The 140,190-nt window shown below is 47.8% G+C and overlaps 3 protein-coding genes across 6 annotated transcripts; all 3 read left to right on the top strand.

The window, feature by feature from the left end:
• Positions 1-22,294: 22,294 nt before the first annotated feature.
• PLXNB1 (plexin B1) lies at positions 22,295-56,649 on the top strand. Its single transcript, XM_035546952.1, has 36 exons — positions 22,295-23,428; positions 27,529-27,711; positions 28,129-28,257; positions 29,615-29,715; positions 30,403-30,535; positions 31,224-31,380; positions 34,442-34,550; positions 34,644-34,752; positions 34,899-35,763; positions 36,214-36,332; positions 37,456-37,578; positions 38,596-38,689; positions 38,933-39,099; positions 40,148-40,299; positions 42,171-42,276; positions 43,871-44,007; positions 44,210-44,386; positions 44,591-44,759; positions 46,099-46,341; positions 47,125-47,301; positions 47,612-47,760; positions 48,151-48,251; positions 49,057-49,274; positions 49,475-49,653; positions 50,392-50,458; positions 50,901-51,047; positions 51,560-51,737; positions 52,260-52,363; positions 53,026-53,110; positions 53,684-53,850; positions 54,441-54,601; positions 54,860-55,007; positions 55,337-55,401; positions 55,489-55,564; positions 55,918-55,992; positions 56,545-56,649. Exons 1-36 carry the CDS (start codon positions 22,295-22,297, stop codon positions 56,647-56,649), a joined length of 6,609 nt encoding a protein of 2,202 aa, XP_035402845.1.
• A 5,478-nt stretch (positions 56,650-62,127) lies between these two features.
• On the top strand, positions 62,128-72,862 carry LOC118248229 (SRSF protein kinase 3-like). The gene is made up of 12 exons (XM_050712802.1): positions 62,128-62,134; positions 64,016-64,141; positions 64,303-64,411; positions 64,523-64,610; positions 66,424-66,511; positions 66,712-66,818; positions 68,721-68,883; positions 69,971-70,056; positions 70,506-70,613; positions 71,068-71,137; positions 71,231-71,323; positions 72,597-72,862. The coding sequence occupies exons 1-12, from the start codon at positions 62,128-62,130 to the stop codon at positions 72,860-72,862; spliced, it is 1,311 nt and encodes a 436-aa protein (XP_050568759.1).
• A 1,086-nt stretch (positions 72,863-73,948) lies between these two features.
• Positions 73,949-138,896, top strand: SETD5 (SET domain containing 5). 4 transcript variants are annotated; one of them, XM_035546633.2, is made up of 24 exons: positions 73,950-74,100; positions 97,398-97,572; positions 101,220-101,325; positions 102,170-102,381; positions 102,702-102,760; positions 103,163-103,350; positions 104,379-104,417; positions 105,953-106,195; positions 111,487-111,635; positions 111,946-112,063; positions 112,485-112,594; positions 112,880-113,126; positions 113,329-113,409; positions 115,495-115,758; positions 116,641-116,961; positions 118,604-118,846; positions 122,150-122,279; positions 123,477-123,730; positions 126,210-126,266; positions 127,780-128,247; positions 129,802-130,088; positions 133,071-133,204; positions 136,370-136,443; positions 136,626-138,896. In XM_035546633.2, exons 2-24 carry the CDS (start codon positions 97,502-97,504, stop codon positions 137,223-137,225), a joined length of 4,455 nt encoding a protein of 1,484 aa, XP_035402526.1. In that variant the 5' UTR covers positions 73,950-74,100; positions 97,398-97,501; the 3' UTR covers positions 137,226-138,896. The 4 variants fall into 4 exon arrangements, 3 of the variants coding, with proteins under 3 accessions (XP_035402526.1, XP_035402527.1, XP_050568625.1); XM_035546634.2 differs by lacking the exon at positions 73,950-74,100 and adding an exon at positions 95,880-96,046; XR_007708661.1 differs by lacking the exons at positions 136,370-136,443; positions 136,626-138,896 and adding an exon at positions 131,812-131,912 and having other exon boundaries at positions 73,949-74,100; positions 133,071-133,090.
• The last annotated feature ends 1,294 nt before the right edge of the window (positions 138,897-140,190 follow it).

Below are 140,190 nucleotides of genomic sequence, written 5' to 3'. Positions count from 1 at the left end.
GAATGTGCCCAAATGTTTTGGCTAACACAAAGAAGTAATTACTTTCTTCACAGACCCTGTGTATGGGTTTCCTTTCCTCAGACCGTGAGGAATTCAAAGCAAACTTCAGTTTGGAGCTAAAAGGCGTGTTTTTAGCGAAGGCACTGCGAGCAGCATTGGGATGGGCTCCCAAAAGAACAGAGATGGGTACGGCTTGGGTTCTTGTGCCTGCGTGCATAGCAGGCAGTCTCGTACCAACCCTAGTTCAGTCTTCTACAAGTGACCTCTGTCCCTGGCCGGGAACATAAAGAGCCTCAGTGAGCTTTGGCTGAACTGGGCTTTTGCCTGGCTGCTGTGGGGAGAGAGTAACCTCAGTGTTCCTGCCTCCCTCCCTCCCCCCGGCCGCTCGCTTGATTTAGCTGCCAGAAAAAGACATCTGAAAAGTATACATTGCTCTCCTGTGTCCTAACTGCTGTAAAATACGGGTTATGGTTGGTTCCCATGTACGGTGCTCGGTAATTTTACAGAAGAGAAAACGGCACCGCTACAGCAATCTGCACAATGCTGGGTACAGTGAGGTCTTAGTTTGTGCCAGGACTCCTGAGTGCTATTCTGGGTGTTATTAACGGGATTATATTACATAGAGAGCTCAGATGGCTCCAAGCCGGGCTCAGGGTGTTAACTGTTTCTATTAAGCTTTGCATTTAGAGATCCTTGTGGCAGAGGAGGGTGATGCTGGATGGGTTAGCGTTCCTGCAGCTCAATAGTCTGTGTGTCTGTATGGCCAGGGAGGGTTTTTATTCGCTCTTCACAAGGGGTAACCAGACTTACAGAACTTGCTAACTTAGGGATGCTCCATGTGTTAATCTTTTCAGTATGCTGGCAGTGTAGCTGCAGGTGTGGTGGAAGAGATGCTTTCTGGTGCAGATGTGTAAAGTGCAACAGAAACCTTACAACATGCCATAAATGTCTCATAAGGGATAAAGCAAGCCATATGTAGCATGTTATCTGGCAGAGTCTGTGCCGGCTGTGCACTGAGCACCCGTCTCTGCAGGAGACAAATGGGTGAGGGGAAGTATCCCCTGTGCCACGTGGTAGTTCGTGCTCAAGCTGATGGTCCAAGGGGCTGACTTTATGAACATCCCTTCCTTAGAAAGCCAGCAGCTGATGTCTTTACCTTGCAGAGGCTTCGCTCTCCAAAGATGTGCCCCTAGCACAAGGCAGGCACGCGATGGCCTTGGTGCTCCTGTGCTGTCCCAGCTGCTTTCTTGTCTGGGACTCCTGACCCTGAGATCTGGGTGTGTTTCCTTCTGGTGCCATGTGTTAGAATGGAGGGGGAAATGGAGGGTGAAATCCATGATGGTGGAACCCCTCAAAATAAACAAGAGTGGGTGTCGGTGGTGGTTGGAGCAGCTCATATCAGACATAGTTATTGGGTTAGATATGGTAGTGAGGGGGAGAAGGGGGTTAGGAAGGGGCTGCTGTGGGAATCAGTACCCAAAATGAATATTGCATGAGTGGTGCATGGATGGGTAAATACTGTCCTTCAAATCGGATCTTGTTCCTGAGCCTTTCTCTGGAATTCCCCTGTCATGCAGACCAGCAGCCAGCACCAGACCAGGCACAGCAGTGCTGCGGGCAAGCTCCCACCCAGCTGCTGGGCAGAGCCATGCTCGCACTGGACTCTTGCTGGGAGCCACTGGGCACCGTGGCTGTGGCCATGGGACCCCCTGTCAGGCAGGATGGCTTCCATGAAAGACAGCAGCAGGCCCAGGGTCCACGGGCAGGATGCAGCTCACCGGGGAGCAGGGCCGGGCCGTGATTCACCACAGCTGGCTACGGCTCGGCCTCCTCCACTCCCCCTGCCCCCGGGTGCCAGGGAGTGACAGCTCGCGGGCAGGCGGCCAAGCTGTGAAAGGAGGAGTGTGTGAGGCCTTCAGCTTTCTCATGCTTTATCAGGCTGCAAAGAATAGCTCGATATTCAGCCAGCGTTGGTGCGGGTCAGGAGAATGGAAATGCGAACTTAACTCCTGACACGCCGGGGGACAGCTGAGGCCCTGGCCTGACCAGAGGAGTGAGGGCTGCTCCCCAGGGCTTCTGTGTGGCATGAAAGGACACAAACACCTTACAAGCTGTGCCTTGGCTCTCCTCACACCCCAGCTTGTCCAGACCCCAGGGGCTGGCATTGAGGGGGACGTGGCGGCTGGGGGAGCGGGATGGGGACAGTCCTGGAGATGATGGAGCCAGCAGCGAGGCAGCCACCGGCTCTGGGGAGCGCTGCCTGCCAGCACGGAGGGAGTTAAGCACTGCTGGCGGCTGGGGGTGAGCCCACCTCGGGGTGCCGAGCTCCAGCTCCATTCCCACGGCTGGGGACAGGGCCGGCAGGGGGGGGACCCTACCAGTGGTGGAGGCTGGGAGGCAGCACCCGGCCCCTTCAGCCCCACACTGGGCTGGGAGCGAGCAGGGCTGCAGGGCAGGGCCGGCGCTGTCGCTGCTCGGCTGCTGTCCCCTGGGTGAGGTGGTGGATTTATTGCCGCCCTTCAGGCAGACAGAGGGGGCTTGCAGGCAGCCAGATCCCTGCCTAGGCAACTGAAATAAATTATTCCTCAGCTGGATGTGAGGTTGCAATCGAATCCCAGCAGTGTTGTTTCCTACAGGGTGTGCAAGTTTCTCGGAGGCGTATGGTAGCAGGGCCCTTCGTCCCTGATCCTTACCCCACCTTTAGTCACGCCATTTTGAGCTCTTTGAAGCCCTGAGGAGCAGGGAAGGCCAGGGAGAGCTTGAGGGGTCAGGGAAAGGAGCTAACGTGAGCAAGGAGCGCATACTGCAGCTCCCTCACACCCCAGTCCCCCCTCAGTGGTGCTGGGGTAGCAGGAAGGCGCTGGCACAGAGCTGGGCACAGCTCTGCCTATGGTGCCCCCCAACCAGCACCAGTTCCCCCACAGGGGCAGGAGCATCTCAGGGCACCCGTTCAGCCCCTGGAAATGCTCCGAAGTCCTCCCCAGGGACGAAGGGTGCAGTCCCTATTCTCACCAACTGCTGAGCCCAAGGCAAAGCACATCAGTGGGAGCGAGTGGGGCTCAGCAGCAGCGTGAAGGAAAGATGAGCTGTGTGCTTGGAACTGAGTTCTGCTGGGCGCTGTGCAGACCAGGCAGTGCCATATAGTGTGGCAGATGTGCTGTTGGAGGCTGGGTTTTTGTCTGTGTGTCGGCTGTCTGGCTCAGCTCCCACCCCGGATCCTCTTTGCAGAAGCCGCGGTCCTTGGGTGAGCTGTGCTGGCCCCAGTATCTGCAGGGCAGAGGCTCTGGGGAGCAGCGTTGTCTGTGTGGGGCAAAGGCTTTGGGATTCGACACCTAGGTACAAACATGAGCAATGAGAAGCGTCCACGCAGATATTCTGCAAACACCCAAGCACAGAGATTCCTCCTTCTGGATCTTACTGATTGTTGACACCGGAATCCTAATAAACCCTGGTAGGCAGCAGCCCTTGTTCAGCTGCCCACACCCAGGCATGTAGTGGCGGCTGCGCTCTGCGCTGCAGCTCTGTGCTCTGTCCTTTGCTCCCCCCGTAGCGGGAGATGTGGGATCCCCGTGCGAGGCAGCCCTTGGGGGGAAGCACAAAGAGAAGCCCTTGGCGGTAGCTTGGGACCCAGGTGCAGCGAACGCACCAGCGAGCGCTGGCTTTGGGGACGGAGGGGTGTGTTCCCATTGTGTGCGTTCCCATTGCTCTTGTCAAGCCTCCTCTCATTATTCCTGCCTTGAGCTGTCTCGGCCCGAAGGCAAAGTGTACAGAAGGCTCTGTAGGCTTGCCCTTGAGAGGCGTGCGGTCCTTGGAGAATGGCTGTTGAAGGGAAGCACAGCAGTGGGCTGAATTGAGGCTGTTTCAGGCTGCACAGCTCTGAGCTAATCTCCCAGAGGCAGAGACATTACTCACCAATCAGGAATGTGTCTGTATTTTTCCTAATGAGAACAAAACATTTTATCCCTGTTCATTAGCAGGGAGTTAGGGTGTACTGTTGCTATGCCAACAGACTCCTCTCCCCTGCAGACACACTGGGGGTGTCCTCCGAGCCATGGTTAGAAGGGTGAACGGGAAGGCTCGTTCTGGCTAGAAAAAGATCGCATTGTTTTCCCCGGGGCTGCCTGGACTTTGTGCAGCTGGCCAGACCTTGCCTTCTCAGGGGGAGGGAGCCGCAGCGGGAGTCAAGTGCAACAGCGATTTAATTTATTGGAAAAATAGTCTTTGCATTTCACGTTGTGTTGTTTTTTTTTCCAGCTTGAGGCACACTCCTCAATAAGAGAAATGAAGGTGTCTCAGCGTTCCCAAGAGCCCAGATGGTAAGCAAAATGCGCCGGGAGTCAGCACTGGGACACCCACGGACTGCTGCAGCCTGCTGGGCCCCTCCGTGTTCCTGATCGTCTGTTTGTGCTGCCAGCGTAATGCCCGGCAGCCTCTTGGTGCTGCTGCGGGATGAATGCACCTGATGAACGGTACCGCCTGTGATTAGTGGACAAGGGGGTTCACCAGGCACGTGGGCTACTGGAAAGAGTGAGTGGCACTATGTGAGAATACACACTTGTTCCCTTTAGGTAGGGAGCCCCTGTGAAGGACAGAGGGCGTCTCTTGAGCAGAAGTGGTGATCTGTCCAGTTCTGCCCTAAGCAGACGTATTTACTTCAACGGTTGCTGTCCACTTTCTTGTCTTTGTCTTGGCTCTGCCTCCCTCCCCTGCCAACCCCCACCCCTTTCCTGAGGGACCAGTGGGATGCGTGAACTGCAGTGGTGCGGTCTGCAGCACTGGTGCTGTCATTACAATGTAAAACAACATCTACAATTAAAATTTTCTATACAAGCTAATGAGTTTAACCTACAGACAGAAACAAACAAATATGCTACTTTCTGATAGTGATCTATGGCCAGAAATGAGCCAGTGAGTGTGACCAAACCTGCAGACAGCCTCCCGGAGCAGGGTGATGTTCATATCTGGCTGTCAGTCACCATACAGTGTCGTGAGCTGCTTTGTGCTGGCTGAGCGCGGCGGTGTTGACAGCTATAGACCCTTGAAGAAATGTCTCCCTGAAACTGAGTTCTCCTGTCAGACTGCAGCCTGTTAAACAGGATAGCTGCAACTCCTACTTCAGTTCACCTGGCAAAGCACTCTGTGAGTAAATGTGTGGAATTTGAATACAGGAATTTGAATATCAAATGTAGGGTGGTACAGCAGAGATCCCAGACTGAATGAGCTGCTGGAGATCTGCAGATCTACATGGACTTGTTGGAGAGTGAAACCCTGGCACCTGGACACTCGGTGCTGCCTCAGATGAGTCACTGACTATTGCGCTAGGGAGATGGATATCACTTGAGAGCACAGGGAGTACAGGAGCCCTTCGTCAGAAAGTAGTCTGCTTGTTAGACCTGCAGCTGTAGTAGCAGGAGGGTTCAGCAAAAATAAAAGCAATGAACAAAGCCAGACAGCAACCCCTAACCTGGGCTTCTGTGTGTGTGCAGCCTGTTTGGTTTCAGTTTGGTAGTAGAGCTAGATTAAAATCTTGAATGTTAAAGAGCAAGCTTTGGGAAAATCTGTTTTGATCTGTAGCCTCCATGAATAAATCCTGAGTACGTACAACACGTGTACAAAGATCAGTGAGTCTGGTTCCCTCAGCTTTTCGTTGGCTCTGGGTGGTTCAAGTAAAACCACTAAATCAAAGCTGTTTGAAATAGGGAAGGAGTAAGTACTTGAGATGATTTGAATTCAGGCCAGTCTCTTCTGGGTCCACGCTTTCAGGGTACATAAAAAAATAAAAGACCATAGGGAGGACAGAGGTCTGTGTACTGTGTATTACATGTGTGTTGTATTCCTTGAGATATCCAGCTGATTCTGTGCAGATTCTATTGAAACAGTGCCCCAGCAGAACTGCACTAGAGGAAATGGTTTTTAGCCCATTTGCGTGCAAAAGATCATGGCTGAACAAACTGACTTCTGAAATGTGAGTTACGGTTATTATCCAAGTCGCGCTCTACTTCATTCTTGTGCAGCGGGAGTAACAATTCCGTGTTACCTAGGAGAGTGTTACTTGGGCCCTCTTCTCTCCCCTCCTTTTTGAACAGCGTAGGGGGGGATTTTCTGCCCTCTTTTCTGTCCCACCTCTTTTTTTCCTTACGTTAAGAACAAACATACAACTTCTGTGCTGTGTACAAGGCAAAAATCAGGAGAAACCCTTTGGTTTCAAGGGCAGGGGGCATGTTTTTCCGCATGAAACTGTGCTGCTATGTTTTGTCTGTAGAAGTTTTTCTCATTGCTTTTTATGCTTGGCAAGCGGTTCTGTGTGGTGTGCTCTCTGTAGAGCTCAGAACAGTGAGATTTGGGGTATTTCTAGGCCATGTACTTCCTTCATCTCCGTAATGCCTCTGCATAACTACCTCAAAGTCCTGCTTCAGTTCAAAATGTGACATTTAAATGAAAGACAAGTCCAAAGAGTTTTCTGGTCTTGCATCTTGTTTTGCTGTTCTGTTTCCAAGATGTCTCCTGTTGCATGCTGAGCTGCTTTTTACTAGCTATTTATGCTCTATTTGTTTAATTATTTAACTTTATAACAACTAGATTTTTGTTTTGGTAGTATCTGAGCTCATTGGAAAAATAATGCAAACCTATACATACCCACAGTGGGATGAAGGACAAAATTCCAAATGCATTTCTACATTTTGCCTCTTAAAGTACCACAGGTAGTACCTGTAGTCAGGTGAATGCCTGTGTGAAAATAAACCCTTTTATTATGTTCCAGATGCATTTTTTATGTAATTTCCAGGGCTGGCATGGCTTGATGCCACAAAGTTGTGGACAGCTCTCCTGCACCGTGTTCTAGGAGCTCAGCGTCCAGGAAGAGCTAGTGCCTTGTCTATCTGATGTAGTGGAAGAGATGGGAAGAGCTGGGTTAGAGGAACTTTAGAGTCCTCTGTGCTGTTTGATATCCACCACTTTGAGAGGAGACTTCTTCCCGTCGATCAGAACCAGTTATGGGTTATTTGTGGAGTGAGGTGTTCCTTCCAACTCTTGGTAGAGAATGGTTTAAAGCCCTAAATTGTGAGGTAGACTGATTAAAAAAAAAATGCTGTTAGCACTAAGTGTTGTAATGCTAAATAATATATCTGCCATCTTTTGAATCGTTTGGTTTTAATGGCTTCACTTATTTTTCTCTAATTCTAGTTACATTTCTTAAAAAAAAAAAAAAAAATGCTTGTTTGACTCCTTAATAGAGAAACTGGCAAAGGACAAAAAAGCCAGCTATTTCAGCCTGACGGGAGAGTCTAGCTTGCCTAGCAAGCGAAGCATGCATGCATAGTGAATTCTTATTCACTATAATAATCAAGAATGTTGGAAGCAATTAGGAAGGATCACTGCGTTTGTGGAAAAAAATCACTGAGGATTTTGCAGGAGTCACAATAAGAACAATACGTCTAAAAATAAATATTCTTATATGATTCCGTATAACAACAAGATCCAGTAAGGATGTTGTTATTTTATGTAGCATCATGAAATCACTAAATAACGTGTCTATAATTGAGGAAAAGGATTGAAATATTCATAAAGAACATATGACAGAACAGAGCTCTGACATACAGCCTTTGTTGTAAGGGATATCCTTCATCGGGTAGGCTAAATCAAGTATAAAAACGTTATTTGTACTTTGAAAGTACTAATGGGGGGAGAATTTCTGAAAAACACACCCTATTCTGAAGGAACGAGGTGTAGTTAGGTGCTGGGGCTTGAAAGTAGTTTTGAACAAGCTCAGTTTAAGAAGTTAGGGTGCATATTTTAACAGAACTAGCTAACTAGCAATTCACTACAGGAGGTGGAGAGTCCCTGCAATATTTACTAATCATCACACTAATTTCTCCAGCTCATATGGAAGTTGTTTTCTGCAGCTTTGTGAAAATTGTTGTATTATGACGGGTATTTTCCATTATTAGAAATGGAACAGCAGCAACAATGATCAAAGGTGAGGAGTGTCTTCTATACAAAGAAAATGGAATAAACTGGGACTCTTTCACCTGTAAAGAGAGGAGTGATAGTTACCAAAATCCTGAATGGTGTGGAAAGGTTAGAGGGGCAGCAACTGTTTTTTGCCTCTTCCATTAGTATGGAAGAGTCATAAGTATGAATAGGTATTGAATGGGGCCAGCATGTAGTAAGCTTAAAAAAAAAGTAACGACTTAGTCCTTGATGTGTGCAGTTAACCTGGGAAGCTCCTTGCCACACGATGTTGTGAATGCCTAACATCTGTGTGTATTTGAGGACACAGGGCAGTTCCCCAGAAGAAGGAGCTATTGAAGGTTCCTAAATGCATAGAAACCACCTCTGTCCCGAGAAATCCCTGAGCTGCACATCGCTGAAGCCTGGGAGGGTGTTCAGGGAGGCGAAGTGCTGCTATGTGCTTGCTTCCTTCTTACGGTTTCAGGCCATCACCGGAGCCAGAACAACTGCAAGCTGGTCTGTCAGAACTGGGCGGGATGGAGGGAAGTAAAAATAAACCTTGTAAAAACAGAGACTGGCACAGCTTGTGGCCCAAGTTTCTTCTGTGCTGCTTGCGATGTGCTGTACGCACCTCAGACTTGCTAAAAGCATCGCCTGTGGGCTGTTAAAGCCTGCAGACTGTTGACTTGAGCTTCAAGAGAGGTGGTGAGTATATTTTGGGGAGCTATGCAACTGGGAAGGGTGGTGTGAAGACGCATATTCTAAGCAGGGAAGCTGACATTTTCCCTTCTTCACGGCATATGCTGGTCCTTGCTGTTCTGGGATGTTAAATGTTTTACTGAGTTACAGAGATTGTTACTGCTGAGAGCCTAAATCTTATTTCTGTGGATTTCCCCCTTTAAGGAGTGTTTCTTGCCTAGCAGTGGACTGTAACTTAATTTGAGCTAAAATGGGTGATATGCAGATCTATAAACAATACAATCTCTGTTCCAAATGCTTTCAAACTAAAAATGTCATGGCCTACGTGAGGTTCAGGCTCTTTAGAAGTTCTCGAAACACTGGTCTTATTTGAGGTCCTGTCTAAACATTTAAAAATAACTAGAAAACAGGGCTCAATTCTAGATGCTTCTCCCTTGCAAGTCCAGTCTTACGCTTGGTTTTAGGTGCTTATCCAAATCTGCTGAGAGCACAGTACAGGATGGCAGCCCTTAGCTGTTCCTCTGAACTTTTCTCTTTCAGAAGGATGAGATCTGTGTCGGGCTGTCCATCCTTTTGTCCATAGGGACGTGGTTTCTGTTGCCGCTGGATATTGCTAATTTTTTTTCCTGTAGTGCACTACAGCTGTGAGGAGTGAAGGGGCACCTGGGCTGAGACCCGAAGCCGGGTGGAGTACACACAGGGTTTTGGATGAGGGTTGTGTTGGGAAAGACAGGGACTAGGCGGTGTGGGCTTAAGTTTGGAATAAAACCCAACATCTGTCATCACAGCTGCTTTGTCTAGTTCCTCTCCACTAATCTGAATCTAGTGGCAGCCTGTTACTTCTGGCTTGGAGTCCTATAGCTTTGGTGACAGACCTGCACTGAGTCCAAAGACTTCAGTTTTGTGATGAACTTGATGGATATGGCTTTTCATGCAAATCTGGGAAGTTGTTTCATGTGTCCCAATGACTGAAAATTTGGTATGTGTTTATAGATCAAGTGTTGCTATACAAGTATACCAACACTCTTTCCATTATGTGTGTTTATTCTTCAGGTTTTTCACAGTAGTCTTGCCTCGGTTGTGAAATACAGAGCAGTGTTGTTGCTGGATCGTGGTTATATGCTGAAGGTGCAGGGCGACTGCTTTGTCTCTCATAGAATAAGAGTGATATTTGGGAATTAAGATGGGCTTGCAGCCAGAGAAAGGCTTTTTCCAGCATTGTGGCAATTGAGCATTGTCAGTGTCTTGAATTCTGTCCCTCCTCCACAGGGTTCCTGACGGGTGCTGGGCAGGTTGTGTCTCAACCTGTGCCTCAACTCTTCATCTCTAAAACGGGCATGAAAATTCTTTCTTCCCCACCAGCAGACCCTGGATGAAATACTTTAACAACCGAGTCCTGCTGTGCTGAGGGCTGCAGGAAGGTACGTCGCTCGGTGTGGCTTTGCTGCCCTGTTGTCAGCAGGGCTGGAAGCGGTGCTGCGACAGCTCCAAAGCAGGAGGTGGTGAGGTCGGTGGTTCAGTGGTAGCTATTCCTCCTGTGCACTGAAGGAGATACTCCTGGAGGAATGTTGTAGGATAGTTGAATGGCACAAAGCTGCGCAAGGAGAGGTTCAAGAGCATGGGAACAAGCTTCCTAGTGAGGTGTTTGGTGCCCTGTGCCTGTCAGCGTTCAAGAGGCATTTGGATAATGCCCTTAATGTGCTTTAACTTCTGGCTAGCCTCAAAATGGTCAGGCAGTTGGACTTGATGTTCTTTGCAGGTCCCTTCCAACTGAACTGTTCTATAATGCAGTTTCCAGTTTCATAATGATGCGCGTGTTCGAGAGGGTAACTTTATTCTGGATCTTTTTAATTTTAAAATGAGTGTTTGATTTTGTTCTTTAGCATAAACTTCTGTTTGCATTGGTTTGCAAATATTTGTCTTTCTTGATGCGTCCTTGTCTGAAGACTACATTAAGTTTTGTTCCCTTTTTGTAGCTTGTTACAGTAACCATCTCGGCATGTTGCACCTATTTAGTCAGGTGTTTGCAGTAAGGTGTCTCTGTCCCAAAACAGAAGTCTTGTCATTGTTGGGTAGCAAAGGGCTCAGTCTGTACACTCTTTTGGAGAGCAGCTTTCCTGTTTTACTCTCGATTTCTCAGTTATTATCGGTAGCTTTGTTCCAGCAACCATTCTCTCTCCACCTGTTTTGCAAGTGCTGCACTTGTCTGCCATTCAGCAGGCAGTCCGTCAGCATTAGATTGAGTTTGAACCTGATCTCTAGCCTGTAGGAACTTTTCCATTCCTAGCTCTTCCATGATTTCAGCTACTGTATTTCCCAGTAAGCCCTGGGAAGGTTTAATGTAACACATTTTTATGATGCTGGGATTGTCAGCCCCAGTGTGGCCTTCTGGGTTGACATTAAGAGGACAACTGTTGAGTTTGGCCCACTCTTGTGCTGACCATCGGCTAGGCTTTATCCCTTCAGTACAAACATGGGTAATTTTTCTGTGTTCCCCTTACCAGCCTCTCTGCTCTGTCTAGCTGCTTCCTCCAGCAGAAGAGCAGCCACTCACACGCAAGACTCACTGCTGTTCCGAACAGACTACTGTAAATCTGGTTTTCCTGTCTTCTGGGCACTTTTGCCCAGAGGTCACTCTGGCAAGGTAGCAGTCTCTTGAAATGCCGACAGTCAGCCAGTTATACTGGCTGTAATTCCTGCTCGTAGCAGTTTGCATTTCCAGACTAGCAGTGCAGTTTATGCAACAGACCTGTCAGTGCATCTCTGTGGCCCTAGGGTGAAGGTCTGGGCTTCCCTGAGAGGCAAAGGGAAGAGCCAGTCAGTCCTGTCCAGCCAGTGGCTCTCAGACTGCAAAGGTAGGTGGATTGCAAACCAGCTGGAGAACAGTCTCAACCAAAAAGCCTTTAAAATTCATGGTTGCCACGAAGAGGTATCCAGTTCTGAACCACGGCGCTCTTAGGGCAGCACCAAAAATCCTTTCTCAGCCCTGAACGGGACCAGGAGCTCAAATATTTTACTGGAAAAAGTTAGGATCTCCTCAGTCTGAACTCAGAAAGCAACAGAAACTCATGTTGCAAAGCCATGGTGAATTTTGCCTTGTATTAAAATTCCGTGTTGTGGATAAGGTGTGATTACATGTCTGCGTGACTAGATGTTAACAAAGTGACTGGAGAGCTCTTGCTCCAAATGACTTATTTCTCCAAGTACCAAATCTTGCAGCATCCTAGCTTTCTGCTGCCTTTGCCACGTAACTTCTGTACTGCACACTTTCAGTCCTCCGGAGTGTGGACCCACAGAGGCGTGAATGAAAAGCATCGGGTGATGGCCTGCGCGCTGCAGTAGTCCTACCCCTATCTGAATGCCTTCTGCTGGTCTGAATTTTATCCTTGAACCAAGAACTTCCACGTCTGGACAAAGTCTGGGATGCAGGGCTGTGATTGTAGGGCAGAAGAGCACATTGCATCGCTGCTGCCAGCCTGTGGCTCCTCGACTGCAAACACCTTGAGAGCTCTTCAGGCGTGGTTCCTGCACCACCACTCTGTCTTGGGCTACGTCTGGGAGTGCTGAATAGCCAAGATCCCATCCTGTGCGGGAAGGGCATTGCTTGGGGCTCTTGAGGCTGGAGCAAATTTGATCCTGGCTCTCAAGTGTGCACCCAGCTTGTTCACTCTTCTGCAGTAGCGCAGTGGAAGCTTGGCAGCTTCCGTGTTTTCTACGTGCTGTGAGCAACTTGAGAAGGTCCCCAGGCTCTCTGAACTACCTGGTGTGCTACTTTCTGGTTTTGGCCTTATGAAAGCTTTGGTATTGGATTGTGGAGGTGGGAGAAAATGGCTGGATGCCCCAACTTGGATCGTTATCTAGCAGACCTGTGTAACCTAATTATCGAGCCTAATAGTTCATAGCTGACTGCTGATAGTCTTCCAGGCTTAGGTACTAATTTATGGAAGATGAATTGATCAAAGCTTCACTTCTGATAATGTTTTAAAATGAGTTGAGTAATACAAGATAGAATGTTACCCAGCTTGGTTTGAAGGCAAACCACAAGCAGATTGTGGCAGTGATGTGGAATTCTGTTGATTTTGCTGTCTCTTCTGGGTGGGAGGGAATAAATGCTACTCATGTGGTTGCATTGCATTAAGTTTATTTGCATATTACTGACAGTATTCATGGCTGTAACCAGAACTGCTGACAGTGCTGGAGTAATGGGGGAAGGCTGTCAAACTGCTGTCAGGCTGTATGGTTCTACAGAGGGTTACTGGGGAGGGCAGAAAAATGAATTTTATGTGAAATGAAGGAAAACTCCAGAGAGAAGAACTCCTTCCTGCCCTCCCAGGGTGCGTTAATTCTTTATAGAGCTGCTGTGCTAAACAAAGGAGGACTTCTGGGGTGCCAAGGAAACGCCATTCTTTAACGAGCCGGAGCACCCTGTGCTGGTCAGTGTTTGCAGAGTGAAAGGGTTTGTTCAAGGCAGGCTGCAGGGCTTAAGGACTCTGATTTGCATCCCGACAGCTGGATGGTGGAGCTCGGGATGTGGTCCTGTGTGTCTGCTTGTGGTCTGTACCGCTGCTAGCTGAACTCGTCCTGCGGCTGGTCCCTGGTCTCTCTTCCACTCTGCAGTCCTGTCGGGCTGATGCTGGCGTGGTGAGCACGGTTTCCCCTTGGGGTGTAGGCGCAGAACCAGCATCCTTTCACGCGAGTGAAATGAAGGCAAGGTGTCCTATAGTGAAGAACAATGGCGAAGCCCACCTGCGTTGGACATGTGGAGCTGCCTGCCCACCCTGTGAAGGAGGGGAAGGGGAAAATCACCTGTCTGTTCATAGCTCCTCCTGAGCTCTAGGACTGGAAGGGGTTGGGAGCTGCCACAACTTGTACTGGAAGCACTGGGGATGTGCTGCAGAACTGCTACGCCTCATTGCAGGGGGTTGGCATTCTGGAGGTGGTGACCACTTGGCTCAACCGGAGGCCCTGCAAGTCCCCTGCAGGAAGCAGGTTTTAAAGACGTGAAGTTCCTTTTCTCTCTTGCTAGGTTATTCCGAGGCCAGGCTGTCCGCAGAAGGACTTGCCTCGAGAGCGTGGCCCTCGTCCCTGGGACAGGAGAGCTTGGCGAGGGGTCCCGGTGCCGTCCGGGCAGCACGTGCTGCGTGCGGGAGGTCCCCCCCTCCCTGCTGGGGGCACGCTGCCAGACACGACTGCACTGGCGGCAGGAGCTGCCCTGGCTGTTTCTGGTGGGAACAGTGGGCATTTCTGCCTTGCGGAAATCACCACGGAGTAGGTAAGGCAGGACTCAAGCTTTCCTGGCAGCCCTGTGGAGCCGAAGCCGAGAACAGGAGGGGTTTGGGCTGAGGCTGGGGAGAGGTGCCTGTAATGACAGGGAGGGCAGCGCGGTTGGGAAGGCGTGCCGTGTTTGAGGTGGAGGCCGGTAAAACATGAATCACGCCTGTTTGAAGTAGTGATGAAATCCCTGGTGAGGGATTTCTGTAATACCTGGCCAAACAGTCTGCTGTGCTTTAGTTTCCTTTCTCTCTGGGCAGAACGGTCGGCCCTGACCTACTTTTACCAATAGCAGTTCTGTTAAACCCCGGCGCTTAGCTCTGCGTACGGCGTACACGTCCCCTGTTTTCTTCCGCCGGCTTCTGAGTGAGAAGTTTCCACCGAGCATTTAGCAAAACAGGGCAGAGCTGTTCCTGGCAGAGGCTGCTGGTGCTCCAGACCCACCTCTGCCACCGCTGTGCCCCGTGGTTTGGAGCTTCTGCTTCACCTTCGCAGCCTGTTGAGGGGGATGCTCGCCTGCTTCATGGCCGTGCTGTGCGTTAGCTTTGTGCTGTGCTGTCAGGAGTCAGCGAGATGGTATCTACGTGCTAATAAGAGAGATAATGCCTTTAGAAATAGTCGATGAGGTTAGGCTTCCGGCTTCCTAAATATGCGATTAGGAAGGGCTGAAGTTACATTCCTAATATTTAAAAGTAAATAAAATCTATAAATGTACCATTAAAATAAGAAGTTTAAATATAACTGTCCTCCTGGGGCAACTTGCAGAGCTCTGTCTAGCTCGGTATCCTGTCTTTGACAATAGCCAGAAGCAGATGCTTAATGAGTACTGTAAGGAACAGGGCATGTGTAGCGTGATTTATTTTTTTTTTCTCTTCTCCTCCCCCCATTTGATGCTCCCAGCTTGTGACCGTCACCAGTTTAGGGCCCTCCTTGGCTAGGAGTTGTATCTGATCATCTGATCCCGACTACATCTATTCTCCATTAATTTTTATAATCTCTTTTTAACTTGTTTGTGTTTCTAGTCTCCATGACATCCTACAGCAGTGAGCTCCACAATTTAATTGTGCATTTTAAATGTTATATAAAATATATTGCATCCAGTGAAAATTATCCTTGAACTGGCTTAGAAAAGTCATCTGCACATTTATGGGTGCTCTTTTTTCTGCATTGTAAGAAGTGGTCGTTAATTACTCCACGCTTCTCGTCTTGACACTGTTTGTTGTTTCAGATCTCTTGCATTTTCCCTATCTTCCCCTGGTTGCTTCTTTGTCCATCTGAAGCCCAGCTCTGCTCCGTCTCTCCTTATATGGAAGCTGTTCTATGCTTTTGATCATCTTTGTTGTCCTTTTTGTCATTCTGTCTCCTTTTTCAGATGTGGGAAGCAGAACTGCCTGCAGCGTTCAACAACAAGATGGTGTGTGTTTGCTTTCCTGATCATGCCAAAGGTTGCCTTTGCCTTTTTGCCTGATACTAAATACCAAACTGATCTACCAAATTTCCAAAGTTTTCCTGAGCGTTAACACCTAATTCAAGTCCTCATATCTTTATCTAATTAGAATATTTTTGTTGGTTTTAGTATTTATTGACAATGAAGATACTGTGTGGTTATGACTGCGTGATTTCTGTAACTTTTTGCAGTCTTCTCTGTATTTGATTGTGCAGAACAATTTTTTTCTTGGTAAACTTTGCCACTTCCAGACATATTCCTCTTTGCAGATCATCTTATGTGAATATACTGAACAGCGCAGGTTGCAGAACGAATTCTTGGCAGATCTCACTGATAACCTTCCTCTCTTGGGAAACTCTTCCACTTATGGTTTCGTGTCTCTTAACTACTTATTAAATCATGATAGGGACTGTAACCATAATTCCACAAAAGCTTAACTTTTTTTTCCGATAGCCTTATCTGACAGTTCTTTCAAAGTCAGTTTGGTTCCTATTAAACAGATTAAAAGCTGGCTCTTGGATCTCAATTAACTGGAAATGGGAAATCTGCTCTTGGAATTTCCTGGGTACTCCAAAGCTTTCTCTCTGCTCCAACATTAGCCTGTATTTTGATCAACAGATGGGTTCCTGGACTTCTGCAGGCAAGCTTGTTCCTATGGAGGTGATGGGTTTAGATTTATCTGCATTCGTGTAGAAACGGTAGGTTTGCTCAGCAGGGTGAATTAGATGGGTAACTTAAAGTGAGCTATGCTTTCCCAGAAGGACTCTATCCCAAATAAATTAAACTTATTTAGGTTCTCTGTATGTGGTCTACACGTCAGAGGCTAGAGAACTGCTTTTGTTTCAACTTAATTGCCCAGAAGGATGTTTCAGTCTCAGTTGGTATTTGACTAGAGGTAAATTTGGCATATGATGTGGCAGCTGGGAGAGTGAGAGGTTGTTGGGTAGGTAAGTGGAGGACCGGGGGGTCAAATGGGGTAGCGTGTCCAGGTCAGGTGCCGTGAAAAGAGGATGCTCATCTGGGTCAGGTACTTTTTTTTTTTTTTTTTTTAAGATGCTGACAAAAGGGCTCACAGAGCTATGAGAGAAATTAATTCCTTCTGCCTGAAGAAGCTCAGATCACCTAGGGTATCCATCCAGAGGATTACACGTCTGCAATCTGCATTTGGGAAGGCCCAAAGCTGGAAGAGTTGCTGTGTGCTTGTCTGCCCTTCCACTTCTCCTTAGCCATCTATTCTTGTCTGTTGTTGGAGACGGGGTTTCTGTGTAGGTGGACTTCTGTCTGACTTAGAATAGCTGTTGTTATCTCCTTGCCCAAGGAGGATTAAGAAGGAGGATTAATTTTCAAACTGTTCGTGCAAAAAGTGACTAGAAGCTTCTTTGACTGACGATTCTGTGACAAGCAATGTCAGACGAAATGACAAGGCATTTTACTCAGGGTAAATAACCTTTGGGGAACAGCTTCCTGGGTTTAGGTGGTGGTTTCTGTAACTTAAAAACCCTAAGGGAAAAAAATCTGCTTTTATTGAGATGCATTAGCTTAGTCAGGAGCTTGCGGGCTAGAAAAAAAAATTGCTTAGTGATCTTTGGCTCGATCATGCAGCAAGCTGGAGCAGATCCTAAAGGACCCTAATCTTCAGATGCCCACAAAGTGGGCAGAAAGTTATCCTTGTGTTGTGCTAAGATAATAGGAAACTAACGACTGACTTGATTTTCCTATTTTTAAAATGTGTTTAGAATGTGGTATTTGAGTTTACTTTTTGTTAGTGCTTGAGAAGATGGCTAAGTGAAAAGAAGCCCCTCAGTTTACAATTACATGATTAACTACGAAGAAAACTTATTTTAATTGCAGGCAGCTGGTGGCTGCTTTTTATTCCTTGTAAATGTTTGTGTAGTTTGTCTTAATTCATAAAAGAAAGCTCAGTTTTACCCTGTATTGATCGTTAACTCTTCATTAACCACTTGTACCGGAATTTTAAATTATTCTTTATAGCATGTTTTAGTATATGTAAGAGGAAAGATTGGATGTGCTGGAGGTGTTGAGGGGAAATACCTGTCCACTACCATCAGTTAATTCCAGTATGGCTAAAAGTAATACTTGATACAGCCACGGGTACGGGAGCACTTTCTGCAGTTTTTCCAAAGAATCCTAGCAATGCACCAGCATCATTAAAATGTTAGTAGGATCAAAAAGTTGAGAAGGTAGCGTGCAGCATGGTTTTAGTACAACGTCTTCAGCTGCCCTCCAGAAAATTTACTCGTTTTCAAACACTCAGCAATAACTATCACGGGTATAGAAAACCTAATTTGTTCAAGTGTTTGTCTACTAATGCTGTTAATTCTGTAGTCTGAAAGTATGGTTTTTCTACCACAGGCCTGCACTGATGCCTTCCCTTGCCACTTTGGATTTTGTATTTTGCCTTTAGAATTTTTTAAAGTTATTTTAACCTCAACTTTGGTGTTACTCACAGCTGGTCTAACAGAGCTCCCTTGTCTGTGTCAGCCCTGCTCCAACAGGATGTCTTGGACATGGGATTCTCCTTGGTGTCGATTTTATTTGGAAAACAGAGGTTCGTGTTCATCTCTGCAAGTGTTCTTAAACAGCAGAGCGGGGAGCTGGCCTGGTTGTGGTAAATAAGACTCCAAAATAGATGTATTTATTTAATGGGAATGTCGTCTTCCATGTCAGAAAACAGCAAGTCTCTGTTGAACATGTGAAACTTAGAAGGGGGATTGTAATTCAGGGCTTTTGTGCAGAAAACACAGCTCTGGTGTTCTCCCTGACGCTGGATGATTTGAGTGTGCTGGAGCCCCAGGGTCATCACGCAGCTCAAAAAATTATGCTTTTAATTTTTACGTTCTCGCTGTGGGTTGGCTCTGCAGACTGTACAGTGGAAGTTGCAGGTGCAAGCATCAGGGACTCTCTTTTTTCCAAGGACGATTCTGCTGGGATTGGTAGCAAGTATGGGACACAACCTAGAGGCTGTAACTTCATCTATAACTTCATCTTCATCCTCCATCTTTGGGGGATAGGATGTGGTATCAGGGAAACGATCGGTGAGGGCTGAAATTATTTTTGTGTTGATACACTGGTAAAACGTGTCCAAGTGGGCTCTGGGTTTGTTTCTTTAATAAATGAGTAAAGTCTTTGAGAGGGATATGTGAAGTCAGAGAGGTAAAAATAGTGCTACAGAAGACGCTGTCTTACTCCAATTTCCAAGTGACAAAATAGTGCCATTGCTTCCATGTTGCTGGGTGTTGTTTTGTGGATGCGATATAAATATTCTGTGGCAGAACTGACTAATCCTCCGGCCCTTCTCTTGTGATCCAGATTAAATAAATGAAACTCAGAAGTATCATTTAGATATTAATATTTTACAGTGCATTAGAGCCAACGTTCAGAGTATTGTCTGGAGCATTTTCCTGTTTAAAGGGAATTCATCAAAAAAGATGGAATATTTAAAAAAAAAAAAAAAAATCTTTAAGCCGTGGCAGTTGCCTTCAGAATTAATTAAAGGCTACACACTTTTAGTGCAATCTGTCTATAACAGCTGTGTCGTGCGCTAGCAGTGAGCATGGGAAGCAGAACGGTTCAGTAAATCCACGAAGAGCTCGGTAGTGTAGCCTGTCAGGAAACCATCAGCTTTAAATGTAGGTTATCCTCCCTCTTCCTGTCCTCCCAGAGATGTTGTGATGGGCTTAACTGCAGACCGAGAAATAGAGAGGCAGCAATGCTTGTGCTTGGGAAATAATTTGGAAAATTGAATCAAAAGACATCGCTGGCTTTTTCCTCTCAATTTTTAGGAAGGATGGGAATGCTTCTAACTACTGATTGCTACACACTCACGTTTGTTTCTAATGTATGTGTTTGTTCACCTAGCAGTAACTGTGAGTTCATTTGTTAGTGGCTCTTCAGCAAAGAACAAAGAGCGCTGTATTCAGTGTTTGCACATCGCTCACAGTGATGAGAACTGGCTTGCAGAACGTGCTATTCCACCCATTTTTGTCTTCTCAGCTGCCCTCTGTTCTTCTCGAGCCATCAAGACTGGATAGTAGCTTCTTACCTGGAACATTTATGGTAGGAATAAAATTACGTAATAAAATTACTTCTCGGGGGATATTGGCAAGTGCAATAATAGCTTCAGGCCTGAGCTTTGACCATAGCAGGATCTGCTTTTGATTATGGTCAGCTGGAATGTAGGGCTAGCTGCTTTTCCATCTCTTCTCCAGTACAGGTGCTCCAACAGGTAAAATGCTTCCTGTGAAATGTTAGGGAGAGATTCATCTATGGATCAGAGAGCTTGGAAGAAGACCTGTGTTGCTAGAGTGGTGTCGTGCACTGGGTTCAAGCACTGGTGGCATGCATGAGCGTTTGTTCTGCCCTGCCAACTGTCAGCAATGGGAAGTGGTGGGCAGAGCAGAGCCTTGCGGCTTGCAGGCATGACCTCTAGCCAGAAAGCCAGTATTTCAGAATTCAGAAGTTTCTAAGACATGATGAATTTACTGTGTAATTGCTGGCATAGGAAGGTTGCATTAGGCAGAAAGAAGATTACAGATTCTTGTAAGTGGTGTAGTGTAATGATGGCTTTGATCTGGAAGCAGCTGAGAATCACAAGACTCTCTTCTCCATGTCCGTGTGGCTGTCACAACACAGGCAGGCTCCTGCTGGTGGCTGGCCATCAGCCTATTGTTTTGTTCCCAGGCATTTTAGGCTTTGAAACTGAGGAGACTCGAGACGGAGCTGCCCGGCAAGCCATGGTGACATCTGCATGATGGCTGTGCTGAGATAGCAAGGCAGTCATGTGGTTAAGGAGCTCCTTGAATAAAATATTCTCCAATAAAAATGGGAAGAGTGCATAAAAATAATTCACGTGTTGCATTTGGGGCAGCACATCCAACTGATGTAAACTGGAGGTGATAGAGTTAAGTGAGAGCTCCATCCTTCGCTCTGTGTATCTACTGGCTGGGTTTGCAGATACCCCTCAGCGCTTCCCAGATAAAATCAGCCGCGTGATGAGGACCTCTGTCAGGCCCTGCAGCTCTCTCACCGCCCTGGGAAGAGGCGCCAGGGCTGGTTCAGGGCTGTGAGCCACGCTGGGTGAAGCAGAGGGCGTTAGCAGCGCTGAGAGCAGGGAACACAAGGTGTCCATTAGCAGGGCAAACAAAAGCCCTAGCGTGCACGTAACCTGAACACCGTGCTGGTACGGTGCGCGTCACAGGCTGCGTGCTCCGGGGGAGAGCTGCCAGCCTGGTGCCAGAAATCCCACGTGTGGGTTATGTCCTGACAGCGCTGCCTCCTTACCTACAACAACTGTGTGGAGTGGAGCTTGTCCAGAGCTTCACAAAGCCTATATTTAATAATGCGTTGTGTTTATAATACCTTCCATCCGCTGGATTTCCCAAGTGGACTAATCCTCTCAGCTGGTCTTTTGGTAGAGCAAAGATGCCTGCTTTACTCACAAAGGAGCTGGAAAGCAGGGTTGGGGTTTTTGGGGGTTTTGCAATAACAGTGAAATAAGGGATGGATCAAGAGCCTTACAGTTGCTGTTTTCACCATTGCTCTGTGTTTTCTGCGTGCTGGGTGTTGTACAGAACAAGTGAAAGGCGCAGTTGGTGTGTTTGTGACTGAAGTCAGGTAAGGGACCGAGTCCAGCAGTAAATGCTGGGGTACTCTCTTGAAATGCTGCAGATCGTTTCCTTCCACCTCTGTGCTTTTAAGCATCTCTGAGCTAATTGCACTTTGAGCTTACTGAGAGGACCCAAGAGGGATAGTAGGAGGGAAGTGACAGTAATTTTCTTTGCTTTAACTACAAATTTAACGTTGTCCCTGCGGAGGTGAGTTGCCAAAATGACTGCAGGGATTACAGGGTAGTTGTGGAGGAGCTGGGCACCCGTCAGCTCCCTGAGCCCAGCCTGGCGCTGTGTCGCTGCGTGTGGCTTTGGTGCCTTGTCTGTAAGAGGGAGGGAAGGGAGCAGATTCAGAGCTGCACCGCCACCCCTTCTCAGCGCAAATAAGGCGCTACAGGTGGTAGATTATGAGTACCTGCAGCTGTTGTCCTTCTTCTGTGGGGAATTAGCAACCTAAATGTTGTAGGTACTTACTACATTTCCACCTTGCTGTGGGGTTCGCTGTGCTGTGCTGTGCAGGATGGTTGCTCCCACCTCTGGCGTGGCGTGGGTGGGCCATGAAGATACTCTGAAGAGAAGCACCAGAGGTCTGACTTCCCCAGGTCTGTGTAATACCCACACTGCCCAGGTGGCTGGGAGCTGCTGCGAGTGGCTCTCTGGAGGCCTCATCCTGGCACCAGCACAGCGATCCTGCTTGCATGCACGGTGCTCAGCGCAGCGATGGCATAGGAAGGTCCCATCCCACACACTGGTGACAGAGCCACAGACCCAGAGGAGGCTGTTGATAGCCATAAGCGTGATGGGAAAGAGAAGAAGGATTAACTATCTTGTTTTCTCGAAATATCAACTTCACGTTAGATCAAACACAGAACAAAGGGGTTGGTTTTCTCTGAATCGTATCCCAGCTACAGCTTATTTAAACAATGGTCCTGCAGGTTGTGTTTGTCTTGGATGGCGGTTTGTTTTCCTGCGGTGCTGCTCGTTAACAATGCATACGGTGTACGGGATGGCGTAGGAATGTGGTCCTGCCCTGGAGAACTTCCAATACAGCATCATTGGGAAGAGTTGTGAAGGAGTCTGGTTAAATATCCTGCGATTTCTGATGGTAAGAGTGGTGATTTCAGTTCAGTGTTTGAAACACGTTCTGTCACAGCATAGATAGAACCTTCCTCCTTGGGTTACCTCCCTGGACTGATGAGTCTATGCTTTGTGCTGTTTGTTCGGTGGGTTTAGTACATGTCCTGGGCTTCTGGTTTCAGAGGAGTTATAACAGCTTTTCCTCTCTTGCAGAGCGTTTACCATGCCTCTGGGAACGTTCTTCCTTCCTGTTCTCTGTTTCCTGGGAGCGGCAATCCCGAGGGGACTGCAGTACGTCACGTTCTCGCGCAATGCTACGAAATTCCTCCACCTGTCCATGGATTTGGAGTCTGGCACCATTTACCTGGGGGCTACCAACTTTCTCTTCCAGCTGACATCTGACCTGCTGATGAAGAATGTGGTTCAAACCGGGCCGGTTCTGGACAGTAAAGATTGCCTCCCCCCAGTCTCGAGGCTGGAGTGCCCTCAGGCACACCACACTGACAATCACAACAAGCTGCTGCTGGTGAACGCGGTGCAGAAGGAGCTCATCGTGTGCGGCAGCGTGCACCAGGGAATCTGTGAGAAGAGGAGCCTCGCGTCCATCGACCACGTCCTCTTCCGACCGGAGAGCCCTGGCGACACTCAGTACGTTGCTGCCAACGACCCCAATATCACCACCGTGGGACTCGTGGCCTACTCGAAGGATGAGGTCCCCTTGCTCTTTGTGGGACGAGGGTACACGAGCCGAGGAGTCGGAGGGGGGATTCCTCCCATCACTACCCGAAACCTCAGGGCCCACGGTGGGGATATCCAAGCAACAGACTCTCACTCCATTTTCTCCTATGAAGAAACAGCTAAACTGGCCGTGGGCCGGCTCTCCGAGTACAACCACCATTTCATTAAATCCTTCACGTATCGTTCCAGCGTCTATTTCCTCTTCTACCGCCGGGACCTCAAGTCTCAGTCGCGCGAGTACAAGACCTACATCTCGCGGATCTGCCTGGATGACTCCCATTATTACTCCTATGTGGAGCTACCCCTGCTGTGCCAGAGCAAAGCCAATACCTACAGCCTCCTGCAAGCAGCCTACGTCACCCGGCCGGGGAAGGACCTGGCCCAGGGGCAGCTGGACACTGACGGAGAAGTGCTGTTTGCAGCCTTCTCTGCCTGGCAGGCTTCTTCTGGCAAACTGAGCGAGGAGTCTGCGCTCTGCATCTATGCGATGGAGGAGGTGGATCGCCTGACCAACTGGACTAGGGATGTGTGCTACATGAGGGACGGGAAGTCAGAAGAAGGCACAGAAGTGGCATACATTGAATACGATGTCAGTTCCAACTGCGTCCAGCTGCCAGCGGTAAGTTGCTTTGCACCTTTGCCAGGGTAAAGAAAAGTCTGCAGTGTATTCTTTGGGTTGCTTTGTGTTCCTGGAGTAAGTCCATTTCCCACAGACGTGTGATGAAATCTGCATGGGTTAAAACCCTCTGGGCTCACCGTTTCTTTGCTGCTGCAGCAAGGCGATGCAAGAACCGTTGCTTCCAATTCAGGTCTGTCTCGTCCCTGCTGCAGGGACACGTGGGCAGGGTTGCTGGCAAAGGGAGGCACGCTGTGCGTGGCAATGGGGAAGGCATCTGGTGTGTGCTGAAGCTACAGTCACGTTGTTCTTAATATCTTCATGTCCTGGTCTGTGCTGCAGGGAAAGAAAGGAGAGAATGTGTGTGAGCAGTTGTGGGTTAGGGAGGGGAGTTAAAGGGGTGTGCTGTTGCTTAGGGTGAGGTGCATCTTGCAACACCTTCTTACAAAGGGCGTAAGTAAAAGAAAGAGTCAACAGAATCCTGACTTCTTGTAGATTTCATTAGTCCTGCAAAATGTGCCCAAGGAAAGCTTTTTCCCGACCTGGTTCTTCTCCAGAGCAGTAAGAAAATGATTATCCTCTGCACAGACAAAACTTTTAAATTCTACAGCAAAGGCATGACGGGATGTTGAAGGATAAAAATGTGAACTGAAACTTGGCTGTGACCCTGAATCCTTGCAGTTTGTCAGCCACGCTGGCTGGTGCCATGACACTGGGGACAGTGACACAGACATAGACCAGCAGTGTTCTCCGGGGCCAGTGCTGGGTGCAGTGTCCCGGCGTGAGGCTCCATGCTTGTGAGTAACCTGTTTTCACCGAGGGCATTGCTGGTCCCTAGCAGAACAGCATGTTTTCTCGTCTTCCTTCTCCAGAACAGGCTGTCCAGATACCTTCCTCTTCCCAGCCTCCTGCAAAGTGGTACCGCAGAGTTATGGAAATCTCTGGAATTGGATGTGCGATCCAAAACCAGTTTTGAAATTATGGTTTTCCGTTTGGCAGCTAAAGCAGACTGTAGAATACTTGTGGGACAGCAGAAGGGTAAAGAGCTGACTCGGAGCAGGACAAATGTAAGGTCAGGAGGGATATGTAAGAGCTGGGAAGCGAGAGACTGCCTGGGACTCGATGTCCTGCCTTCACTGTCTCTTAGCCATGTCCCATCTGTCCCCTGCAGGCCAGCATGAAAGGAATTGTCACGGGTTTAGGGCAGTTTGGCGGAGTTGATGTCAAAGTGGGGTGAGCAGCTTAGAAAATCCTTCATTCAGCAGGATGTGGAGTCCCCGTGCACCATACGATCTGGTGGGGAAGTGGGTGCACGGGGTGGGAGAAGAAGCCAGTTTTTGCTGCGTGATTCCTGGCGCGCGATCGCAGGGTCCCAGCTGCACAGCTTGGCGCTAGCGGGCTGACTAAACTATAGCATCTTATTAACAAGTGTGGCCAATGATATGTAAATGCCCTAACAAACTTTATCCTTCCCCATTCAGTACCCGGTAGCGGTTGTCGTTAAGATTGCATCTAACAACACGCGAGGGGCTGTGCCAGCTCCAGCCCGCTCCATTCAGGGCTGAGTGGAAGCGGCTGTCAATGAACATTTTATGCAGGAGCGGTTTTAACTCAGTTTCAATAGCGGCAGCTTGTGCTTTATATGAGAATAATGCTAATTAATTTCATGTTTTTCTGCCTCCAAACCAGCCTGTGCACAAGGTGTGCCCTTTTCCCCAGTTAGCGCTGCCTCCTTATTTTTAGGGCAACAGGAGAGGCTGACACTGAGTTTTACAGTACAGTCTCTTCAACTGGAAAAATGCTCATTTCTATAAGAATTTCAGAACTATATTTTGTAAGAATTTCAGAACCAGCTCATTTGTTCTAGTTTGCTGGTGATCTGAAAGTATATACAGTTTTCCAATAGTCTCAGGATGCAGACTATGTAGATGCTGTTAGTGCCTTGATAACTGGGCATGCGAAACAGGTTCCTGCAAGGCTTGACAAGGCTCCCTGTCTTCTCTGGGTGTAGTTTTCAAGATATGCAACTTGTCCTTTCGCACCGAGCTTTCAGTCCTCGCCATGCATCGATACAGGTTTGTCCCATCGTCACTTCTCACGCATGAGATGTAGGAAGCACACACCAAAATTCACGACAGCAGCTTCACTCTGGGCACTCCAGACGTGCTGCGTCACGGTAGGATGCTGGGCAATCCCTGTATTGTCTTTTCTGCTGCACTGCCAAGATGTTATTCGCTGAAAACAATTCAGAGAGCTTCTATGTAAATTTATATAAGCACTTTATACAATTATCATGGTCTTAATCCCGTGGCATGGAACAAGTTTCAGCTCTTGACTGTGATTAACTGTGCTGCAGACGGTCCTGGTGAGGCCGTGGGCAGGCTGTGCCAGCACTGGGGAAGCTCGCACAAGTCACGTTGTTATATAGCAGATAACTGCGATGTGTGAAGTGACATGCCCTTGGCATCACACGTGGGCAGCAGCAGTGCTGAGCACAAACGGGCTGCAACTATTTCTGCCTTGTATCCGTTTTTTTTAAGCACACTTTGTAAAAATCAGCCTCAAGGAGTGGGGTTGTTAGGCTCCAACATTTGTCTAAATTGGTACAAAGCTTTCAAAAGATACCTAGAGTCCCATTCGAAATAAAGGCTTGATGCTTTTGTGTGTGGAAATTTGGATATGGCTCTCTTCCTATTAAAGCTTACAGGGACTGGACAACTGGAGAAATAAAATCTTGAAAGTAGCAGGAGGTGATTGGAAGAAGCTTAAGAATCGAGCAACAGAGGTGATGAGAAAAATATGTCACCAAAAACAAATGGTAGCTTAGAGGAGGGGAAAAGCTAACGATTATTAAAAGTCACAACCTACTCTGAGGCTTTAAGTCAGAGCCTCACACCTAGTATGCAGAAAATTGGTTGAATTAGTGTTTGAAAGGGAGGCAATAAAACATCAGAACCCAAGGGGTGCTGGTCTAACTAGCATGGTTTCCTGGGTGGCACTGCCGCGTCACACCTCTGCTTACCTGTTACGATAGTAATGCACTTGGGAATGAACACAAGTCAGCAGGCTACATATCTTACTGTGGAATTTCCATAGACTTTGTCAAAAGCTCGTGATCGTTTTTATTTTCTTCTGCAAGCAGTCAAGTTTTTAGAAATACAGAAATAAACTAAAATTGGAGGAGAATAGAATGACCCACGATGGGGCCAGCTCCTCTGCCTGGTGCCAGGCGGGTTTGTTATTTAGGGGGGAAAAAAAACAGAAGCGTAATGGAATATCTTCTTTCTGCACATGCAAATAGTAAATAAGTTGGCACATACAACCAGTAAATAAGTTGGCAGCTCTTATTCTCTTTCCTTTAGAATTCAGTACCAGACGGTTTGGTCAGGCTGGGAGGGAGCTAACTGGAACAGAAGGCTGACTGTTTTTGCACAGTGCCGTGGAGTTAATTTTCAGTAATCTAACATAGCTCGGAAGAATTGAAGCAGTGTGCGGAGATGACTTGTTTTGTCTTTTTGTGGGTCTGTATCTAGCTGCATGTACCCTGCAGGTTTTATGTGTAAGATCTTTGGAGCAGGCTGTGTTCCTGCCTGTATTTACGTACGTCCTGATACTTGGGGAGTCTACTTCAGACCTGAAATTTGTGGGTAATACAACAAAACGGTGCTAACTGTTGGCAGTGCTTCTGACTAGGCAGTTGGTTCCCTTTTGCACCAGAACCAGCAATTCTCAAGCTGTGCATTTCTGAAAAATACAAGTCTTCCCCAAAGTTGTCATGGCAGTGTATAGCAGTAATGCTTTTTGGAGAACTTTTTAAAGTTGACTATTTAGTAGAGTTTTGATGCATTTCATTACCGATGTGTTCGTTATGCTGAATGGACTTAGCTGAAGTGTCTGCAGGATTCTGTAAAGGTACAAACAGCCAATGTACCTAAACTAATTATTAGAAGTTGTTTTCTACTCTTAGTCAAAGCTAAATTCACTGCTGGGGCATCTGTTGGAGGAATTTGGGTGGAAAAGGATGGTGAGAAGTGTGAAATGTGATAATGTTCCTTGGTTTTCTTTTGTACTGATTTCCCTGTTTTTTTTCTCTCCCCCAAAAGGACACCCTGTATGCATACCCCTGTGGCTCTGACCACACTCCCAGCCCCATGGCCAGCCGGGTACCCTTGGAAGCAGCCCCCCTCCTGGAGAAAACAGATGCCCGACTGACAGCTGTGGCGGTGAATGTGGAAGATGGCCACACCATCGTATTTCTGGGAGACAGCAGAGGGAGACTGCACAAGGTATGATCTGGATGCAACAGGAAGCAAAGAGGGTAAAACAGATCAGGGATGCTCAGGCGGAGGGGGCAGGAAAAGCAGCTTCACTTGTCCACCAATTCCTTGCCTACTAAAGTTCATTACTATCAGACGGTCTCTTCTCACACCGTCTGCACTGACCACTGAGAATGTAAATGCCCCAAAACAGTTGTCATACTGCCTTTGGTTACGTCTGCAGTGAGCCAGCATCAGGGCTGGCGCATCTGATGCGGCTGCTGCAGGTATTGCTGGGCACATGCTTCGCGCTGCCGAAGTCATTGCACTGAGATTTTGGTATGAGGTTGAAATCCTTGCACACAGTCCTGGTTCCAGCTGACATTAGACGTGTCTCCCACTCCTATTCTGATACTTTGCCTGCATACCACTGTGACTCTCTTGCAGATGTACTTAGGAGCAATGGGAGATGCACATATATACGCTTCTTTACCTATCCAATTAAACAGCGTGGTGAGTGGAGACCTGCTGTTCGACCAGCTGCAGGAGAACCTCTTCGTCATGACCCAGTCAATGGTAAGAGCAATTAAATCCCTTTCACGGAGGCCTTGAAAGAATGTGAGGTCCAGACAAACTGCTGAAAAGAGTGATGAAGGAGGCAGAGGAATGGTGTGTATAACTAGATGTGTGCTGGGTAGCAGCTGCCTGCCAGCCTGGCTTACAGGGCTGGGGCCTGGCCTTCTGCAAAAGCCTGTAGGAAGGATGGAGGAAGTCTTGTTACCTTAAACCACGGCCCGTTTGCACATGTGTTTCCATAAATTGGTCAGGCTGACTTGTATCAGTTGTATCGGCAGTGATGGCATGATAAGTCTTGCAGATGAGCTCAAGCTGTGTAAGGAACCATGCAAGGCACCTTTCCATCTTCTGTCTTCTGTAGTTCTCTTTGTGCCTGGTGGCAGCAGGAGGAGAAGAGGCATTGTGATTTCTCAGGCTGCTGGTACACACTGGTGTCTGCTGAGTAGAAAATCCAGCTATGGATACATTATTTGGGAGGATTTGTACAACACTCAGATCAGCTTCTTGAGGAAGAAAGAAAAGGATCCTCCTAGCAAAAGGAAGGCAACCCTTGAGTTACTCTGTCTGAAGGAAAGAACAAATTAAAAATGAGAGTGTGCTGGAAAACCACTGCTTCCCTTTACCCACCCCCGCCATGTGCATTTTGAGATACTCAAATTTTGCAACACTTCAAAGGAGGAGTTGAAATCTGTGGGTGGAAGAAGATTAGGGAAATCTGAAGTATATCCTTAAAAGTAATTATTCTGTCAGTTACAAAAAAATGCAAATTACTCGATATACTTAGCAAAAGCAATAGGTCAAGGATTAAGAGAGATTTTAAAGTAACTGAGAGCATGCTAGCTGAAGTGTAGTATCTGATTAAAGAGAAAGCAGGAGGCTGAAATCAGCAAGAATAGTAGTTAAAGCAGAAGTGTGCTGCAAGTCTAGCGTACCGCAGGCAGCACAAGGTTTTGTTCCACATCAGTCAGGCATCTTGTCCGCTCCTAGTCAGAATGATAGATCTGCCAGGTAGAGCTGGGCAATAGGGCAGGTGCTATTGCTATCAGAGGCCTTTATATAGATGACTACATAAAGTCATCGATTGCAAGAATTGTCACGGGTAATGCTACAGCAATGCACTGTGTGTTTCATTGTCTCAGTAGAGATTGATGTTCAAGTGTACTTTGTCAACGTATAAAACAGGAATCCAGATGGGCTCTGGAAATGTCTTCCTTTTTTATTTAGTTTTATGCAGTGTTGGGAATTAGCATGAGTTTCAGTGAGTATGTCAACAATGGGACTTGCTAACTAGGTGAAGAAGCCATAGACCGGGGGCCTGCTTTTTGTGTGCTGTGTTTTCATAGATTTCTTTCTCCAGGTGGTAAAGGTTCCCATACTGGAGTGTTCTCTCTACTTGGACTGCGAATCCTGTCTGGCACTGAAAGATCCTTACTGTGGCTGGTGTGTCCTTCAGGGACGGTAAGACAGATCCCTGCTCACCTGCAAGGTTTTTGGAGGACCAGTGTTTAGGGATTATCTCCACTTACTCTCTTCCTTATGTCTGTGTCTCCATATATGTCTGCCTGTCTGGATTTATTTTATTTTTATCCCCTTCATGGGTTATGTTTGGCCCACAAATTCACTCTGCCTCCCTAAAACACCACTACCAGTCACAGTTGCACATGGGTGTTTGTCAGTTGCTTTTTGGTCTTGGGTCACAGCTCACGATGCTCCTGTCTAGTGGATTTCAGCCTGGTTTTAGTCTGACTGCAGCGCAAACTGCCTTATTTCACTTAGCTCTTCTTCTGGTGTCACTTTTGTGTTCCGTATTTTTTCACTTCTTGCTCCCCTACAGATGTTGCTTAACGAGATGTGGTTTATTCCAGCACGTCTGTCTGCTTGCTGGCTCTGTCTCCCTACAGAACGCCTCAGGAACTGGTTTATGGCCCTTGAAGCCCAACAAGTACCTACCCATCTGTACACACTGGCAACAGTTCCACCTTCATTATGGAAGGTGGTGGGAGGCTGCAACTTCCGTGGCTTGTGTAGCAGCTTTCCTGAGACTCTAGCAAGGCTTCAGAGAGCTAGTGTCAGCTTGGCAGTTGAACATGTGTCCTGCTAGGGCTGTGCAGATCTCTCACAGGGCTTGTTGCTATTTCTCTGCAGGTGCAGCCGTCGCTCTGAGTGCTTGCGGTCCAGGCTGAGTGAGCAGTGGCTCTGGAGCTTTAACTCTACACAGCAGTGTCTCTTTGTCCAGTCACTAACTCCAGCCAATATCAGCAGAGAGGAAAAGAGAAATGTGAGCAATGATGATTCTCTGTGACATTCGAGCATGTAGAAAGTCCCCTGCAAACTTTGAGAGGCCACAAGTCTTCCTGTTGCTTTCAGTAGGGATTACTGAGTCGCTGTGCCTCGCACATCTGCCTCGCATAAGGAACTGAAGTTGGCTGTCCCAGGAAATATATATATTTTTTCCTATAAATCTAAATGTTCTTATCTGCTAATAGAAAGTTACTAGGTATTCTGGAGTATTTAATGGCTGCTTGGGTGAGGTCCTTCCTTGGCTTGATATCTATAAGGCACCCCTGTCTGTGGGTTCAGAGTGTTTCTGACGCTTTCTGTCAGGAAGATCTACAAGGAGCTACCCAAAGTTATGGCTTCAGTCTGGCATCAGCTGGCAGAAAAGCTAAGGTACTGCAGTGTTTTGAAGGCTGGCATTGTGTCAGGAGGTGGCAAGAATCTGTCTTCTAGAGACTTGAGCAAAGGAGGGAAATTGCTAATTGCTTGGTGGATGCCAAGTTGCGTTTGGGAATGGCAAGAGATGAACAGAGCAGAAAGCCCTAGAAGGTATTGTAGGAAAATGGGTGTGTATATAGATAGCTGCTTTATAGGGCTCTTGCTTTGAAAAAGTAGAGCCAGAAAATTTGATGAAATAGAAGAATGTGTTTAGAGAGCAAGATATTTACTGGATGTTATTGAATTGGCAGATATTTCTGGCTATCTCGGACTTACCTTCTCTACATGAGGAAGAATTCTACTCGTGTTACTTTGAAGATTATGAAAGCCCAGCAGTTCTGACAGAGTCAGGAATCATGTGTCCTTCGCCAGATCCCAGCCAAGCACCAACCTTGCCAGCAGGAGCAGGTCAGTGAAACTCTTTAAATGGAGCGTGTTAGCTCAGATAACATTGTCAAGAGAAAGTACGTTTTGGGTCCGTCAGAGTGCCAGGATTAACAGACATGAATGTACATGGTCTGTCAGCAGGTGTTCATTTCATTCTGTCATAATATCTGTTTGCTTGCTACTTGTGTGTCACACACATCCTGTGCTATTCTGGGCTGTTGCCAGATTCCGATGCCAAATTCTGGTAGTTGGAAAGGAGATCCTTCTTGAAGGGTTGTATGCAAATCTGAATATGGTCTAAAATGTACTCTAGAGTGGTGGCTGGCTTGGCAGCTTTTATCATAAATCTGGAGAGAGGACTCTTAAACGCTGCCTTTTTCTTTTTTTTTTTTTCACCAAATAAAATGCAAACCTTTTCAAATCCACATATTAATGGGAGAAGGAAGTACCTGTAAAGGAAGGCAAGAAGAAACCCACAGCCCTTAAAAAGATTAGAAATGAATCCACAATGCAGTAAAACCTCAGAAAATACACAGCTTTCTATTACTGTGAACAATAACTGGCTAAATATTGCTAATTGGCCACTCTGAAGCACCTGGAAAGTTCTCAGTTTGTAGCCTGTGCATTGGATTTTGCCCAGCCTGTCAGTGTCAGCTTTGATGAGCTGATCTCTTCAGAGAAATTGTTCATCTAAATTAAAAGGCAGGTGCCGCCTGGGAAGCATTCCATATAATGCACCTAAATAGCTAAACAGATTTACAATACGAGTATGCAGCTGGCTAATAGGTCTGAAACAATCTCCATGGACGTAATGTGACAGCAGAACCCAGCTAGCTGAGTTGTTCAAACTGAAACGCCTTGATTTTTCAGTATTCGTCTGTTGGTTTTCACACTGCCTGGCATGAACCACCCAGGTCTCCACTCAGGGTGGTCAGGCACAGAGAGGGGAAGGCTTCATGCACTACCACTGTGGGCAGAGTGAGCAGGGTTGGCTTCCCCATTTGGATCTGCAAATGTTGACTTGAATTTAAACTGGAAATGTCAGCATAGGTAAAGCCACAATCAAGTTTTCACTATTAAGTGCTTTACCTATGTTATTTTAATGTTGCTTCTCTGAAGCTGAGCAAATTACTTCTATTTTCTAGCTTAAACTTATTCCTGGACGGTTGTATCCATTTGATCTCATCTGTCATTCTGCTTCTGGAGCTCTTTTCCCAGTCAGTGAACTATGGTCAGGCCTTCTTAGCACAGAGTTTTGCTGTGTGAACTGTGCCAACCTTCTCTTCATTTTCTTTCATTACTCAGGCTCTGAGCTCATTCTCTCTCTCTCCTCACTGTCTTTCTAGCCCTTCTTTGCAGCACTTTCGTGTCGTACTAAGATGAATCAGAAGCTGGTAACCAGAATCATACACTGTTTTCTAAATGAGGTCTCATTAGGGCCTCATGCACTGGTACTTTCCCATTCCTGTTTAAAATGCTTTTCCCAATTCAGTAAAATGTTTGCCTTCTTTCAGCTTTGATTTAAAGGTTGCGTACCAGCTCATCTGTCATTTTAAGCTGATGAGCTCCACATTGGTAGCAGAAGTCTTGCTCTTAACTTGCAAGTGCTCAGCCTTGTCTTCTCTACTGCTGAACAGCATCATTGGCAGTCATGGGAAGTAGTGGGCTTTTTGGATAAAGGACTGTTTCTAAATATGGTGTCATAACCCTGAAATCCTGGGAGGTGTTAGCCCTTCCACCACTGCCAGATGCAGTCACCTTTCTAACAACGGGGGGAGTTGGTGGTACTGAAGTGACTCCTGCCTTCAGCTGCGTCTGATACCCACCTTTTCTCCTAATCCTGGGGTTGCATACACACCTCATCACTTGTTTTACTAGCATAATGTCTCACTTGTCATCCTATCAGGAACCAAGTTTAGGCCTGACTGATCCTCCACCAGGCAGGATAGCTATTTTGCTGTATTCCAAACTTTCGCAAATGAATCTTGCTTGCAAAAGGAGGTCTGAACCCTGTGAGAGGAACGATGGGCAAGCTTCTTATTACCTACTTTTATAGCAAATTGTCTTGGAGAAATTGCAGCGCCTAGAGTTCAGCAGAGCATGCAATATGCTGCTATTATTTAGAGTCCTAGCGCTCAATTTTAGGGTTGAGGGCATCTGTCTGGAACGAGATTAACTGGCTTCTTTAGTAGTCATATGCAAACCATCTTTGGGCTCATGCTATCAGCTGTAGTTAGTTATGACCATCTCTGCAGTTATTTGGTCTATAAGAAAGCAATGATAATCTCTTTCCCAAAGAGAGTCTGGCTGTCCTGAAGCTTGTACTTAACATGAGACCTAGGTTTAAAGCAAATAAGCCTTCAGTCATTGCAAGTGAGATTAGAAGTCTTGTAAACTCCTTCACTGACTCACTTCTCAGTCTGGACATAAAACAAAGATCTCAAGGTGATAGCAGTACGTGAAGTGTGCGCTGGTTCTAAGAGTTGGGTTTTAGAGTCGTAGAATGGTGAGGAAAGGAAGAGAAGGTTGGCCTATTTAGGGCCAGAAAAATTCTTCGTGTCTGAAAAATTTAGAAAAGATGTTAATTACTGAATAAATTTCACAAGAACGTGGGTTGAAGCCCTTTACTTCTGGCAGGCAAGAAGAGTCAAAAAATACGTAATTTTGTCGGTATTTAATCATAGAATCATATGTTTTCCTTTGGATGACATGAGTTTTCCCTTGAATGACAAAGGATGTCAGTCAGCTTTGAGCCTGGAATGTCACTTCTTCCTCTAATACGTGATACGTGGAGGTGATGGCGGAGTGCAGACAAAACACTGATGATAGATGGCAAATGAAGATGGAGGGATCTTCAGAGCCATCTTCCTTCCCCTGGGTTGGCAAGAGCTATCATAAACTACTCCTGAGCAACTTGTCCAGCCAGTTTTTAGTGTCCATAGGATAATCTAGTGATTGAGATGCTGGCAGCATGGAAGGGAATCTGTCTCCAGGTGTCTTCCCTAAAGCATGCTCTGTCTTTTAACAGTATGGCAGTCTTACAGTGGCTCCATTTCTAAGAAATTTTTATTTTCGCTTTCAGATCATGTCACCATAAAGCTCGTAGTGCGTTTCCATGACATCTTCATTGCTTCTGTGGACTTCTCTTTCTATGACTGTGCTGCAGTGGCCCTGCTATGGAAATCAGCACCGTGAGCATCTGCTTTTTCTTGTCTGTAGTTATAGGGAGGGTGGCTGTCCTGTCCTGAGTCATCTTAGCAGCTGCTTTTCTACCACTCTTCCAGGTGCCAGAAATGTGTGAGCAGTCCCTGGGGATGTAACTGGTGCATCCAGCAGCACCTCTGCACCCACAAGGCAGCCTGCGAGGAAGGAATCATTATCTACAATGAAAGGGTATGTCTCCTCAGTCCGTCAGGGGTGAAGCAGCCTCTTGTGAAACATTGCTATGGGGTGTAATATGGAGTGTTTTTCTTCCTTGGGTTTTATTCTGCATTTTTCTTATTTCTTTCCTCTCGCCCCACTATGTTGTTTTTCTCTAGGCCCAGCTGCCAACTTCAAGCGTGTTTCCTTCTTCAGCAGCTCCCCTCACCAAATCCTCTACCATAGCCCCTGTGGTGGCCACAAAACCTATCACTCCCCCTGTGCGTGTGGTACTGAGCACTGCGTCCCCCACAGAGCCCAACCATGTCACGCCCTCTGCAGCCTCGGATTCAATGACTGAGCCTACAGAAACCTTCAGCTACACGTCCTCAACTCTTTCAACCGAAGCAGCATCTCTCCAGGCTGTCACAGAAGCCCCCCTGCCACCACCAGCAGACAAACCTGCTGTCACTCTGCCAGACACAACTTCTCCTGCTGCCTCTGTCCTCACCAGTCCGTCCAAAAACGGGGATCACGCAGCCCTGCCCACTGTAGGGCCAGCCACTGCCCAGGAGCTGTGGCACACCGACCCACCCACCACTGCAATAGCTACTCCTCTGCTCACAACTGCACCAGCAGTAACACCTTCCCCTCACATCACCAGCTTCAGGTGGCCTCCAAATTCTTTTCCTACCACCGAAGCCCTGACATCTGCCATTCCATCTCCCCAGCCCCCCAGCGAGGTGCCAGGGGAGACTGCTGTCTCTGATGACTCTCCTGGTTTGCTGGGAACCGAAATTCCTGCTTCAGAGCTCCCCCCGTCAGCTCCCCCGGACTGGCTGCTGGGGGAAGACACGGAGCTCCAGGACACGGAGGACTGGATGGATTTGCTGCAGGCTGAGAATGACACGTCTCCCTTCTCTGCTTCCACTCTTCTGTCGGGTGATGGCGATTCTTCAGAGAGGGATGTCCCTGACTTACCCAGGATCCTCCACCCTGACCTTGACTATCAGTATGATGCCCCTGGGTTTTGGGAGGAGGTAGGTTGCTGGACTTCAGAGTCTGCATTTTAAGGCTGTAATGCTTTGAAATTTTGATATATATTTCTGATCTAATATTTCAGCACATAGGAGAGGTAGTGGTCTTGGAGAAAGTAGCAGGTGACTGCTGTAAATGCAGGGTGAGAAGTGGCAGCCTGAGGAAGAAAAACGTGTGGGAGATTCTCAGGTCTTGTAGAAAAGCTGCTGGCCTGAAGGTGGCAGCTGCTGGCCTGAAGGTGGCAGCTGCTGTGATGTCCAGCATATTCACAGCTTTCTGCTGTTCACCACTTTGGGCTTGTGCATTGCTTTCCTGTAACTCATAGTAAAGAAGCACTGATGTTTCTTTGCCCAGGCAGGGCTTTATTTTTCTGTTTGCCTATTGTTTTCTCTGATATCCTCTATCAGAGGTATGAAAGCTTCTCTCTCTAAAGATGTGTTTGTTTTCAGAATGAAGAGTTTAGCTGGGGTCCTGGTGCGTGTCCCTGTGTGCAGGGAATCCAGGGATCTTCGCTGTTTCCAGTCAATGTGGCAAGGAAGATAACCCTGCTAGGAAAGAACTTCCACCTCTACCAGGTAGTTAGCTGCTATTTCACGTCAGCATTGACAAAATGTGTTAGTGCAGGGCACTGCTTGGGCAATCTGTCCGCTGGACTGCTACAAATAATTCTAACAGTTGTGAGGCTGCTGAGGTTTTTCCTGTTTTCTAGCAGAAATAGCCAGAGGAGTGACAGACTTCTGTGAATAACAAATTAGGTAGCTGGATTTACTGGTAGGTAGGAGGGCATGCAGAGAAAGGGAGGCTACAGGTGTGCACCAACCTGCTGCAGAAATCTGCACATATTTGGATTAAGTTGCACCTGTGCTACACTGTAGATGGTAGTTCTTGGAGTAACTTCCTGCTGAATCTCTGCTGGGTGTTTTTGTCTCCACAAGCTAAAGATAAGTCATCTGTTCCCTTTCCTTTCTGGCCTGGTACTATTGATGTGGTGGCTATTCTTGTCGTACCTGAAGCCTCCACAATGGGGAAAACCGGCCCTTGAAAGCTTCATTCTCTGGGTGTGTCTCTGATAAAAATTCTTTGCTTCTTAAGACAGAAGGCTGATTTAGTAACCTTTTACAAACAACCGCCACAGAACATGCAGCCCACAGACTAATTGTTACTTTATATGTTAAACCTGATATATTTCTCTGCTCAGAGCAGCAGAGCTAGTTACAGATGCGTATCCTTTTTTTTGACAGAACGTGCCCAAGCAACTCAATGGAAGGTTTACAGGAGAGAGAAGAAAAATACACTTAGTGTTTTTGAGGTGCACCGCCTCAGTCTGTGTACTCAACTCTTTGTTTCTGAGCTAGTGTTTCAGAGTTATATAGGCATAACCTCACATTCCCACTGTTTTTTCTTTAATTCTTCCTCCTGTGGAGACTTGTTCCCACACTGACATACATGTGGTGCTCCCTTCTACGTGTTTGTTTTGTGTTGGTTTGATTCTTTTTGTACATGGAGACAGTAACAGTGTAGAGAGCCTTCAAATACAGCATAGAATTGGAATAACAAAGAGAATGACTGGAGCACGCTGCCTGCACAGTGAGAGGCTTGGTAAAAGGCACTGAATTGGAGTGGCAGGAGCCTGCTGTCATGTAGCAGGAAGCTCCACATGATTAAGAAATGGTGCTGTATAAATCTTCTCCTCTGTAGGACCAGCAGTGGGACTATGAGTGTGTCCTGAATTTGGAGGGGAGGACAATGGTGATGGATGCTTATGTGGAAGGGGAAGAAACAAACCAGTCCCTGTGTTATATCACCTGCCAGCTGAACCAGGTGAGTGCTTGGGATGTGTGATGCCATTTCACAGGTTGCAGTGGTACTGGCTTTGCTCAGCTCGTTTATCTGACAGGCTAGGAGGCAAGCTCTCTGGGGAAAAGAGCATATTTTGCTAAAATATTTATACAGTATTTAGCACTATGGGGCTCTGTGGTGGTGCTGCCTGGCAGTACTGGTATTTCAGCTTGCAGAAGGATTGTGCAGCCTGAGCCCCGAGATCTGTTGCTGCATTTGATGTGGCACAGAATGGTGCTGGCTCAGAATCACCACTCGTTGCAACCTGCCAGGACACTGCAGCCTCCGCTATAGCTTGAGCCTCTGCTGCGTGCAGTTTCTGGGTCGTGACTTCCGCAGCGGTGGTTCTTTTGTGAAAAGAAAAATGCTATTAATGCCAATTTTTTTTCTTGGTGGTAGAGGCTAGCCTGTGGATTCTAAGAATAACAGGTGCAATCAATCAAAACAGCAATTTACATTTCTGGATTGTGTGTAGATTTTTCCATATGGCAAGATTTGCAAGCAGGGGTGATATTTTTAGTTCGCAATCTCATATAGTCAAGGGAGAAGGAACAACATAGGCTTTTGCACACACAAGCCATGCAGACCAATTATAATGCTACATCTTCAGCTCAGCTGAAATTGCAGAAATGCCAGCTTGAGCAGTTTTTTGAGCAGGTGGCTTGTAATTAGAAATCAGACATTTCAGAATGCGTTTAGAAAGTTAGACAATTATTGGCACGAGCACACACTTGTTTTCAACGTTCTTCCTGGTGAACCAATGTCAGCTGCTCTTTCTAGAGCAAAATGGTGCCTGAGTGAGCCAGCGAGGACAGGTCTGTGCTGCCACTGCCTGAGCAACGCTGCCTCGACTGCATTCACAGGACACATTGGCAGGCTGTGCCTGCCGGTGCTCTATGCAAGATGGATGTTGATTTTGTTTTTGTTTTTGCAACCTATTTAGCTGGCTTGTTTGTGCCTCCATTAAGTCCTTTGCTTTGATGGTCTTTGTCTTCGCAGTACAGCTATGCAGCACCTCAACTCGAATTCAACGCTGTGGTATTTGTGCAGAGGCGACAACACCTTCGAGTGGACAGTGCTGCAGATCTCCACGGTAGGAATGCAACTCTGCAGAGACAGCAAGTGGGATAAAAGGGAATCAAGGAATCCTCAGCTTAGGCTTTTTGCATCTGTAGTAGTTCTATCACAGGGGGACTGAGGAAAACGTACAGCCTCGGTTCTATCAGTTCTCACAGAGAAGGGAGGTGGAGGGGATTCTTTGTAAAACGCCAAGTGCTGGGATATTCTGTGCCTTAGGGGCTGTTTTCAGATGCCTCTGAATGTTTCTCTTTTGCAGTGACTTTTTACAACTGCTCCGTGGGACACACCGATTGTAGCCGCTGCCAAACAGCTGACTCGAAGTACAACTGTGTGTGGTGTGGAGGCAGCAACCCCAGCTGCATCTTCAGGGGCTCCTGCAAGGAAGAGATAGAAGACCTGTGTCCAGCACCGCTCATTCACTCTGTGAGTAACCCGCTCACTAGTGTACTGCACCTGGGGCAAGGAGGGCTGCATTCTCCAGTTGAAACCAGAGGTCTGTGAACTCAGAGTGAACAGTGCAGCTCAGCAGGACATTGGCCATCTGAAGAGCAAGATAATCCTATTCTGCTCTGATCTCTCAGTGGTGTGAGGATGCTAGACTTGTGCTGGGCTTTCATTGTACTCATAAAGACCATTGGGGAAAGATGCATTTGTATGTCATGTGAGCTGAAACTGGCATGCCAGAAGGAGCTGAGTCATTCAGAAGCTGGAAAGGGTCCGCAGGTTGGATCCCCCAACTGTTCTGAGCCAGAGCCTGAACCAGGTTGGCCCAACTGAGCCTGGGGTAAAGGAGGGCAAAACCTAATGATAATGACACAGCAGGGATGTGAAAGGCATGACAGGTTACTGGGATTAATTATTTTTGTCTGTTTATTTTAAATGTTTCTTGCTAACTGCCACATGACAAGTGTCTGTAGCCATGTGTCCCTTTTGCTGTCAGCTTGTCCTCCCTCCAGTGGCACACAACGTCCATGTGCTGCATCTTGTCGTAGTTCACCTTGGATGCTGCTGAGGGACAGAGCTTTGAAGTTTGTGCAGCATGTGATTCATTGTCGTACTGATGCTGAGAGGGTAATGGTGCTTGCTGCTTCAACACCAGTAACATTTATCAGCTTGTGCGTTCCCACTCTTCGGTAGAGATGCACTGTGGAGTGGTCAGCATGGTGATGAGAAGGCAAAGAAGGGCAGTCCTTGCCTGTACAAGTCTATAGTGGACTCGTACCCTCTGGGGAACTGCTGGCAGTGATGAGGTATAGGAAAGAAAGCTCTGATTGTGGTGTTCTTTATGGCCTTTCTTCTGAGGATGCAACCTGGTACTAGTCCCAGTCACCAAAGGGAATCCATAGCAATGGCCAGGCCAGGCAGAGTTTGCAATGGGGCAGTTGTGAAGGGCCCGGTGCTGTAGATCAGTTACCAGGCTGAGGAGGTCTGAGATACTGTGACATTTACACGTGCGCGGGTGTCTTTGCAGGTGTACCCCCTGTCTGGACCAGTGGAAGGTGGCACTAGAATCACCATCACTGGCTCAAACCTCGGGCAGAAACATCAAGACATTGCAGAAACTGTCACTGTTGCAGGAATTCCTTGTGCCGTAGATGCTCAAGAGTATGAGATCTCTAGCAGGTAGAGTATCTGTGAACCTTCTCCCAGAGACAGGCACTGGCTTTTCCCTTGGCTGCTGACACCAGGCTGAGGTTTCGTTGCCTTTGCTGTAGCAGGTATCGAGCCTTGCCCATTCCCCAGGGAGTGCCCCCGAGTAAGGTCGCTGTCTGATTAGTTATTCCTCAGGCAGTGACCTTGGGGAGATAAGTTTGTGTACAAGGCAACGACCAAACAGTGCCGCTGTATACTGAACACAGCTAGCCAGCTCAGGGAGTCACGGGCTCAGTTGCGGTTTCGTGGGTGTCTCTGTCACAGCTTTCTTTCAGTAATGCACAGGACATGGCTTGTTGTAAGTGTCACTGCCAGGGAAATATCCTGGCCTTGTTAACGCAGGATGAGGATGGGGATGCGTGGTTGGAGGTGCAGCACAGTTCCTTGCCTCTGCTTGAGCAGGCGTGCCCCAAGGTGTTTTCCTTCACTTGCTAGCCAGACCTCCACCTCCCAGGAACAAGTCCAAGGAAAGGACCCTCTTAGCCAGGGACTGACAGGGGAGTCCTGCTGGGCCCTGTGCCATGCTTTGTTGGCTAGCAGGGCCTGGCAGCTCATGGTGCCTGTAAAAGTAGTGGCTACAAAGAGGATGAGAAGGGGCAAGAGTTCCTGCTGAATCCAGTTAATGTCGGTGATAAAGAGAATTGGGTAGTTGTGTGTCTGGTCAGGGAAGGACCATGTAACACTCAAGTGTAGTCAGGTGTTCAGAGGTGTGACTGGAACAGCTAGGAAGCAAAGAAATAAATATTTGAACAGTTGGCCTGTGGCAGGGCAGGTAGGTGGGAGCCTTGGACAAGGGAGGCAGAGGAGCCAAGCAACCAGCAGGAGATGAGGAGAGAAGAGCAGAGCAATTGTGAGTAACCTCTCATCAGAGCTATCACAAACCCATTTGTCCATTCCATGGTAGCAGTAGCTGTAGCACCCTTCCCCTGGGAGCAAGGTAAGATCCTGCTGGGAAGTGGCCTGCTGTGTTGAGCAGTGTTGTCCTGTCTGTGCTGCTTGTTTGTCTGGATCCATCTGCTTTCTGTTTTCATCCTAGAATTAGAGCGTAATCTTTCTTGGGTAGCACTGTCTTTGTTCTGTATGTCACCTGGCATCCCAAGGTCCTAGCTTGGGACTGGCTCCCTGCCAGTCCCTTCAAATTTCTGAGCCTTTTTGGTTGGGGGCATATAGCTGTGAACCTGGAACCCACTCCTGAGCAAGACCCAGACAAAATTAATCTCTTACTGCGTAGAGAATCTGGCAAAAGCCTGCTGCAGAGCAAAGTTTTTCTCAGAGTAAATCAGTGCTCAAACAGGGCAGCAAGGAATCCTACGTTAGAAGTATAACCTGATTTTTTTTGCATTGTCAGCATCTCCCATACCAAATTACGGCTGGAAAAGGGACTGGGAAGAATGGGTGGTGCACACAGGGAGAGCTGGCAGATCCCAGAGGCTGCTGGCTGAAGACCAGCTAGACCTACAGCCTTGAGTTTTGTTTCTGCATCAGGCACAGTGCTAATGTGTAGATTGAGGTCACTCCAGATGTGACTGGTTTGATCACTCTGGACTGTAGCAGAGTTCTTGGCCTCTTCGTGCATCTGATACAGTGGGCTTCCTCCTGTCTGTCCCTGAAGAAGTGATCTTGGATAGAACGGGCCCCTTTGGAACTGCCCCCTGCTTTTTTCTGCTGCACCTAAACTAGCTTTTAAAGGAGTTTTTCCATGTTCAGTGGTATGTTCTGAGCACGTGATAAGGCTGAAAGAGAAGGGAGCTGTGGTTGCTAGGTGGTTTTAGAACATGATGCAAAGGATACAGCTCGTTTTCTCTTCTGTGCTGTGACGCTGTTCTTGGATTGTCCTGCAGTATCGTGTGTGTCACTGGCGGGAGCTGGACGGAGAGATTTGGGCACGTGGTGGTGGAAGTGCCTGGAGGAGGACGTGGAGTTTCTGGGCATATTTTCACCTATCAGGTAATGTGGCTGTTGCTTCTTTTATACCTCTCCCTATTCTTCCGGTATTTCTGCTAAAGAGCTGCCAATTGCATGAACTTCTAGATCTCTATCAGAAACTTGGTTCTGGTGTTTTTATCCAATTTATCTGGTCTTTTAGTTCTGTTTTCTTTGTTTTTCTTCCCTACTGCTAAGATTATAAGAACAGACATACTGGGTTGTACGAAGGATTCTGTAGTCTAGTGTTTTTGTTCTGTTTTGTTTTTTGACAGTGGCAACTTGAATACTTAAAGAGGAAAAATACTAGGTACTTCTCTGATTTGGAGATTTTTATTGGTGACTTAGCATACTGTTAAGACTTATAACCTTCCTTTTATTAATTTGCAAATTGCTGCTTGAAAAGTTTTTACTTCTGACCTTCAGCAGCTGGTGGCAGTAAGTCCGGTGTATGGAGAAGCTTCTTATTATTTTTAAACACCTTTCGTAAACACCTTTCTGATAAATTGTTGATATCTTAAACACAGCACCTATGAAATATTTAAGTAATTTTAAGATAGCATTACTCACATTTCAACCTTGCTCTACAACTTACAGTTGTATTTGCCAAGTTGCACGTCTCCCATTTCCCTTGGGAAGAGGAAAGATGTCTGAAAAGTCTTAGGCTATTACATTTTGGCTGTATAAAACCATTTTGTATATTGGATTGTGCTTGTTATTGCTCTTTGTTTTGGTTCTGTTATCACCATTTGAGGCAGGGTGATTAGAACTGCATACTTACATTCAAGATGCGAGTGCAACAGGAATTTGTACTATCATATAATTTTTTTTAGTTCTCAGTTCCCTTCCCAGGAATTCATAATGCTTGGTGTGTTTTTATTGGGCTCTGTGCTTACAGAGTTGTTATAGGCGCTAAAGCACTCCTGAATGGGCAGTAGCTATATCAAAGCTCACAACTGGGCTGGCTTCATTGTTGTAGTCTTTCTGCTCCTTCTCATTTTATGTATCTTGCTTATCATTTATCAGTAGCGACTTACTTGTGCCACTCTGTTGCCTGGTTCCTCTATTTTTTTTTCTGCACCTCCTGGGACTAAGTCATCGTTACTGTGAATAATTTATCAAATTTCATTTCTCCTTTCCAGGTGACCTAACAGCATGTTTAGCAGCTCAGGCCTTAAGACAAATTCTTAAGGCTCCCTGCTGGTAATCTCTTCATCTACTAGACAAACAGACAATTTACTTGCTGCCTTGTATTTCCTAACTTGAGTTATTAATCCAGTTACTGATCTGAACAATCCCTTTGAACTGTTAATCCTAGGGTTTGTGTGTGAGGCTCACAGCTCTGCTGTCTGCAGCATCTGTCTGCCTCTTGCATTGTGGAAAGACAAGTCTCTGATTCGCATTTCTTGCTAGTGTGGTTGATCCCTCATCTCTTGGTGCCATTTCATAGCAAGGTAGCAGCCGGAGCCTAGCTGATAACTGCATGTGACTGGGAATCTATAGCTTGTGTTTTCAGAGCACCGGAGATCACTGCTACTTTCTTTCCTTGCCTTATTTTGTGAGGTGTTCTGGTCACTCATCTCTTTTTTTTTTTTTTTTTTTTTTTTTCCCCTTCTAGAACCCGGAGCTGAAATCCATTGTTCCAACTCAGGGCCCCAAAGCAGGAGGAACCTGCCTTACCCTTCTGGGCTCAAAGCTGCTGACTGGACATCCTAGTGAGATCAGCGTCCTGCTTGGAGACCTCCCTTGCCGCATGTAAGATCAGAGCCTGCTGTGCTGTGCTGGCTGTGCACTGCCCCAAGTCTGCCCCAGAGCCCTGCAGGGTTTTCACCATTAAATTTAGGAAAATATGGGAACAGGTTCACAGGCTGTCAGCAAGGAGCAAGGCATAGCACTATAGAACCTGTCTCTGCAGTGGCTGTATTTAATCCTTTGTTCTCTTTTTTGTCTCTCCAAGCCTCTCTGAGATGACAGAGGATCAGTTGGCATGTCAGACGAGTCCCAGCAATGTGTCTGCAGAGCTACCAGTCACTATCAAGTATGGGGACCAGGAGCGGAGGCTGGAAGGATCCCTCTTTAGATATACTCTGGATCCCAACATCACTTTTGCAGAGCCACCTAAAAGCTTTCTCAGGTACAAAGACTGAGTGCTTGCACCATCCCCGATGCTGTGTGCCATGACAGGCAGGTGCTACAGCACCAGTGGCATCTGTTTGTTGAGCTGCACTCTGGAAAAAGCCAGGCTGGTAGGAATGGGCATAAACGGAAGGGTGGGAGCATGGGCATGACAGAGCTAATGAATAATAGGTGCGTGAGACTGGCTGCTTTTCTCTTCCAGCGGAGGGAGAGTGCTCAGAGTTCACGGATACAACTTGGATGTTGTACAGAGACCGAAGATTCGAGTTACAGTCTCTCCATCTGAACGCCGGCGTCGAGGAGTGGGGCGATGGCGCAGAATAATCCCAGATACCGAGTGCCCTGAGGGTTCTCTGTGCAGCATCCAGCAGGTAGCGTGGCAAAGTGCTCAATGGAGCTGAGGGTTCATAAGGGCTGGTGTGTTGTGCTGCAAAGGTGGACTTTCTGTCCCTAGGGCTTCTGGACCCCTTGCTGTTATCTGCTCAGTTCTCACCAACTAACAGTCTTGGCCAAACGGAAGCGATCTCTGCCAGGCTGAAAGGTTAAGCACTTTCACAAACATTTGCATGAGTTGGGTTTGCCTCTGCTTAGAGATGTGCGGGGCTTGTGATAGGAGACAAACAGCAGAGCAGCAGCGTGGAGATAAAGAAATCTGCAGTTGAGCCAGAGAGCTTGTCTAGCTCAGTATGTCCATGCTCCAGACTTTCTTTTTGCATAGTTCAGGTCTGTCTTTAGAGCTCCTGGGCTCTTTCACTCTGAGATATAAAACCAGGCAGAGTTCAGTGAAATGACCAATTCCACCAGCATTTTTCTGTTCTCCGGATGTCAGCGTCCTGAGATGAGTCACTGCTCAGGTCTTGATCTGACCATCAAAACTGCAGAGTTTGCAGCAGAATTTGCAGAGTTAGAGGGTATTTGGTAGCCAAAGTACAACAAGGGTTTGCATTCGTAGTGCAAACAATGGAGGGCTTCCTGTACATAAACTTGGAGGCCTTGTCTTTGTTTTTTAATCTCCCAGTGTGCTGTGAGGTAATCATCTGACATTTCATCTGGCATTCTGAGAGATGTGGTGAGGATGATGCTCTTCATATTCTTATGCATATATGAAAACTGCTCTATGTAGGAATTTTTTTCTATGTTAAATCCCTTCCAGGTTTCTGTCTTAAAGATGTGGAGCTGAATATGCTCCTGGAGGACATGCGCTACTAAAGGCTGTTTTTCCCAATGTTCTTAAGAAGGCATTTGTGGCTGTGAATTCCTCTGGGGGAGAGGAAAAAAATGACTAATGCTCTCATCACATGTATAAAACATATGTAATCCAGCAAGGGACACTTCTTTCACAGAAGCATTCAGGTTAGGAAGTCTGCAGTGCCTTGAAGGTCTTTGGTCCCCTTCTGTCAGAGCAGGGAGATCTAAAGTTGATGCTGCTCCAGATTTTGCTGCTGTGGGAACGTTGGAGCTGATTTCCACTGCTGAAACCTAGGTACCTGCAGCAAAACCAGTGCTCTGAAGACTTTCTTTAGAGGAACATGGGAAATTCCTCAGATCTTGGATTTTTCTCTCTACAATTAGCAGAGCTTTTCTGGCATTGCTCCAGGTAAGAGGAGCACAGACTGGCCCCAGATTGTGCAGGGTTTGAAAGCATTGCAGAGCTGCAAGAGAAGTATTAGCGTTTCACTACTAATTTTTTTTTTTCCCTTTGGCATTTAGTTTGAAGAACCGTGTCTTGTTAACTCCTCCTACCTGATCCTGTGCAAAACTCCAGCCATTAACCTGCTACTGCGGAGTGTCCACATCAAACTGGAATTTATTCTGGATAATTTGAGCTTTGATTTCAACTCCTTGCATCCCATGCCCTTTTCTTATGAAGTCAACCCCATCCTCAAGCCACTGAATGCTGAAGACCCCGCCAAGCCGTATCGTCACAAGCCAGGAAGCGTCATCTCTGTGGAGGTAACACAAGAACTATGTAGAAATAACATATGCTGTACAAAGTTGTTGCTAACCTGAGGCTGTTTTAAATTGGCAACATGCAGCTTCCAAGGTTTTTAAAGCATTTGACAGGCTTGCAGCCTGTCACAGCACATCTGCTTTGGGCTCTGAGAAATGGCACATTAGAGGAGGAAAAAGGAGTGCATCAAAAAAGCCTCTCGAGACCATAAATCATTTAGGGTTTCATAGGGCTCATGGAAACTTCCGTAGGTTTTTTATTTTTTGTCCTAATGTGAATTAACACTATTTGTGTATGAGATATTAGTACCAAAAAACCCACCAATACATTCTATTCTCAGCTGCCATTTTTATGACATCTTAAAATTTCTCTATTAGTAACTTAAGAGTGAAAAAAAATATTAGGTGGAAATAGGAAAATCATTGTTTAAAGAGGATGCAAAAGGGCAGAGTGGCAAATGTTTTTTTTTCTGTATATGTGAGGAAAAGGCTCTGTGATATTTCTCTTGTATAGACAGGTACTCTCTAGTCCAGTAGCAATTAAGAAAGGTAGTGGCTGCAGCTGGAGACGTGCACTTTCTCCACTCGATCTTTTCAATCACAGAGTGAAGATTGTTTAACTTACAAAATGAACTTGTGCAGCCAATTCAGATGGGAACCCAGTCAGGGAAGAAAAAAAGCTCCTCTCATCATGTGGTGCTGGTCTCCTCCATCTTCTCTGGAGCCATGGACAATGCAGAGATGCTTTTTAGCCCAATTTGATGTGCTGTTCCACCTCTGTTCCAGGGGGAAAATCTAGATCTGGCCATCTCCAAGGATGAAGTTATGGCCATGATTGGGGAAGGAATCTGCGTGGTGAAGACACTAACAAGGAATCATCTCTACTGTGAGCCTCCTTCCGAGCAGCCAGCTCCGCGGCACCGCACAAAACGGGAGGGCACTGACTTGCTCCCAGAGTTCACGGTAGGGAGTGAGCAACAAATCATGTCATAAGTGGGTGCACAAGCAAGAAGTAGTGATGGAAGCAGGGAGTGGGACAGGAAGTAAGAGAAAGACAAAAGTCATAGTGGCAAGGAGCTGCTTCTATTCTCAACTCTACCCTTAACTGCCAAACAGTGTCTGGAACAAACGGTGCAGCTGGATTCAGGAGCTGTGCCGTGGGACATAGCCTTACTAGAGAGCTGTATGCCACCTGTACTCGTTCTGGAGTAGCTGTGTGTCTTTGCTTTTTGTTGCTGCACTGAGTTTACATCACAGCACGTTTTCGCTCCAGGTACAAATGGGAAACCTGAACTTCCTCCTGGGCCGAGTACAGTATGACACAGAAAGCCAGCTCACCTTCCCACTGGAGGCACAGATCGGTTTGGGTGTTGGTGCGTCCTTTGTGGCACTTGTCGTTCTGGTCATTGTTTTCATATACAGGTGAGAGCCTCTGGCATTGTATGGGAGCTTTAACTTCTCTACGTTATTCAGTGGATGTGGTCAAGCCTGTATATCCTGGGCCTAAACAAGGTCCTAGTTTTCTTTATTTTGTGGCAAATTCTGAGCCCCTCATGTTGTTGGACATGTGAGGCATAGGGATGGTGTGTCTGCTCATCACAGCCTGTGTTGTGATTCATTCAGAGCACTCACCTAATGGGTGCTCCAAGGGACATACGTAGTTATAGAACACAGTTTGGTGTCCTGTAGAGGTGGTGTTTAGTAGAAATCACCTCAACAGCATTGCCCTGGAGTCCTTGGCAGCAATACAACAGCTGGCAAAGACTATCCCTGGGCTAAGATCACTGGGAACAATTCTGTTTCTTACTACAGGAGGAAGAGCAAACAGGCTCTGAGGGATTACAAGAAAGTTCAAATCCAGCTGGAAAATCTAGAAACAAGTGTTCGGGACAGATGCAAAAAGGAATTCACAGGTTAGTCGCAGAGCTCCTACATTCCTGCAGCTTCAGGAAAGTTTGAAGAACCACACAGAGCCCTACCATTCTTTTCATTCCTGCATACTTGTTTGGGTAGCTCAGGACAGGCAATAGCTTTATCCTGTGGTAGTGTATTGAAACATATAGCCAAATTTGTGTATTTCATTCTTCTCTTTAATTCAGAACACAATGATATATACAGACCCCTCTGATTCTCCAGTCCATCCTCCAGACTCAGATGCAGAGCTAAAGGTCAAGACAGCGCACTTGGAGAGACCTTAAGTACAGCTAGTCCAGTCTGTGTGTAGAGCAAGTCGAGTTACACTCCATATCTTGAGTCTGTAAACCTTGTACTCCAGCTGCCTACAGCTGTGAGCCCTTGTGTGGGGCATCTAGGGCTCTAAAACTTGTGCAAGCTACTCAGATTGTAATCTCTAACTAATGGGGGAAGCAGTGAGGATCAGGAGATCTCTGGTACTTTGTGTATAGATAATGCCCATAACCACAGATTGGTGCTGAACAATGGCTTCCTTTTTATAAAACTGGAAGCCAGACCCTAACTGTAAATGAGAATAATCACCAAATTCACCTGCTGGTTCCCAATGTAGTTCCTCCCAGAGCCTACTCTAGTGATGAATATTCCTGCAATGGGACTCCAATGTGACTCTTCTGACAGGAAACATCCTTCCTCTTCTTCAGTCCCATCCTGCTGGCCCTAGTTCCTGCCTGCACTCACCTCATGCTCTGTACCATCGCTTGTGTGATCATGTGGTCAACATCACGGGCATTTCCTTTCCCCCAGACCTGATGACTGAGATGATGGACCTCACAAGCGACCTTGTGGGCACAGGCATCCCCTTCTTGGACTACAAGTCCTATGCGGAGCGCATTTTCTTCCCGGGCCACCGTGAGTCACCGTTGCAAAGGGACCTGGACATCCCCGAGTGCCGACGGCAAACGGTGGAGCAGGGCTTGGTCCAGCTCTCCAACCTGCTCAACAGCAAGCTCTTCCTCACCAAGGTAAGGTCCCTCTCTCTGCTTGCAGCATGCTGTGGGGTCTGGGCCACGTTGCTGGCAACCGGTGGCAGGAAGCAGGCAGTGCTCATTAAAGTTCATTCCTGATTAGCCCCCTCTGAAGCACCACTGCTTTCAGGAGCCAGTAGGTGGGACTGCCTTGTTTTCAGGGGATTCACACACCGGTATATCTCTCTCTCCACCAGTTCATCCACACTCTGGAAATCCAGCGTACTTTCTCTCCGAGAGACCGGGCCTATGTGGCATCATTGCTCACCGTGTCGCTGCATGGGAAGCTGGAGTACTTCACTGACATCCTCAAAACACTCCTGAATGACCTTGTGGAGCAGTATGTGGCCAAGAACCCCAAGCTGATGCTGCGGAGGTGAGTGAGCCAGACATGGTCCCGGTGTTAGATACATCAGGGGACCTTTTTGTCCAGCTAGCAAGCTCTGAAAAACTGCTGTGGGTAAAATAACATTGTGGCATGGACTGCAATTGTAGGGCCAGTGTGTGTCAACGTACATCAAACAGGAGAAAGCAGTATCAATAATACCCCTCACCCCATCAAGTAATTGGCAGGGAGAAAAGGAGGAATGGTGTGAGAAGAGTAAGAAGCTGAAGTTGCCCACCCCAAATTCTTTTCTTCACCTATTCTTTTGAAGCTGCTGTGTGTTAGCTTTCTCCTTGTGTTCAAGTACTGCAGCTCTGTCAGATCTGCTGTTTAGAGGTCTCTGGGACTCCCAATCCTGCCATGTTTGGAAACTAAATTGAAATATCTCCTGTGTTCGGATCCCCATTAGCTCCTGTCCAGTGTATCCTTCTGATCTGAACAAATTTCTCTTGTTTTGAGACCTGACAGAGGCTATTCTCTATCCCCTTTGTCTCTTCTGTCATTTGGTGCCTCCTTCAGGCTGAAAAGAGCTTCAAATAAGAAGTAGGATCAAGAGCACTAACCTGACTGGTCCCTAAAGTATTTTTTCCTTTTCCTTCCTCCCTCGATCCTGTATCATCATTTAGCGTGCTCTTTTCTCATCTTTTCTCAAAAGGAGCGATCTTTATCTCCAGTTACCCTTCCTGCTGTGCAGTGTATCTTTGTGACCAACCTCATACTCTCTTTCAGGACAGAAACAGTGGTAGAGAAGCTGTTAACCAACTGGATGTCCATCTGCCTGTATGCATTTGTGAGGGTGAGTTCTTTGTCCCTTTGTGAAGTGAAGGGGCCAAAAGAGGGGAGGCAGCCACAGCTTTGCTTTGTGCCTCACTCTTAGCTGAAATGGTGCTGGAGTCATCCTGTATTTCAGGGAAGAGAGATGCTTAAATCAGCATCGATGCCACTCCCTGTTTCCAGGGAGGGGGCAGCAAGGAGAGTCCCTCTGATTAGCGGCATGGAGACAGTGATGCTGTGGTCTTGTGCATCCAGCTGGTCCTTAGCCCCTGCAATTTCCCTGTGCTTGGAGCAGGAGCCGTTGGCAGAGACTTTGCCTGCCTGCAGTGGTTTAACTGCTGTATCACTGGTGTCCTCTGTCCTGCTGCTCCTCTGCGTGGTGTCTGTGTTTCCAAGCTGTTGGGTTCTGCTGGGAAGAGCAAGGTGAATTTCTCTTGGGTGAAGCTCCTTCCTTTCTGTGCCAGGACTCTGTTGGGGAGCCACTTTACATGCTGTTTCGAGGAATCAAACACCAGGTGGACAAGGGACCCGTTGACTGGGTGACAGGGAAAGCCAAATATACCCTGAATGACAACCGGCTTCTGAGAGAGGACCTGGAGTACCGGACTTTGGTAAGCACCAAGTCTTTTTTCTCCTCTGGGCTCTCTGGTGTGGCAGAGTTTAATGTCCTCCTATTTAAGGCAGAAGCACAATGTCCTGCACAATGTCCTCCTCTTTAAGGCAGAAGCACAACCTCCTAGGAGCCAGCTTTGTCCCAGCAGCATAACTCAGTAGCTGAGCAAGAGCCCTGCTAAATCAGATAGTTTTGCCCTAGGCTGATAGGAGCCATCACCACAGTAATCTGGTGTATGTTCCATGCTCTGTGTCTAGAAATAAGGGGATGAAATTGCTGATGGCACGTGGAAGCCTAGAGCTCCCTAGAGCTGTTAAACCGACTTCCAGCTCTCAAGGGAAGGCTGGGAACACGGTGTTTAACAACCTGTAGAATTTTGTTTTCTGAAACTCCTCCAGTGAAAGAGTTAGCTGTTAACGTGCTTTAATGCCAGCCATCAAAGGTGTAAATGTGTCAGATTTTTGCGTAGCAACCTTATGAGGAGCTGTGACCTTTTCTTTTGTTCCGCAGACTTTAAACGCTTTGACACAAGCAGGAGTTGCTGCAGGAGGGGCAGAGGACTCCCAAGGGATTTCTGCAAAAGTGCTAGACTGTGACACTATAACACAGGTGAAGGAGAAAATCCTAGACCAGATCTATAAAGGGACACCGTACTGTCACCGACCAGACCCAGACACCCTGGACCTTGGTGAGTAGAACTTCTTGGTGCTAAGACTCAGTGAGGAAGTGGAGGAGAGTGGTCATGTGCTGTCTGTGCAGAGCACGATTTTCTGCTGAGCATGCAGTGTCCCTGAGCAGTGATCTTGCACTCTGGCTGGACCCAACAGGGCACGATGCAGGAAAGACTAAGAGCAAGAGGTAGGGGTGGGAAAGAAGCAAGTCCAGCCCCTTCGATTTCATGGTGCTTGGTGTTCTTTGCCAGACCTGGCCCATGACAATGGCTTAGGTAAGGGCACAGGAAAAAAAAAAAGGCATGAGAAGGTATGGAAAGAAAGATAATTTCAGTGCAGAGTTGCTATGGTCATGAACTGGCTCTTCCTGCCAGTGGAGTCAGTGGTAGCATCTAAATAGTGTCTGTGAGGGAAGATTTTGTCCCTTTTCTGGCTTAGTGTTTTGCTAGCTCAGGTTGAAGCACAATAGACTTCAGAGATGCTTCAGCTTATCTTGTTTTTTGTTTCTTTGCTTGCTATCTGTGTTTTAATGACTGTAGAGTGGAGGTCAGGGCTGGCAGGTCATCTGATTCTGTCCGATGAGGATGTGACATCTGTTGTTCAAGGAACTTGGAAACGCCTGAACACTCTTCAGCATTACAAGGTCAGAACTGAGTCTACCATTGCCTTGTCTCCCCTTTAATATTCTGTACACTGGTACACTCCATTTGTGGCTCTGGCTCCTCATGGATTACTGTAAAAACCTCAGAGCTTTCCTGCAGCAGCATATTCAAATTAAGTCAGTGCTGTGTCCTGCACTGTGACTTCTCAAGTAGCAAAACCCCCTCCTGAACCTGTACCTGAGACCTGGGCATGCCTAGAGCTTGGGAGGAGACACTGAGTGTATGTTGCAGTGAAGGCAACCCTGCTGGATTCATTAACATTCCGGTCCAAATCGGTTAGTAGGTGATATCACGCTGGTCTGTGATGTAGTTTTTAGGACTGGAAAGAGTTGGGGTTTTTAACTGTCTTGCACTTGTGTGTCGTATTGTGCACCAATATGTCACACCTTGCTGCCACGCGTTCTAGATGTGAATGACGTCAATCCTGGGGCACTACCATTTTTATAATGTTCTGTACATCAGTTTTTCAATCTGTACAAATAAGGTTCTCCCACCATCAGGACAGATAGTGACAGTGCCCCGAGATCCCTATTTCTAGTCATGGTACAGTGTGTTCAGTTTGTTTTGCTGTACAAGCACTTGCCTGTTGTGCTGATGAGAGATGTGCTGGTTGTTCTGAATGTTGATTTTTGCTTGTGTGAAGGTGCCTGATGGAGCAACAGTAGCACTGGTCCCTCGCCTGACCAAGCACATCCATAGAGAGAATCAGGATTACATCCCAGGAGAGAGTGAGTTTGATGTCCTCTTCTTATGAAGTGATTTCACAGCACCTGTCAAGTTGGTGGGACAAGACTTGCTATAGCCCTAGCTTTATGCTGCTATGGAAGACTGATACGTGATTTGAACCCCCATAGGATTGTCAGGAAACTGGAAGTCTGGGCAGGAAAAATGAAGGAAAAGCAATAGAGTACATAAGCAGAGAAAAGCCAGGCTAGATGTGAAAATGCAGGATAAGTAGAATTCTCTAGTACTGGCTGTAGTGCTGGGCACAGTCCACAGCTTGTAGGAATCTTCAATAATTTTGTGTGTTGACCTGGAACAGGCCACCAGGGGTGGGGGATCTCTGTGTGGGAAGTTCCCAAGACTTTGAAGGCTTTGAGTGGACAAAAGCAACCTGATGCAGCGGTAGCAATAGCTGTACTCTGCACAGGAGGCTGGGTGGAGGCCTCCAGTGGTTCCTTCCCTTAGGAGTGTCTATCAACCTATCATACTGTGAAATCCACTTTCTTCCTTGAGCATAACCTGGCCAAGCTCCACTGTGAGAGGGCTGACACTTGTCTCTAAACAACTGTTCCATTTAGAAACACCGATGCTGGAGGATGCAGATGAAGGTGGGATAAAACTTTGGCACCTGGTAAAACCGACAGAAGAGCCAGAGCTTCCCAAGCATCGCCGTGGGAGCTTAAGAGATCGGGAGCGAGCCAAGGCAATCCCAGAGATCTATCTGACACGTCTGCTCTCTATGAAGGTGAGAAGCACAGATTGTGTTGGGCTTGGGATCTTGCCTTCTTTCATATCCCCCTGACAGATTACAGGGATGTGTGTGAAGATGAAGAGCCCTTTTGGGGCTGGTTTGGTGCATGTGCTACTTGGTTCCAGCTGAGTTCCTCAAGGGACAGCCCCGGCACTTTGCCAGGCAGTGCCTGTGTTCTGCCCCCAAACTTCTCTTGCTGCTGAGCAAATCCCTTCTGTTTGTTCCTGTCTGGCCGAACGCAGCCATTGGCAGTCAGCAATCCCCCTCCGCTGGTCAGTCTCTACAGTGCAGTTCCATCCCTTTATGTCGCAGGCTCTCTCTCCTCTAGTAAGCCTCTGTACTGGCTCTAAGTATGTCTGATTCCCCTTTGCGTTTTGGTTGTTCGTGAGCTTTCCCCTGGCCTCTCTTCCAGAAGCTTCTGGGGCCTCATTTCTCCATTGCTGCTGCTCCTGCAGTGGATGTGAGGTAGCTTGGGACCAGTGAGAGGAGGTTGCTGAGCAGAAGAGGGTAACCTCTCGTCGTGAGGCCTGGGCTCCCCATGTTCCTCTGGCTTTGCTGACTCTGTCCTGCTTGGTTCTCCACAGGGCACCCTGCAGAAGTTCGTGGATGACTTGTTCCAGGTGATCCTCAGTACCAACCGCCCCGTCCCTCTGGCAGTCAAATATTTCTTTGACCTGTTGGATGAGCAGGCATTACACTACGGGATTGCAGATCCTGAGACCATCCATATCTGGAAGACAAACAGGTACGGTGGTCTGTGAGCCCCGACAGAGGCACTGCTAATCTGGTTGGAGCTGCCCCCTTACATAGAGAGACACCTTTGTCTTCTGAGGAGCAGCAAAATGGGAGTGCAAGGCAGCAAAGCACAATGTGAAAAGGTGGTTTTGCTGAGAGGGAGAAGCTGGGAGGGGACCAGTATGACCAGTAGCATGTGCAGAATATCTTCCAGCACCACAGCTGCCTTCTTTGCTGATAAGCTGCCACGTTTCCATCTTCTCTGCAGCCTGCCCCTGCGGTTCTGGATTAACATCATCAAGAATCCCCAGTTTGTTTTTGATGTGCAGACATCAGATAACGTAGATGCTGTGCTTCTGGTCATTGCACAGACCTTCATGGACTCCTGTACGATTGCTGACCATAAGCTAGGACGGGTAAGTGCGGAGGTAGAAGCGCGTAGGTGGCACAGGCAGCCTGAGCAGCACTGACACATTAAGGCAGTTGTGTCTGCACGGTTGCACTGAGACACCCCACCAGGCCCACTCCTTGCTCTCATGTGCCAGGGGTCCCTTCACCAGTACACGGTTCCTCAGACTGTGTTACTAGGGAGAGAGTCCAGTATTTAAAGTGCCTCTCCATGCAGAGGGCAAAAGTTCCCAGTCCTGAACAAATAACAGAGAATAGGATGGTGGCACCCGCTGAGGTTAGCTCACAGCATGATGAAGGAGCTTTTTGTAATCAATTCTGGTTTTGGATGTTCAAGGACTCTCCAATCAATAAGCTGCTCTATGCCCGGGACATTCCTCGCTACAAGCAAATGGTGGAAAGGTAAGGAACGAATGGGGGAGTTGTAGTTTAAGCAGTAAGAAGGAGGCTGGGAGGAACGTGAAGATAAATGCCTGTGTACTGCTGTAGGTATTATGCGGACATTCGTCAGACCATCTCTGCCAGTGACCAGGAGATGAACTCTGCCCTGGCCGAGCTATCACGGGTAAATAAAGTTATTTATTTCAGAAATCACCCTGGCCCCTCATCAGTGCATGCTATAGAAAGTCGGTAATGCAAAGATCAGATATTCCAGCTGTGTGCAGAAATACTGATTGCTCCCAGTGGCTGCTCTGCTTCATGGCACCACTGAAAAGAAAAGTGCAGTCAAGGCTTCGGGGCAGGGAGTACGTGTGGTTTTTTTCCTCTGCTAGGAACCACTGGTGAATTCCCTTTCCTGTTGCTTTGTGCTGGGTTTAGTGACTCCGGCACATTTCCTAATGAGTTATGAGGACGTGGAATTTGGAAGAACAATTGTTAGGTGTCTCACAGCTTTATCTGACTTCCTCTCTTATTCAGAATTACTCAGGTGACCTCAATTCCCTGGTGGCTCTGCATGAATTGTACAAATACATCAATAAGTACTATGACCAGGTGAGTACGTTCCCAGGCAGGTATGAACATGACCTTCTCCCTTCACTGTCCAATCAAAAACACCCCCCAAAATTAATAATTAAGAGCAGACAGATCATTACAATGCTGTGTATTGTTTCATTGGCATGTATAACTTCCATGTCATAAGTTTGCTTTACTCTTACCGATGAGGGATGGGGGATATTGCAGAAAAAAAGGACTTAGCCCTAACCTGGAGGCTGTTGACATTTCAAATATATTTGCCTTTTTAAATTATGGTATCTAAATATTCTACTGTAAACTAACTGCATTTTAAGATTCCTTTACTAAAGATAGAATTTTCAGGTACAAAGTTTAGCATTCTTCTTACACTATGAATTCTACATAGCATGTTAGGACAAATCTAGAATACTTCCTTTGTGGTTAAGTTGTACTGCAAACACACTTCAGCATGCTGGATTTCAGCGTGGGGCTCTCCACGCTGCTCTGTGCCCTCCCCTCTGTACAGAGCTGAGCTGCTTGGCAGCGCTGTGCGCTGGAGAAGGGCAGGCAGTGAGCTGTGTCTCGTTGCAGATCATCACAGCCTTGGAAGAAGACCCAACAGCACAGAAGATGCAGCTCGGATATAGGCTACAACAGATTGCAGCAGCTGTGGAGAATAAGGTCACGGATTTGTGACAGGCGCAGACAGACTGCTCTCCCCTGGCTGAACAGGGCCATGCTCATCCTGGCTGTGTGCAGGGTGTCCTGCTGCCATTGGAACCAGACTCTCCAAGGAACCAGCGGGTGACACGAATGGGGATGGCCAAGGCAGTACGAAGTACAAGCGTCCTTGCATCTCAGAGAATATTTTTTTACGTTTTTTTTTTCTTTTTACGAGCAAAACAAACGAACTTCAGTTTTCCTCTGACGGAGTCTCAGGGGACCACACGGCTCCTTCCTACAGACGTTCGGTGAATGTGCCAAGCTTCCGAACGGCGCTGCTGAAGAGCCAGGTAGCAGCACCAAGCACCGTGTCTGCCGAGTCCTGGCCTTGCACGGGTGCCCTTGCCAGTGCCGGGGGAGGCTCCCTGGCTGCGGCCGCTCGTTTTACTGGGGATACGGGAAGCTTTCCCCTGGCTGACAGGAACACTGACCTCTGTCCCTGTATGGGTTAGCGAGCGTTCCTGCAGTACCCCACCTGAGAAACTTCCTTGCAGCAGTGTTCCCACTGGTTCTGGACATTGGGTGTGGAAAGGAGAGGGCCTGATGGCGACGGCCTCCTGCTACCCAGTGTGTGACGCATGCCGGGATGTAACGTGCTCACCAGCGGGCACGCTCGGCCAGGAGTCCCCTGTAAATGGACACCACCCCCTCGCCCTTTCCCTCAGGACAAATTTAGCACGTGAGGAGCCGGCTGCCCGGCTCGCCTTGGTCTCCACTGACCCAGCTCTGGATCCGTCTTTCCTGGTTCCTTGTGGTCGGGGTCGCCCTGCTCTTCTGAAAAGCACAACAAATGCCTTGTGCCACTTCCCCTTCCTCTGTTGTCTGGCTGTTCTGCTGCTCTGAACTGGACTTGTAAATACCCTCAGAAAGATAATGTATTTAAATGCTAAAGGAGAATGTTTAATTTTGTGGCTTTGAGACAAAGCTGTTCTCGGAGAAGCATCTCTGTGCACTTCTACTGACAAACGTCTGTCAGCACTGGAGCGAAGTTTTCTCCACTGCTTTGTCTGCAGGGATAACTCGTAGATGTCTGCATTGTCGTAACAGCAGCTTGCTTTTCCTCGCAGCTCACTTTGAGGCGTAGCTGTGTGTTCTTCTCTTAGGCTCGCCTTACACCTCAGTTTCACCTCCCGAACTCTCCAGTGGTGGCACACAGAAGGGTTATCTGGGGAGCTGTGAACTCAAGGAAGCTGAGAAGCGCAACCATGTTGTTCCCGAAGGGCATTGGGTGCCCTGCAAACAGGAGTGATGCCTGCAAGCAAGGAGAGGCCGGAGCAGTGCGCACAGTCAGTCACCAGCCGTCCAGGCAGCCCCTCTGCTCCCTCCTGGAGAGCACTCGGGGCGGTTCTCACCTTGTGGACAGAGCACCCTGCCCTTCTGTGAGTGAATTCCTGTCTGAAAGGTTACCCTACTTCTTCTTGTCCCCTGCTGAGCCCAGGCTGATGTCCTGCGTGCCTGGGGCAGACCAGCAGGTCTCACTCCTGTCACTCCCCTTAGACAGTGATCGTGCAGGCCAGGAGGGAGCAGAGCTAGAACAGGGCACGATCACATCCCTACCTCTCTACGTTGCGTATCGCAGCAGTTCCAGGCCTGTTGGATCAGTCCTATGGCTCCATGTGAGCACTGCGCAGTTGTGAGATTTCCTCTGAGCAATATAACAAGCACGCGTTGGCCTGTCTTCCTACAGACTCCCCTGCCGCAAAGCCAGCTCCCTGCTGTGACCGTCTCAGCAGCATTCCCAGGTACTCTGTGTGCCCAGGGTGCAGCCGCTGTCCCTGTGCCACCATCCTGCTGCGCTGGGTGGCCACTGCTGGGCAGGAAGGGGAGGCTGGAGTTTGCCTGCGTCTCTTCCCCCAGGGAGGGCACCGGTTTGGGTCTGTCTCCTGCCTGACCACCCTATTCCATGGAACTTGTGTCTCAACTAAATCTGATGAAATTAGCCCAAAAAAAGCTGGGTGGAGGAAAGGACTGGCAGATAGGAAAAGGCAGATACAATGCACGTTCATAAAGCCCGTTCACTTAGGAACCACGAGAGGCAATTGCCAGGTTCAGGTCGATGAAGGAATGACATGACAGGCAGTGGCAGTGTAGCATTGTCCCACTTTGGTGCTGACAGTGGACTTGCCGCTCTGGGCAGCGAGGCTGGGTTTGTGGCCTCCAACTCGCTGAGCATCTGCCAGGAGCCACAGGCATCTGCTGGACCCAAGGCTCTGCAGGCTGCTCGTGTCTGCTCCTATTTTTGCAGGATTTTCTCTCTGCTTTCCCAGAACAGGGCGGCACAGGGCTTGGTTCTGAATCTGCCTCACATCAGCAAAGGGAGGGGGACTCAGCCTCTCCTGGGGTCAGTGCCAGGCATCCAACTCTCTTCTGCTCCCCTCTGGCAGCTCTCTGGGTCCTGCAGCGTCTTCTGCTCCAGTCAGGGTAAAACCACGCTGAGAGGGCAGCCTCTGCCCACAGAGAGCTTTTGGGGGAGTCGAGCTCCACACCCTCTTTACTTCTCAGTAGCGCTCCCAGATGTCAGAGATGATTTACTTTGTCTGTGAAAATCTGCTTTCATCAGAGCAATAATCAGGACTTGCAAACAGAGCTAAACACGGGTGATGTGTTCAACATCTCGAGCTCGTCCTTGTGTGGCCGGGCAAGAGGCAGCGCCCGGTGCAGGTGTGGTGAGGGCAGGGGGCTGGTGCCCACCTCTCCCCATCGCGGTGCCCTCAGCGTCCTCCGTCCCCCCGGCCCCTCACAGGGTGCTCAGGCACGGCTCCCCCTTCTCTCCGTCCATTCTCCCCTCCTGTGGCAAAATCCATTCCTACAGCAGGGTTCTGTTGCATTGAGATTTGCACAAAACAGCTTTTTATTGTAAAACTCCCTACTGCGGGGAAGAGTTATTTATTTATTTCTCACAATCCTTCCAAGTTTCTCCCAGTCTCCACCTGGTCCCACGAGCGGCCAGCCAGCCACCCCCACCAGAAGGAGCGAGTGCTGCGAGGGAAGTCAGCGCTCCCTTCGCAGTCTCAGAAAGGTGATCTTGAATGTTTTGTACTGCGGTCAGAGAAATAAACTTGCTTTTTCCGTGGTCTGGATGAGAGGCTGAGAGCTGATCAGTATTACGACAAGTATCCGTTAGTGCGTCGAATGTCTCCCGCTGGCGCAGCTGAGGGCCGCGGGCACGCACACCGCATAGATGTGAGAGCGCTGCTTTCGTCTGCTCAGTGGCACGTTTAGGCTGTACCTGGGAGCTTTTTTATAGCGAAACGATGGCTACTTTCTTTTTACTGAAAATAAAAGGGTTCTTGGATCCCGCTGCTTTGGTGGAATGCCATTTCTTTTTCAGGGTGTGCCCCAGTCGCAGCGAGATGCTGCTTTTTTGGTGCCTTTCTTGTCAGGATGATCGTTTTGGTTTCCTGAACACCCGGTTTGCTCTCATAGTTCTTCTCCTGGTCCTTTGTCCTGGTGACTTTGCCCTCTCCCAGCCGTGTGACGTGGTGTCCGTCTCTGTTACGGTATGGCCTGACCTGCATTTATACCCTGCCACACCTTGAGTTCTGCTCAGAGCACCCGAGGTACTGTCTTTCTCAAATTGGAATTAATAATTAATATAAAAAGCTTGAAAAAAATCTGAATTTTGTTACATAGTGTAATAACTGTTTGTAGATACTGTTCTGAGATGTAGGAATCTATGGGTGATATAAAAGGTTTTGTCTGTAAATAATCAGTTTAGAGTCCAAATGATTTTAATAAAGAGAATTCTTACACAATAATTCAATAAATTTTAATATACAACCTGCACGTCCCGCTTGTGTTGCACGACGACGCAGCTGCCCCGAATGTGTTTGCCTTTTGGGGTGTGAGAGGGGGCAAGTCCCTTGGGGGAATGGCTGGCTGCTTTCCTAGGGTGGGTGGGGGTGATGCTGCCTGAAATGTGCTCCGTGCTCATTGCTGATGTCCACCCAGGCGAGGCAGAAACCACCGCTCCTCAACTAGGTGAACAACTTTTAATGCGTCAGCAAATTGCACAGCTCTTCCCAGCCTCCTAAAGCTGGCTCCAGGGCCATCTATGCTGCCTCCCCCCTTCCTTTATTAGCAGAGTTTTAGATACAGTCGTCGTCTTCTCCCTTCAGAGATAGATAGATAGATAGATATACATACTGCCACTACACTGTAGTCCCTCCTTCACCTATACGTATGTTCTTGCTGACCTTTTATAGGGGCTACAGATCTTGCTCCCTCGCTGCTGCCCCAGTCCTCGATCTCAGCACCCAGCCCTGCTGCTGTCTCTGCCCCTCCGGTGGTATTTTTAGTGCTGGGGGCGGCAGGTGAGGGGCACAGGCAGGGGGAGAAGTGAGGCCCTGGCTCCTGGTTTGGCAGCGGGGCAGGATTAACCCCTTGCTCCGGGGCTGGCTCTCTGCTGCTCAGCCAGGAAACCTGAGCTGCACAGCACAAGGGCCCCAGCCGGGGGACGGCCGTGGCTGCCAAGCTCTGCTGCAGGTGGCCGAGGGGAAACAGCAAAGTGATTTCACTGCGGGTGGCCGTTCCTCAGTGCTGCGAGGCTGCTGGGGTGCCCAGCGAGGCTGCTGCCATCGTGGCTGCTCTGCAACCCGCAGCCCCTTCCCACCCCTTCCGCTGGGAGAAGCTGCTCCTGCACCAAAGCCCTCGTGCAGCCTCTGTGCATCTGCGGAGAGCTGCGCTGCCTTGCTGGCACCGGTGCCATGTCCTTGTCCCCCAGCCTGGAGCTGGAGAGGGGAGTGTGTCCCGTCTGCCGAGCAGGGGCAGGAGGTGGTGCCGCAGCCACGAGGAGCAGTGGGAACCACCAGGCAGCCTCGTGCTTTCTGGGTGCAGGAGCTGAGCAGCAGAGGGGGAAGACTTTCCTGTTTCCATCTCGGCAGAGCTGTGAATTTCCCTCTATAAATAGTTGCTGTGGAGACCGCGGAGCCGCAGCAGGCTGGTGGACCTGCTGCCAGGGTGGCCGAGGCAGGGGGCTGCGCAGACAGGTGCAGCAGTAAAGCAAACCCACCGCAGCTGTCCTGGGTCTCCTGCTACCCTGCAGCCAAGGTTGTTCCCAGAAACGGTGCTGAGATCCGATACCCTGCCCCGCTCCTCAGCACGTCCATCCAGCGATGCAGAAGGGCTTGGTCTGCTCAAGGACACCCCTCCCGGGCAGCGCAGACTAAAAGGAAAGCAGCACCAGGTGGTATCGCACTTTCGGGAGCTCCAGCACGAGCCAGATGACGAGCGGGGCAGCGTGCCCGGCCTCCTGAGCTGCCGCACGGTAAGTCTGAGGGCAATGGGGCTGAGCCCCGCGTGCCGATGGGGCTGCTTTTGTGCTGCGTGTCGCGATTTGCGCTGCGTGTCACGACTCGTGGGGATGCTGCGCTCAGCCGGGGTTTCCCAGGCCTGTACTTGTGCAGAAGATGGAGGCGAGTATTGCTGGACTCCGCAGCTTCAGGCGCTGCGATGCGTGGTGAGCAGCGGGGCAGCTCCTTGCACCCCTCTCAGCAGGTGGAGCTGTGCAGGCAGGGGCGAAGCACCACCGCTCCTTGCCCATCGTAGCTACCGTGGAGCCGGTGGGAGCAGCACATTTTCAGGGTGAGTTCTCTGACCTGCTCCAGGTCTGCAGCAACCCAGGCGGTTCTGCATGATGTAGCTCTTAATGACAAAACCAAAACTCCTATTAGCATAAAAATCCACCTAGGGAAGATGCTGCTGAGCTCTCATCCCCACACGTTCTTGAATTGTTCCTTTGGTAGGTGGATGTTAAGTGACATGAGAAATAAAATCTTTAGGGCCGTTGCCCAGCTCTCAGATCGACGTCCACAGTCCTAATGATGTGCCAAAACCTTGGAAGATGCGAATTGAGAGGTCTCGGGTATACCTGGTGGTGCAGGGGCTTGCAGGGTTACTGCTAGGCTGTCTCTGTGCACAGATGAGGACAATTCTGGTCTCACCTCTGTGGCACAGCTAGAACTCTGGTAAATATTTGACAAAGACAGTGGCTATACGGACATGTGGTATCCTGCAGATTTGTGCCTAAAGGAGGCTGACTCAGAGCACGTGTAAATGCTGAATCTGAGGTGTAATGGAGCTGGAGGCATTCTGAGTTCCTTGCACGCCATTCCATGGGCTAGGGTAAATGGAGCAGTATCAGCTCTGGCAGTTCTGGGTATCCCTGACCACACGAGCAGCCTTCAGCCCAGTCTGAACCTTAATTAGAAATGTGCTGGGAGCTCGCTTGGTGCCCAAAGGCAGGCAACGGCTCCGTTGCTGTACTGGGATAGGGTTGTCAGCGTATGGAAAGAAATTCTAGTCTTTTGAGGAAGTCGTGCTTCTGTTCCAGCACCTGGAAGATGTTACTGTCCCGGGGCAGCTCCCAGTCATGTGGCTGCTGCCATGAGGCGTGTGACAGGGCATGCACCAGTGCTGCCAGCCCGTTGAGCCTGTTTCTGAAATTCCTCCGGTGCAGACAAGCTCTGAGCTTTGGCAACCTGATTCTGAGGGATTTAAAGGTCGATATTTCTACCCCTGCTAATGGTCTACTTGGGTTATTATCACCTGTCACAAGCTCTGGCGACGCGTGTTCATGTAAAGCTTACAGCAAGTGACATTTCTGAATTATGAAACGCTGGGTTGGGAGCGCCCAGCCCGTGGCAGTGTAAATCCACATTTCCATTAGCAACGTGGGCCTTGGGGGTGCTATTTCAGGTGACCAGTGCTGAAGCCAATTCCACACCGGTGCTGCGGGGCGGGGGGAACAGCAGTTGCATCTGTCTGTCTGCGCTGCCTGTGTTTGTACCTTTTGCTGTCATAGAAACGCCGGGGAACAGCCTCTCCCCTCCGCTATGGCCTCTCTGTAGGGGGTCACGGGATGGTCAGTGATAAATCCCTGCTCTGGCCCCGGGCTGCAGACAGATGTGCAGGGCAGCTTCTGAAACGCAGGCTCTGCTTAGCACCAACCTGGGATGCGAAGTTCCTCCTGCAAGCGAAAGCCCCGAGATGGGGCACGTATTGACGCTGGCCTTCTGCACAGGCTGGTGTCACAGCCACGGAGGGGCCCCACGGTCCCCCCGAGCCACTGGGAATCCACACGGGGCACAGGGAAACCTTAGATTCCCACCTGAGAGCCAGGAGCCCTGTCCAGCCCCAGCCCACCAGCTTTCCTCCTCTGAACGCCTACAATAGTCCCTGCCTTGCTGAAGTGCCCAAAATGTTCCCAACATCCCAGTTCCAGGTTTGGATGAAGCAGATGGAAACGGGGAGAGCAGGGCTGGAAGAGCAAACGGGAGGTGTGCAGATCAACGTGTGCAGCTCCCCTGCCTCTAACTCTCTTTAAAGGCCTAACCTGCAGGAGATTGCCCCACCGGTGCCTCACGGCCTGGTTCCCCACTGCCTCTGTCCCCTCTTGCCAGGACCTGCCGGGACGCCGCCATGGAGGTGCGGGTACAGGAGGAGGTGCCGGCGGCGCAGCGCACAGGTCAGTCCTCCCACCGCAGCCGACATCGTGCCGGGCTCTTCACGGGTCACAGGGACCCGTGTGTCGGCCTGTCCCTCTGGGAGGACGCTGTCCTCAGCTGCCCTTTCAGTCTGAGGGCGTTTAAGGCAATCAGTAACGGCTCCTGGCCACGTTCCCCACAGGAGGCCACCACCCGGTGCGGGAAGGAGAGGTGTTCAACACGCGATACCAGGCTCTGCGCGAGCTGGGCTGCGGGGCCTTTGCCACCGTCTGGCTGTGCCAGGACACGAGGTGAGGGGCTGGCCGCCGTCTGGGGAGGGACGGCCACTCTCCTGGGCAGGGCTCGTCCCTTTCGCAGGCCACCCTGGCTGCACTGCTTTACAGACATGGTTCGTTTTGTAGGAAGAAGAAGAACGTAGCTGTGAAGGTCCTGAAGAGCAGGGAGGGCTTTGCTGAGGCTGCCCAGGACGAGGTCTCTCTCCTCCGATGCGTACGTAATATTCACAGGCTCTGTGCTTTGCTCCGTGGGGATGGCTGCTGAGTTCAGAGTATCAGCCTCATCGTCCCTTCTTCTTCCAAGTCTCAGCCTGAGGAGCTGGGCTGGGGAATGGAAAAAGACATTAGATAATTCATTAAGTCACACTGGCTCTGAAACAGGCACCTTCTTCTTCCTCCTGCTTGGACAGGTGGCTGTGTCTCACCCTGCCAGCCCATTTCTTTCAGCTGAGACCAGAATCCAGTAAACAGCAGGAACCCAGAGAAATACAGGGTGGAAAAAAAAAACACACACAGAAAAGTGGTAATGGTGTTCTTAAGCAGCGATGAGAATGTTTCCACCGTATTTGTGTGCTTCCTAGCTCAGCGGGCGTTGCTTTATCACAAAAGAAATACTGAAGTAAAAGGAACTATCCAGGAAAAAAATGCAGGATGCAGCAAACATATAATAAACCTCTCAACTCGGAAAGCTTCCTTCTGCCTTTGCTAATGGATGTAGTAATTAGGTGCATGCATCTGAGTCCCAGCTAGTTGCCTTTGAAGATGGCTTGACCTGCTAGTTCTAGAAAGCTCGTTACAATTCTTGGAGTTTACTTAAATGCGAAGTTACATCAGCTTTATGTGAACAGAAGCTATTACATTTTGCCTTTCAAATTACTCTGAGGCCTTTCTCCAGCAGGTTTTGAAAAGGTTTGTTTCGTACCTGTAAATCTGCAGGCCCTCTCCAAAGGGATATGAGCCAGACTTGGTGATGCAAGAGGAAGTACAAAGTGGCACTAATTGAATGTAATCAAAGGGGTGCTTTTCTACACATCAGCACAATACTGTGTATTGACCAAGCCTTACCCTTAATTTCTTATTACCTCTCGCCAAAAGACACGCCTTCCATTCAACAGAATGTAGCTGGTTCCCGGGGCCACCTCCACCAGCACAGGGGTCCGTGCCTGCAGCGCTGCCAGAAGAGGCGGTCCGGTCCCCCCACCTGCCACACACCTCCTGGTGCTGGTGCAAACGGATCCAGCAGCTGCACGAAAACCAAACCCCGATCGCCCATGGTTACAGCCGTGTCCAAAAGAAAAACTGAATATGTTTACATCTGAATTCATTGTATGTTTGTATTAAATATATATGTATACACATACACACACAGTATTCATTGCTGTAGCTGGACCAGCGCTCTGTGGGAGCAGCCTCACGCCACAGCGTGCCCTGCTTTCCTGTGAGCCCATCTGAGCTTCAGCACCTGGAGCGCCCTGTGACAAGAACTGCCACCAATTATCTGCGTACTGTGTGAAGAAACATCTCCTCTGGCTTGTTTCTGACCCTCCCAAGGGCTAGGTTTATGTAATGGCTCCTGGTTCTTGTACAAAAGATGTGTTCACCCCTTCGCCCGCGACTCAGTATCAGAGATCTCGGCTGTACTTGCCCATAGCCAACCCTTTTTTGGCCCAAAGAGGCCCACTTCACTGGGCTGTTCCAGATGTGGAAGCTGCTCTGCACCCTGGTAGAACAGCTACCCTTCAGCTGACCAAAGACAAGCACAATGGTTTGAATTATTCAGATGCTGAGAGGGTGATGCTCCTACCTGGTCCAGGGGAAGACAACATACAGAAATCTGTTCCGTGGTAACAGACTCAGCTCGTGTGCTTGGAGCCTGGTTTGCTTGATACTGTTTTCATGGGGTTTCTCATGAAGTGTCAACCCCTGGAGGAGAGAGGCTGTAGAACAGGATAAAATGGGTGCAAGGTGTCCTTACTCACTCACATATACGTCTCTAATTGCAGCTTTCTCGGAATTCTCCCCCTCAGGTGAGCAGCATGAAGAGGAAGGACCGGGCAGGAGAAAACATTGTCTGTTTTTTAGATGACTTCAGAATGATCGGAGAGAACGGCTTTCATATCCTTCTGCTGGGAGCGATGCTGGGTCAGCAAAGCTTGGGCTTGCGCTGGAGAGCCACAGGATGGTGTAAAACCAGGGCACGTGAAGGTGGCTGGAGGGGGGAGGTTGACTAAGGAGATACTTGGCTGCTCTGGTGAAGGGTAAAATGCTGGTAGTAGCACCTTCCCTCTGTCGGTGAATCCATGACTCTCTCCCACATATGTGCTTGGTATTTGAGGCCCTGGGTCCTTCCCTGCGATGTCTGATGTGTAACTATGCAGCTCAGGGACTGCCTTTGCCTTTCGTGAAAAAATCTTTACAGCAGGTGAGAACTGAGCTCTAACTGGGTGAGGGCACCACGGGAGCGTTGGCTGGGCGACAAGTCATTGTCTTCATCCCCGGGGTCATCTGCCATGAACTTCCCTATGACTGCATCAAAGGGACAACACAGAGTCAGTGCCCAAGGCATACAATTTAAAGGAAGACAGTAGCTATTTCTTTTGGGACTGAGGAGAGAAAATGTTAAATAAAATGCAGACTGGGAAGTCAACACAATCTCCTTAAAACAGGGCAGTGTGCATTTCTGCCCGTGCCTGCAGTCTCATTGGGTGTGGAAAGGGGTCAGGACCGCTGATGTGAAGCATCAGGAATCTGCAGACCCGCATCAGAGGGTACTGAGATGGCAATTCACTGAATTTTCTAGCAGTTCAGCTGCTCGCAGGAGTAGCAGGGGACAAACAGCCTGCCATGGATACGTTTCTTGTTGACAAACCATGTGTTTCTCTGTCCTCCTGCTACCCTGAGAAGTTCCCTCTGGTCTGCTGCCAGACTGACAGCACTCAGCCCAGCTTCCAGCCACAGGTAGCACCGATGGGTCCGGCAGGGCTCAGGGCTGCCCTCGGCTGTCTGCACGGTAACATCCAAGGCAGTCTGCCTTGTCACAGATTCCTTCCCAGGGCTTTCCAAATTGCTGGTGCAGTTTTCTCAGAGGCAACACTTCCTTCATCCCCTGTAAGGATGTGGCATGCTGATCAAACAGGCTGTGCAAGCTGAGTTTCTTATATGTTGTCTGTGTAGCTAAGGATTGGGAAACCTGAGTGAGGTTTAAGAATAGTTAACATCACATTTTGCCTCCAATGCTGAGATTTATCAGAAGTTTGCAGACTTGCCAAGATGAAGATTTGCCACCTTGATTCCTGTGCCCCTCTAGGGACACTGAGAAAAAAAAAACCACTTCCTCCTCCATCATTTTTCTGGAATATCCACTTCTTCCTCTAAAGAGATTCCACTAACACCTCAATAAGTTATATGAAAACGTAGTGGTGTTAATCAATGTGCTCCATTTCACAGCCAAGCCTTTTGCTGGATCCACTCCCTTATCTGCATAAATAGGAAAATCTCATTTCTTTTTTTCCCTTCAGATCCGTACTGGGGCAGTATTTACTTCTGATTCACTCCGGTTTAGCTATTTAAATCTTTCCCTGTGTTTCACAGTTACCATTTAAGGTTGGTATTTCCTTGGGGCTGGTGTTCATCCCAGAATAGATTTTGATAATACAGAGAAGATTTGCCAGACCTTTATGACTGACCGGAGTGTTTAGAAAAAGGCAACAAAGCTCCCCAGTAGCCTTTTCGCTGTTATTGACTTCTGATAGTGAGTGTTTCTCTTGCACGCCTTGTTTCTCTCTCCCTGTGACGGCCAGCCTCTCCCTGCTCCGCCGTGAGCTGTTCTTTCCCTACATGGCTCTCCTGCAGCACCCTTAATTCCTCTCTGCACTCACTCACTCGTCATCTCTCCCTCCTCCTGTCCGGGTTATGATTCACCTCCTTCTCTCTCCCTGCACGACGGGACTCCCTCCTGTGCCACGTCAAACTCCCTACAACCGACTCCCAGCTTACATTCCGATGATAATGCTGTGTTAACAGATTGGCACGGCGGGCCAAGGACTTAACAGCCGCATAAACACAAGTGGCTTTGCAGGAGAAAATTCTGCTTTGTAGTTGCAAGGCCTCCTCCATCCTGTTTCCAGCTCTCTGGGCTCGCCCATCGTGCTGGCACTTGGGGACTCTCTGGCCCTGTCCCCGAGCTCCCTGTGCCAAGAACGCAGGGCCACCGAGCTGATGCTACCCCTCTTTAGGGTGCAACTGCAAGTTCATGCAGGGTGCTTGTACATCCCTAGCTCCCTCCATCGTGCTGCTAACCTGAGGTGCTGTGATGCTCCCGCAGGTGCTGGCAGGGCTGCACTTCCTGCACAGGCGCTGCCGGATCATCCACGCAGACATCAAACCCGAGAACGTGCTGCTGTGCGTCCGTGACAAAGGGCTCCAAAGGCTGCTGTCCGACGCTGCCGACTGTGGACAGAGAAAGGATTTGAGGTTAAAGGGAACAGGTGAGCTGTGGAGGTTTTCTACAAGAAAAGAGGCTTAAGAGGGTGTTGTCAGGAACAAAATGGAGAGGTGGGTGCAGATAGCTTAGGAAAAGCTCACAGCTCCTGCAACACCAGTAAAAAACAGCACAAGCAGCTTAAACGGCTGAGAGGCCTCTCCTATCTTTGCTTACTACAAACCTCAGACCGAGTGGCTCCAAGTTACTCAAGGCACCCACAGAGAAATGGTCTTGCCAGTAGGTGTGCGTGGGGAACGACGACAAATCACAGGTGCTCATCAATAACCTCACCACAACGCCAGAGCTGATTCTGTCAGAATGGGAACGTTCCTTCCTCTGGTATTTCCAGCCACCGAACGGATTGGTCTGATCAGAAAGCTGGATGACACATCTACTCTTTATTTCCCATATTCCTGAGGTTTGTGGGAGACTTGTATACAGTCTGATCTTTGAGGCCTTCTGAAGCATGATTTATTTTCAGAGAATGGAGTGAATATAGAATAAAACATAGGGCCAGAGAGTTTCTCAAGAGATTTAGTCTCCCAGCAATGAGCCCCTTTGTATTTTCTCCCACAATGTTCTCCCATGAGCATTTCTCCCATGAGCATTTCTCCCATGACGTTGTCATTTTGTCCCTCAAACCCTGGAGCAATTAGGGAATGCCAAATTATTGAGAGTCTTTTGCTTGGAGCAGAAAGGCACAATGTTAGCTGGAGGCTGACAGCTCAGAGTAAAGCAGTAAAACAAAAATTACCCTTTTCCAAAGTCTTGTGAAAATGTCACCGTCACAGTGCTTGCCGAGCAGGCACCTTGCAGCAGGAGAGGTGCACGTGGTCCCACAACTCCTCTGAAAGCTGCTGTCCTCCCTAAAATCCTCTCATCTTTTGACTGGATACCAGCCCTTCCTTTGTGTTTCCTCACAAATCAGAGGTGGCATTTTATTGGTGACAAAAAGGAGCCATCTGTCTAAAGCATTTTTGGACCTTTTAGGTCAAAAAACTTCAAAACTTCGTACATGAATCTTCCATAGTAAATGATGAATAGCTGTTGGTTTGGAGAAAGACCTGTTTTCTCTCTGTCCTTCCACCTAGGAGGTGATCCTGGCAATCAACTGGAAGATTTTGATTTAATGAGCATAGAAGTGAAAATTGCAGATCTGGGCAGCGCGTGCTGGACGGTGAGTCTGCTCCAAGTCCCGGTCCCATGCCAGCGCAGGACGCTTTGCACTTCTTTCCGTCACACTTTGTGTGTCAGTCCTTCCACAGCTGAGTAGTAACTTCAGGGAGTGCTGAAGTGATGCTGATTCCAGTGGGTGTTTTATTCAGCATTCCCAGCTCAGAGCTGGGCACTGTACTCCTGAGACGTCAGCTTTGGACCTTTCTTCAGCTTGCAGTTAGTCCGTACAACCACAAATTCAAAATCGTGTTCACTGTTGAATGCTGGGAGGTAAACTTACCACAGTGTAAGTGGGGCTGAGAACGGGTCTGATGTTTCCTGCACACATTTTAGTACACACATTCAGCTCTGCCCCCGAGATCCTCATTACTGCGCGGACAGCTTGTGACCACAAGCATCGCTGTTACTCATTTACGGATGCTAACCAAAGGGCGTTTGTTTCTATTTCAGTACAAGCCTTTTTCCAAGGAGATTCAGACGCAGCCGTACCGTGCCCTGGAAGTGCTGCTCGGATTAGACTACGGCACCCCTGCAGACATCTGGAGCACGGGCTGCCTGGTAGGGCTGGAGGCAACGCGTGCGTGCATGGAAGACGACTGACACTAACAGGCCAGGGCCAGCATGTCCTCAGCACCCACCTCTGTGCTGCATGTGGAGCACGACTTCCTTGCCGTGGCTGAGTCAGAGAAGGAAAAACAGGCTGTCTGCACTCCTTCACTTTGGACTGAAAGTATGCTGCTGATATAATTCACTATAATTAGTTTACGCTTTGGGCAATTCGCACTCCATGTATGTTAGCTCATAGACTTGACTGGATCAGGCACAAACTGGTTTCCATCCTGATGGAGCTAAAGGAGCTGTTTCACAATGGCACAGGATAGATCAAAGCAGTGTGAGCCTTTCCGTGTATCAGTTCTGTGTGATAGGAAGGGAAATTGGCACCCGTACTGAGTTAACAAGGAAGAAAAACTCCCAGTCAGTCGGTGAATTAACAAGGCTACTCCATTTCTAGGCATTTGAAATGGCAACAGGGGAGTGTCTGTTTGATCCTCAACCTGGGAAATATTTCTCCAGAGATGATGGTAGGACTCCATCAGTTGTATTAATTTCATTGACAGAAGTGTCTCAGTCTTTGTACATAGATGTGTTTGTCTTTTTTTTCTCCCTCCCTCCAGATCATGTTGCTCGTATTATTGAACTCCTGGGAAGAATTCCTCCCCGCATTGCTTTCTCCTGGAACAAGTCAACGAAGTTTTTCAGCAGGCCAGGTAAGAATCGGAGTAGGGAAGTTTACTCTAAAAATCACTGTGGATCTCTGGCACACTCCTACTCAGCTCACGCTGAAAACCACCTGAAGTGGTGTTACACAACGCAGGCTACAAGCAGGGACAGAAAACTGAGGTGGAGATTTCATAAAGTGCAGTAACACTTCCTGCCCGGCCACCTTTGCAATCCAGGAGCATTCCAGCAATTAATGCAAATGCAAAAGCCTCAAAAATGGTCATGGCAAATGCCCAACAGGGAAAAGATTTCCATCCTTCCTCCTTTGGATCTGGAGAGCATGGAAATGAGGACAGGAAATAGCTACATGGCAGGAAAGCTGAAAAGAGTGCGTAACCGGCTGCATTTCACCCATTCACTGGCAGAGAACAATGATGATGAGGAGGAATGGGACACTCATATCCTTCCATCCTTCCACCATGGCTGCTATATTTAGCCTTCTGACCTAGCTGTAACGTCTTTTCTGTTTTAATCTCTCCAATTCCTTTCCCTTTGACTCATTAAGCTTGAAATCCTTGTCTTTTGACTTCAAGGCATTGCATGACTCCATCCTTCTGCAATTTAATCTGTCCTCCTCCTCTTTCACGCTCACCAGCCATACAGCCTGTCTACCTACGACTCGTTCTGTGTTGCACACTAGTGCCAGGCTGCAGTTCACCACGCACCTCCCTGCTCGTTCAGATCCCCTGTTCATGTTTATTCCTTCTGCGGTGCTCAACATACGTGAATCAAAACCAGCCCTTGTTTTATATGCGCTCTCTGTGAGAACCAAACTGGCCTAACCGCACATGCCTAACCTGAACCACCGCATTTACACCACACACTCGCGGGGACAAGGATCGCTTCTTGGTCAGCAGTGGCACTCTTCTGGGCCTCACGCAGCCAGCAGGCACAAAGCAAATTAAACGTTAGTGTCTTGTGACTGTCTGAGGCACTGCAGCAAGCTGATGCACGCGGGGTTGGACAGGCACAGGGACTGCGCAGGGCTGCGCCATGACTGTTCTTGGAACGTTTTTCACTCCTGGTGTGTTCTCGGCTAAATACTCGAGAAGGGGGAGGCTCCAGACATTAGTTTGGTAAGATGATTTCTGAGAAACACCTGAGAGCCAAGTTTGCCAGCGGAAGTGCGGATGAGGCTTAGGCAGGAAGATTAGCGCAGAAGGGAGGGCTGCTTTGGATGAATTGCGTGAGGCGAGGAGTTGCAGCCCGTTCCTCTGGCGAAGTGCAATTAAGGTGCCGTGCTCGTGATGTCTCTGACAGGCGCTCTCCTGCGGATCTCCAGGCTCTCCCCCTGCAGCCTCCACACCGTGCTGGTGGACAGGTACAAGTGGAGAAAGCACGAGGCCGCCCCCTTGACCAGCTTCCTCCTGTCAGCGCTGCGGTACGCCCCCGAGCACCGCGCCACGGCCGCGCAGTGCCTGCAGCACGCCTGGCTCCACTCCCCGTCAGCGGCCCCGGGCGGCCTCCCCCCGGCCCCGGGCCGCCCTGCCCCGCTGCGGCCGCCGCTCGGGAGCCCCCCGAGGTGAAGGGGCCGGGCCCGGGCTCGCTGCCGCGGCGGGGCGGCCTCGGGCGCTGCGCACAAGATGGCGGCCGCCGGCGGCGGCCGGGCTGCGGGGCACTCCCGCGGCCATTTCGTGCCCCGGGGGCTGGAGGTGGGGGGGGGGGGGAGGCGGCGGGGCCGCACCGGGAGGCGCCGCGGGGTGACGGCTCCGTGCCCGGCGGGGCTGTGTGGGGCTGTGAGACCGGTGTAAAAAGCCAACGGCGCAGCGGGCATTAAAGGGGTGTTCGGACTGAGTTCTTGTCCCTCGCGTCGCTTCTTCGGCCGGGAGCCTGAGGGGGGGCCGCGGGGGGCGCTCTGAGGGGGGCGGTTATTGATTACAACCCGCAGGTTGCGGCGCGCAGCTAACGGCTATCGGCAGCGGGCGGGCCCCGCCGCCTCCTCCTCAGGGGCCTCCCCCCGCGGGCAGCGCCCTTTGTGCGGGGCCGCAGCCCCCGAGGCTCCCCCCTTCCCCTCGGGAGGGCCGCTCCGGGGGCGCCGTGCGACGGAGGCGGCCCCCTGAGGCCCGCGGCCGGGGGCGGGCTCTCCCCTGACAGGACCCCGCCGCCCCCTCCCCCCGCGGCGCGGACGTGCCGAGCGGCAGGCCCCGCGCCCGCCGCAGCGCGCGTGCGCTCCCCTTCCACCCTCTTGCCCTCCCTCCCCCCGCCCAGCCGGCCCGCGCATGCGCAGCGCGGCCGCCCAGGAATCCCGGCCGCCCGCGCCGCCCCTTCTTTCTGCCACGTGTCCCGACGCGGGAGTCACCGCAGGCCCCGCCCCCCCGCACGTAGCGCGCCTCGGCCACCAGGCACCGTCGCAACCCGCCCGGCCGCACCGCCTCGACGCCCCCCGGCGGGCCGCCCCGCCCGATTGGCAGCCGGGCGAGCCAATCAACCTCCTCACCCCTTGGGGCGGGCGGGCGGCTCCCAATGAGGATCGAGAAGGGGCGAGGCCGGGCGGCGGCGCCTCCAATGGGAAGCGCGGGGGGGCGGGGCGAGGCGGGCTACGGGGAGCGGGAGTGGGCGTGGCCGGGGCGCCCCTGGCGCCGGCGCCGGGGATCCCCGTGCGCCCAGTGCCGTTTCCGCCCGGCGCGGGGAGAGGCCGCCGCCGCCGCCGCTGCGGGGGGAGGGGCCGCCGCCGAGGGCTCGCCGCCGCCGGTTGCCCGGGAAACGCCGTGGCGCTGAGCCGGGCCTAGTGCCGCGCGGGGGGCCCGGGGAACGGGCCGGCCAGGTAGGCGCGGGGGGCAGCGGGCCGTGCCCGGTGCTGGCGGGAGGTGGGGAGCGCGTTGGGGCAGCGGGAACCGGGGGTCTCCCGGTGCGGGCCGCTGCCCTGCCCCGCCCCGCCCTGCCCCGCCTCGGGGCCCGGTGCAGGCGCGGCGGGAGGCCCGGCCCGGGCCATCATGGCGGGCACGGGGCTGCGCGGCGGCGGCGGCGGGGCTCGGGCCGGTGCTGCGGAGCGGGGCGCTGCGGGGCCTGGCCGGGCGGGGGGAGCCCCTCTGCCGGCCTTCCTCCTCCCCTCCTCCTCCTCCTCCTCCTCCTCCTCGTCGTCGTCGTCCTCCGCCGCCGCCCCGCCGCGCGGCCCGGGGCAGCCCCGCCGTTACCGCCGCCGGTGGGAGGGAGGGAGGGAGGGAAGCGGCGGGGGGGGGCGGTGCGTGCCCGGCATTTTCTGCTTGCTCATGGTGCCGGTGCGCGGCGGGCCGGGGGCCGCGGCGGGGCTCGCCCTGCCTGCGGGAGGGGGCTGGGGACGGCCGGCACGCCGCGCCCCGGGCGGCTCGCGCAAGGTCACCGCCGCCTGGGCACCGGGGGAGGGGGGAGGCACCGGGGGGGTCCCCCCTCCCCTCTCCTCTGGGCGAGGTGCGAGGCCTCGCGTCCCCTCCCTCGGGGGAATGGCGGGGGGCAAGGCGGGGGGGCCCAGCGCGTCCCCCCCCCCTGCCCCGAGCTCACCCCCCTCAGGGCTTTCCTTAAGGTTTTATTCTGGGGGGGGGGGGGGGGCTCTGCCCTCCTGCTGCCCCCGTAAAGGGTGCGGGGCTGCTGCACCTCCAGGGCCCTCTGCAGCCCCCGGCCATTATACAAGTGGGGTGGGCAGCGGCGGGTGCCCGGCCTTTTGTCACGGATGGGTGCAGCTGGGGCCGGTGCCCCCCCGTTATGCCAGTACCCCCCCGGTGTCCCCATACACGGCGACGGTGTGCCCGTACCCGGCGTATCTCACGCGGCCCCCCCCCCCCGCTGGAAGGGCTGTTACACCGTAAGGCAGAGCCCCAACCCAGCGCACCGATTTCCTTTTCCCCTCAGCAGCAGCAGGAGATTTCCCTTCTCGCTCGTATAGGAAACACAGGGATTTTTTTTTTTCCTTTTTCTTTTTTTTTTTTTTTTTTTTTTTTTTTCCCTTGCGGTTGACCCAGGAAGTCATCTCGCCGCCCGGCTCCCGCTGTGGAGGTGCGGGGAGGAGGGTGTTGCTTCGCTCTGGATCCTGTGGGTACGCGGGGAAGGCGGTGACAGCAGCTGCTGCGGGCTCTGGAGCTCCGGTTGCTATGAGAGGAGCTCCGGGAGACTTGGCTGCGATCTCCAGGGGAGGACAGCCGAGCAGCCTCCATTAGCCTGGTGCCGAAGAGATGGCTGGCTCGCGGTCAGGGAAAGCGTTTGAGGGTGGTTTTTCTTTTTTTTGGGGGTGGGGGGCCGTTTCTCAGGTCCAGAGCAGAAGCTGGTCTGGTTTGGTCCCGGTGTGACGAACCCGCCGGGGTGGGTTTCAGCCTGGTTCGGTGCTTTGTGGGATCGTGCTCGGGGCTGGAAACCCTGGGTTACCCTCCGCAGATATTTTGGTCTGTGTGCAAAGTAGGCCAGCGAGAATTGCGAGGATCTTCCTGTTAACTGCAGGCTGCAGTCGTGTCTCTCCTGAACTCCAGCCTCCTTCCCAGCCAGTAACAGAGCCAGATGCTTTCCTTATTGTTTGTGTGTCTCCTTCCTCCCCTTCCACCGGCTGGGCCCCACTTGCCTTATTGACTGGAATTTCTGCTGTGTGCGGTGGGTGTGTGCAGCAGACACCAGCCCGCTAGTGCTGAGGAGGGATTTTCCGTTCACAGACCAGGGAACAGTCAAAATAATGGCCCAGCTCAACTTTGGGGCTGGAAGCAGGACGCAGGCAGAGGAGTTTCCCTCTGCTGCCGACTGCGGAGCGCGATTTAACCTCTGCTGCTCGCACGGCCCTGTGGCAAAGCGTGCAGCAACCGCTGAGGAGTGCGGCGGCGAAACATCCTGCGGATAATGGGAAGATTCCCTCGCTTTGGGTTGACTCAAAGGCTCGACGAAGGAACAGTTTGCAGGAGGCCATTTTTGACGTGACTGTGTATTGTGGAATCTGCCAGCTCCCATCCACGCTCTGTCTACTTGACTGTAATAGCTTCCCTTTTTTATTTATTTATTTTTTTAAAGGAAGAACGAGTGCCTTTCTTATCTCCTTAACTAAGCGTTTGGCACCGGCCGCTGTCTGTGTGGTGTTGTGCTGCTGGAAGGGAGCTATCCGCGTGTTCCAGCGCGGCTGTTAGGACTGGAACTGGTCGAGGTATGCGGCGTGCGAAGGGGGAATGCGGTAGCAGCAGAGAACAACTGCCATCTTTGTGAACTCGCACCTCTGCCGGGGAGCCCTTCTCTCTCCCTGCCTTTCCCTGGCCTGGGCTGTCGGGCTGGCCATTGCTGATCTCCTGAAGCAAAAATTCCAGGAGCAGGATAACGTGAGAGAGATTAAAATCCGCTCTGGCAGCGGATGCAGAACTCCCAGGTAGCGTTTAGAGGTGAGGCTCCAGCACCCAGATGGCCTCATGAAGTGGGGGAACAACTCATAACCCTCCTAAAAACGCGCCCAGTGCCGGGGCAGAGCGTGGTGTGAGGGCATCAAAACCCAGCTCCTCCGTTTGGTAATACCCAGCGAGCCACCTCCGGTGCCCCTTAGCCTTTGTTTACAGCCTCCCTGTTCGTTATAGTGGGGAATTAATCTGCTGCCTTGCATCCTGTTGAATAACTGACACCGCTTTGGCAAGGCCCCGGCTCTGCTTTTACTGTCATCTCCCCAGTGACCCGAAAGCAATATTCCTTAGCTGGTGTTGCCTGAGATTATAGCCCACGGTGGGGTGGTGAAATCCCACGTACGTTTAAATCCCTTTTTAGAAAGAGTACTCGGTTACAACCAGGTCTTACTTGGAGAAGTAATAGGTCAAAGGTGAAAAATGCCATAGTAAAGAGGTGGCGTTGAATCAGCATCCTGGCGCTCTCAAAAGCTTGTACTCTCTTTGGGGGCAAAAAATGCAAAAACAAAGCAGCACTTCGTTGAGATTTTCCAAATGCTTCGTGAAACAAAAGATCTTTAATTTAGGCTTTCAGGTGCAAAGCATATGAGGGAGACCTAGGTGTGTGGTGCCCCAGACATGCAGTTTATCAGCCTCAGTGGCCTGTGCTTTTCTTTCGTTTTGGACAGCCAGACTTTTTCCAACTTGTTTTGAATGATGCGATGAGATAAAAATGTTTCTATCTACTCTGGCAGTAATAGAACAAACACGATGGGTGCTCGGAGTTTTGGAAGTTCATTGTTCTCATGGCAGCATTACTGTACTGCAAACGCACGTTTGTGTTCTTTCTCTGGTGCTGCTTTTGTGTGTAATTAAGAAGTTTTACCGGTGAAATTTTGTGTTATGTTGAGTAGGGAAGGAAGGTTGTAATAGGCATAGGGTTTTTACACCAGAAGTAGAAGCAATACTTTAGTTGAAAGTGTTAAATGTATGCCTAAATATCTGGCACGTGAGACGCTAAATCTCAGTTGACCATATGAAACTTCAGCCATGTAATGATTTTAAAATAAATACTCTATAGCATTATATTTGTCTGTTTAGCTCTTTTCTCTTTTTGAATTTAACAAAAACAGCTATGTATGTTAAAGTTGTTAGAGATTCCAGTCAGACTTTGGCTTACAAGACTTGTGGCAAGAGTTAGTGCGTAACAAGTTTGAACTTACATTTTTAAGTTAGAGTTTTGTGTAAGTCTGCCTTCACCCAAACCTTTTGCTGATTTTGATCCCGGAAAAAGCCCCAGACAGTAATGCAGCAAGAGCCCAACATCTTGGGGCTGCGGGAGCCGAGCTTGTTTCACATTTCGTCTTCCCTTAATTCCTTGCTGAAGTTGGTTGGGGTTTCTCGGTGGTGGTTTTTTTTCCAGGATTTGCTATTTTGGTGGCAATTTTCCAATATTCCTGCAGCAAATCATCCGCGCGGCGGCCCCTGTCCCTGCTGAGCAGGGAGAATGTGCGGCGCTCCCGGCCTCCCCGCTGCGCGCACCGAGGGGTGGGACTTGCTAAGCTGCTGGAATCGCAGCTAATGCCCACCAAGCACGCTGAGAAACACTTTTTTTTCCTACTTCTTCTAGCTCGATTTTTGGTTTTCTATAATTAGTAAAGATGCTCTTTGTCTTGGGGGGTGAGCTCCACGGCAAATCAGGAGGTTCTTGTTCATCTCCCCCCCGCCCGAGCTGGCGGTGAAGTATTATTTTCCTGTAACAAAAATAGCTAAAGGGATTTTTCCCTCGCTTCAACTGATGAGTCTGAACTTGAAAAGCCGTAGCCCAGAAGAAGAAATCTGCAGTGGATGGTAGCCTTAACGCCAGCTTCTGTGGACGAACCCCTCAGGAGCGTCAATATTGTTGTTTCACTTGTAAATCTGCAACTTTCTGGTCCTTACATCTAATTTAAATGCTTAAGCAGCGCAACAAACACATTTTTAAATAACAGATTGGGGGAAGATAAGCTTTCTTGCTGAGTTTCCTCCTACCAAGCGCACACAAAACGTTTTAATGAGGAATATGGGAAATATTCAGAGAAGTGCGCTGATGTGCTGAGACTTCAAGGTGGAAAAATGTGGGAGGACTCATCAGAAGTTTGGCGGGCGAGCTTGTCGTGAGCAGGAGAAGTAATTTCTTTTGTGGTCAGGAATCTAATAGTCCCACATTCACCAAACGTAAAGAAAAAGGGGAAATGGAGAGGGAGGAACAGAGAACGGTGGCACGGAGAAACAGGCAGGAATTTGGCTTTTAGAGTGAAGTTTAGCAGTGAGCTGTTGTTTATGCTAAAGTTTAATCCGTATAAACTTGATAACGTAGACAGGTCTTGCATTCCTCCCTGGGGGTCACGGAAGGGCTAAGTTTAGCGGAGGGGAGGTATCCAAAGCAGCCAGATCCAAGCAGTTTTTAAGGCAGCAAACTTTTTTTTTTTTCTTATCCATCCCATTCTAAACGAGCTTAGTTATTTTTTTCACTTACAAGCTGCCTTCTGAGACAGAATGCGAGTGAGCTTTGAAAACAAAATGCTTAAGCCCTAAAATATTTCGGAGTAATTTTAGAGTAGAAAGGTCACCGTGCTTTTGATGTGTCCATATTTAGAGAGCGATTACAATTGCAATCATATACATTGACAATAAGGCATTGTCTGGCTTTGGGTAGCTGCTCATTTCCTGACTCAGGCGTGTTCCAGTCATCCTCGTGGAGCTTCTGCCAGCCCGCGGTGCTGGGCTGGGTTTTCTTCTGCACCCTTCTTCTTTTACAGGACCAAACTTCGCAGCTGCTGTGCCAGTGGCACAGAAGGCAGCTGGAAGTTGTGATACTGGGAAGAAGCCTCTTGGCTTTGAAGTGGGCAGTTTGAAAGGCAAGTCCTCGGTAGGGAACGAGTACAAGATCCTGACATCAAACTTCTTAGCAGAACATACCTGTTGGTGAGGATTTGGTGAAGGAAAAAAAGTCAAGACACAGCTCGGAGCCTTAACTGGTCAGTGTCAGATAATGCAGTCTCATGGTAGTGCACAGGCTTCGTGTCATGGAAATAAGTGGCTGGTGTTTTGGAGGATTGTGTTGCATGGAAATATTTGGATAAGGAAGACCACTTAAGCCGGCGTTGCTCGGGCTGGAGGAGGGGAAGAAGCTCGCTGCCGGGACCGAGTGCCGGAGCTGCAGAGGTGACAGGATGGCACCGGGAGGACTTGAACTTCCCACCGCGGCTCTAGCCCAGCGACAGAGCGGTGTTTTTCCTCAAAGCCCTTTCTCCCAGCCCTGCCTCTGCCCAAATTACATCTTTCTGGCAGCACTCTCGTTGCTCTCTAGCACTGGCACCCTTCAGGATGCCAGTGTGGAAGCTGCCCCTAATGAGCAATTACCAGATGAGCTTATTGGAGTGAGTGGAGACGTGAGCACGTACCCTCGCTTGTTGGCTGGAAGGAGTACTCTGGAAAAAGCTCAAGAACCACTGATTTGGAAGCTGGGGTGCCCTGGGGGTACAGCTGGGACCCCTAAGTGTTATCTCGTCGCACCCTGGGTTGCAGTATCAGTGTGTAGGTCCGTGTAGGCTGAGGTAATGGAAGAATATCAGAGCCCTCTGAATTCGTGTTTTAACTTCCAGTCTTTGACTAAAGACACCAAAACAAATTATTTCCTGTGTTTTAGTGGCATTAGGTTGAAATAACTTATAATCATGCTGCAGGAATGCTTTCAGTAATGTGGCTGTAGATTAACTTCTGCCACAGCGAGGCTCTGGAAGCTTCCTGCGAGTGCAGCTCAAGAACTAGCGAAGACGGGCTGGCTGCTTGCGCACGGAGTGGGATCCCCCTGACTGCAGGGGAGGCTCGCTTTCTGGTGCAAAGTTCTCGCAGTTTCATGAATTTCTAGGATATTGGGATCAACCTGGAGGTTAACAGGGAACAAGGATACCTGGGGGGGAAAGTCGGGTTCTGAGCTTGCCCCAGCCTGGCTTTGCTGTGCAGTTGTGATGCACACCTCGGGGCTTGCTGGTGTTTGGAGCTGGAATGGGTGCTTGTGACCCCATCACACAGTCCTTGCACGACTTCGTGTGGGATTTTGTTGCCCATCAGCGATATGGTTGAAGGTGACCCAGTGTGCTGCTCCCACAGCCCTGCTCTCCTTCCCAACATCGTTTCTCCTGGATCCAGCACGTGCCTGCCCTGGTCGAGAGCCGCTGGGGAAGGCTGCCTGGCAGCAAAGCAGCACCTTTCTCGTCTGGGCGGCTGGCTTCTCTGCTGGCCTCTGCTCGGCCGCAGGGCCGGGCCAGCACCAGTGCAGCCGGGGATGGGGAGGCTGCCCTGACGCCGTGCCAGCTGAAGTCAGCTCGAAACTATTGCAGCGCTGCACCCTGCGCGCGAGGTTACCCGGGGTGAAGCTACGCCGGGCAGCCGCGTCCACGGCTCGCCTGCGGAGCAGGGGGGGTTGGCTCCTCCGTCCTCACCCCCCAGCGGCCTCCCGCCAGCCCTGCTGCTCGCTGGGTCCCTTTCGGAGCTCACGCAGCTTGCTAACCCGGCAGAAAGCCGTTTTATTTATTTATTTTTTAGGTTTGGGGTTTTGCTGGATTCTTTTTCGATTTTTTTTTTTTTTTTTTTTCCCAAGAGAGCGAATTGAGTTGGCTCGCCAAGATTTGACGAGCTTCCAGAGCCCTCACAAAATGACTAGGGGAGAGCACATGGGAAGTGCAGAGGATGTGGTGGGGACCGGCAAAGGGGAGCAGGGTCTCCGCCTCGGGGCGGCTCGATAGCTGGATCCCGTAACCCTCCGACGGCCGCTGCGTGTGGGGGGCTGGCCGGGAGTCCGAAGCACCACAGGGTTATTCCCTCGGTGGTTGTGCGTGAAGCAGTCCCTCGGATAAAACCTTCAGTTCCCCGATCAGAAAGGGGCACCGTGGGCTTTCCTTCAGCTGGCGTTTTGCTCAGAAGCTGGTCGGGTGAAACCTGCAACCCAGGCTGGGTCTGCGGCGGTGGAACGGTGTTAGGTTTGACTTGTGCCGCTGAGCTGTTCCTGAACAGCAAATTCCTGCAGGTATATTTCTGCAGAAAGTAAATACGGCAGAGAGCTCGAGTGATGCCTCATTTTGGTAAATGACAAAATATTAATTAGTGTTACAAGTACTGCAAACATCTGTATAAATAAATGCGCTACACAATGTTCCTTATTCTTTTTTTTTTTCCACCTGGTAATTAGTCTGTATTTGCATCGACTTGCAGGTCATTATGACTGGTGAGCTATAGAGGCATGCACAAAATTATGAATTAGGGAGGATACGTTGTCAATCAGATGTATAAAAAATGCAGTAGTAAAGAAAATTGTAGCAAGCCTTCCGTATAGCTGTGCTGAGAGGAAGGTATAGAGATACATGCGTGGCTGGAACAGTGCAAAAACTTAATTCAGCCAAGGCTGCTCGCAGTGGAAACTCAAATCCTGTTTCTTTAATACAGAGAACTTGGTTGTAGCAGCGTGTGTTTGAAATAGAGCAATTGGCTGTGTGCTGCACATCCCCGCGTGTGCTGCTCCGCCTGCACGCTGCGGGCTGGGCTTTCTGTTTCCTGCGTTGGCTGCTGGGGCTGGTGGGACGTGGGGCAGCTTTTCGGCCATTTGAGCTTGGAGAAAGTTATTTAAATGCTAGTGTGTCGTGACACTTCCAAATGGATATTGCTGTGCAAAAACTCATGTTGGGCCTGAGCAGTATGTCTCATAAGCAAGAAATGTCATCCGTTGTAAGGGTAATCCTTTATTCAGTGAAAATCTTCACAAATAACCCCAAGTCTACCATGCTAGAATAAATGAAGAAGGTAGAAGGTTTCAGTAAGTGACAGGCACTGTGGTGTTTTGGGGTATGCCCACGGTGCTCCTCTTTGGGGAGGCTCTGCTGGGGCGCTTGTGCTGGGGTGGGAGGCTCCTGGGCGCAGTCCGCAAGCCGGTCGCATCCCTTACCCACCGAGCTGCTCAGTGCTGCCAGGAGGATGGTACTTGCTGCCCGTCCAGCTTCGCTCCCAAAAGATGTCTGAGCACAGCCCGGGTCAGGGAATTTTAAGGTGGGTGCAGAAATTGCTTGCATCCATCAGCACAAGCCCATCGCTTGGTGGAGTCTCTTAAGCACTGCGGATGTGGAATATCCTTTGGGAAAATTTCATAGAATGTGGAAGAGGATGAAATACACACTGGGAAAGGACTTTACTTCCAAACTGTCGACGTGCGTAAGTAAAATTACAGTGTCACAGCTCCTACTTCCTGCTCCTGTGTTTCTAACTCTTGCCTAAGCAGATGGAAGTAATAAATTAGTAAAGATTACGGTGTGAGCTTATTCTGAACGCAAGGGTAGACACCGAAAAATGTTGTCGCTGGTTTGGCCTTTCTGGGATGGAGGTTTGGACTGGTAGCTTGAGACCGAGCTCAGCAGAAATTTGGTGAAGTGCATGCGGAGAAGGTACCAGGAAGAACGCGATGGCTGGTCCAGACGTCGACACGCTCTGCTTTTCACAGAACTGCACGGAAATGAAACCAGGATCCTTCAGGGCAAGTACTTGGACTGAAAATTGCTGTTTTTACCATATCATGCAGCGGATGGGGGTGATGTAAGAGCAAAATGTTCTTGGGAGCAGAACGTACAGCATTTTGTTGCTCTCCTAGTGTCAGGGTTTAAGGATTCACTCCTCTGAGAGATAGCGAAGTGGGCTGTTGCTGTGAGAGGCAGTGTGTTGGGGCAACGTTTGAAGGAATTCTGATATTTGCAGTTTTACGTGCAGAGAAGGTTGGGAGGGAAGAAATAAATGGCCTTGACATAGATTTGAAAAATGATGGTAACTTTCCTGTCTCCTGTAAAATAAAATTACCCAAGTTGTTAAGAAAGATGGTTCGACTGAAATAGCATGTGGGCTTAAAATGTAAAAATTTGTAGTGAACAACGGGAATTGCTACTGAGTTGTGTTAGTGTCGAGAGGGTTTAATTTAGCTCAGGTTAAAATCTCTCAGTTAAACTGAGTAGCCACACTTGTTGGGAGGCCGCTGGTTCTCAGCCAGGATGCACGTGTGGGTCTTCAGCTTGCAGTGACGGATGAAACAAGTGAGGTGGCCACGGCACGAGGTGAGGCTGGTTTTGAATGCCCTTAAGTGGGGAGTGTATTGGGATTTCTAGTGGCTAATACTACAATCCTCTTGGTTTTTTTCCCCCAACCAAAAGTTCAAGATGCGGTTCTTCCAGGGCGCTTTGTCCCCGCTCTCGTGCTGGTGACGTGGATTCGCTGAGCTCCTCACGCTGTGTGCTGCCATCTCGGTGTGTCACTGGCTGTACTGATAGGAAAATCAGGGCGCAAACCAGGGATTAGCTTGCATAGGACATCCTTTAGGTGGTACGGAGGTAACACGGGGCTCTTGCCTACAGAGCTCTCGGTGCAAATTGCCTCTTTTAGAGGTAGCTGTCTCGTCCACACCAGTCCTCACCATGGTGTTCGTGCTCTGCTGCGCTGAGATGCATCTCTTATACCTTTAGTGTCCTTCAGCAGCGTAGTAAAGCAGTCGGTGGTTTTAATTCTGATATTGGTGGGCGCAGGTGAGAAAGTCAACTGAACCGGGGCTGGGGAAGCCGTGTAGGACGAGGCAGGGTATTTTTCCTGCTCGTTCTCTCCAGCATTGTAATGCTACAGGATTGTTCTTAGCCTGAACTGTGTTGTTGCTGATTTGTAGCCGTCAGGACTGATAAACTATGTGAAGGAGCCTTCAGAGTACCTGTGGCAAACTGTTCTTGGATGGTTAGTGCACACTAAGTCTGTCTGCATTGTTGGGGAGTAGAACTGTGCCGTTTTCCTCCTGCGCTGAGATCATTCTCCTATCCAACTGTTACCCAGCTGATGTCTTGACAGTCCTCAGTTTTTCCATAATGACAAAATCAAATTAGCCCGAAGATGACTGGCGCATGCAGAATTCCTCTTGGGTAAAGCATGTTGGCCTGAATATTTTCTGGCTAGTTTTTTCTCAGGAGAATTCAGTGTTTTGGGCTTGAAAAGGAAAGGAGAAAAGATGCAGATGAGGAAATGCTGGTGTTGGAGGTACGGGGAAAAAGCACACAGCTTTCTTCTAGAACATAATCTGTCCAGCTGTGAGTTAGTCATCTTCACTCTTGTACAGAATGCGTCCAATCTAAATAGTTGAGCATCTCCCTCCTGAATGTGGCAAACCAAGCATCTTTTATGCTTATGTGAAGCTGTAACAGGCGCAACCCATCTTAGGAGTGCCTTCATACTTGTGAACCTGCAGCATCCATCATGCTGTCAAGCCTCATTTACTCATGTGATGGGATTTTTTTTTTTTTTTGGCTTCTGTTCCACAATTTTCCAGGTTTAAAGAGGCTGCTTGCTGTTGGCTGGGAGCACAGCACTGAGGATCCCAGACAGGAGTGAGCGGAGAACGTAACACAAGAACGGGAGTGACTCTCCTGAGTCAGGCTGAAGGTTTCGTTCAGTTCTGTCAGGGCCAAAAATCGATGCTTGGGGAAGAATGTAAGGTGAGAGGACTGCAGGATCTTAGCTAACGTCTCTAATTTCAGTGTAGTAGTTCGTGCTGTTACGTTAAATACAGGCCTGTTCTGAGCTGCTTTGATTTCATGTAGCTATTCTTCAAGGAAAGGGGAATAACTTGTCCATTATGACTTGCTTTTTGTATGGATAAATACATGTCTGCGCTAATCCTTTGTTTATGTAATTATGGTTTTCTTTTTGAGGGGAGGGGGAGATTCGTGTTAGTGACCAAAGCAAGAACTGGTGAGCTTTGTGTGAACTGGCCTGTGTGAGCTGAAGGATTTCTGTGCTGGTGAAGGGATGGTGGATGTCCTTCTTTAGGCACTCAAAGAAACTAGCTGGGAGTGTGTTGAGAAATAGAAATATTCATAAAGATAGGTGCTGATAAATCTTACCGCTGTGAATGGGGAAGAGAACAATTAAAATTAGATCAATACCTTTGCTATTAATGTATGTTTCACGAAGCCATGGGGAAGCTAACGTCTTCGGCTAACATCTGTTTATGCAGTGGAGAAGCCGTCTCCTTTGGAGGGGCAGTTGGAGCTGGAGCTGCACTTGGGTAGTTTGAAGCATTCTCCAAAGGCTTCCGAGAATGCGTTTGATGTAGTTTTAGTTGAAAAAAAGTTTAACACTTTTTCGCAAAAAACTACACGTACTCTACGCACTGTGAAGACTTAATGGCTCGGGTTGCTGCTGCCTTGGGACCCCTAGGCTGCAGTCTGTTGCATGATTTTAAATTTCCCCCAAAGAATTGTGGTAAATCCATATGCTGTTTTTCAGGCTGTGTTCAACAAACATGGTCTCGTTCATTGGGCAGCTGCAATGCCAAGTATAAAAATGACTAGGTGAGATTTTCCAGTCTTTGTTAGGTGGAAAGTCAGATCATCGGAAGGTTATTTTTGGCCTTAAAATGCATAGTTACACAAACACTTAGTGGCCCTGGAGAAGAAATGGGCAAAGGGCTGAGCAACCTGATCCAAGTTGGCCCTGCTTTTGGGAGAGAAGGGGGTTTCAGGCAGCGAACCTCCAGTGGTCCCTTCCAGCCCGCGTTGTGCTGTGGTTGTGGGGAGGCTGGGCTGGCTTTCGGAGGTGCGGGGGGCATGCCCGTTGGAGGGAGGGAGGCAGGAGGACACCGAAACTAGAAATGGTTGTGCTGTAGGAACTGCAGAAACAGTGGACATCTAAAATACCTGGGACTGTAGCTTTCAAAGGACGCACCTAGCTTTTATAGGTGGTGAGATGAAATAAGCTTTTAATTTACTGCTCTTTAGTATCTTTTTGTCTGGATAAAATAAAATATTGGATAAAGCTTTCATCAGACACTAGAAGGATAATGAAATATGTTTAGGGAGTTCTGGATTGTTTTATCACCTCTCAAGGAAATTTACGAATCCATACAGTTGCAAGGTGGTGCGTTGGTTAGCAGAGCTGCAAACCCACCCGTGCGTTGTGAAGCAGCATTTTGGAAGGCAGCACCTCAGAGGGCTTTAAGGTCATTACAGCTAACTGCCTCTATGGGGTATTCGGGTCAGGATTTTATTTAAAAGGGTTAATGTGATTCTTGGGCACATCTAAAAAAGAAAAAGTTGGGGGGAAAGGAACATCAAGGAAAAATAAATAAGTAATCTTGCAAACAGTAACGTTGAGACTGATACTGGAATTGAAATTTGGTTTCTATGCTTCAAGAAGAATGCCAGTGTATTTGGAGAGAATTCAAAGGACAGCTGCAGAAATGATCCAGGGACTGGAAAATAAGCCTCATGATGTGAGGCTTAAAGGAGCTCAACTTACTCAGCTTATTGAAAAGACAATTGAGAGAGGACTTGATCTTTCTCTAAAAGGACCTGTGAGATTTGCTGACAAAGGCATAGCACTATCAACTAAGGCTGGATAAATTCAATCTTGAAATACAGTTTCTTAGCAATGACAGTAATTAAACGTTGGCATCGTTCACAGGGAAGGTGAAAGGGGCAAATGTTCATCTTGGCCTTTTAAAATAGGCCCAACTTGTTTCTTTCTGGAGAAAATATACTGTGATTTTTGTTGTTATTGTGATAATAATCCTTTCCTGACACTGGTGCTTGAGAATCTTTAGAGGTTTTGTGCCACGATCGGTTGGAGCAAGTTCAGATGTATGTACTCACAGTCAACGCCAAGGTCATGAAGTGAAGATTGATTTAGAGGAGAAATGGTTAACCTGGTACTAGCTTACTGCCTTGCATAAGACACACAAGATGTGAAAGCAGCTCTGAAATATAATGCTTTGTGGCTTGCATCTTTGGAAGTCAGTTCTTTCCCATACTGCGTTGGTTCAGATGTTTAAGATATGTTTAAGGCTTTCTGAAATCCTCTGCAGAGAAGCACTGATGTAACTGTGTACACTCACTGTATTCAGATGAGCGTTTCTGGATTCCAGTTGACCACAGCAGAAGTCTAAATCATTTTCCTCCTTTTTTAGAAACAGCATTAAAAAAATTGCACAATGTTAATGTGATTACAGCTCCTCTGAAAGGCAAAGCAGGCCCAAGCTTTCCTGGTAGGTTTGTTCTTAAATTAATGTAGGATATTCTTTGTCTCAAGTTAACTGGACTTAGTCTGAAGCTTTATTAATGTTTGAAATAATATTAAATAATCATCAAAAGCAGTATTCTAATGGCACTTGTTTGCTGTTTTTCGTGCCATTCAAATGAGATTACTTCAGCAATTCTCCTCCTCCCTCGCTTTGTAAATTCACCTGGGAAATCGGTGACTCAGTTCGGTAATGGCTCCAGATCGTGCTTGTACTTTTTATTTGTGTTTGTCCATTCCACCACTCCCTCGACAGCTGCTGAGTTTCTATATTTTCATAGATTACCTTGCCCCAGGTGCCTCTGCAGATCTGCAGAGCTCTTCAGTTCCCTTCCAGGTCGTTCCCAGCTCTCCGTACCTGCAGCTTTGTGCAGGCAGAGCTCTCCAGGCCAGCTCTACGGGTGTGTGCGCGCGCAGAGGAGGCGGTGCGGGGCTGCAATCTCCTCTCCTCTCTGGCGTGGCTGCATTCCTGCCTCTCCTCTGCTCCAGGTCCTGCCGGGGAGGAGCTGCTTGGCCTCTGCAGCTGTGCTGAGAGCAGGAAGCGTTCCTAGGGAAGAAGGCGGCTCAAAACCCTGCAGCTTTTTTTTTTTTTTTTTTTTTTTCACGTTGAGCCCATCGATTTGTCACAGGAATTGAGCTGCTTTGTAGCTGGGAAGGAGGTTGTCTAGCAACTGCAAGTTTGCTTGCTGAAGGCGAGAGGGATAGCAAGCTGCAGGAACGTGTTGGGGCACTGCACAATGTCAAGCAAAGGCCTCCAGCTTTGAGATCCAGTGCAGCAGCCCCTGCTGCTTACCTCATCCAGACGGCCCTGTCTGTCCTAACCTGCAGGAGTTACTGGCTGAAAGTGCCACGCACAAAAGAGGCTGTGAAGGATTGGCAGTGAGGAAACCTCCCCCTTCCTCTCTGCTGTGTCATCGTCTCCCTTTCCCCGGCACCAAGAGGCTGATGGAGGCAGCAGCCGTGTTCCCTCTGCTGCAGGGGGTTTAACCGCTTGTAGCGTGAGCAACTTTTGTGTTTCAGCCTCTCAGTTTCACCATCTGGCTGCAGATACTTGTGCTTAGTTGAATTTGCAGTAGTCAGTGTTCTCAGTATACTTCTCATAATCCAATATTCAAAAAACCCAGCGGCTGTGGTGGCAGATAGAATTTCGCTCTTGATGTGTTACAGAGCCATTTCCTTAGCATCGCTTCCGTGTGAGCTCTACACCGAGCACTTATGGTCAACTGCTTGATTTCAGTACTCCCATGTTACCACCCACGTGCAGTTAAGGGGGTTGGTTGTGGGGTTGTGCGTTCAGAGAAGCTCTTTTCAAAGGAAGAAATTGCTAATAGATCTAAAAGCCACCAAAACCAAATCCGAGTGGCTTTTGTCTTTATTTAGTCACTATTTGCAGGTTTGTAACTGATCATCCACTTGATGATTTTCAACTTGATCATCCTCTTTTCATCTCATTTAACGCAAAATGGGTTACTCAAAAAAGTGGCAATGGCTTGCAGCACTGGCTGTACCACTGAACTTTGCATTTCTTGCCAGCAGTTATGGAGCAGGTGCTGGGAGCTTTCTGAATAAGCACGACACCTTCACCCCTGTGGTTGTGAGAGCAAGTCTCCGATTATCTTCTTTTACCAAAGGTTTACAAAACTTTTTTTTTTTGTTTCTTGCTTCACAATAAATTATTTGTATGCCTTAAAGCTTGGTGGTCCGCTATGTTCTTGGTTAATGGCTTATTCTGTAACTCTGACTGCTGTAATACTGCAGTAGGGTGGGGATCACCTGGGCATGGAGGATCTGCCCCACAGAGCAGGGCATGCCGTGGTGCTGCATGGGGAACATTGGCACTTTGCTTGCCAGTGCCAAGCTGCAATATGACACCAGATGCAAGCAAGCCTGAAAAGTGAACCACGATAAAGAGCACCTCTCGGTCAGAGTTCTGCATCAGCAGGTGGGCAGAAGCCCCAGAATTTGGGGTGGAAGGGGAAAATAAGGCTTTTTGGCTGATACACTCTTCGGGGGCATATCGTGATTGCTCTCAGCACCACCATGACAGGCTCTGTCTGCTCAGTGATATGTTCTGGGCTGTGTAAAGTTGGTCTGCAAGAAATTTGGGATTTCCAGAGGTCTCAGAGGCATCTGGAAGGGCCAAGAACTGCTGGGCACCAGTGCCAGGCAAGTGCAGCAGTCAGGGGTTTCCTGCAGAGACCTCCCTGACAAGGGGATGCAGTGGGGCCCTGTAACCAGACAAGCTCCAGTGCTGGAAGATTGCAGAAATCTTTCCTGAGCTCTTTAAAACCCAATGAATTTTACATAGTTAGCAGTGCTCGGTGATTACGCAGCTTAATTAGCAATTGGATTTGACCATCTCGCTGTGTGCAATGCAGGCTGCAGATCTTCCCCTAGCCGAGTTTCCCACTCAAAGCCTGTTAAACAAATTGCTGTTTGTTAGAGCGCAGCAAATGAGCGTTACATAAGCCTCGAATAACTTCCTTCCAATTCGGGGAAAAATGTATTTGCATGATCTCAGGCCCAGGTGCAACGCTGTGAAACTTGTTGGTCACAAAGCCCAGTGCAGACTGGAGCCGGGAGGGCACTTGGTGACTGGGAGGGAGGGAGGGAGGGGGGCCTCAGAACCGGCCTGGTGCTGGAGAGCGGGATTGAACCTCGACCCTGTGAGGGGTCTGTGATGGCCAGGCTGCTTTGGTGTGGTGGGCTGCCCTGCCTGCTGGGGGCACAGCCTGTGGTGGTGAGAGGATCCCCAGCAGGCCCTTGTGAGGCTAGGGGCTCAGTTTCTCCCCTTCCTCGTTCTCAAACAGACCATTGGATGAACTGTGATTTTTCCACCACATTAAAGTGCCCTTTGACAGGGTTCTGGATATCGTATGGTCCTGCTTCCCCCTGAAGCTGCGGCGGTGGTGGGAGCGAGGGGCGGCAGTGTGAAATGGAGGATTCCCGGCGAGCTGAGGGAGGCCGGGGCTCGGACTGGGCCCCAGCGCGTCGCGATCCGGGATCCTCCAGCCACGCTGCCATCTGCCTCGCCTGTGAATAGTTTTCTCTGGCGCAGACCCTGTGCCTCGGTGTTGCATCATCTCTGGGAGGAAGGCCAGCCCCGGAGCCCCAGCACAAAGGCTTTCTGAAGCCGATGAAGCTTGTTCTGTGTGCGAAGCGGCGTGCTCCTTCCTGTCGGCCTTTCCACGGCATTCCTGAAGCGGCCCGGCTCTGGGAAGCCCTCCGTAAATCGCCGCTTTATCCCCCTGCTTCCTGCACACCTGGCTGATGCAACGTCTGCCCGCTGAGCCCGGCTGCGGGCTCCTCTGGAGCCGTTTTGTTCGCCCTGGCGGGGAGTGGCCGGGCAGGCAGCCGGCATCACGTGGAGGCCTTAAATAGATGTATAAAGGACGTACAGCCAGGCTCGCGAGGCAGAGAGTATTTAGTGGGATTACGGAGAAATCTTTTCCAATTCTGGGACGGGAGGCTGCAATCCTACTCCTTGGCAACTTGTTTGTGGTCAGCCTGCCACTGGTTGCAGCTTCTGGCCTCCGCTGCCTGCCAGTAAATTCTGCTGATTCTCCTCCTATATTCAGCGACTTCCCGCGGCTGCGGGGACCGGCCGGATTCTCGTGGGAACTGTAATTCCCTCAGTTTGGATCCGGGCCTAGTTATTGCCCTTTATTGCTCTGCTTCCCTCTGACCTTGCATGTGGTATAGGATTTTCTCTAAAATCCCTTCATAACACAAATTCAAGGTCTTCAGTTATTTATCCTTGGGGGGTGTCTGACAGCCTTTTTAATTTAGGGCTCATCTACTTAGGAAAGTTTTGACTAGTTATGCAGATACAGCCATTCACGTGCTTGCTATTACGTTCACAAGCAACAAAAGCTAGAACAAAGAAATACTCTGGTCTGCTAGGATTAAACCGGTGTTGTTTATGTTATTTAAATTAACCTCAAATCTTATTTTAACCATAGCCATTTTCTGGCATAGGCAGGCCTCTTAAATTCAATCTCAAAATGTAGGACTTGTACGGACAAGGTGCGGCAGACAGCAGTGGTACTTTCCAGTACTGCTGTTCCTTGTTGTCTGCTCTGCCCTGTTGCAGAAATGTATTGCCCGTATAACCATATCTAAAGGGGAATCTGTATTTTACCTGCTTCTGCTTTTAGTCCCGTGTTCTTGGTGTCAACTGCGCTCGATGAGACATGGCAACATTTCCTTCCTGCCAGCTGTTTTGGCAAAGGCTTAGAGGGGACAGTTGCAGCAGTCACTGCCACAGCTGGATTCACTGGAGGTTAGTTGTCAAGCCCTTTATCTCAAAATATGAGTTCTGAACCTTTTTGTTTGTGTTTTCTTATTTTTGTGACACACAGACATTTGCCTGTTCCCCTTCACTCTGTGGGAAAAGAGAGCGACAACCTCAGATTGTAGAACCAGCACAGCAGTCAGGACGTGTTCCTCTTGCTGAAGCCTTCTTCCCCTGCTACCATCCCAAGTCAGATGCTTGTAGAACTGAGGCTTTTTTTATCCTCTTTTCTATTTTTATTTACCTGTGGAGTCTTATTTATGGTAGACCTTTCTTTTCTTCTTCCATTGCTATGGATCTTTCAGGAAAGAATAGAAAATAGTATTTGCAAAAATAAAAGCATTTTCAGGGGTTCACCTTTATTTCATTTTTGAAAATATCATTTCAAATACTTCAGTGTTTGAAGAATTTGTCATCTTCACCAATGACTTGTTACGCTTTGGGGTAGAGGCAATTTAATGCAATGTTTTTAGCACAGAAATGGGCCTAGAAATACTTCTGTCTCTTGAGTTTTTTTATCTGTTACTATTTTTTAAAAGTTTTATTTTGGTGATTAACATTTTTGAGATTCTAGCATTTCATGGAGACTGCTAGATTTTCAAAGCGTTGTCTTGTGAAGCTTTCTTAAAACAAAGGGTATGAGGACTTTGATATAAACTTTTCTACTGTGATGGTCCTTTCCTTTACATTGAGGTTGTTGCTCCTTTAAAACATCATCTTTCTCACCATCCTGCTCAGCGGACCGTGTGTGCAGGCCACGCAAATGGGGCTAGGTCTGTGCTCATCAGCGTGGGGCACAGGCAGAGCTACCTGGTGTCTGCCTGCCACCTCTTCATGTAAGCACACCTCAGAATAATTTGGTCTGCCACGGATCACTGCTACTCTGTAATTTGCTTCCCCTTTCTAATTTGATATGTATTTGTTTATGGAATTATCCTTCTGTGTGAATCTTCAGCCAATTTCAAATCAATGTGAATTAAACTTTCCAGTAAGGTTTCACAGTGCCAATGAGGTGTTTTACGAAAATCCAAATAAGCCCTTGTCTCGAGCCTCTGCCTCCTGACTGTACTGGACTGTAAGGAATGCGGTTGAGTTGTCCTGCAGAAGGTGTTTCTGGAAGCAAAGTCTTATCGGCCTTTCCTTTATCTCTTATTATAATTTTCTTTTATTTCTTATCATAATACCTGATATCCTTAATGATTCCAAAAGAAAAGCCCGGGCTATTCTTTTGTCTGCAAAACAAAGGGGTTTTGCACAACTTCTTGACTGCTGAATCAGCAGCAAAGTTTTGAGGTTATTCTTTCTGCTTTTCTGAGGAATCTTCCCCAGTCCCAGGTCAGTGGCTGAGAACACTTGAGTATGCATTTTGTAATTTCTTGCTTGATGGTTTAATTTCTTTCGCTTGCTCACTGTCACCACTGACGGTCCCTTAGGGTGTAGTTTGTAGACGAGGTTAACTAAAACCGATGTTTTCTGAGTCAGATAAAATGATGGAATCCCATGGGTGGACATGATGAAAATCTCTTACAATATCTTAAACCCAGTTTAAATGAATTTGATCAAAGGATTTTCAGTTTTCAGCTGTTTACCGAGTTTTATCAAAATCAGTTTAGCTTGCTTGTACCTCAGTTTTAAACATGGCTTAAGTGGCCTTAGCTGAACTGCTTTATCGCGCTGACTTTAGCTAAGTAGGTGTATTTGTAGACACACATTGAGGTGGCTTCCAGCTTTTCCATAAGGTGCTTTACAGGGTTGGGAATCATCAGTATGATTTCGTATCTTGTAAGGAACAGCCTGACTGATGCATCAGTCGGTGGATACCAAAAGCTGAGGGAGATGACCTGTGCTGTAAAGGCAGCGCTGTCGCCTTTCCTGATCCTTGACTCCAGCTCTTGTGCAGCATGGTGAGCAGATCGAGTCTCACTGGGTTGTTGCATTTTGACACGCTTAACGATTTTTAAATGTTGTTCTAAGAGCTTGTTGGTGCTTTTGTCATGGTTCTCCAGATCCCAGAGAACAAGTGAGCTGTGAAACAAATTTATAAATAGAAGCATTTCTGTTTGCATATAGATACTTACATATGAAAAATATGATAATGGCAAATACTTCTGTTAATACTTTTTTTTTTAATTTAATTAGCTCAGTCTTTCCTTGCTGCTTAGCGAATCCAGCTTGTTTCCAGAGCAGAGCTAAGCATTTTTATTAATAGACTGAGGCACAATTCAGGTAAAACAGAATAAATTGGAGTTAAAAGTCTTACAGATTTGTCTGCTCTGCCTCTGTGTAGGTGTCCTTATGGAACAGCATGTCTGAAATTCTGGGAATTTGATGCTTTTTTTTTGAGCTGGCTGTTTTAAACTGGCAAAAGCCCTTGATCTGATTCGGTTTGCACTAAAGGTGCTTGCCCTTCTGTGAGTATCTGCCCTTGACATGGGGCTTGTAGGTGTGCTGGAACAAACAGGCGGTGCTTGCTGCGGTTCGGGTGGACTGCCCTCGTGTTTGGGTGCCACTGGGTGACGCGATGTTTGGAAGCAGGACCTCTGCAGAATGGTAATTGAATCACTTCACATTTATGTTACATGTCCCACAGATTTCGACAACAGCCTCTCAGCAACACAAGTGGCGAGAAAAGTTTCCAGCAGTAAATTTTCTGTGTCTGTTTGATTTGTAACACGGAGGGCAGCGTTTGTGGAAGGGAGCCAGTGCAGTGCCGCTGCTGTTGCATCCTAAACAGTTTCGAAAATTAAATTTACTGTTCGAGCAGGTGTTACCTAACCTTTGCTTGGCCAGCTTGGATTTATTACAGTCCTTTCTGTCGATACAGGATGTTACCTGAAATAATTGAATAGCATATATTTGCATTTTAGCTAAGGCAGCTGTTTGTGATTTTGGTGTGAAGGCGGTGGGTGAGTCCCTTGGAGTGTGACCTGTGCTGGGCGAGTCGGGGACCATGAAGCTGTGGTCGCGTTGCAGGTGGATGGATGCTCATCTCAGCTGTTGTGATGATGCTGGGGAAGACCAGGTGTCTTTATACTGGTGTGACTGGTTAAGGAGGCAGGAGTGTAGCATGGAAAGTACATCTTTAAACACTGCATTTTCAGAACTGGTTAAGCATTATTTACTTGCTAGGCCATCAAAATTCCTGTTTCCATTTGATTTTGAGAAGAGTTGTATCACGAGAGAGAGAGGTTTGTGCCGTGGTCTGAAGCTCACTACATTTGCATTAAGATTTCAAATTTTAGGAAATCTTCCAGTGGCACTGGAGAGAACTCCCTGCATTTTTTCTCCTGTCCAGCTGTATATTTTTTGGGATAGGAGGCAGGGAGGAGTTTGGGGATTGTCTATACAGGGAATTAACCAGTGCCATGAGTGAACGTTTTGATCTCAACCCCTGTTTTCTGTGCAGGCTGATGTTTTGGGTGTTCCCAGGGCAAGCTTCATGAAGACCACACTGTAATCTAGCCTGAAGGTGGTGTGGTCTTGGACAGCACTTCGAATTTGTCTCAGCGATTCATTTTGAATGTTACATTGTCAGAGTTGAAAGTACACAGAAAACAGCAGTGACAAACAGCAAAATCTGAGAGCTGGCGATTGTTGGGCAAGTCCTGCTGGATCAACACAAAAGCAATTGAACTGGAATTCGCCTTGTCTAACCTTTTTTGTTTGGTATTTCGTGGTTCTCCAGAGCTCTTTCCCAAAAGTGGGAGTTGCTGTTGGGCCGAAACGGCCTGCTATTTGCAGCGGTGGTGGTGGGAGGGTTTCCTCTGAGAAGTGACCCAGAACTTGTCCCGCTTACCCCAGGGCTGACATGGTGTCCTGTGAATCTTGGGTCCAGAGACCGCGCCTGAAACCCTTCGGTCCTGCTGAGTCACAAGTAGGCAGGAGCTGGAATTTGTCCTGATTAAATCTCAGGCTGCTGCCAGCTGGGGACGGTCATGGCAAAGGCAAGAGATCAATAGAGTAAAGAAACCTGAGTGAGTATTTAAAAAAATAGTACTTTTTTATTTTATTTCCTTTTTAAAATGTTTCTATGTCCCTTAGAAGGAAAGGGTACTCTAGATGCTGTGAAACCTGTCCCCCTTTTCTTTTAACCTTTAGCCAGTGTTACGTGACTCCGGGTTGAAGCAGGATCCGTGTCTATAGCTCCTAGCTGCATTTCAGCAGCACAATTTCTCGTTTGGTGTCAGTGCAGAAATTGCAGTTCTGTCACAAGCACAAGAAGGGGTGAGACAGTCCTGAAAGGGACTTTTTTATGATTATTTTTCATCCAGAAAATGCACTCAAGGACACCTGAGCTGTCTCAGGCTCGGGCTGCCTGTGGGCTTGTCCTGCTCTGTTTTTTTTGTCTGCCCACCTCCCCTTGAGGCTGTCGCTTTGGGGCATAACAGGGAGTTGCCACGGATCACTTGGAAATCATTACGTGCCACGTCTGTAGTTCGCCGTATGCCTGTCGTATGATCAGGAAGAGATTTCTCCTAGGGATACATGCTGAAAAAGGAAAATCTATCCCAGTGATAAGACAAGTGGCCTGCCTTTTAAGACAGAAGGGAAAGGCAATACAATGTGCGGCACCTCCACTTGCCAACTTTCACTTCATTTGCCCTTGGAGGGAGGCTTTTGGCATTTCTGGTGTGTGTGTGGACAGCGGCAAGGCGGTTCCAGTGAGAAGCCCCCTGCCCACGGCTGCAACCAGGGAGCTCTGAGGCCTCACTGCCCGCGGTGAGGGCCGCAGGAGACTGGGCGGAGGCTGCCCGCTGCCGCCGTGACTCACCCGCTGCCCGGAGCCTGACGTGGCCCAGCCGTGCGGAGAGGACCGCAGGGACCCCGTGGGGCTCCCTGCCATCGGTGGCAGCTCAAGGCCTCGCTGCCGGCCTTGCCTGCCCCACCGTGGCACAGCCTCGCCGCCCGTTCTGCCTCCTCGTTCGCCACGAGCGGGCCGTGGCTGTGGCTTGTTTGGGGAAGGAGTGAGGGAATGCTGATGGAGGGCTGCGGGTGATAGGTGACAGCTGCTGCTCACGTGCAGAAGGAGCTAGGAGGGTGCTTCTCTGGTAATTAGTGCTAAGTTTAGTTGTGGGGGTTATCGTTATTGGCTTTGTGGCAGAGCAGATCACTGTGTGTCAGTCCAAGGCTGTGGGGAATAAAAACACCACCATCTGCCTCTGCCCCCTCTTCCCTGGTCCCAGGTGTGAATATAAAGCACATGCAGCGTGCCACTTGCTGTAAGTCTCATTTCTGCTCATCTTTTGCTGAAAGCCTTCTCTGGGGGCATGTGGGGGAGACCTCGTACCCATAATGGACGTTCAATGCTTTGTTTCTGCCCGGCAGGTTTCCCCATGTCCGTGACGTGTTGGCCGAGGCTCTGCGGCTCCTCTCCGCCCTCGGAGCGGCCGGTCGCTGCCCTCTGGACTCCGTGATCCCCGACGGGCGTCATGAGCATTGCAATCCCTCTGGGAGTCACCACACCAGATACGTCCTACTCCGACATGGCCGCAGGATCGGAGTGAGTGTTACCCCGTGGAGGAACAGGGGAGGGTGGCTGAGGGCTGCCTCGGGGTCAGGGCCGGTCCACTGGCTCTGAGATGGTTTTGAATGTTTAACAAAGGTGGTTTTGTGGAAATTGGTAAGTTCTAAGGAAAGTTCTAAGAGTATGAGGCACTCAACACTGCTTTTGTATCAGCTTGGTTAGGAAGTCTGTGTGCAATTGCATGTGGTAGTGCATTTGCACTTGATGTTGGCGAGGTACAAGCCAGCTCCATTTCAAAAGCTGTTGTAAATGAGAGCTCAGTATGTTGGGCTTCCCTCTCAGCAGAACCTGCTAGCTCAGACTCAGTACCAGTGCTTATGTGACTGATTTCTGGAGCAGTGCGGAGCTTGGCCGGAGATGTACAACAGCATCAGTCTGCATAGACACCTTCATGTGTGTTGTTCTGCCCTTGAGCATGTTCCGAGAAGTGCAGCTAGGTGTGCAGACCTTCAGGGTTCCCATCACAGGACTCTGCCTTTGTAGAAGTCAGGAACATTTCAAATCCTGAAAATATGTTGTGATCTTTTCTTAAAATGCTTGTTAGAATGGTGTTAACTCGAGTGAGTACTGTGTTTTCACTGGGGACAAGAGGAAGGGCTACCACAAAAAGGGTTATTATTTCAAGTATGGACTGTAGCATCTATTTTTCCATAGCAATTCCTTTTTTAAATTTTTTTTTAAAGGACTTTTTGCAGATCCATTTCCCCCATGTATTATTTACAGGTACCTGCTGTGCAAATACCTGCATGTCAGATTGATCACTATAGAGCAGATAATGCTCCAGACTGCTAATTTTGAGCTGTAAGAGCAGTGGGCTGGGCTATGAATCATTGTTTTGCCCTTCCATCTTGCCCTGATTTAAATACACACAGTCTGACTACACAGTCGCACTCCCTGCAAGACTGCTAATGCTCTTTTTCATCTGTCTTGGCACTGGCCCCATTGTAGGCATTCTTCTTTGTGAGGCTTCATTCCACCACAAAGTCCATATTTTTACAGACTGTTTTAAATGAGGAGTCAAAAATCTAGTAGGTCACTCATCTGCAATGGGTATCTGATCTTTCATTTTCAAGACTTAATATTCAGTACTGCTTGTCACATGCTTCTCCCACACCAGCACTTTAAAGACTCAACATCCAGGAATTTTAAACTATTTATGGCAGGAGAAAGAGTGCTAAATAGTTTGCTCGTGTACTATGTGCTTTGCTTTCAGAGCTGAGTGGGATATATCTATGCAAGTCCCTTGTAAAATTTAAATATCAAAAGACTGTCTATAAATCCTCTGCAAAGCATTTTTTCCACTGGCTGTAAGAAATTTGTAGGTCCAACTTGAGGCTAGGCTGGAGTTCTTTGAAAAAGGCTTTTGAAGATTTCTGAATTGGCTTCTCTCTCCGTTTTCTAAGAAGTGGGAATGCCAGGACTTTATTCTCCTGGCTTTGCATTGAGGCACTGTTACTTTACTGCTGAAGTGTCCTTCGTGAGTCTGTTCAAAGTTAAGGCTATCCTCCACTTCTCCTTTGAAATTCTACAAGTCTGAGGCGTGATATCTGTGCTACCTGAGCTTCTTGTCTCTTAGAAGGGATTTCAAAGATGTGCATCATGAAAGAATGGGAAGGTAAAAGGAAACTAGCTGGCCCTCTTAAGGCTGAGCTTTAGCATCCTCCTCTGGCCTCTGATGCCAGAGGGGAAGTGAAAATGCTGAAAGATGTTTGTGTTTGGTGATCTCAGAGGGCGATAAGGAGGCTGCAGAGCACTTTTGCATGTTGGAAGTCGTTGAAGCTCCTTGGAGGGTTGCTGGTGAGGAAGCAGGGCCCCAGCGTTGTTGCCCCTGGACACCGTTGCACCAACAGTCCTGAAGTTGTATTGTTAGTGCTTTTAGTGCCTGTGGCAGCGCTGCCGGTATTCCAGGCTGGCTGTGTGAATGTGAGTGACTTGGGCAGAGGACAGATCTGCTGTTTAGACTCTTTCCCTTCTAATATTTCTTCTGAAAATAAATTAAACCTGAATGGATTTAAGTCTGGACCAGTCTGGAAATCCTGAAGGGCTGTTGTGAAGATCCAGCGAGGCTGGATTACGTGCCGAGCTCAAGCTCTGCATCCTGCCTTTTGTTAGGGAGCGTGTCCTCGGAGAGGTGTCACCGCCTGTGTCTCTGCCTCTGCCCGTTGAGCTGAGTGCAGCTACGTGAAAAACCAGCTGAATTTATGATGTCATGCATCTCGGTTCTGAGCTAGAGAAGTGGGATTTACGCAGGTTAAAGGCTTTCTGCAGTTCTTTGTACACTAAATCACTGCTCCTTCCTGTTGGAAAGACGGGTCTACCTCGCTCCAGAAGGAGGGAGCCCGGGAAGTCGGTGTTAGCGTGTAGCAGGTTTAGTGGCAGGGTGGGGCAAACTGCACTGCAGCAGAGATTTCAAGTGCTAATAGGAAGTCCAAAGGGCACAGGGGTTATTTTTCTTGGGTGGTGCCTAAACGCTCCCCCACGCGTGACCACTGGCCTGTAGTGTTTGAGTGCTGCTTGATTCCCGTTGCCAACCTAAGACCCTCTGAGAATCCTCCGAGATCTCACCAGAGCAGCACAAGTCCAAGGTAAAGTTTTCCCTTCCTGCATTTTTCTTTCCTGCTTGCTCAGCTACCTGCTGTAATTTTGAAGAGGATTTCAGCTGCAGATGTGATTCAGTAATATTCTGCTGTATTCTGGTATGGGTCCTGCTTCTGTCCTCTGCAGAGGTTTGCTGATGTCCATCTCCTGCTTGGGGGACAGCTCCTAATAGGTGGTGCGTTGCCTTGCTGGTGTTCTGTCCGTAGCTTCATTATCTAATATTCCCTGCATTGAATTGCAGCTGTCCCTTCTCTGAGTAGGGTTTCTGCAGCTTTCTGCTGAGGATATACCTTTCATTTTGAGCTGTTTTTTTTCACCACCGTGTGGTGGAAGAGTGCATTGTACCTCAGCAACAAATTTCTTATTGAGCACATTGCACACTATGTTGCTGTGTAGAAAGAACAGGGTAAGTCCGATTTGCCTGTGGCCGGTGTCTGTCCAGGTCATGAATTTTGTAGCCCCTTTGTAGCAGGAATCTCCAGCTCCCAGCGGTTGCTGTCGGGACAGCTGCAGGTTTCGTGCAGGCTTTATCTTGGGACGTTGGACTCAGCTAACAATTAGTATCCGAGAGAGAGAGAGAAACGAGCGCAGATGCAGGAAAGCCGCTTAGCTGCTATTTGAAATAAGCTGTTGTGTAGATAACATGACAGTTCTGTTCGGTGGCTTTGAGATTAAGCTGGCTGAGTTCAGATATGAATGCCAAACTATACCCAACTTCCTTAACCATAAGGAAATTGAGCTTCATATGTGTTTCTTAATTATTTTTTTAACTTCTCAGATTGAGACCCAGTTTTATGTAAGAGGAGTTATGCAGGGTGGCCCTTACTCAGTTGCTTCCCTCTGTTGAAAGCAGGTTCATCCTGTGCAACGTTGGCACACACAGTGCCTGGTGAAGCACATAGAACACCTCGATTTCACAAAGTTTCTTCATTTGGAGCTCCCGTGTTGAATAGAAAAGAGCTGTGAAATACTGGCACTAAAAATGATGTTCTATTGATGGGTTTTACTTCTGGCCCTTTCTGCAGCCCAGAGTCTGTGGAAGCTAGTCCAGCTGTCAGTGAGAAGAATGTGTACTCCAGCCACGGCTATGGGGCCACCCAGAAACACAGCTATCGCGGGCTGCCTTACGCAGTGAGTACTCTCTCTGCAGTGAATCAGCTCTTTACTGTCTGCTTTGCTCTTTTTCTCCTTGTTCCATAGCTTTGCCTGTTAAGCTTCAGGAGATTTGGCTTATTTATTAGGGAACGCTGAGTTACAGCTGAGTTGTGCCATACATTTTGCATTTATGTGTTTATTATTTGTTGAAGGCTTGCATACTTTGTAGCAAGCTTTATTAGTGTTCTAGGTGATAGATTTTTTTTTTAACTGAATGAAGTGACTATATATGAATATATAATATTTTTCTGGCAGTAATTTTATGCCCTGTTTGGTTTATTGTATATTATTTATGCTTGTTTCAACCGCACAGGTCTTTACATTGATATCTTATAACTGTGAGAAATAAGGAACAGTCAGGAAGGTTTGAAACTCTGGGATGAACAGGATGTCACAGAATCACTGAGGTTGGAAGGGACCTTTTGGGACTGGGTAGTCCAACCCCCCTGCTTAGGCAGAGTCAGCTGGAGCAGATTGCCCAGAACTGTGTCCAGTTGGGTTTTGAATATCTCAGCAGACAGAGACTTCACAACGTGTCTGGACAACCTGTTCTGGTGTTTGACCACTGATGTCATCTCAGATGATTAGCAGAGCAACGGTTAATGTTGAAGTAGCCTGGTGACTTTCCTAGGTTTTGAATTTAATTCATTGGCGAATGTAATTCGTGAAGTAAACCATTCACCTCCTTCAGAGCTTTACCTTCTTGGTAGGTTGAGGAATTCAGTTTATTGTTTTACAGCGGTTGTTAAGTAATAACCTGGGAAGTTTATAGGCATCATATCTTCACATTAAAAGTAGTACTGCCAATACTCGTTTTCAGGATCATAATTACGGAGCCCCTCCTCCTCCAACACCGCCAGCCTCCCCTCCTGTCCAGACCATTATACCTCGCGCAGAACTGAACGGCTTGCACTCACCTGATGAGGAGAACTCCGGGGACAGTGAGAGCTCCTCAGAAGGAGAATCAATTCCCACTTGGTGCCACTGCAGTGTCTCCCAAGATGGTTTCCTCCTCAAGTGCGAAAAGTGCAGGTAAGCTTTGGTGCAGTGCAGATCTGGACTGCTCCTCGTGTTGACTTCTCAAGCCAAGCTTTGTCACGTTTGGGCTGTGGGACACACACCCTTTTGCTAGCTGGAGCGTTCTTCCCAGTGCTTTACCTAGTATTGACCCTCCTCCTTTGCGTTGTCAGCCTGACAAGTGTTGGTGGCACCAGGAGTGGAGATGAGGATGTTAAATCGATGTTCTTATCATCCTGGGCCCCACTGAGGGCACGCATCTTGTGACATCCTGTTGAATTTCAAGTGACTTTACTCCTACAAACCAGCTTCAATTGTGCATTCTCGTTTGGCAGAGGAATGAGCAGGGGGAAGGTGATCAGACTCCGCCGCCGGAAGCAGGACAACGTGTCAGGTGAGTGAGTTTGTAGTTCTGATAATGGTGACTTTTGCTTTCTTTCTGCAAGGCCTTTCTTTTTGGCTGATGCAATCATCTAGTTGTAATCAGTGCCTGCTAATGTTCTGTACCTACCAACCACTGGGATTTTTTTCACTCCTTCTGCCTCACCTCAGTTAGCTCTTGGGGAAATCAGGTTATCTTGTGAACAAAAAAGTAAAATATTCATCAGTGCTATTCTTTGAAATATCAGGAGTGTGGGAGACCTGTTCCCAGTTTGGGAGGGAAAACTGAAGTGGTACAGTTTTCTCAGGGATGAGCTGTGTATTGTCAAGTCACCTCGGTGAAAGTAGACGTAGGGGTGGGCTGTTCTCTGTGGGGTGAATTATAAGGTTGCTAATGAAACACTCCACTCTATAGGTGGGGACAGCAGTGCAACTGAGAGCTGGGATGAAGAACTGTCTCCCTCTACGGTGCTGTACACAGCTACTCAGCACACCCCTACAAGCATCACGCTGACTGTCAACCGCGTCCGTAGAAACAAACCGAAGAAGAGGAAGAGGAGTACAGAAAAAGCTCGCACTGCTCCAAAGGCCAAAAAGATCAAGGTATGTGGAATGAGACGAGGCTGCTGTAGTTCCTTTCATATGCTATGTGGAATTCTGTTAAGAGCAGGATCACAAGCTGGGAATAAACAAGAAACTTGTCCTATCAGGAATTGCTCTCCCTGGTGTAATAATGTGACTCCTTAAATGTGTGACCTGCTAGAGTATGTGGCTCTTAGTTTTAAAATGACCTTACTGGAACTCCACCCTTATTTTCCCAACACTGTCCGTTCGTGCTCAGAGGCTTGAGCTCGCATATTTTCCATTCTGTATTAGGATTTGGGGAAATAGCTCCTGGAGTCTGCCTGCTTGTGGCAAAGAAGCAGCTTGTGAATGGAATGAAAAATGAAATGAACGTGGCATTTCTTAGGAGATTATGTTAGGAATCTGGGCTGCAATGCTTCTTGGCACTGTTCTTCAGGGACAGAGATAGTGCCTGCGTGGAGAACTACGTAGGTAGTAATGAGCATTTGCTGAGGGATGGCTTTACTGTCTTGTGTGTGAGGGTTTGGGGACTGAAATAATTTTAAATTGTCTGTATTGGAGCATGAGGGAGTGAGCAGCTGGTTCTTTCCCATCATTTGCTAGCTTTACCATGATTTTCCCCAGGTTGAGGTTTCCCTTGAAGTTGTTCTGGTAGGCACTAATTAAATAAAAGACTGGAAGCAGGAGCCTTGTGAGGTCTCCAAGTATCTTGTGAACCAGTTTGATTCTGTTAGCCCTTTCTTCTGTCAAAGCAAGTGGGGTCAGTCAGGACGGGTTGGGTTTTGATCTTGAGATTTTATACTAAGCATGAGGCAGGCTTTTCAGTTCTGAAATCCTGGTTGTCAAGCTTTTTTTGCAGTTTTCATTGGATTTGCATTGCAGAATCATTTTTGTTCATGTCCATTTCTTCTTGTGTAGGTCTTCCTGTAATTCTTGCCATCTGTTGTTAAGGGTTGGTCGGTTGCATAAGATCTATTACCATTCTGGGGCACTAATTCTGAGAAAAGGTTATAAAATATTTTTTTCTCTCCTTGTTCCGGGGACAGGCTTTTCGAGAGGGCTCACGGAAGTCTCTGAGAATGAAGGTGAGTGGAACTGAGAAGGCTCTGTGACAGTGGTGTGTGAGTTGCTGTTGTGTTGTGTGTTTGTTTTTTTTTTCCTTGTAATTTTGTGCTTCTCTTGGTTCGCCTGGGAAATTTCTGATTGTGCTACCAGCCTGAGAATAATCCTAAGCCTTTCTGTGCACTAAAAGCAGGCCTGCTCAAAAGGTTATCACAGGAATTACCCCTTGAACCTTGCTTTTGCTTCAGATAGCTCATTACTTTCTGTAATGCCATCCTGTTCCAAGAGATAAGACTGATTCATGACACCTGGGAGTGAGATGTTTGATGTAAGGATGTAGAACTGGTTGTGGCCACTCTCTTGTGAGGTCAGTTATCATTTGATTGCATCAAAGATATTTTAAGCTTGGGTGTCTTTAAGTAGCTCAAGTTTAGTGTTGGAGTCCCTAGCAATGTTGCATTGCTTCTATCCACATCCTATTACGTAGGGATGAATGGAATGATATATTTATTTCTTTTTGCATTACTGGTAGGTTTGGCTATATGATAGAAAGCTTATTTGACAAAAAAGGGGGAGCTAAACTTCCCTACAAGCACAAAAGTTGTTTTAAAGGTCCATCAGTTCTATCTAACCATGGTGCTGTGGCTCTTAGCAGCTGGCTCAGAGGAAAAAGGATGATTTTGTGGTGTGTGCACCTGTCTCCATAGTACCCAAGTACCTGAAGAGGATAAAAATGCATGTAATTTTTGTGCTTGTAATATGTATGATGAAAGTAATGATCGTTTTTCAGTGGTTCTGGTCACTACTAATTCAGTGTCTCATATGTCTCAGTCCTAAAAGCCAGTTAAGTTGTTGACCTCTGGAATATTATTTGTTCAATTATTTAAATTATTGTTAAATAAAGAATGAAGCACCTTTTTTTTTTTCTACCAGCTTTTTTCCCCTCCCTTACAAGATGATATAAATGGATTACCTGATTTCAACCTCTCTTCTTTATGCTGCTTAGGACTTGCAGTTTTAACCTTCTGGGTATTAGCTTACGCTGTACATTCAGTTTCTTGAAACCCTGGTGACCATTTAGCTTGAAGGTTTTAGAAGTATTTTGGTATCAGTCACAGCAAAGATTGAGATACAATCAGCATCATCTAGCATTTTGTTGGACATGAGTGGGTTGAATGTAAGACAAGCTTGCATGAGATTTATTTGCATTTGATGTTCTGTTCCTGTGCTTTTTTAATCTGCTTAATTGTTTTTCCAAATTGACTTAAAAAGAACTCTTTCTGGCCAAGTGCTAGCTTAATTTTCTTGTATGTAACAGTGCCAAGTACCAACTCTCAAGGGGTCTTAGTCCTTCACAGAATTGTGTGTAGATTCCCAAGTGGCACTGTTGTACAGTGTTTATAGAGGACAGAGGTTCTGAAAAAGGTGTCCTCGTAACCAGTGCTTTCATAGCTTGGAGTGGGTTTCCCTTTTCTGTAGCATATTCATATGCTGAGCACACTGTGGATAGATTTTTCCCGTTGTATGCTAGCCATTCACCCTTTGCTGTTTGGTGCAGAACTCCCCTTCTGAAGCACATGCCTTGGATGAAAACACAGCTGAAGGGTGGGAGAATCGAATACGACTCTGGACAGATCAGTATGAAGAAGCCTTTACTAACCAGTACAGCGCTGATGTGCAGAACTTGTTGGAGCGTCATCTAAACTCTAATAAAGAATACGTGGGCAAAACTGCTATGCTAGACACAATCAACAAAACAGAGTTGGCCTGCAATAATACTGTAATTGGGTCCCAGATGCAGGTAAGAACTGATGTGACAGAAGAAGTGGGGTAGGTCAGATCCTCTGGTTTCTAGGCTTAGGGTGTGGGCATGAGTGAGCAGGAATATAGCAGCTGGTCAAGGTGTAATTTCAGACCAATAGGTATAGATCTGATATGAAAGGAAACAGAAGAAATACCACTACCAAGACATGAGACCTACTTTGGGTCTTCATTTGGTTGAATGCAAATGTTTCTGAATCTGTGTTACTAGGCTGGGGACATTTTGTACAGTTCTGTGGTAAGATTCACAGGTATTTTACCATAACTACTTTTGGTGGTCGAATGGCTTGAGGCAGAACCAGATCTCTCACTTTCCCACTTCCTGGAAATGGGAAACTTCCTACTTTCCAACTGAGGCTTCCTGTCTGTTGTTGTTGTTGATGTTGCATGTGAAGCTATTTTAAAGAAGCTTTTCAACATTATGTCAGAGTTTTGGGTGATTACTTGGACCTCTGGTGGCTTTCAAATACTGCATGATTACAATTTGATTTTAGGGAACTGTCTCTGCCTAATTCAGTCTCTTCTGAGACGTGCAGTGATTAGGGTCTTGCCAGCTTTATGGAGCATGTGTAGACAAGGAGAAACAACAAAAGGATGTGTTTGTGTTGTCATCCTCTTTCCCACTGTTCTGAGCTGATACTTCATCTGATCCATGCTTATTGAACAGGGAGCAGCATTCCCAGTCAGTTCAGGCATCGTGGGGCTCCCTTGTCCGGGAGGAATGGAGATAGGTGGAATTGAAAAGGATGGGCTTCACAACCAGATGTGGGGCACCTCTTCTGTAGAAGGGGAGCACAGTCAGAAACCTGACTATCAGGTATATGTTTGTGCTTGAATCATTCTTGTTTATATCAGGTGACTCAGCTCCCTGTGAAGTTCATGTGTTCCCTCCCACCTTTCCCTCTGCTTTCATCTAGGTGAAGCACAGCAGGCAGAGCACAGATATTGCCAGTAAGGGAGAGTGCAGAATGAGGACTTTGGACCCAACTTCCTTCCAGTCTTGCCTCTAGTTCTACAGTAATAAAACTTGGGGGGGAGGAGGTGTAACCTTTCTACATGGCTATGTGAGTGGGCTTCCTAAGTGGAACAACTGTGAGGAAGTACAGGGAGGGAAACATTCTGCTTCTCTTGAAGTTTTAATATTTTCTGAGTCTTAAAGGTAAAGTCAGCTATCTCCTTCACATGAATTTTAGGAAAAGCCCTGAAATAAATAATAAAACAGGCTTTTTGGGTTTTTTTTGGTCACTTTCACAGAGTACAGCAGGACAGATGATTATAAATGACACCATACATAAGTGTGTTTGTTCTCGTCATGCTCACTTGCCCTCTCCCTCCCCTATACAGATCTAGGTTTTCCCACAGAGAAAAGTGACCAGCATTGCAAATCAGAAGACTACAAATGCAATATATTCCAAAGAAATAAAAAGATAAAGTTACAAAACCTTCACAGGGAGCTGCAGTTACTCTGCACAAGTTACTCTGTACTCTGTACAAGCTGTATATAGGTAGCTATCATTCCACATGCCAGGGAAGTGCAAAGGGACTTGGTGGCTATGTAATAGCTCTTGGATACTGAGGAAGATTCAGGTGGCTGTCCTGGGCTGCTGCTGCTTCTCAGCCCTTACATCCTTGTTCTCTCTGCTCAGCAGATGTCTGTCACAGGTGTGGAGTGACCAGCAGGAGTACATGGTCTCTCATCCTGTGCTTTATATTTTTGTTCCACTCATTTGTCTCATCTCTGTTAGGTAAACTGAGAAGGTTTCTCAGTTTGCATCAGCTGTCATTTAACCGAATGTCATTACTGGACATGAAAATAGCTTTTTTTGGGTGATGAGGAAATAGGTATTTTAGGAAAAAAAATAAAGTAGGGTGGTGGTGTCAATATGCAGGTAGCAGCTGTGTGTAGAAGATGGGTATCATGGCTGCTCTGCTTGGCCATGAAGACTCTGGAGAAACTAGAAAGGAGTAAAAATAAAATGTCATGTATACCTTGTGTACTCTCTCAGTTCATTTAGCTTAGGTAAACAATGATGCAAATGTAGCCCATGGACTCTTAGGGAGGAGAAAAAAAAAGGGAGGGGGGAGAGAAGCTTCCCCAAACTAGGAGTAGGAAGAGGTGTGTTAAGAAGTTTGATGCAGGATATGGGATTTTGATCGTTGGAGTGGTCTGGACAAGTGGTCTACAACTTCCTCGCGAGAGGGAGTGGAGAGGCAGATGACCTATTCTCTGTTATCACCAGTGACAGGACCCGTGGGAACGGTGTGAAGCTGAGGCAGGGGAAGTTTAGGCTGGACATCAGGAAGAGGTTCTTCACCGAGAGGGTGGTCGCACACTGGAACAGGCTCCCCAGGGACGTAGTCACTGCACCAAGCCTGTCTGAATTTAAGAAGAGATTGGACTGTGCACTTAGTCACATGGTCTAAACTTTTGGGCAGACCTGTGTGGTGCCAGGAGTTGGACTTGATGATCCTTATGGGTCCCTTCCAACTCGGGATATTCTATGATTCTATGATTCTAAGACAATTCTCAAATATCCAAAAGATGCAAAGGGAAATTTGTGCAAACCTGAGGCTGTTTGGTGTTTTGAGTAAAAACAACTTAGTGATCAGATGCTTAATTATTTGAACGTGCTGAAGCACTTTTCTGCCTGCTGTTGCCAGAGCAAACCCAGGGTCAGTATTTGTCCTTTGTTGCTTCTGATAGTTGCTGACTTGAGCTCAAACCTGTGATTGACTTCACATACTGAAGTGAAGAGCCTTTATAAAGTAAAGCCACTGAGTATTAATGCAGATGTTGCTCTGCAAAAATATCAGAACAGTTTTGTCTGATTACCAGTCAGCAATCCCTAGCCTGTGACGTGAATAAATTCATTTGTTCTTTTCACACATGAAAGCATGGCAGCTAATCCTTTTCATATTTCTAAATTCAGAGAACGAAAAACAAGCTGAGCTAGGATCTTATCAGAAATGCTGTGAGATCATTCCTGTCATACCAAAGTCAGATAATTGTGAAGTTCTACAGATGCAGCGATTCTCTTTCCTCCGTGGGCTTTCTTTTTTCCTTCCAGCACCCTACCTCATCCCATTTGTGTTCTCCGAGCTGTTTACCAGCATCAGGTGACCAGTAGCACAAATCAGTCATGGGCCAAAGGCAAGAATGGAGGCTCCCAGATCTATTCACGTTTCTGAAAGATTCTAAGAAAAATTGGTAGAGTTGTAGAATAATTTAGGTCAGAAGTAAACGCTGCAGGGCATCTGGTCTGTCCCTCCTGCATAGAGCCACCCTCAATGAGGAACTAGGGGTGGTATAGGAACAAAGCTGTTCGACAGGAGGCAGGCTTGTGTCTCGGTTCTAGTTTTATCTGCTACCTTCAGGTACTTCTTCCTTATCTCCTTCCGTCACACGCTAACAAATCTGGTTCCATTTGTTTACTCTGTTGCTACAGTTGGATAATGCAAAGTGGATCCAGTGTTCTTAAAATGATTTGGCCACAGAATGCTACTGTTCTCAGCAATGCAAACCATCTTATCTTTCACTCATGTCACGAGGCTGTTGATCGCAAATCAGGGCTAGCAGTGTGACTTCTTGGTCGTAAAATTGTGTGGGTCTCTTTTATGTCAGCTCAGTGGGTTTCTCTGGACTTGGGGAATGCTCTGTGTGCTCCTATCAGGATCCAGGATATGACACTGTGCAAGGCTTCTCAGAGCCTCTAATACATTCAGGTTTTTCCAATTGCCTGCAGATACAGTGGTGTAGAATTGTTTGCAAGAGATACACCCTGTAGGCATGATAAATGTAGCGCTGGATATATCTCTACAAGGAGATCTGGAATAGCAAGACCATTACTCCATCTGCATAGGTTTCAAATGAATATTTTTATAAAGCTATTTTTATCCTGAACCTGAGAGAAGTCGACTAATAGATCTTACTTTACTGGCTGATCCAAGATCTGCAGTATAATGTATTAAAACAATGAAAGGTTCCTTCCTCTCTAAGACATTTATTCAGAACACATGTAAGATTTTAACAAAGGAGAAGGGTAAAGTCTGTGGTGCAGTGCTCTCAACACGGTCACTATGGAGGGTTTCATTTGCTTCTCAGTACTGAGTGCTGCCTTAGGGCATTAACTTTATTTTTATGAGGTTACAACGTCATCATTCTGCCATTGTCCTGATAGAGCCCTTTCTTAAGCCAGTGGGATTTTTATCCAGATGAGCAGATTGCTCAGTAGCTGTTCCCAGCTAGAGGGCTTCATCAGGAAAACTTGGGAGCTTTCTTTTAACAAAATCATGTGTTTTACTTCTAATTAGATAGATGAATGTCATTATTGCTGAAGCAAGAACACTTATGCCTCAATTCAGCCCAGAAAAGTATCAAAAACTGCCCTTATGAACAGTGAATATCATGCTTAGGAAGGAGCAGGCACAGCTCTTGTAGTGAGGCAGTCAGCCATCTTCACTTAATTTGCAAAATTACCCAAATTTTTTGTGCAGAGAGATTCAACCTGTTAAGCAGGAAAAGTACTTTGTTTTTATGGAAGAAATCTTTTCTGTGTTGCAGTGCTTATAATATCCCCTCCATTATGCCATAAAAACCTCTTTTTTGCATGTCTGTGCTTAAAGAATAGTGTGGTTTCATGCTGTCAAGACATCTTGTGAAAATCCATCGTAATAGGCTTGAACATGAAGGAGATTCAGCAAACTGTCAATATCTGCTTAAAAATGTATTTCTTCATGTTAAAAAAAAAAAAAATCCCCAGCACTGGTTGAACAGGAAGATGAAGAGAAGATTCTGGATGGAGATGGAAATTGACAGCTCAAGTCTTTGGCTTATTAGCTAGAATTACCATCCCCTGCAGAAGGAAAAGCTTCTGTTTTTCCTCTGAGTGTGTGACAACCCACAATTTAGGGAAGATTTGAGTTATTCTGGCTGTTAAAGTGGCCATAATTGCAGAGCAGTTCCCTATTAGCGGCAACTGACAGGTCTGGTTATACCTCCTAGATGCAAGACTAAAATGCTTGGTCTGATGGGTTTCTGAGACTTACTGTTGAAGGAAAGGAATGAATACTCTTTGTTCTTGATAAGTATTATCAAGGTCATTGGTTATTGCTAAACTGTTACAGGATAAACAATATATTCACCGGGTGTATGTGCAGAGTTCCTGGGTGCTGCTACTAGATTAATTTTTATTTTCATGCAGGCAAGATACTCTCCTTGAGTTACAGGCCTTTGGTTTTAGCGCTCATATTTTGTTCTGTTTTTTGTTGCAGCTGCAGCTGGGAAGGGTGACTCGGGTTCAGAAGCACCGGAAGATCCTGAGGGCAGCGAGAGACTTGGCACTAGATACCCTTATAATTGAGTATCGAGGGAAGGTTATGTTACGACAGCAATTCGAGGTCAATGGGCATTTCTTCAAAAAGTAAGAGTACTATGAATTGATTAGTATGAGAGAGCATCATGGCACAGAGAGACTAGAGTCTCTATGGGATAATGCACGCTTACAGGGCCCTTGTCAGCTGTGCCATCCGTAAAAAAGTAAAATCAAATACACAGCCTCAGCTTGATGCTCTGCTTGCGGACCAAAACCCTCTGAAGTAAATCTGTTCAATTCTGCTCATGGAAATGCATAAGCCTCCAGAGCAGTAGTACTGTTGGAAGCACTGTTTCCTGTTATAACTGCCATGGGAAATTGGGTATTTTGGGATTGAGACGTTCTGTTACTTCTCCAGGCCATATCCCTTTGTGCTGTTCTACTCCAAGTTCAATGGCGTTGAAATGTGCGTTGATGCCCGCACCTTTGGTAATGATGCCAGGTTCATCAGGCGTTCCTGCACTCCAAATGCAGAGGTAAATTCTCTCTTCACCATCACCGTAATTGCAGATAAGTTTTACATAAATTTATTGCACTCTCTTGAATATTCAAACTTAGAATGCAGTAAAAAGTGTAAATTCTCTGCATCTCTTGCTTGTTTGATGGTTTATACTTGGAATTAGAGATCAGAAGAAAGTTGGGAACGAGTTTTTTTGAAGGGAAATGTTTCTTTCATTGCTTTCCTCTGGCTGCAGAATGATAGGGTAAGCAGGTGGTAGGAAGTGTAAGTGCAAAAGCACAGCGTAAGAGCAGTGAAACAGGCTTTTCCCTGTGGAGATTTTTAGGATAATTATTCATGTAGTAGATAAGAGCTACTTTACAGAAGGAGGCTTCCCTCTTGGAAATAAGAAGTGCAACTTGTGGAGATGTTAGTTTCTCTCTGCTTTGTTTAACAAGGTTCGTCATGTGATTGCTGATGGGATGATCCACCTGTGCATCTATGCTGTTGCCACCATTGCCAAGGACACAGAGGTTACCATCGCCTTTGACTATGAGTACAACATCTGGTGAGTCCTTCACCTCGCCCAGGAGCTCTCCACTGCCCTCCTGGACTGGACATCTTCCTCCAGCCCTTTCCTCGCATTCTACATTTTGCTCCGTTTTCTACTGAATTGCATTTTCCGGCTATTCTGTCCAGTTCTGCTGGCATATTCTACAATAGAGGCCATAAGGTAGCCTGCTGTCCTTGCTTTGGCACGTGGTGAGATGTTTAGTAGGAGATGCATTGAATGTCTCTGTACAAGGGTTGAGAAATGAAGAGTGACACGAATTATGTTTGTGTTTTGGAGCAGCAACTATAAAGTGGACTGTGCGTGTCACAAGGGGAACCGGAATTGCCCTGTGCAGAAACGTAGCCCAAATGCTGCAGAACACCTACCTCCACCTGTTTTAGGCACGCTGATTGGGGCAGAAACACGCCGGCGGAAAGCCCGTCGAAAGGAACTAGAAATGGAACAGCAGGGCATTGCATCGGATGAGAACAGCAGTCAACAAACAGAGGAAGTTCCAGAGGGACCTGCGGCGGTCAGTGACAATGAGGTAAAACACCAGATACTTCGTCAATTTTTGTTGTTGTTCGGTGTTGTGGAATCTGAACCACTACAGCACTGGTGTCCTCAGAACAGAAACTGCAATAGGCCTTTTTTAAACCTTTAACGCCTTATTTTACCATAAGAATCTTGAAAACTGTAAAAGAGTATCATTTTTTGTTTGCCATAGTAATTCTGGGCTTTTCTTTTAGGTGGCAGATAAAGAGGAGAAACAAGAAGGGGAGAAAGAGGAGTCTGTAGATGAACAGGGAGCCTTGGTCCACAGCCGACGGGCAAGTACCTCTGTGTTTATCATTCCCGTAGGACTTGCTTCATGCAGTGACCAACAGGTCTGGTTGGTCATTTCACTTGTTCCAGCACAAATTCCAGCTGTCAGTGGTCATCAGTAATTCGATTTAAAAAAAAAAAAAGGGGGAGAGGGGGAAGGGTTTGACTCCACACAGGAGATTTATGTTAGGGCACTGCAGATGAGAAGGTGCAGGACAGATTCCTTTCCTGGTTGAAAGGTTTAACTGTTAGTTTCAGGGCTATTTTATAGCCTAACGCATACCTTTAAGAAGACAATCAGCACCAGGTTCAAAAAAGGTAATTGCACCCTTATGTGCCTGTAGTGCCCTTCATTTTACCAGCACAAGAATTTATGGAGCCATATGATGATCCAGAACCTTGACCCACTTTGCTGGGTTAGGTTTGTTAACTTGTATCTGTTCCACGTATGGGTTGACTAAATGGTTGTGCAGGCCCGTTGCCATGAGGGAAGGGTGTAGGATAAAGTGGCAAAACTTGGTAAGAGGAGTAGGCTGCCGACAGCACTATTGGCACAAGTCAGGGAAATTTCCTATATTCTTTATTAGGAAGTCCCTTTGTGTTCCCAAATTGTCATTGTTGTCTTGATCAAAATATTTTAGTGCTCTAGGATCTTTGATAATGTGGAATATAAGAAAGCCAAGAAGGGGCTATTATTTTTATTTTTTATTTAAAAAAAAAAAGCAATGAAGAAAAAGTGCTTCCATCTTTCTACCAGGCAGCAAATGTATCAGAGCTAGGAGCCTTTTCTTTGTTCACCAAATACCCTAACCATTGCGCTTTCTCTGATCAGAGAGAGGATCTTCTGTGTGGAAATTTCCTGAGTGCTTTAATTGTTAAGGTAGTACAGCAAATAGCAGAGCCCAGGGCCATCTAACAGAGATATCTTTGGATTATCTCATGGATTTCTTAGAAGGGGCAAGATAAAGCAGTTAGTTTCTGCTGGAATTTGAATAAAAGTAGTCTTCTGTCACACTGGCCGTAACCCTGGAGGGAAGATTTTATTTTTAATGCAAGGAATCTGGTCTCTTTCTGGGACAGTATAGTTCAAGAAATCTCTCAGAGTGAAGTGTTAGTTTCCCACGAGCTTGTAAGCCCTGTTGCTGTATGTGTGTCACCAGTTAATCTCCTTTAATGAGATTCAGTTTTCTATATTTGGCATTGGGTAAATACCTGTATCTGTAGTTTCCACGATTTTTAAAATTTGTTTTTGTGTGTGTTGAATATTTTTGGAACAAACTGTAATGGCCAGGCTGCTGTGATAGAGTACTGCTGTATGCTTTAAGACGCTTATCCCCCCATGACAATTCCTAGAAGGCACCTCATCCCACTCCTTAAAATCGGCTTGATTCAGCTTGTCTGCCAGTCACTGCAGCATTATTATACTGGGCCTTTTACATGCGTAATTAACAATTATTTCTGACACAGCTAGATGATAAGATTTCCTGTCATTTGTTTACCTAATAAATACCTTCTTTTTCCTCTCTGCCTCTCATGTTCTGTTATTATTATCCACTGTGTAAGCTGCTTGGACAAAAGCTTTTATTTTTGAGCTGGGTGATCTCCTGACAGTTTGCACAGTGGTGTTATACTTGCTGCAAATTACTGATTCACTTACTTCTGTTGCCTCTGGCTTATGTTTATTTCTAACGCTTGTTCATTAGCAAGTAGCTCCATTTGTTTCCAGGTCACCTTTTTACTCTCCTTATTCTTCTTCAAGGATTTTAGTTCTTCAAAATTATATGTTTCCTTGTGGCTATTTTATAAATACAACTCAGTAGTATCTAAGTGGGCCTATTTAAGAACAATGTTAGTTCTTCTAGTTACTCTATGAACACATGATTATGTTGTTGGTATTCTGGGAAATTTGCCATGTTGAAAAATTCAATTTAAAAAAAACAACACTGTTTCTGTCCCCTATCTGGCTCTTGTGTCACTGCTGTTTGGCAGTCGTTCTCCCAGCTGTGCTGCATCCCATCTCTGCTCTTGCGTCCTCTTCTCTATGTGCGTGATTTACAGTGCTAACTTAAATTTACTTTCATGTGTTCTAGTCCCGGGAAGAGAGGAAGGTAGAAGCCATCATGCACATGTTTGAAAACCTGGAAAAGAGAAAGAGGAGACGAGAGCAGCCATCAGACCGGAACAGCACCGATGCTGAACTCAGCGTCAATTCTGAGGCTCCTGAGCTGGAGGAAATAAAAACAGAGACTCCCGAAACGGAGGATGGAAGTTCAGCACTGAGTGCTGCTGCTCCAAGCATTTCTAACAGTACCAGCAGTACTGGGGTGAACACACGGCGGTCTTCACAAGCAGCGGTAAGATGAAGATAGGACTGTTTAATAGCTTGTACCAAGCTCATACGCAGCATGTCTCTGATTGTTTGGGTTGGGAGAAACTTTGGGGGTCACTAGTCCATTCTGCTTCAGGCAGTGTGGCTGTGAGGTTAGAGAAGGTTGGCCAGGGTTTTACCCTGTCTTGTCTTTAATACCTCCAAGGACAAAGATTGCACAGCCTCTCTGGGAAGCCTCTTCAGTTCGGGACTGTTCTCATGCTGAAAAACTTGTCTTCTATGTTTTTGAATGTATGTACGTTGTCTCATCTTCCAACCCTGCGCTGCTGCCAAGAGCCTGGCTGCGTTTTCTTGATGGCCTCAGTTTGGATGTAGTAAGGCTGCTCTTAGGTGCCCCTGTTCTCTGGGTGGATTAAGCCCAGCTCCTTCACCCAGTGGGCCCCATATAGTGGGCTGAGAGACTAGACTACCCCTTCTGTACTGATAGGACCTTAAGATGGAGGTATAGCTGCAGTAATTGAGGAGGGTGTTGGTTTTTTTGGGTCTATTTTCATTGCATGTATTCCCATTATGTGGCAGAGCCCAGATACTTGCCTAGAATGATGCATGTCAGCTCAGATCAGGAGTGAGCCTAGTTACCTTGAGACAAATAGCAAGTTGCTTCCTGCTGCTGTCTTACCTAAGACAAATATTCTGATTGATGCTTTAAGAACACAGCAGATAAAACGACAATGTGCCAGTCTTTTAAAAAGGTCCCCAAAGCCATCTTATGAGCCCATACAAATAGGGTCCAACCAGATTTTGTGGGTCAGATAATGTCAATAAATAAATCTCGGGCCTTAATCCTATATGCAGAGAAAAGGAAGACTCCTGATGGTGCTTGGACTAATGACAATTTATGTTGTAGGATGCTGTCCCAGAAAAAACAGTTACTAAGCCAGCTCCAGCAAAACCCTCCAGGCCCCGACCAAAAAGTCGCTTCTCCCGATACCGGACCAGTTCAGCACAAAGACTGAGAAGGCAGAAACAAGCCAGTTCCCAGCAAGCTGAACTTGTACAGGCTGTCCCAGAGGAAGGAAGCACTGCCAGCTTGGTAACCACAACAGATATCAGCAATGTAGAAGGTCCAGGAGAAGGCAGACAGTCGGTGGGATCTGACCCAACTGTTATCATGGCTGCGGGATCTCAGTCTAATCGGGCTGCAGTGAAGTACCCCAAAACTAAAAAGGTAAATATGATCAAGTGCTCAAACTGGAGAGAGGAAAAAGAGGTTTTGTGTGGTCACTGGGGAGAAGTTGGCTCAGGTGAAGCAGTTCTTTAACATACATGACCTGATGTAAGGTTTGCTTTATTATTTCTCTGATCGTGTCTAAGAGCTCTCATCACGTGTCAGAATCTGGCTGTTCAGCACTGTAGAAAGAAAGATCAAAAAGAAACTGCCTGGTCAATACAGTAAATCAGCATAGAACTTAGATACCAACAGGGTGGCAGAGGTGCAATAGGAAGGGTCTCGCTGTTGGGTACAGCAAAAAGGCTATAAAGAGACAAATTATTCACCTTCGTATATGTGGGGAGGAAACCCCTGCAGCCTGAGGGGTCCTGGGAGAGAAGGGCTTGGTGTCATAAGGAGTTGCGTGATGGAAGGTGAGCCCTGGGTGAGGAAAGCAAAAAGCAGTACTGCTTTTAAGTACTGGTACTGAGGGCAATTAGAGATGAGAGATGCCTGGGAAAGGGGCGTAGTGAGGAGAACAAGCCGTTTATTGTTTCTGCAAGAGAACAGGGTACTAAGAGAAAGATGGAGAGAGCTGATGGGTTTGGACCTATGTGTAGTGAGCTAGGAAGAGTTTTTGTCTGCAGCATGCAAAGGCGGTTGTAACAAATCTGGTGGGGTAGCCAGCATTTAAGGACTAGATGCTGATGATGTGGAAAAGAGCATTAACTTTGGGGCCCAGAGGAAAGGATGTTCATTAGAACAGGTTGGGAGCCATTGGAGAGAGGTCTGAAGTATCAGCAACTTTCAGATCACTGGCCTGAGTCATACCGCCAGTACCATTCTGGTAACGTCCCTGGTAAGGAAGAGAGATAAGGCACAGCTACAGAAAAGAGGGTTTAAGCAGCACAGAGATGTAGTGAGACTTGCTAAAAAAAAAAAAAAAAAGCCACCGGAAATAACTAGGGTGTTGCAACTTGTAAAGGATAGTAAAACAAAGGTTCTCTTGTATATGCCAACAAGAGAAGGAGGAGAGAAAAATTGAGTCATTATGTACTAATGGTTAGGTGGAATTTAAAAGTAATTTTGGAATGGCATAACAGTATGCTGGGTATGGGAATCAGTGGTGGTATCTTTTTGGGATGAGTGGGATGGCAGACTTGGGGGGGTATTTATTTAGAACAAGGTAGAAGCGGTTAGCTTTCAGCTTAGCAGAATTTAAGACCAAGAGGGAACGTGACTGCAGACTATAATGTGCAAGCTGGAGAAACTTCTAAGGGAAAGGAGCAGAAATTGCAGAACCTAGTAGACAGCTGGCACGTACAGGGCATCAATAAACTAGCCATGAATACATTTAGGCTTGCAGCTTAGAGACAGGTTTTAGAACAAGGTGATCAAGTTCTGGGAGAGCCTTCTAATAATAATAATGGAGCATAAGATTGAGCTACTTCTATAAAACAGGATCACCTGACTCAGTGCCTGCAATGGATGTGAATCGGGACTGATGCAGAAAGTCGTGGCTGCATTCCTTCCTGTTGAGGAGTGAGGAGGTTTTAGCATATGGGCTGACCTAAGCACAGCTTCGTTTACGTGCCTTTGTGCCATCTCACCTTTCTTCTTCACCTGTGCTAGTTGCACTGACGTGTGTTTTCTCCCTCAGTATCTTGTTACTGAATGGCTGAATGACAAGGCAGAAAAGCAGGAGTGCCCCATTGAATGCCCTCTGCGCATTACTACAGACCCAACAGTTTTGGCAACGACTCTGAACATGTTGCCGGGTCTCATCCACTCCCCGCTGATTTGTACCACACCTAAACACTACATTCGTTTTGGTTCACCTTTCAACCCCGAGAGACGTCGAAGGCCCTTTCTGTTGGACGGAATTTACAGCTCCTGTAAAAAGGTATGTTTGATCACGTCTTACCTTTGGGGGCTGTATACTCATCATGCTCTTACTGGCACCCTCATAAAGCTGTTGTGTTCTCTGTGAGCCTATTCCTGCTGAGCTGGCCTTGCCTGGCCACTTGAGGAGGTCTTCAGACTGCAACTGCTGACCCTCGCTTAGCCAGGGCCCCGTCTTCATCCTTGCTTTTTACTGTGGTAGAACTGATCTGTGACTCCCTTCTTTGAAACTTGTATTTTCACCCCTGTGGTGGCTGTTTATTATCCAGTGTACGTGACTTGAGGGGTTTAATTGTTGCCCTTACAATGTGTTTTGTCACTGCTTTCACAGAGGATGATTGGCATTGTAGGGATAGGTCAGTTTTGCAAAGCACCTCAGGAATACAGCGTCTCAGTCGGGATCTGTTCTCTTTGGAGAGCCAGGGTTGTTTTGCAAAGGCCGTTCACAAGAGCAAGGCCACAGCTCTTTGTTTGGGATCACAGACTGTCTGTCTACAACAGCTATTTGTGGCCCTGCAGGAAGCCTGAACTGAGTCCAGCTGAGGACTTCATTCCTCCAGAGATGGTGTGTGGCCAGCAAATGCTGGCATTTACCCGTCCACAGGGAAGCAGTAGTTCAGGTTAATTTACTGAGTCAGATTTCTATCTGAATCCGTCTTGCCAGTCACCTGTCAGCTTTGCTCAGAGGCTTTTCCAGTTTCTGTATAATTACCCGAGAGCAGCTTTATGGAAATCCTTTCTGATCTCACAGTCTTGGTAGCTTTCAAAGTCAGGCACAATGTCCTAGTTTCTTTGCCCCCTTTTTAAGGAGTTTTTCCAAAGAGTTGGTTTGGACCTTGCTGTTCCCATCTCTGACCAATTTGTTGTCTCGTGCTAACATACACCTACAAAAAGAAAGCTGAGGTTTGTCTTGAGTATTTCCTTCATAGATAAAGCTCTTGATGGTTCATATATATTTGTGTGAACAAAATCATGTTTGCTTCCATGTACCTGGGTAATCTGCCCATGCATCTTTTATTACCTTTGGCTATTTTCTAGTCATACAATAATTCTGACTGCAGGAGAGAGGATGGCATAGTCTGACTATGGACTTCCTTCATTTGGTCTACTTCTTCCCTGAAGCTGGGTGGATGTTGTGTTGCAGCTCAAGTGCTGAATAAAGCAGAAAGCTGCTTTGTGTCATGTAGCCCATGCCTATTTTGTGCACCCCAGTATGACGACTGAATTTTCTTTGACAGGTTGGTTTAGATTCGTGTTCAGTCTGTGATTTACCATGTTTGTTAGAAAAAATCCGTGAGTTTTCAAGGCCGTAATTTTAGAAGTGATTGTTTCTGGCTTTGCGTGGTACTTTGTTCTAGCCTGTGCTGAGCTGTGTACTTATTTTTTTTTTCCCCCATCCATTTTCCAGTTTACTATGAAAGTGTTGAATACTGTCTTCTAGCTTGTTCTTGTTTCTCCCAGGTTGGCATCATCTGAAAACTTAAGCACACTGCCTGTTCCATTATCTAAATAATTAATAAAACGTTGAAGGATTCAGTGCCCAGAACCTATGCTGCAGAAAGTGTTTTTGATAGATCTCTACTTTTTGAAAGTAAATAATCGATAACTGCTCTAATAAGGATTTTCATCTACTTTGTAGGAGTTCCCCAGCTTTTTCATGGAAAAGACTGCTTGCTAGCATTTGGTGTTTTTATCACCACTACTGACAGCCTGGAGATGTAGGAAAAAGTCTGCCTCTCGTGCTCAGGAGTGTTCAGAAAACTCTCACAAGGAAGACCTCCTTTTCAGCTAGCTGAGGTCTAGAAATGGTCCAGAACTTGATGACATTGCTCTCTCAAGACCTGATCTTTCTGTCGTGTCTGCTTCTTGACTATTCAGTCAGGAAGGTTGATTTATAAAGGCTGTTGAAATAGATCACACATATTTTCTGGATTGTCAGCAGGCCTCTTCTTTAAGCTACTGAGGACTGTGCCAAAAAACCTCAGCTGATGATCTCAGTTTGCATCCAGAGCATGCCAATATCTGAACCTTGCAAGGAAACTGAACTGTATAACCTGTTCACGTTCATCACACGTTGTACAGTGACTTGGCTGTCAGATCAGATGCTGCACTTGAGGTAGCAGTGCTCCAGACTGGCTGGCACTCCGCAGTCTTCCTAGTGGCTACAGTGGAATCCATTGAGATATATTTGAACAGAGAAAAAGTGTCTGCTGTACAGTAGTGAAGGCCATCAAAATAGATCCTGGCACCTGCTCTTCACCCTTGCGTTAAAGTTTTTTCACTTTGAGGATTTTGGCCACTGAGTTTCTGACACACTTCCATGATAGCTTAAGGAGTCAAACTTCTCTGGGAGAAAAAAAGACTGGTAAAGTGAGTCCCTTGGGTAAACTACACAAATGTAAATTACTGTATTTATTTTTCAGCAGTTTTGTTGTCATGTTACTGAATTACCTTTGTGTTTTCCATTATTTTATGGTATTTATTTTTGATAGTAAAATAAGCAAAGGTTTCCTGCCTGCTGTCAGGAGTCAGTTTGTATCAAGATACGGGGGCTGCACACCCACTGTAGCAGCTGATTTGCTGAGATTTCAATTCAAGTTCACTTGCATGAGATGTGAAACATTCCTCATCATCCATGTTCTAAAGACCAGTGTGATGGTTATCTCTTTTATTAGTAGCTGAAGAAAAGGTTTGTTTTTATTATTCTCTTCTTGGTTTAGCCCTCTGAAAGCTGCTACTTGCATTTTATCAGATATTTTGTTCTTTGTCTCTGCCTGGCAGCAAGCACAGTCCTGGAAGAATTATGTGACTGAACTCAGCCATTTCTCAGCTGGAATTTTTAGAGCAGAAACTATGTAAGGCTCTAATGTGCCTTGGTGAAGCATGGGGGCAGTGTGTTCATGCTCCTGAGCAGAAAACGTTGTGAAAATTGAGGTTTTAAGATAGTTCATCATACTTAGCTCTTTTTTTCTTTTAATTAAGCTTTCTTTTGGTAGTTCTTAGCTGCCAGATTTTCTTATCTATTTATAATTTGCTTTTAAACTTTTTATTATTGCTGAAGACTGATGCCTAGAATACATCTCATCAAGAGCACATAGTCAGACCCGTCACAGTAGCTGTTAGATTCAGCGCTAACAGCTGTGTGCTAACAGGTTCCTGTTTGAGTGAGTGTGAAGGAGGTAACACCAGTGTTCTGAGCAGTCTGCCACGCTGCACAGAAACGTGGGAGTTGGAGTGCATCCTGCAGGATTACACAGAAAGTACTGGAGGGGTTGCACGTTTATGTAGTCTCGTTCTGTTTCAGCGCTGGATCAAACAAGCCCTGGAAGAGGGGATGACTCAGACCTCACCAGCTCCACAAGAGAACAGAACCCAATGCCTATACCAAAGTAACGAGAACAACAGTTCTTCCAGCATCTGCAAAGATGACACAGGTAAGTACTCAGCACCATCAGGGTAGCGTGGGCGCTTGTGTGAAATTGGGGAAGCTGCTCAATAACAAAGGCAGCTATACAGGATGACATCTTAATGTGTGCTGCTGCTTGATGGCACATCTTTCTGGCAGGTGAGAATGTTACTTTGCCATTCATTCACATTTCTGCAGACCCGTTCTAGCTTGTGCATCATGTGTTAAATTTCTCAGTATTTTCCTATGAAAAGGCAGTCGCTTTATCTTGCATCATTAACCCCAGTGCTGTGTGATCATTTGTGCCGTGGGGGCGGGGGAAGTACAATATCATCTCTTTTCAGCGGGATGCTGTTAGATGGACAACTAAGTATCTGCTGACTGTAGAAGGATATAGCAAAGTCTCATGGGTATATATGTAATAGCAAAATGAGTAAGTTTCAAAGATGGAAAAGCTAAAATCTGTGCGGAAAGGAGCAGAATGGTTAACTGTTTTGTCTGAATCTTTCTACAGAGAAAGAGGTTGAGGATCTGCCCAGCTAGGGATCAGTTTTCCAAGAATGACAGGGAGCTAAACAATTTACAGATGATAATAAAGAATCAGTTATTGAAGTTATATTAATAAGAAATGATCAGAGTGCCAGAACAAATAAATGCACATCCGTGAGCAAGACCTGAAGAAGCAAACAACTGAACTACAGGATTTGCTGAAGATTTTTTTGTTGTTATTAACCAGACATCAAAACTACTTTACTTTGAATAGAGATAGGCATGATGGAGAGGGATTAATCCTTTGCGGGAGTGAAATGTGTTTGGGCTGTATTGATGTTGTATAGAGGGAACTAGTTAGGTTCAGGTAATAAACACAGCTGTCTGTGGTTTGTTCACAGCAGTGATAGGGTGACATTTCCTTCTGACTCCCCTGTACTACATACCTTCCTGGCTCCCTTCCCCCTAGCTCCCTCTTGTGATTACTTTCTACTAGTTGAAATATTTCCTTTCCTCACTATATGTTGCAGGTTACGTATAGTTCTGTTAGCAGTATCTACACCTGTCTCAAGGCCGGTATAGAAGTACCTTGGAGGTGCTTCATTTTTAGAAATCTTTCATAGCCATGTTGTGGATTCGTGGGCTCCATTTGGGATGGTAATAGTGACGAGGAGATGGCTTATGAGTTGCAGTTGTTAACGGTGTAACCTTATCCTCGGTTCAATTTGCTTTTCAGACCTGTTGAGTCCCCTGAAGAAATGGAAGTCACGCTACTTGATGGAGCAGAATGTTAAGAAGTTGCTGAGGCCTCTGTCTCCTGTCACCCCCCCACCTCCCATCTCTTCAGTTCCTGGCTCAGTGAGCCCACAGCTGGCTACACCCTGCTCGTCTGTGCCGGGAGAGGAGGAGAGTCGCAATGGTTATGGCATGATGTTCTCACCAATTCCTTCTCTGGCTGCTAGTCGCTGCAATACTCCACTACAGTTTGAGGTAAATCTGACTGGAGACTGGGGATGCCAAAAAGGGAAGAACTGGAGCATATGCCCCAGAGATTGCAGTAGGCACACCTTCCTTTCTGAGAACGTGGCTGTTTTCCTGAGCAGCGGCAGAGTTGCAGACTCGAGAGCACTGCTGCCTTTCTCCTCTACTCCACTTTTGGCCATACCAAATCTCTTCCTCCATTAAATATCAAACCTTGCTGCAGCCCAGCCTCCCCTCGCTTCATCAATAACATTAGTTTGATTATTTTCTTCATTTCTACAGCTCCCAAATTTTGTAGGCTCTTCAGTGTTCTTTAGTCTTCTTCCTCACTTCAGCTCTCTGTGCCAATGTGGTTCCCAGTCCTTCATGCCTGTTCCGAAGAGTGTAACAGTGCTCCAGTTCTCGTAGGCTGTCTGACATCCTCAGCTCCTCTTCCAGCAATCCCAAGTATGGTAGAAATATTTTGTCAGCTTCCACTGTGTTCTTTGGTTTTCCTTTCCCTTTATGGTGTAGCAAGGATGCACCTTATGCCTTTGATTTCATGACGGCTTCCTTTTGCAAAAAATTGCAGAAGTAAAGAAGTTTAGGTGGGTTTCTTTGCTCTAAACTCTGTGGGAGAGTTTTCCACATCTGTTCAGCCTGGGACCTTCCACTTGCATTTTGTGTTGCATCTCTGTATGTGAATAGGGATCATACTGTTTGTACCTCCAGTTTCTGGTAATGCCTGTTTTCATTTAAAAAATGGAACTCTTCAGGTCTGTTGCTCACATTCTGCCACTGAAAAGTATTAAAAGTAATTTTGTGCAGCGACAGACTGCTTCATACTGGAGACTGTTTTGCTGTATTCCCTCCTCTGTTTTGCAACAGAGCAAACAGTCCTTTGTGGTATTTTTAGCTTAGTGTGCTTTTGATTATTTTCTTTGAGAACCCTTTTTTGAAAGTTGTCTGACAGGCAGATCTTTGGAGGTCAGCAGGGAAGACTGTGGAGTATTGAGGAGAGAGATGAAAGGCTGTTTGAGGCACAGAGCTTGATTGTAAAACGATCCTTACTTCTGCTGTGGTTGAGCTGGCATTTCAGAGCAGTGTTGCCTTGTATCTCCACAGTTTAGTCACTGTTTTCCTGCCCCACCTTAAGGTGTTAGTTGCTGTGTGGGAAGCCTGTATTTCACTTGACACCTGTATGCTTGCCCCATTTACCTTTTTTGCCCTTCTTTCTAGGAAAAGTGTCTAACAGCTTGGTAGACCATAGGCAGCTTTGTTCAAACTGTTGTATTTCTCTAAACGCAGCTCATTCCTCACATCTCTGCTTTAATGCCATGTCTGTTCCATTTAGTTATTGATTCTAACTTGAGAGAGTGCAATCTCACTAGGTATAAAGGTTTATACACTACAGCTGTGGCACTGTGGGAGGAAAACACCGGGGGGGAGAGATTGTTTTATTTGTTCACAAGCCTCCTCAAATGAGTGGAAGATGATCCACCACTGGCTGGCTGAGGAATATATTTTTTAAAGCTGTCTTTTAAGATACTTCATTCTTGATTCATTTCCTGACTTCTTTCTGAAGAACTTGTATCATAAGCTTCTGAAGTTGATCAGACTTTTGCAAACTGAATTTTTTCAGACTTAATTTTCAGACTTTCTAGATAGAAAATACTCGTAGGAGACAGGAAGCAGAGTAGAACTTTTTCTTTGGAGTTTGTCAGAAGCTTTTTGAGCTAAGAAGTTTCTGAGCAGCCTTGGTTTTCTGAGTTCCTGCTTTGCAGAGGGCAATGACTCCTTCCATATTTCTCTGACAGCAACATACATCTAGGAAACCTTCCTTTCTGATTTTATTTTAGGCCTGGTCAGTAACACAGAATGGAAAGTGGTTGGGAAGGAGGCCTTAAGAATGCCATCACGTTTGCATGAGCTGTCTTCCACTGATGAGTGCTCAGATGCTGTGTTATGGCATACAATTAAGCTGTCCCTTCATACCTATTCTCCTGACCTTTGCTGGAGAGGTAGCCCAAGTAGACTGAAGGAGCTATTTTTTTTTGCTTTCTACTGGTGTATTGTCCATGAAAGTTAACTGTAGTGTTCAGGAGATCTTAGTCGCCTTTTATTTGAGCAAAACCAGGCTTTCTGTCTCTTCTGTGTCCTCAGACCAAACACCATAAATATCTTTTTCTGCATGTCACAGTGCAAGTTCTATGTATGACAGCAGCAGAGATACAAAGAATGAGATGGCTTCTTTTCTTAACATTTATGTGCTCTGTTGTGGGTACTAAGTTGCAGCATGAAACGCTGTAGCCTAGCCCTGTCTTTGTGCTTCCAGGAAGCTTTAGAAACCACTGAACCCACAGAGTTGCCATCTAAGTTTGGGCCAGTTCCTGGTATAGTCTTTGTTTAGAATAGCCATCGCTAACCTCTATGCTCGTTTTTAATTTACCTTACTTTGCTTCTTGACTTTTTAACTAGATGAATAACAAGATGCTTTTCCCTCCTCTAGAACGTATCCTCCCCTGAGAGTTCCCCTGCGCATAGACCTGAATCCATGTCACCCGAGGTAGGTATCACACCGTCTCAATTGCATTTGGGGCCGAGAGCCTGTGTGCTTGTGTGTTGTATTTGAGGCTGCAGTGGGAGGGGAGGGAGAAGAAGTGCAGAGGCTGGTGGGAATGAGGGTGGAGCATTCCTCACGATAAGACAGAAGAGGTTTTTCAGGGTTATCGCAAGATAGCGAGCAAAGTAAAATAAATTAATTGAAGATTGGAATTTATTATACATTTATTGACACTGATGGGAAGCAGGCAATGTACAGACCTGACATGCCTCAGCTCCTGAAGTGAAGGCAAGGGGTATGGAGGCCCGAGAAATAGCAATCAACATCAGCCCCAGCCCAGCAGACAAGTGCTGTGTGGTATTTACTAAGTAGCAGCAAAATGACTACTGGGAAAGAAATGGGAAAGCATTCACTGGTAATTTAGACTAGCTTATAAGGGCACAGCAGGGCACCTGACCTGCTCTTTTCAGTCTTGATTTATGTCCTGTTCACTTGCAGTCTTAAAATGGTGAAGAGATGCAAGAAAGTAGTACTTTATTTAGCTGCTGGCCTGTTGTAAAACATGAGCTGAAGTACCTTTCTCAGAGACTGTTTTGCAGTAGAAGATCTGCATTCATCTCTAATGTGGCAGATTACTTGGAGCTGTAATACAGCAGAGGAAAAATGTTTCAGCTGCTGCAGTAGGGCATATCTGGTGCCTGGTGCTGCTGTGTTTTTCCCTAAGCACTGAAGTCCTGCAAAGAGGATGAAATTGTGTCAGTTTTGCTCATTGTCTGAGTTCCTGACACATTAACATGGTGAAGGAGAGCATTATGCCTTTGCCCGGGAGGTTTTTTGGCACTTACAGTAGAAAAATGGGTATACCATTGTATCAGTGCCCAGTGTTCCAGAAACTGTGGCAGTGCAAAGATGATGCCGTTATGGTTTTGTCAGAGAATGTAAAATGTACAAATGCAGTATAAATTAAACGAATGGAGTATTGTTAGAGATTGCTGAAACTGACAGTAAGTGAAAACAAGTGGGTTGGAGGTCCTGGGCATCATACTGTTATTACAAAGTCAGTGGTGGTTGACTTGGGACAGTCCCGAACTTGGCTAATAAAACAGCAAATGGACAGCTGTTCAAATCTCTGCTGCTTTCTCCCCTTAATGAACCTAGCTAGCACTAGCTGTTAACATCAACTTGGGACGTTTGGGGCACTTGAAGATGCTGTTTTCTTCTTCATTGACTGCCTGGGGATAGTGCTGAGCCTTGTTCTCCTGCTGCAATGAGAACTCTAAAGGGGGAAAGAGCATCTTATACTGGACAGCTGAACTGGATTACTGCTTAGTCCTAGTTGTTCCCTTCTATAAAGAACAGAACAGTGCAGGAAAGGACCAAAGGAGTGATAAGAGAGGAACTAGAAAACAGTGAGCTAGCGTTGTCCAGAATGTTTTCTGACATTTCTCTCCCCATCCTTGCCTGACCCTTTTCCTGACTTCCCACCCCCATCCTATATCCTCCCTGGATTTTCTAGCTCTGCCTCCGATCTGACGTGGATTCGAAGGGTGGGTACCTGGATTCCAGTGCAAACACCTGCCCGGAACGGCCATCGCTGCTCAGCTTCGGATCGTCCGATCTGGCTCCACAACCCTCCGTAAACTCTACTTCAGAGATGAACTTCCCAGGGAAAAGCGGGGAAGCACAGATGCTGCTACGAAGCTCTGATCAGGCTTTTCGGACAGAGTTTAATTTAATGTATGCCTTCTCCCCATTGAACGCTATGCCACGTGTGGATGGTTTGTTGCGGGGGTCTGCTCCTTTGGGAGACAGGAAGCCAATGAATTCAGAAGCGGGATGCTGCAGCTCTCCTGCTGAAGGATATTTCAGCAGACACGAGTCAGGACTGCTTAAAGAGACGGTGCATGGATCCATGTCTCCCTGTGGCGAGAGGGCTTGTGAAGGCGTCCGGTCTGCTCCCCAGAATCCTCCCCAGAGGAAGAAGGCAAGTATCCTTGTGAAGGAAATCCTAAGGCTGCAGGAACCTGAGCGGGAACGGTCTGCACCATGGGAAAGACTTGCAGGGAGAATAAAGAAAATGGAATGTAACTGAAATGCAGCCTTGGCGAGTAATCTAGGCATTCAGTGCCGAGATGAAAGCAATGTAGAGTTGTTAAAAGAAAGGGAGCTACCACTTAGGCAAGATTTTGATGTGAGAACTGGGGACGGAGGGGGAGATCACAATGCAAATAGCTCTTCTCAGAGGCCCGATGTTTCAAAAGAAAATGTGAGCTGTTTACTGGAAAGACTTATTAGTAAGGAAACATCGCAACATTCTCAGAAAAGTAGATGAATGTTGTTAGGTAAATTTTAGCACTTTGAAAATGGAACGTTGTTTAATAGAAAGTAAATAAGTATTTGTCGCTAGTAGTAGGCCGATGACCCTCACAGGACTAGAACTGACAGTCAGGCATTGCTGTGATAAAACCAGGTGCTGATGGGACAAAAACATGCACTTGTGTCGATGTGTATCAGTGCCTTACCTGTGCTTAGGTACTTTTTCTGGCAAGTGTGGTAACCTGGATCAGTTGTGTATGTGTCCAGCTGGATGGAAGGCTTTGTTTGTGGCAGTTTTTTGGTTACACTTACCTTAAAAGCTTTGTGTGTTAAGTTACCTTTGGAAATAGCCTGTTCAGCATTTTAGCCTCATAAGACCTTGAATACAGATACTGAATCCTAGCTGATAAATCAAATTCTTCAGCAGAGCTGCCTTCTGTGAATCTTTCATGAGGGGCTGAGCCTCATGATAGCACTAAGGGAAGGCAGGCCGAAAGGTAAGTGTTCAGCTGGAAATACTCGTGTACTTTTGATCCCGCTATCTCTGTGTTATGAGACAGCACCACTTGGGACATTTTAGTCTCTGTCTTTGACAAATCTGAGACTGGCTTGTACAAAATAGATTCCTCTGCTAGACCTGGTTTACTGAGGCTGTAATGCTGGAAGTCTGCAGTTCTGGCTGCTGAACCACCATAGCATGAGCCTGGTCTGAGCATGCTAAAATTCGGTGCCAGGCTTTACCAAGTTTTAGGATTAGTGTGGCTGTGCTGGCAGAGATGAACAGGACCCTCTGAAGATCTGTTTTGTGACAGTTTTTGAGATGTACAGATATTGATCTACATTGTATAGTGTCACAAACCATGGAGAGAGTGAACCGAAGGGTGTTGAGAGGAGGAAGGTATAGAGGCTTGATGCTTGACTGTGCAAGCATATGCTGTAGTAGTGGGAAATTTCAGGGGCACACTAGCCATATATTCCTGCTGAAGAGGTCATAAAGAGGGAAATGTGAGGAAGCCTGGCAGTTGATGAGTGGTCCAGATTTGCACCACTTAGCTCTTCTTCTGAGTGCCTGCAGTCTGAGGAAGATTTATAATCCCAATGTACCTTTTAAGGTTTTACCTGCAAACTCAGAGAAATGATTTTAAAAATGGTGCGTGGGCATGTTCTTCCCCCTAACCCAGTCCCCTGCTTTCCCTGACTCATCGCTGCGTTTTTCCCTCAGGTATCCCTACTAGAATACCGCAAGAGGAAACAGGAAGCCAAGGAGGGAGGCGAATCAGTGCGATGCACAGGGACTCCTACCCGGCAGGGCAGCAGCAGCTCTGGGACTGACACAGATGTCAGCAGCCTGCCGGGCTCTGTAGTACGAACCCCGTCCTCTCCACAAAGTGGCTTCTCCCCTTCTCATCCCTCCCTGCCTCATGTAGAGGACGTCAGCCCACCAGACTCAAGGGGGGCTAGTTCCTCAACATCACTCAGCAAATCCCAGGAGAACATCAGCAGTAGGTGGTGAGTGTTATCCCTCCGAGCAAGCCTGAGATTGCTCCGCAGAAATGAACCAAACTCTCGGGGGGGAGGGGGCGTTTCCATTGCAATAATTGCAGCTGGATGGATTCTGTTGGGTGTCTTGGCGTTATTCTCTTTTGTGATTGCTAAACGGCTGCGGAGAATACTTGCAATCTTCTCAGCCTGCCCTTTAGTTCTTAGTTTAGATATCAAAAATCTCCCAGAGAGATGAAGTCTCTCCTCCAGTGGTTTCCTTTTAAGGACACAGTTTTGAATTCTCTCCTGCAATGAGAATTTAATCCACGTCTAGTTTAAAGGGTGTTCGGTTGCTGAATTTCCACTGTTTAGACGTGTATGATACGAAGTTTAACTTCTGAGTAGGAAAGCTGAAGGAGCCCTCCGTAACTTTGCACATGAGAAGCAGGGACAGTGAAACTACCCCAGCTTTCCAGTCCCTCGCACAAATAGGTGTGAAAAGCAGTTACCAGCCTGAAGTTCGTGACTTGCCAAAAGCATGGAAAAATCACTTTCACTGAGTTACCACGTGAAGGTTTGATAAGGGGAAATGCTAGTCTTCAAAAACGAACCTGATAGTAATGTCTGGTCCCAAAATGAAGCACTGCAGCCCTGAAATGCAGAGTACTGAGTTGTGGTCTGTACCCAGTGAGGGTAAGGACGTTCTGCTGACTGGAGCTGTGTAGTACGGTGGCTTTGCTGCCTTTTGTATTCAAGTTCTGCTTGTGGAGGCTACAGGCACAAAGGCATACCCTTCGTAACGCTGACCTTCCACGTGTGCGGCTGTGTCACTGTTGATGCGATGGCAGGTGAATGGCAAGGGAAGAGATGCTGAGCAATGCCAGGGGTGTGAAGTTTATGTTGACAGTGCCTGAAAACATTTTTGGGGTGAATTTATAAGAGTAATAAGATGTGCTTTCTTCCCTTTCCCATCCTCCCCCGCTGCAAATATCATCACTCTTCAAGTTGAAAATTTATAAGAAATCATTTGTCTTGTACCTCCTGACAGCAGTGCCGGCCAGCTGACCTGCCAGATGCTGAGCCTGGCCACAGCTGAGGCAGTCAGCTGGTGATTGGGTTTTAATCCGTTTTGTCCAAGTCTTGTTATCGCTTGCCCGTCTCCTCCTGTGCCACTTTTGCCTGCAAAAAGGGTGAAAGAAAAACCTAACTGAATGAAAAACCCTACTTGGGGGTGAGGGGACTGGTAAACTTGATCCAGTGTGATGTTTTATATTGTTAGCTTCATCTGCTGCTCCTCAGCAGATGCTCTGGCTTCAGTTTATCACATGGTTTCAACAGTAAATGTTGTGTGGGATTAAAGATGATATTGGTACAGGACACAATGTAAAAGTTGAAACCATGCTGATAGGGTTAAGCAGCTTTTGCTGCCTTTTTTATTCCTGTTCTGTCTTTTAATGGACAAGGCTAACAACCTCTCAGCCCCCTTGCTCTTTAAAAAATATCTATACATATGTATTAGAAACTGCATGTTACAGAGTTAAAGTTGAAAACCAACTTCATCTTTAACTCTGAGTGCTTACGTTTCTGATACGTTTTCAGACATTCACAGTAATATAATACTAGGGACAGAAGAAAATGGTGGGATCTAAAATTACGTGCCTTAATTTTCAGTTGTCCAGATTTTTGCTGAATTCTACAATATTTGCCAATAGCTTTCATTTAAAAAAAAATAAGTTTCTGTCTCTTTCAGTTGCCAAGATACAGCCATCACAATGTAAACAGATGTGCTGCTGCCCAGTAAACCCAGCCTTGCAGAAAACTGTCTCCAGCAAAACAATAGCAGCAACGAAGGTGTGAATTCACCCCCTCACCCCATTCACCTCCATGAGGTGTGAACTGTGGCCCCTTCTCCCTTCTGCTTCAGTGAGGGGTGAACTTCAATGTCTGGGCTGTTTATTTAAAAATTAAAAGAAAAAAAAGGGCTAATGTAAAGCACAGTTTTTAATATCTTTAAAAAGAAAAGCAAATACAGAAGTCAGTTAACACAGTGTTAGGCTGCATATTTGCATGGTATGCAGTGTGCTGAATGCTTTATTTGAATATTTAAATTTGGGCATTTTTAGGGCGCGCTTTTTTTGGTTTGTGGGGTAAGACATTCTGAATCCTTAATGAGAGTGCTACTGTTTTCCACGTTAAAACACGTACTTCTAAAGAGCTTTGGATGGTCCAGTGCATGGTAGGGGTCTAGGGTGTGTCGGTGGCTCTCCTTTTCTTCTACAGATTGGCTTTAGTAAAGCCACGTCACCTCTGTTTTTCAACCTCAGAGTAGATGCTTGTTTTAAATAATGGAACAAGATCTAGCACTGATCTTGAGAGTTTTTACATTACAAAATAAATGGGACAAAGTAGCATTAATGTGCAAAATGGCCACGCCAGCTCTGCTCCAGGAACGTTGCATTACATGACTGTACTATCTTGACAGCGTATTACCACAGGGTACTGGTTTTGCTTCTCTTTAGTTTGAATGCAAATAGTCTGTGCAAAATAACTGCATCTGATTTTAAGCCAGTAACAGGATTTTCCAAATGCTGTTGAATCTTGAAACGACTTTCTGGGGGAAAGTGTCCCGTAATCAGGTGATCTACTGAGCTGAATGTTTATAGCATCTTTCTGCCAAAAGATCTTGTTTTTCTCAGGGCAGTGCTCTCATGGTCGCCAGTGACGGACAGTCTAAAATCCCACAGGAGGTTATTTATGATGGAAAAGTAGTGCAGAATTTTATTCCTCATCTGTCTAGAGAGCTGGTGTTCTCTGATCCCTCTGTTCTGTGGCAGGGGTTTGCATTTGCAATAACTTCATACCAGTGAATTTAAGCAGAAACCTTTGAGACTTCAAAGACAAACCCATCTTGTAATTATACCAAGGACGCCACAGCCCCCTTGTGCGTTGGTCACGTTGCTCTCAGCTGCGTAACAGCAGTCCTCAGCTGTTCCTGGGTTTTTGTTGCAGGATGGTCCCAACGTCAGTGGAGAGGCTTCGAGAGGGCCGAGGCATACTTGAGAAGGTGCTGCGGAGTGGTGCGAAGGTGTCCCAGAGAACAGAATCCTCACCCACCTGTGACAGTGTCATTGAGAGAGATGCAGGTAGGAAGATGACGTTTCTAAAAACTTGGTGGTCAGTGATGGGCTTAAATAGCTTTGCAAACTTGCCTATGAACTTAGTTGTACCTTCATCTCTATCATCATCAATGCCTTATAAAAGCCTTCTGCAAACCCTACTTTATTGGTATTCAGGTAATATTGCCTGAGCCTTTATCCCTCTCCCGTTAGAACTGGAAGACTTCTGGGCCTATCCAGAGTTTGGATTCGAGATCACCTGTGTTTTGGCTCTGGCAGGGATGAGAACTCTGCCCTCGGATAGACGGGTTAACCAAGCATTGCCTCAATTGCTTCTGTGTGCTGGGGATGAAGGTGCTGTCGTTTAATAATTCTAGTTGGCTGAACATCCAGATAAATGTGTTACTCGCTAAAATGCAGGCGTAGGCTTTAGGCACTGCGAAGAACTGACGTAGCTTCCAAGCCTTACCTCATCTCTGTTTGAAGTTGCTTGATTTCTTGAGTTATGGTATTTGTCAGTTCTGTGAAAGAGACCTACTTACTGAGATGAACTCAGTTCTTGTTGATGTTCCTTCTCTGAATAATGGATTGTCCTCACTGAGTAGCATGCAGGGTCAGTGAGTGCTTGTGACTTGAGCTGAACTTACACCACTCCTTTATCCACCTGTGGTGTAAAGATCAGCTGTGACTTCTCTAAGATGGACAGGTCACTTCTTGCCTCATTTCTTAGCTGTGATATGGAGTTATTTTTCTTTCATTTACTTTGCAAGGGATGAAGGGCAGGCAAAATCCAGACTGTTCCAGCAGGCCTGCACACTGTAATCTGCAGGGATCTTGTTCTTCGGTCTCACACGAGTTAGAGTTTGACTTTAACCTACGTGGATCCATTCTTCCTCCTGGTTACATAAAACTGATTCCACTCCAGATAGTCGAAACTCAATGCCCTGACTGATGGAAACTTTTGTCTCTTTCATCCTAGTGCAGCAAAATATTTTTTCTTCTTTTGCATACTGTGGCAATTTCTTCAATAGCTTGTTTAGATTCTGTGAGCATTCTTCCCTCCCCCGGTTGCTGGACTGCTGCTTAGTGAAACAAAACGAGTGACTGAGTCCCTGCCACTCCTGGTATCACCTGTAGGAGTTGTGAAGATACACGTTTGCTTGATGCTGTAATGGATAGTAAAATACTGAGAGAAAAAAATCTGGGTGATTTCTGGTGATTTCCTTATGGAGCACATGGGAATGAAACTGAGTTTTTGTGCATGCCACACTTCAGAGAATCGCAGCTGCTGTAGGTTAAAGCTGTCGTGTCATAAATGGCTTAGGTTGGCACAGGCCAGTACTGGGAAGAAAAGAAGCAATTCTCACTTCTGCTTTGTCCTCCCTTGTGTAGGTATTAAGATATGAGAGAGGGAAACGTTGGCTTCGTCTTCTTAAGATTTACATAAAGCAAATTCAGGAAGGTTATAGTTTATTCACACTTTGTAATTCAGAATCTTTAGATGGGCTTTAAATTTTCAAAGATTTTTCTGTGAATAGACACTGCCAGTAATGTCTGCAGCACTGTTGATGTGCCTGGCCTTTTAAGAAACAGTTTATTCCAGAAATCTTTAGGTTTCTTCTGCTTCTCATACTCAACTTCTGATCTCCTGGGTTGAGCAGTTAGTCTCTTCTGTGCATGACTGCTTACCAAAACATGCCCTAAACTGCAAGCTTTGCCTTTCTGCACTGCAGTACTCAGAATGCCACACCACAGCTCCTTGGTGCATTGGATGTAGTTTCAGAGAATGGAAGGTGGCACAGGACACATGCTGGAAGCTTCGTGTACCGGTCTCCGTGCAGGTCCTGTGCCCTGAGGAAGAAGATGTCTGAGCCTCAGTAGCAGACAAGACAACTCCATCCAGATTCCTGTTTAGTTAAGCCAGCGACTGTGATGCAGCACAGAGAGGACAACCACAGCAAAGCCACGGGCGCTGCTGACACTGCTGCTCATGCTGGTGCATCTGGTACAAAGCCAGGCATGTCTGGCAGAAGTACAGAGCAGACCAAGGCAGCGTGTCCTGTATCAGGACCGAGACATCTGTCATGTAAATTTGATACTAATACCAGTGCTATCTCACCAAGACATTTCAAACACTGCTGCTGAGAATCCCTGAGATGCTGCAAATAAACAACTCTGTCTCATCAGACGGCAACATCATAAATCTGATGTGAAATCTCCCAGTCCCACCAGTTTCCCTCCCTCCTAAAGAGAGCATGCTCACATGCTGAACCGTGTGGTTACAGTAGCAGTAACAGAAAAACACACAGGGCAGAGTGACTGGGTCACTTGGAGTAAGTACTTCTTGTCTCCCTCAGTACAGGTTCAATTATTTGGTGGGGAAAAAAACACACCTGCCTATCCTGTGAGATTGGGGTGATGGGAAGGCTTGTTCCACTAAAAAAAGCTTACTCTTTTTTCTCTTTCATGTAGCTAAGGTGCATCAGCGTGTACTGTGCTGCTGTTGCCCCTCACAAGTCATAGCTTTTTATACCATCCGGTCTTTTTCTGAAACAGGCATTCCTGAGGTCTAAGAGTAAGTCATTTTGTAGCAGCTCAACTGAGTTGTAAAGCAAAATCCCCAAAATGGCAGTGGGGGTGCCGTCAGCCTTGGCAGCATGGGACTCCAGTGGCCTTTGAGGACAGCCTGCAGCAGGATCCTACTGACAACCCATCTAAGAATCAGTTTTAATTCCCCAGCTGTAACTGGTAGCCAGTTGGGATTCCTCTGACCAAAGCTGAGTAGAGAATTGCTGAGTCCTTAGAAACTGTCTTCTGCCTCTCGTATCCCTCTGGAAAGCCCCAGGCTGTCTGTATTCCCAAGCAGTCTGTACGCAGTCACCAGGGGCTGCTCTTCAGATAGGCTGGTCCAAAGCGAGTGAGGTTTCTGCTAAACCAGGGAGACTTGGTGTAAGGGAAGCAGCAGTTCCTAACGTGCAGGGCTGCTGTATGCATGTGAAGGTTTTCCAGTTGCCTTCTGTTGGGGTCCTTCAGCTTCCAGAAGGCTGCTGACTGGAGAAGCCACTCCTGTCTCGGCTGTAGCTGGAGGCAGAACAAGACAGCTGCGGTGTGCAGATGTCACTTGAGAGGGAACTGCTGTGACCTCAGTCCAGGGGATGAAGTTTAACATCTTGACTGTGCTGTACATTGCAGACACAGCAGAAGGAGACACTCCAGAAGCCCACAAAGGACCAGCAGTTTACAGTCCTTCGCGATACAGCTACCAGGTAAATTGTCATCTGTTACCTGCCCGTTCTGAAATAAAGCTTCAAACAGCACTGGGGGGGAAACTGGGTTTAGCTGGAAATTATTCCCAGTCCTGCTACGCTAAGCAACAGGAGCACAATGAGGTAGGAGGTGCAGAAGATGGTATTCTTGACGTGTCTTTTTCCCCCCGCTACGTTGCCAGCTCCTGCAGTCTGACAGCCCCCAGGCCGAATCGCAGACCCTTCTCCAGCAGAGTTCCTCCCCGTACAGAGGACACCTTACTCCTTCTCCTGGCTACAGCTACCGAGCAGCAGCACAGAGGACAGGACACAGCCTCTCTCACGGTTCCTCAGAAACGTCCCTCTCCTCTTCCTCGTACTCCAGCCCTGCCCACTCGGTCTCCACAGACTCCTCTGCCCTGTTTGCGGGGAACTCGGTGTATTACAGCAGCCAGCAGCACTCTGGCAGTGCCAGCGGCAGCCTCCTGAAGAAGAGCTGCCCTGCTGCTGCCAGCCCAGCACAGCCGACGGCTGTGGACTCTCTTTCCTCCGAGCCTGGCTCCCAGCCCTGCACAGGAGCGTCGGGCTCCACCTCCGTTCCCCAAAGTGCTCGGTCACTACAGTCAGACTTGCGGACTATCAGTCTACCGAATTCGGGGCAGTCTGTTCTCTACCAGGGTTCCCGGGGGGGAGTGATTTCCAATGCACAACACTACCCGCACCGAGGGGGAAGCAGTGTCCATCAGTACAGACTTCAGCAGCTTCAAGGTTCTGGAGTAAAGACTCAAACAGGACTTTCCTAGGGCTGCCTGGACTCCAGGAGGACAAAACTGCCCATAGCTCCTTCCAGTCACCGCTGGAAGTGGCTCCTGGGCCGGTGTTGGGAGCTTGCACCTGATGCTGGGCTGCCAGGGGTCAGAGGCTGAGGTCTGAAACGCACGGGTGAGATTTGTGAGCAGTATTGGCCTCTGGTCTCGTAGGAGAAAGCAAATTTCTCTGAGACAGGGACTGTAGCAAAGCTGTTCCCTAATGCGTGGGTACATTGAAGAGAAGAGAGGAGAAAAAAAATGAAAAAAAAAAAAAAAAAGAAAATGGTTCAAGTGCAATGACTGTGGTGCAGCCTCTGTCTCTTGTCCGTGCCCATGGCCATAGTCACTCATGCAGTACGGACATCTTTTTTATACAAAAGCGGTTTAAAGAAAACATTGGGGAAGTTTAACTCCAATCCCAAAGCTCTCTTTGTAGGTCAGGTTCTCGGTGCGTTCTGGGGAGGGCTTTAACCCGTTACGATCATTCCAGTCACAAGCAGATGAGCGCACGCCGCTGCCCTTGGGCCTGGGTGACGACTGCCACGGCCGGAGCGTTTTCCAGGACAACGGCGTCTCCGCAAATGTGAACAAGCACGGGGGGGGTTGGAGTGCGTGTGCCTGTCGCTGCAGAGGATCTGGGGTGCACCGTCGCGTGCTGCTCCGGCAGGGCGCCGTCAGCGCGCCGGTCACGGGTGTGTGAACGGGAGCGGTGCCGGGGGTGCTGCCGCACGCCACCGCGCCCAGGGCTCTGCCCGCATGCCCCGGTAAGCACGGCGATGCTGCGGCGTGCCCGAGGCTGGCTGAGGAGCGAGCGGCTGTCCGGAGGGGCTGCAGGAAGGTGGCAGGGGTGGGTCTGGGTTGTGGCGGGGCTGGGGGACCCTGCTCCGTGCCGAGCCAGGCGCGCGTGGGATTTCCTTCCCGCTGAGCGTGGCGGCAGAGCCAGCCCAAACACAGTGCGCTGTCTGTTCAATTCCATAAGATTGCCAGCTTCTTTCTCACTTGTTTACTGTAATATCGGGCGTGTTTTTATTTATCTAATTTTATATTCAGTTATAACCATAGTAGGTTAGCTAATATACGACAGGTGTCATCCCTGGTGCTGCAGTGGAACTTCTCCTTTCTCTTGGATAACATAATGCTGTGAGTCTGTCTCCCCTGTCTTTTCAGATGCACAGTCTTCTTCCTTTTTTTTAGGACTGTTACAGGTTTCTCTAATTCACAATTGAAATCAGGTGTTTGTTCAACCTAGGGGAGACTTTTAAAATATTGAATCAAAGAGTTAACTTTCTCACACTGTCTGGCTGTGAGCGTGTTGGGATGGAACTTGTCACCCCACGGTTGGGTGTCTGTATACTGTATAAAATAGGTGTAAACTTCGCTCAGCTTAGCCCTGGGTGTGCAGCCTCCCCTTTCATGCTATGAGCAGCATGGGGCAGGCGGGCTCTGCCCTGCCGGGTGGCAGGAGGGGGCCAGGGGGGCCCTGCGCAGAGGCGCCAGCACCTCCGGACGCAGCGGGGGGCAGGAGAGAGGGACCCTGGAAAGCTCTTGGAAAGGTGGGGGCTGTAGCTTCTTACTCTAGTGGAGTTTTTACACCATGCTGTAACATTTGAACTTTCACAAGAGATGTAATAATTTTGATAATAAAAATACTTAACTTGAAAACCAGTATTTTGGAAATCACCTCCCTTCTTACGGCCTTGAACGCTGTTGCCTGGGTCGTGGGGTGGGGTGGGCGCGTTGGTCTCTTCCCTGCCCGTGCAGGGTAAATGAAGCACTGCAGGGGCAGACGCATGGATCTGGCACCTCCTGCTTCCAAATCTACCTTACGCTCTCCCTTCTGCCAGCGTTTCAGCTGAAGTCAGGTGCTGCAGCGCGAGCAGCAGATCCTGAGAAAAGGGAAATCACCAGAGCTCCTGGCGGTGAGAGACAGCGTCTGTGCTGCTGCTCTTTTCCTCTTCTCTCTCAGGCTCCTTTGGGGAGGAGGCCAGGGGTAGGGGCTGTGTCCTGCATTTTGCCTGCTTTGAAACCTGTTTTGGGGATGTGGTGGTGGTGTTTTTTACCGGCACGTGTGTGGTTTCCTGGTGTGCTGATGCGCAGGGATTTTAGTTTTAACTCTGCTTGCCTTTTCCTTAGGAAGCCTGAGCTGGGTCTGGCATAGAGCTGATCCTCAGGCTGGGGTGCCTGAGGTGCCCAGCGCTTCCCATGTCTGACCACCCTCGCAGTGACGCGGTTCCCCCTGCCACCTCCCGGGAACGTCTGCTGTGACGCGTCCCTGAGAAGAGCCTGGCTCCATCTCTGCACGTTCCCCAGGTAGCAGCAAACTCCCCGACCCAGCTGGAGGCTGGGCAGACCCACGCGCAGGACCCTGACCTCCCACTCCCATCGGGGACAGAGCTGTCCCAGGGGACCTGCACCGGCCGCTGCCCCCTGCATGGAGGATGCTCGGTCCCGTGCTCCCCACCTGGGGCCGACAGCCAGCACCCGTCCCGCTCCACACCACACCACAGGGCTCAGAGCTCATCTGGTTTGAATTATATTTTTCAATAAGGTTTTGTGAAACACTGTATCAAACTTTGTACTAAAATACAGATATATTACAGCTACTGTATTCCTTTCTCCACTGATTTTTCTTGGTTTGTTTTCCAATTCAGCCAGCGACAGCGCTCCCGATCCGCCGAGGGCCACGGGGTGGTGGCAGGCAGCGGCTGCTTGTGGGGGGAGCGCCAGCGCCTGCGACATCCCGGGGGGTCCTGGGCTCCCGCTCGGGGTCTCAGCACGGCTCCGGCTCTGTTCCCTCGCCGCCACCCCGCAGGGTCTCAGGGCACGACTTACCGGCTCCGCCAGCCCCGGGCGCGCCGGGTGGCGGTTCCCACACAGCCCTTCATCGCCTTGTCCCGGCAGCGTTCCCACCGCGCGGCTGCGCCCCTCGCCCCGGCTCCGCAGCCCCTCTCCCGTACCT

This window comes from Cygnus atratus, chromosome 10 (genome assembly GCF_013377495.2).
Source record: "Cygnus atratus isolate AKBS03 ecotype Queensland, Australia chromosome 10, CAtr_DNAZoo_HiC_assembly, whole genome shotgun sequence".
Classification (NCBI taxonomy): Eukaryota; Metazoa; Chordata; class Aves; order Anseriformes; family Anatidae; genus Cygnus; species Cygnus atratus.
This window is presented reverse-complemented; position numbering and strand designations above follow the sequence as displayed.

Excerpts from the sequence above, each read along its gene's own strand:
- PLXNB1 (XM_035546952.1), top strand. The coding sequence starts at position 22,295 with ATGCCTCTGGGAACGTTCTTCCTTCCTGTTCTCTGTTTCCTGGGAGCG. Across the intron at positions 47,761-48,150 it reads GTCATTGTTTTCATATACAG|GAGGAAGAGCAAACAGGCTC; the intron begins GTGAGAGCCTCT and ends TTCTTACTACAG. Across the intron at positions 55,402-55,488 it reads TACAAGCAAATGGTGGAAAG|GTATTATGCGGACATTCGTC; the intron begins GTAAGGAACGAA and ends GTACTGCTGTAG.
- LOC118248229 (XM_050712802.1), top strand. Across the intron at positions 68,884-69,970 it reads TTTGAGGTTAAAGGGAACAG|GAGGTGATCCTGGCAATCAA; the intron begins GTGAGCTGTGGA and ends CCTTCCACCTAG. Across the intron at positions 70,057-70,505 it reads TGGGCAGCGCGTGCTGGACG|TACAAGCCTTTTTCCAAGGA; the intron begins GTGAGTCTGCTC and ends TTTCTATTTCAG.
- SETD5 (XM_035546633.2), top strand. The coding sequence starts at position 97,502 with ATGAGCATTGCAATCCCTCTGGGAGTCACCACACCAGATACGTCCTAC. Across the intron at positions 106,196-111,486 it reads TAATTGGGTCCCAGATGCAG|CTGCAGCTGGGAAGGGTGAC; the intron begins GTAAGAACTGAT and ends TTTTTGTTGCAG. Across the intron at positions 123,731-126,209 it reads ATACTCCACTACAGTTTGAG|AACGTATCCTCCCCTGAGAG; the intron begins GTAAATCTGACT and ends TCCCTCCTCTAG.